General features: G+C 47.0%; 7 protein-coding genes across 16 annotated transcripts in view; 4 read left to right on the forward strand and 3 right to left on the reverse strand.

Annotated features, from left to right (window-relative positions):
- The window catches only part of LOC140266912 (kinesin-like protein KIF26A), a 51,439-nt gene extending 38,949 nt beyond the window's left edge, over positions 1-12,490 (forward strand). For 2 of the 4 annotated variants that reach the window (XM_072362047.1, XM_072362046.1), the window contains 5 exons: positions 1-2,514; positions 4,312-4,505; positions 6,164-6,187; positions 7,322-7,472; positions 11,809-12,489. The exon at positions 1-2,514 is cut by the window's left edge and continues 424 nt beyond it. In XM_072362047.1, the coding sequence (XP_072218148.1) occupies positions 1-2,514; positions 4,312-4,505; positions 6,164-6,187; positions 7,322-7,472; positions 11,809-11,984 (3,059 nt within the window). In that variant the 3' untranslated portion in view covers positions 11,985-12,489. Of the gene's footprint in view, positions 2,515-4,311; positions 4,506-6,163; positions 6,188-7,321; positions 7,473-11,808 lie in introns of all 4 variants that reach the window. The other 2 variants (XM_072362045.1, XM_072362044.1) reach the window with 2 other exon arrangements.
- An 8,213-nt stretch (positions 12,491-20,703) lies between these two features.
- On the forward strand, positions 20,704-23,177 carry LOC140266946 (kelch repeat and BTB domain-containing protein 11-like). Its single transcript, XM_072362095.1, has one exon. The coding sequence runs from the start codon at positions 21,236-21,238 to the stop codon at positions 22,382-22,384; it is 1,149 nt and encodes a 382-aa protein (XP_072218196.1). The 5' UTR covers positions 20,704-21,235; the 3' UTR covers positions 22,385-23,177.
- A 7,214-nt stretch (positions 23,178-30,391) lies between these two features.
- ccr6a (chemokine (C-C motif) receptor 6a) lies at positions 30,392-37,220 on the reverse strand. The gene is made up of 2 exons (XM_072362089.1): positions 37,169-37,220; positions 30,392-31,624 (listed from the first exon to the last, which is right to left on the reverse strand). The coding sequence occupies exon 2, from the start codon at positions 31,613-31,615 to the stop codon at positions 30,392-30,394; it is 1,224 nt and encodes a 407-aa protein (XP_072218190.1). The 5' UTR covers positions 31,616-31,624; positions 37,169-37,220.
- A 3,056-nt stretch (positions 37,221-40,276) lies between these two features.
- cep43 (centrosomal protein 43) lies at positions 40,277-58,872 on the reverse strand. 4 transcript variants are annotated; one of them, XM_072362078.1, is made up of 20 exons: positions 58,704-58,872; positions 56,732-56,785; positions 56,607-56,661; positions 56,367-56,455; positions 53,742-53,879; positions 49,616-49,672; positions 49,463-49,533; positions 49,282-49,343; positions 49,136-49,197; positions 48,943-49,020; positions 48,690-48,731; positions 46,562-46,728; positions 46,134-46,190; positions 45,912-45,986; positions 43,794-43,853; positions 43,023-43,123; positions 40,811-40,870; positions 40,660-40,693; positions 40,507-40,594; positions 40,277-40,432 (listed from the first exon to the last, which is right to left on the reverse strand). In XM_072362078.1, exons 1-20 carry the CDS (start codon positions 58,785-58,787, stop codon positions 40,352-40,354), a joined length of 1,515 nt encoding a protein of 504 aa, XP_072218179.1. In that variant the 5' UTR covers positions 58,788-58,872; the 3' UTR covers positions 40,277-40,351. The 4 variants fall into 4 exon arrangements, with proteins under 4 accessions (XP_072218179.1, XP_072218180.1, XP_072218181.1 ...); XM_072362079.1 differs by lacking the exon at positions 48,690-48,731; XM_072362080.1 differs by lacking the exons at positions 43,794-43,853; positions 45,912-45,986.
- A 1,565-nt stretch (positions 58,873-60,437) lies between these two features.
- Positions 60,438-75,352, forward strand: mboat2b (membrane bound O-acyltransferase domain containing 2b). Its single transcript, XM_072362693.1, has 13 exons — positions 60,438-60,632; positions 65,661-65,806; positions 66,416-66,493; positions 68,010-68,105; positions 68,190-68,245; positions 68,325-68,379; positions 68,452-68,635; positions 70,048-70,240; positions 70,330-70,433; positions 70,521-70,585; positions 70,667-70,799; positions 71,892-72,043; positions 73,425-75,352. Exons 1-13 carry the CDS (start codon positions 60,543-60,545, stop codon positions 73,594-73,596), a joined length of 1,524 nt encoding a protein of 507 aa, XP_072218794.1. The 5' UTR covers positions 60,438-60,542; the 3' UTR covers positions 73,597-75,352.
- Positions 75,353-76,608: 1,256 nt separating this feature from the next.
- Positions 76,609-102,803, forward strand: kidins220b (kinase D-interacting substrate 220b). 4 transcript variants are annotated; one of them, XM_072361671.1, is made up of 31 exons: positions 76,609-76,781; positions 82,515-82,673; positions 83,530-83,628; positions 83,720-83,818; positions 83,899-83,997; positions 84,123-84,224; positions 84,684-84,782; positions 84,854-85,051; positions 85,130-85,228; positions 85,996-86,094; positions 86,285-86,383; positions 87,076-87,253; positions 87,635-87,799; positions 89,169-89,348; positions 89,429-89,594; positions 90,063-90,214; positions 90,307-90,596; positions 90,674-90,814; positions 90,888-91,125; positions 92,544-92,632; positions 92,841-92,985; positions 93,073-93,235; positions 93,325-93,503; positions 95,615-95,850; positions 96,206-96,319; positions 97,368-97,397; positions 98,750-98,887; positions 98,960-99,058; positions 99,129-99,353; positions 99,447-101,784; positions 102,073-102,803. In XM_072361671.1, the coding sequence occupies exons 2-30, from the start codon at positions 82,542-82,544 to the stop codon at positions 100,605-100,607; spliced, it is 5,214 nt and encodes a 1,737-aa protein (XP_072217772.1). In that variant the 5' UTR covers positions 76,609-76,781; positions 82,515-82,541; the 3' UTR covers positions 100,608-101,784; positions 102,073-102,803. The 4 variants fall into 4 exon arrangements, with proteins under 4 accessions (XP_072217772.1, XP_072217769.1, XP_072217770.1 ...); XM_072361668.1 differs by lacking the exon at positions 97,368-97,397 and having other exon boundaries at positions 76,610-76,781; positions 92,541-92,632; XM_072361669.1 differs by lacking the exons at positions 96,206-96,319; positions 97,368-97,397 and having other exon boundaries at positions 76,610-76,781; positions 92,541-92,632.
- Positions 102,804-113,688: 10,885 nt separating this feature from the next.
- Positions 113,689-115,871, reverse strand: sox11b (SRY-box transcription factor 11b). The gene has a single exon (XM_072361962.1). The coding sequence runs from the start codon at positions 115,695-115,697 to the stop codon at positions 114,537-114,539; it is 1,161 nt and encodes a 386-aa protein (XP_072218063.1). The 5' UTR covers positions 115,698-115,871; the 3' UTR covers positions 113,689-114,536.
- Positions 115,872-121,896: the final 6,025 nt, after the last annotated feature.

Raw genomic sequence — 121,896 nt, forward strand, 5'->3', positions numbered from 1 at the left:
CTGACCACAAGTCCTCAGAAAGCACACCAACATGCACAAGTGGAGCTGGTCAGAGAGTGTCCCACCCCCCCCACAAAAGGACCAGTGCTGACGGGGAGAAGCTCTCAGCTGTTCCCATTCAGCCATGTTTGGTAGGACCTGCTTCATCCCGGGACTCAGAACCTGTAGTGCGAGAGAAGGTCTACCTCAGAGGAGGCATGCCCAAGCCATCTGCCTCGCCATCCTTACCCAGAACATCCAGGACAGAACCCCCAGAGGCTCTGAGCAGGACTCCTCCGGTGGGCATGAGCTATCAGGGGTCACCTGAAATGAGGAGGGCTCCTCTTGCCAGCAGATTCCCAGTGGAGGCCAACAACCTGCGGGCGGCGCTGTTAGGCAGCTGCCTGGACAGGGACTTCCTGAGGACCACGGTCACGCTGCAGCAGCCTGTGGAGCTGAATGGGGAGGATGAGCTCGTGTTCACGGTGGTGGAGGATCTCCCTCGCGGTCTGGTCCCAGACAACGGCCGTCCCTCCAGCTTCCTCAGCTTCAGCAGCGCCGGCTCCCTGCAGGCGTTGGCCTCCGGCTCCCTGCAGGCGTTGGCCTCCGGCTCACGTCCTGTCAGCATCATCAGCAGCATCAACGACGAGTTCGATGCTTACGCGTCTCAGCATGGAGCTGAGGGACGTGACCGGGGGCCATCCAGCAGCTCCTGGCCGGCTGAAAGGGAAGGCAGCCCATCACCAGACGGGCTGAGGGATCAGAGCGCCGCTGAGGGCGTGTCCATGATGACATCACCAGGTTTATTCCACAGACAGACTTTTCTGCAGCATGGCCTGAAGAGCTCATTGAATGACAGCGGCGTCTGTTTCTCAGAGCTGGAAAGTGACCCCGCCACCCCAAACAAGCTTCCTCTGCCCAAGCGCCCTCCTTCCCCGGACTCAACCAAAGGTTCCCCCAAAGCCAGCACCCTAACCCCTCCAGTGCCAGCCCAGACTTCCCACCACACCACCCACTCGAGTCTTCCCAGGAAAACCAAGCCTACCTCATCTGCCGCAGTAAGCAGCAGACAGGAAGACCGACACGAAGATCCTTTGCTTCAGGGAAGCAGATTTATTGATCCCAGAGAGTTCCTCTCTGCTGGTAAGCCTCCAAGAAGCGGCACAAGTTCCTCCAAGAAGTCTGGAGGAAACAGCAACAGCGTACCTCGGCCTCCAAAGGCACAAACATCTTCCTCAGCGCAGAGAGTTGTAGATGGATGTGAGAAATCAGGCAGCAGGAAAGGAGATACTCTCATCAAGCTGCCACGCCTCACTCGTGGTGCAACAACTCTGGGAACCGTTTCCACCCCACAGAGCTCTGAATCAAAGTGGGGTCAGGAGCCTGCATCGGTGGTTGGGAGGTTTTCATCGCTGGGAAAAAGGTCAAATGGACAAAAGAGTGGCCTGGTATCCAAGTCCGGACCGGGGAACATCTCTCCCTCATGTCCACCTGTCAGACAGTCCAGCCAAGAGCACAAGACAAGGTCTCCAAGTGCCTTAAAAACGATCAGCGACACTGGAAAGTTGATGTTCCCGAGCAGCTTGGCTTCAGAGGAGGAATTCACAGTCAGGGTCCGAGCGGATTCCTTCAGCCACAGGACATCTAGTTTAAAACCAGATCATGGTTCTGCCAGGACGTCCTCCAGCCTGAAGACCAGAGGGGCCAAAGCAGATTCCTCCAGATGCTATGGGAGTCTGGTGTCTCTGGAGAAATGTGGCAGTCCGACCTCAGCTGGCCCCAGATCTGAGGTGTTCAGGGAGAACTTTGGTGCTACTTCAGGGAGCAGCAGATCCAACAGGTCGGTACCGAGACTTGGGCTTCCAGCCTCCACCTCAGTCTCTCCCTCTGCCTTTGCGACAGCCAGCAAACCGGGTCAGGTCCGAGGCAGCGGCGGCTCCCGGACGGCTGCCCCAGGTGCACCGAAGGTCCGAACGCCGTCTGCCAGCAGCTCTAAGAGCCTGAGCTCCTCCCCAAAACCTCCTGAAACCTCTGCTGGACGCAACGCCAGCCTCCCCCCAACCGGGAAGTCCCCCGCTCGCCCTGCAGCCGGACCCAAGACGGGAAGAGGCACCATCATGGGTACGAAGCACGCCATCAGCCGGGCGGCGAACAGCCGGGTCAGTGAGCTGGCTGCTGGGAGCCAAAGGAAGCAGCTGAGCGGGGGCCCAGGAGCCACAGGAAGTCACAGTGCCGCCGGGGGGCCGCTCAGCACGCCGCTGCCCTCACCTTACAGCAAGATCACGGCGCCTCGGAGGCCTCAGCGCTACAGCAGCGGCCACGGCAGCGACAACAGCAGCATCCTCAGCGGGGAGCTGCCCCCCGCCATGGGCCGCACCGCCCTGTTCTACCACAGCGGGGGCAGCAGCGGCTACGAGAGCATGATCCGGGACAGCGAGACCACCGGCAGCGCCTCGTCAGCCCACGACTCCATGAGCGAGAGCGGGGCGTCCCACAGAGGCAGAGTCTCCAAGTCGCCCAAAAAGAGAGGAAACGGTGAGTCCCTGTTACAGGATCTGCTCCAGAGCAGAACAACGAGGCTGTTGGGTTTCACACTGCGCCCCCTGCAGGTGGAACCACTTATTACAACATCCCCCTTCAAATCCTTTTACTTCCAAACATCCATCTCCACCATCCTTACAGATTAATGCAGTCCAAGCTAAACCAATCCAGCTCAGCTCAGTCCCTGCTGAGGAAAGCTCCCGGGCCTGCAGGAAGTAACCCGAACCCAAGTTAATGAAGCCCCAGCAGTCTGGGCCTATAGCAGCTCAACTAGGGTTAACTAGCTTCCAGGGTTCACTTACTTTAAGCTGACCGTCTCTCTCATCCTCCCCCTCCAGGACTGGATAGTGTAGTGGTATGATTGCCACCTTCCATGTGGGAAACCAGAGTTCAAATCCCCTAACCCTAACCTCCAGTAGGGGTCCTTAGGCAAGACCCCCTTAACCCTACCTGCCTACCTGTAAGTCGCTTTGGGTAAAAGCTTGAGGGTTCACTTAGTTTGAGCTGACTGTCTCTCTCATCCTCCCCCTCCAGGGTTCACTTACTTTAAGCTGACCGTCTCTCTCATCCTCCCCCTCCAGGGTTCACTTACTTTAAGCTGACCGTCTCTCTCATCCTTCCCCCTCCAGGGTTCACTTACTTTAAGCTGACCGTCTCTCTCATCCTCCCCCTCCAGGGTTCACTTACTTTAAGCTGCCGTCTCTCTCATCCTTCCCCCTCCAGGGTTCACTTACTTTAAGCTGACCGTCTCTCTGATCCTCCCCCTCCAGGGTTCACTTACTTTAAGCTGACCGTCTCTCTCATCCTCCCCCTCCAGGGTTCACTTACTTTAAGCTGACCGTCTCTCTCATCCTCCCCCTCCAGGGTTCACTTACTTTAAGCTGACCGTCTCTCTCATCCTCCCCCTCCAGGGTTCACTTACTTTAAGCTGACCGTCTCTCTCCCCCTCCCCCTCCAGGGTTCACTTACTTTAAGCTGACCGTCTCTCTCGTCCTCCCCCTCCAGGGTTCACTTACTTTAAGCTGCCGTCTCTCTCATCCTCCCCCTCCAGGGTTCACTTACTTTGAGCTGACCGTCTCTCTCATCCTCCCCCTCCAGGGTTCACTTACTTTAAGCTGACCGTCTCTCTCATCCTCCCCCTCCAGGGTTCACTTACTTTAAGCTGACATCTCTCTGATCCTCCCCCTCCAGGGTTCACTTACTTTGAGCTGACCGTCTCTCTCATCCTCCCCCTCCAGGGTTCACTTACTTTAAGCTGCCGTCTCTCTCATCCTCCCCCTCCAGGGTTCACTTACTTTGAGCTGACCGTCTCTCTCATCCTCCCCCTCCAGGGTTCACTTACTTTGAGCTGACCGTCTCTCTCGTCCTCCCCCTCCAGGGTTCACTTACTTTAATCTGACCGTCTCTTCCCCCTCCCCCTCCAGGGTTCACTTACTTTAAGCTGACCGTCTCTCTCGTCCTCCCCCTCCAGGGTTCACTTACTTTAAGCTGCCGTCTCTCTCATCCTCCCCCTCCAGGGTTCACTTACTTTGAGCTGACCGTCTCTCTCATCCTCCCCCTCCAGGGTTCACTTACTTTAAGCTGCCGTCTCTCTCATCCTCCCCCTCCAGGGTTCACTTACTTTAAGCTGACCGTCTCTCTGATCCTCCCCCTCCAGGGTTCACTTACTTTAAGCTGACCGTCTCTCTGATCCTCCCCCTCCAGGGTTCACTTACTTTAAGCTGACCGTCTCTCTCGTCCTCCCCCTCCAGGGTTCACTTACTTTAAGCTGACCGTCTCTTCCCCCTCCAGGAGGCTTCCTGCGGCGCCGGCTGATCCCGGCTCCCCTGCCGGACGCCTCCTCTCTGGGCAGGAGGGCGGGGGGGCAGTGGGTGGACCTGCCCCCGCTGGGCGGCGCCCTGAAGGAGCCGTTTGAGATCAAAGTTTACGAAATCGACGACGTGGAGCGCCTGCAGAGGAGGAGGGAGGCGGTGACGGGGTCAGAGGTGAGGCTGGAGCTCAGATCTTTTGGATCTGGTTGGTTCAGACTGAGCTGGAGCTCAGATCTTCTGGGTCTGATTGGTTCAGACTGAGCTGGACCTCGGATCTTCTGGGTCTGGTTGGCTCAGACTGAGCTGGAGCTCAGATCTTCTGGATCTGATTGGTTCAGGCTGAGCTGGAGCTCAGACCTTCTGGGTCTGATTGGTTCAGACTGAGCTGGAACTCAGATCTTCTGGATCTGATTGGTTCAGGCTGAGCTGGAGCTCAGATCTTCTGGATCTGATTGGCTCAGACTGAGCTGGAGCTCAGATCTTCTGGATCTGATTGGTTCAGGCTGAGCTGGAGCTCAGACCTTCTGGGTCTGATTGGTTCAGACTGAGCTGGAACTCAGATCTTCTGGATCTGATTGGTTCAGGCTGAGCTGGAGCTCAGATCTTCTGGATCTGGTTGGCTCAGACTGAGCTGGAGCTCAGATCTTCTGGATCTGATTGGTTCAGGCTGAGCTGGAGCTCGGATCTTCTGGATCTGGTTGGTTCAGACTGAGCTGGAGCTCGGATCTTCTGGATCTGATTGGCTCAGACTGAGCTGGACCTCGGATCTTCTGGATCTGATTGGCTCAGACTGAGCTGGAGCTCAGATCTTCTGGATCTGATTGGCTCAGACTGAGCTGGAGCTCAGATCTTCTGGATCTGATTGGTTCAGGCTGAGCTGGAGCTCAGACCTTCTGGGTCTGATTGGTTCAGACTGAGCTGGAGCTCAGACCTTCTGGGTCTGATTGGTTCAGACTGAGCTGGAGCTCAGATCTTCTGGATCTGATTGGTTCAGGCTGAGCTGGAGCTCAGATCTTCTGGATCTGATTGGCTCAGACTGAGCTGGAGCTCAGATCTTCTGGATCTGATTGGCTCAGACTGAGCTGGAGCTCAGATCTTCTGGATCTGATTGGCTCAGACTGAGCTGGAGCTCAGATCTTCTGGATCTGGTTGGTTCAGACTGAGCTGGAGCTCAGATCTTCTGGGTCTGATTGGTTCAGACTGAGCTGGAGCTCGGATCTTCTGGATCTGATTGGCTCAGACTGAGCTGGAGCTCAGATCTTCTGGATCTGATTGGTTCAGGCTGAGCTGGAGCTCAGACCTTCTGGGTCTGATTGGTTCGGACTGAGCTGGAGCTCAGATCTTCTGGATCTGATTGGTTCAGGCTGAGCTGGAGCTCAGATCTTCTGGATCTGATTGGCTCAGACTGAGCTGGAGCTCAGATATTCTGGATCTGGTTGGTTCAGACTGAGCTGGACCTCGGATCTTCTGGATCTGATTGGCTCAGACTGAGCTGGAGCTCAGATCTTCTGGATCTGATTGGCTCAGACTGAGCTGGACCTCGGATCTTCTGGATCTGATTGGCTCAGACTGAGCTGGAGCTCAGATCTTCTGGATCTGGTTGGCTCAGACTGAGCTGGAGCTCAGATCTTCTGGATCTGGTTGGCTCAGGCTGAGCTGGAGCTCGGACCTTCTGGATCTGGTTGGCTCAGACTGAGCTGGAGCTCAGATCTTCTGGATCTGGTTGGCTCAGGCTGAGCTGGAGCTCGGATCTTCTGGATCTGGTTGGCTCAGACTGAGCTGGAGCAGGTCATGGTGATGAATTAAAGCTCTTCTTTCTCTTTCTCCCCCAGCAGCCGTTCCAGGATGTAGAAAAGGTGAGTTTGTCCTTCAGCTGAAGGCTTCAGGCAGCAGATGTTTGGTTTGACTGAAGCTCCATCAGACTTCTGTTAAACTGTCAGAAACACGGCGCTGTGAGGGTTCACTTAGTTCTTTACCTTTCAAATCAACCAAACATCTGATCTATATTTACATTTTTTACATTTTTAGGAACAATCTTTAACAGATGTGAGTTTTTGGGTTTCCTTTCCTCCAGTCTTTGTTTCTTCAGGCCTGAACAGACCTTCTGGGTTTGACTTTATTCATTCTGCCTCAAACTGAGAGCTGAAAGCTTCACAGTGATGTGGGTCAGAGGTTCTTCTGGGCCGATGGTGACAGAACCGGTCGTCTGACACTCAGAGAGGTCGCTTTTTATCGCTGTAACTTCTGTCCTGTTCTGACCGAGTTCAGGTCCAGAACAGGCTGAATGTTCTGACTGAGTTCAGGTCCAGAACAGGTCCAGAACAGCCTGAATGTTCTGACTGATTCAGGTCCAGAACAGGCTGAATATTCTGACCGAGTTCAGGTCCAGAACAGGCTGGATGTTCTGACCGAGTTCAGGTCCAGAACAGCCTGAATGTTCTGACTGATTCAGGTCCAGAACAGGTCCAGAACAGGCTGGATGTTCTGACTGATTCAGGTCCAGAACAGGTCCAGAACAGGTCCAGAACAGGCTGGATGTTCTGACTGATTCAGGTCCAGAACAGGTCCAGAACAGGTCCAGAACAGCCTGAATGTTCTGACCGAGTTCAGGTCCAGAACAGCCTGAATGTTCTGACTGATTCAGGTCCAGAACAGGTCCAGAACAGGTCCAGAACAGGCTGGATGTTCTGACTGATTCAGGTCCAGAACAGGTCCAGAACAGGCTGAATGTTCTGACTGATTCAGGTCCAGAACAGGTCCAGAACAGGCTGGATGTTCTGTCCTTAATCCTCCTCTCAGCCGCTGTCCTTCAGATTAAATCTGCAGATTAATGCTAATTTTATCTCTGACTCCTAATTAAATCCATCAGATTGGACTCTAATCCTGCCCCTCCTTCAGAAACCTCCCGGTGTTCTGCTGCCTCCAGTCAGTTGGTGCAGAGGCTCTGCAGGGTTCTGACCCGGTTCTGTTTGGTTCTGTTCGGTCCCCAGGGTCTGCTCTACTTCAACGCCCGGCTGAGGATGCTGGAGAGGCAGCAGCAGCAGATCAGGGAGCTGAGGAGCAAACATGAGCAGCTGAAGGTGGAGCTGGAGGAGACCAAGACCCGACTGATGCTGCAGCCCAGCAGGTGGAGCGGAGAGTGTGAGTCCCACCGTGCACACACCTGACCCACCGTGCACACACCTGACACACCGTGCACACACACACGTGCACACCGTGCACACACCCACCGTGCACACACCTGACACACCGTGCACACACCTGACCCACCGTGCACACACCCACCGTGCACACACCTGACACACCGTGCACACACCTGACACACCGTGCACACACCTGACACTGAAAAGCAGAAGAATAACCAGTTTCCTCTCTGATAGGACAGGAAGCCGTTCAGAGTAACTCGAGTGTGACTGTAAAGCCGAGTTTCAGACATTTAACCCGTTAACCCTTTCTGCTGGGATGGGTCAGGGTTAACCCTTTCTGCTGGGATGGGTCAGGGTTAACCCTTTCTGCTGGGATGGGTCAGGGTCAGGGTTAACCCTTTCTGCTGGGATGGGTCAGGGTTAACCCTTTCTGTTGGGATGGGTCAGGGTTATCCCTTTCTGCTGGGATGGGTCAGGGTTAACCCTTTCTGCTGGGATGGGTCAGGGTTATCCCTTTCTGCTGGGATGGGTCAGGGTTAACCCTTTCTGCTGGGATGGGTCAGGGTTAACCCTTTCTGCTGGGATGGGTCAGGGTCAGGGTTAACCCTTTCTGCTGGGATGGGTCAGGGTTAACCCTTTCTGCTGGGATGGGTCAGGGTTATCCCTTTCTGCTGGGATAGGACAGGGTTAACCCTTTCTGCTGGGATGGGTCAGGGTTATCCCTTTCTGCTGGGATGGGTCAGGGTTAACCCTTTCTGCTGGGATGGGTCAGGGTTATCCCTTTCTGCTGGGATGGGTCAGGGTTATCCCTTTCTGCTGGGATGGGTCAGGGTTAACCCTTTCTGCTGGGATGGGTCAGGGTCAGGGTTAACCCTTTCTGCTGGGATGGGTCAGGGTTAACCCTTTCTGCTGGGATGGGACAGGGTTATCCCTTTCTGCTGGGATGGGACAGGGTTATCCCTTTCTGCTGGGATGGGTCAGGGTTAACCCTTTCTGCTGGGATGGGTCAGGGTTATCCCTTTCTGTTGGGATGGGTCAGGGTTATCCCTTTCTGCTGGGATGGGTCAGGGTTAACCCTTTCTGCTGGGATGGGTCAGGGTTATCCCTTTCTGCTGGGATGGGTCAGGGTTATCCCTTTCTGCTGGGATGGGTCAGGGTTAACCCTTTCTGCTGGGATGGGTCAGGGTCAGGGTTAACCCTTTCTGCTGGGATGGGTCAGGGTTAACCCTTTCTGCTGGGATGGGTCAGGGTTAACCCTTTCTGTTGGGATGGGTCAGGGTTATCCCTTTCTGCTGGGATGGGTCAGGGTTAACCCTTTCTGCTGGGATGGGTCAGGGTTATCCCTTTCTGCTGGGATGGGTCAGGGTTAACCCTTTCTGCTGGGATGGGTCAGGGTTAACCCTTTCTGCTGGGATGGGTCAGGGTCAGGGTTAACCCTTTCTGCTGGGATGGGTCAGGGTTAACCCTTTCTGCTGGGATGGGTCAGGGTTATCCCTTTCTGCTGGGATAGGACAGGGTTAACCCTTTCTGCTGGGATGGGTCAGGGTTATCCCTTTCTGCTGGGATGGGTCAGGGTTAACCCTTTCTGCTGGGATGGGTCAGGGTTATCCCTTTCTGCTGGGATGGGTCAGGGTTATCCCTTTCTGCTGGGATGGGTCAGGGTTAACCCTTTCTGCTGGGATGGGTCAGGGTCAGGGTTAACCCTTTCTGCTGGGATGGGTCAGGGTTAACCCTTTCTGCTGGGATGGGACAGGGTTATCCCTTTCTGCTGGGATGGGACAGGGTTATCCCTTTCTGCTGGGATGGGTCAGGGTTATCCCTTTCTGCTGGGATGGGTCAGGGTCAGGGTTAACCCTTTCTGCTGGGATGGGTCAGGGTTAACCCTTTCTGCTGGGATGGGTCAGGGTTATCCCTTTCTGCTGGGATGGGTCAGGGTTATCCCTTTCTGCTGGGATGGGTCAGGGTCAGGGTTAACCCTTTCTGCTGGGATGGGTCAGGGTTAACCCTTTCTGCTGGGATGGGTCAGGGTTATCCCTTTCTGCTGGGATGGGTCAGGGTTAACCCTTTCTGCTGGGATGGGTCAGGGTTATCCCTTTCTGCTGGGATGGGTCAGGGTTATTCCTTTCTGCTGGGATGGGTCAGGGTTATCCCTTTCTGCTGGGATGGGTCAGGGTCAGGGTTAACCCTTTCTGCTGGGATGGGTCAGGGTTAACCCTTTCTGCTGGGATGGGTCAGGGTCAGGGTTAACCCTTTCTGCTGGGATGGGTCAGGGTTATCCCTTTCTGCTGGGATGGGTCAGGGTCAGGGTTAACCCTTTCTGCTGGGATGGGTCAGGGTTAACCCTTTCTGCTGGGATGGGTCAGGGTCAGGGTTAACCCTTTCTGCTGGGATGGGACAGGGTTATCCCTTTCTGCTGGGATGGGACAGGGTTATCCCTTTCTGCTGGGATGGGTCAGGGTTAACCCTTTCTGCTGGGATGGGTCAGGGTTATCCCTTTCTGTTGGGATGGGTCAGGGTTATCCCTTTCTGCTGGGATGGGTCAGGGTTATTCCTTTCTGCTGGGATGGGACAGGGTTATCCCTTTCTGCTGGGATGGGTCAGGGTTAACCCTTTCTGCTGGGATGGGACAGGGTTATCCCTTTCTGCTGGGATGGGTCAGGGTTAACCCTTTCTGCTGGGATGGGTCAGGGTTATCCCTTTCTGCTGGGATGGGTCAGGGTTATCCCTTTCTGCTGGGATGGGACAGGGTTATCCCTTTCTGCTGGGATGGGTCAGGGTTAACCCTTTCTGCTGGGATGGGTCAGGGTTATCCCTTTCTGCTGGGATGGGTCAGGGTTAACCCTTTCTGCTGGGATGGGTCAGGGTTATCCCTTTCTGCTGGGATGGGTCAGGGTTATCCCTTTCTGCTGGGATGGGTCAGGGTTATCCCTTTCTGCTGGGATGGGTCAGGGTTATCCCTTTCTGCTGGGATGGGACAGGGTTATCCCTTTCTGTTGGGATGGGTCAGGGTTATCCCTTTCTGCTGGGATGGGTCAGGGTTATCCCTTTCTGCTGGGATGGGACAGGGTTATCCCTTTCTGCTGGGATGGGTCAGGGTTATCCCTTTCTGCTGGGATGGGTCAGGGTTAACCCTTTCTGTTGGGATGGGTCAGGGTTATTCCTTTCTGCTGGGATGGGTCAGGGTTATCCCTTTCTGCTGGGATGGGTCAGGGTTAACCCTTTCTGCTGGGATGGGTCAGGGTTAACCCTTTCTGCTGGGATGGGTCAGGGTTATCCCTTTCTGCTGGGATGGGTCAGGGTTAACCCTTTCTGCTGGGATGGGTCAGGGTTATCCCTTTCTGCTGGGATGGGTCAGGGTTATCCCTTTCTGCTGGGATGGGTCAGGGTTAACCCTTTCTGCTGGGATGGGTCAGGGTTATCCCTTTCTGCTGGGATGGGTCAGGGTTATCCCTTTCTGCTGGGATGGGACAGGGTTAACCCTTTCTGCTGGGATGGGTCAGGGTTAACCCTTTCTGCTGGGATGGGTCAGGGTTATCCCTTTCTGCTGGGATGGGTCAGGGTTAACCCTTTCTGCTGGGATGGGTCAGGGTTAACCCTTTCTGCTGGGATGGGTCAGGGTTATCCCTTTCTGCTGGGATGGGTCAGGGTTAACCCTTTCTGCTGGGATGGGTCAGGGTTAACCCTTTCTGCTGGGATGGGTCAGGGTCAGGGTTAACCCTTTCTGCTGGGATGGGTCAGGGTTAACCCTTTCTGCTGGGATGGGTCAGGGTTAACCCTTTCTGCTGGGATGGGTCAGGGTTATCCCTTTCTGCTGGGATGGGTCAGGGTTAACCCTTTCTGCTGGGATGGGACAGGGTTAACCCTTTCTGCTGGGATGCAGAGCAGGAACAAAATGGAGGAAAAGGAGGAGGAAGTTTAAACCATTTCTTCCCTGATCATCAGGGGAAATGTGAGATCTCTGGTGGATAAAATGGTCGAGCTGCAGGGATATAATTTACCTTCAGGGATTAATAAAGTATTACTGAGCTGAGCTGAAACAGCACAGACTCAGGTGGAGCAGCAGTTCCTGATCTACAGATGGATGTTAAACCATCTGGAGCCGCTTTCTGCGTGGTCCTGAGAGTAAAACAGCAGCTGGGTTTAAAACATCTGCCTGGAAGCTGTTTCTGGAAACTGGAAACAAAGAGAATCTCCTTCAGATTTTATTCTAAATTCATGACCTCAAACGTTCTGCTCTGCTTCCAGTTCAGAGCCTGATCCGTTTGTGTTTAGACGAAGTTCTGCTCGGTTCCTTTGACATTAAATCCTCTCCCTGTGTCCCCCCCCCCCAGTTGATGTGAACCCGGACCTGGACCAGCAGTCCCAGGAGTACCTGGAGGCTCTGGTTCAGGTGACGGCAGAGCTGGAGTTCTGCGTTAACCTCTGCAAGTCCCGGGTCATGATGGAGACCTGCTTCGACATCACGGTGACCGCGGCGCCGGGGGGGCGGCAGAGGGTGGAGGTGTGACTCTGAAGAAGAAGGAGAGCTCTGATGGAGACGCAGCTGCTGGTTCTGGATCAGATCAGGGAAGATAAACGGGACAGAAGGAAGTGCCTTTCATCCTCTGAAACTCATTTATTTCAGTCTTCTTCTGCTCATTTATCGTCTTTTTGTATTTAAGGTGCTGATCTGAATATTTGTTATGCAAACAGACGTAAAAACAGGCGAACGACACCGACTCACAGTTTAAGCTCCTTTACATTCAGAACCGACCCGGTTACCTGCCTGAGTTTTACTTTTCTTCATCAATCGATGATCTGATCACCTTCAGCTGAATCCTGAGAATCAGGAGGCTTCCTTAAGGATCTCCTTTAGGAAACACCGGACCGTCCTTCATGAGAGAAAGGAGCTCCGACGCTTCCTTAAGGATCTCCTTTAGGAAACACCGGACCGTCCTTCCTGAGAGAAAGGAGCTCCGACGCTTCCTTAAGGATCTCCTTTAGGAAACACCGGACCGTCCTTCCTGAGAGAAAGGAGCTCCGACGCTTCCTTAAGGATCTCCTTTAGGAAACACCGGACCGTCCTTTAGGAGAGAAAGGAGCTCCGACGCTTCCTTAAGGATCTCCTTTAGGAAACACCGGACCGTCCTTCCTGAGAGAAAGGAGCTCCGACGCTTCCTTAAGGATCTCCTTTAGGAAACACCGGACCGTCCTTCATGAGAGAAAGGAGCTCCGACGCTTCCTTAAGGATCTCCTTTAGGAAACACCGGACAGTCCTTCCTGAGAGAAAGGAGCTCCGACGCTTCCTTAAGGATCTCCTTTAGGAAACACCGGACCGTCCTTCCTGAGAGAAAGGAGCTCCGACGCTTCCTTAAGGATCTCCTTTAGGAAACACCGGACCGTCCTTCAGGAGAGAAAGGAGCTCCGACGCTTCCTTAAGGATCTCCTTTAGGAAACACCGGACCGTCCTTCCTGAGAGAAAGGAGCTCCGACGCTTCCTTAAGGATCTCCTTTGGGAAACACCGGACCGTCCTTCAGGAGAGAAAGGAGCTCCGACGCTTCCTTAAGGATCTCCTTTAGGAAACACCGGACCGTCCTTTAGGAGAGAAAGGAGCTCCGACGCTTCCTTAAGGATCTCCTTTAGGAAACACCGGACCGTCCTTCCTGAGAGAAAGGAGCTCCGACGCTTCCTTAAGGATCTCCTTTAGGAAACACCGGACCGTCCTTCCTGAGAGAAAGGAGCTCCGACGCTTCCTTAAGGATCTCCTTTAGGAAACACCGGACCGTCCTTCCTGAGAGAAAGGAGCTCCGACGCTTCCTTAAGGATCTCCTTTAGGAAACACCGGACCGTCCTTCCTGAGAGAAAGGAGCTCCGACGCTTCCTTAAGGATCTCCTTTAGGAAACACCGGACCGTCCTTCATGAGAGAAAGGAGCTCCGACGCTTCCTTAAGGATCTCCTTTAGGAAACACCGGACCGTCCTTTAGGAGAGAAAGGAGCTCCGACGCTTCCTTAAGGATCTCCTTTAGGAAACACCGGACCGTCCTTCCTGAGAGAAAGGAGCTCCGACGCTTCCTTAAGGATCTCCTTTAGGAAACACCGGACCGTCCTTCCTGAGAGAAAGGAGCTCCGACGCTTCCTTAAGGATCTCCTTTAGGAAGCACCGGACCGTCCTTTAGGAGAGAAAGGAGCTCCGACGCTTCCTTAAGGATCTCCTTTAGGAAACACCGGACCGTCCTCCTGAGAGAAAGGAGCTCCGAAGCTTCCTTAAGGATCTCCTTTAGGAAACACCGGACCGTCCTTTAGGAGAGAAAGGAGCTCCGACGCTTCCTTAAGGATCTCCTTTGGGAAACACCGGACCGTCCTTCAGGAGAGAAAGGAGCTCCGACGCTTCCTTAAGGATCTCCTTTAGGAAACACCGGACCGTCCTTTAGGAGAGAAAGGAGCTCCGACGCTTCCTTAAGGATCTCCTTTAGGAAACACCGGACCGTCCTTCCTGAGAGAAAGGAGCTCCGACGCTTCCTTAAGGATCTCCTTTAGGAAACACCGGACCGTCCTTTAGGAGAGAAAGGAGCTCCGACGCTTCCTTAAGGATCTCCTTTAGGAAACACCGGACCGGCCTTCCTGAGAGAAAGGAGCTCCGACGCTTCCTTAAGGATCTCCTTTAGGAAACACCGGACCGTCCTTTAGGAGAGAAAGGAGCTCCGACGCTTCCTTAAGGATCTCCTTTAGGAAACACCGGACCGTCCTTCATGAGAGAAAGGAGCTCCGACGCTTCCTTAAGGATCTCCTTTAGGAAACACCGGACCGTCCTTCCTGAGAGAAAGGAGCTCCGACGCTTCCTTAAGGATCTCCTTTAGGAAACACCGGACCGTCCTCCTGAGAGAAAGGAGCTCCGAAGCTTCCTTAAGGATCTCCTTTAGGAAACACCGGACCGTCCTTCCTGAGAGAAAGGAGCTCCGACGCTTCCTTAAGGATCTCCTTTAGGAAACACCGGACCGTCCTTTAGGAGAGAAAGGAGCTCCGACGCTTCCTTAAGGATCTCCTTTAGGAAACACCGGACCGTCCTTCAGGAGAGAAAGGAGCTCAGACGCTTCCTTAAGGATCTCCTTTAGGAAACACCGGACCGTCCTTCAGGAGAGAAAGGAGCTCCGACGCTTCCTTAAGGATCTCCTTTAGGAAACACCGGACCGTCCTTCCTGAGAGAAAGGAGCTCCGACGCTTCCTTAAGGATCTCCTTTAGGAAACACCGGACCGTCCTTCCTGAGAGAAAGGAGCTCATTCTGTCCCAGAATGCCTTGCAGCTGCAGCTTTTATAGCGGCGCTCCATCGTTTTCCTCCAGTCGTTCTAACTGTGATTCATAAATATGAGGACAGGAGGATGAGCAGCCTGTGACAGAACTATATTTACCTTTTTATCTTAATTTTTCACTTCCAAACTCTGATAATAAAGTAATATTCTACATTATCTCTGATATATGAGAGAAGCTTCCTGTAACAACAGGATCAGATCCACCAGATGAAGCATCTGCAGCTGTTTCTGGAGAAGTTTTACTGAACATCTGGAGTTTCAGACCCACATCACATAATGTAGATGAAGGTTAAGAAAAGATGATCGAACGTCATCCTTTGACTATTTGACTGGTTCTTTTGGGTTAACAGGAGACGCCTTTGTTCTGGTCGGTGATCGGATCAACGAGCCGACCGGGTCACTTTTAGCTGAGCTGTAACTGCAGAGGGTTAGTGTGAGACCCTGGCTTCTTCAGAACATCTGCTGACGGATCCAGATGTGTTCAAACCTTCTCAGGCTCTTTTTAAAGTTGCAGCATGAAAAGTTTCCTCCTTTTTTATGTTGTTTGTTTATAAAGTGAAGATGTTCTGCTGATTAAGACCTTTAATAAAAGATCCAGATGTTTTTTATTTGCTTTTCTACTGTAAAGTTTTCTAATCATTTCTAAAAGAAGCTGTGGGAAGGGAAGGTGGGTCGCCTCGTCTCATGTCAATAAAGAGTCTGTTCAGATTCTCTTTTGTGTCAACGCTTTGAGTTTAAAGGAAGTTCTTTAAGTTGGAAAAGACTTAAAGGTTTGAAGATTTATTTCACAGAAAAGTCCAAAGAAGCGAGTCTTCACTGAGCCACGACCCGTCCTCTTTGGAGAGGCTGAACCTTTGGTGGAAGCTGCTTTTATACCCAATCCTGACACCCTCACCTGTCAGCAGGTAACCTGCTGCTTGGAGAAGCTCCAGAAGCTGTTGCTGTAGATTCTATAAACTTTCTGTCTTTATTTGGCTCCAGAAGCTGTAACATCCTCACTTATAAAGTAAAGACACCTCGATAATTTATAATGAACCTAAATCAGTCTCACATTAGTTCTCACTGAAACTGATCAAAGTTACAGAAAGACACGTTCAACTAGGACTTGTTAACCAGATATTAACTAGTTATTGAAAAACTTTAACCAACACCTGAACCTTAAACAGGAGAGGAGTGGGGGGGGGTAACCCGGTTCAGAGGTTCTGAAAACAGAATATGTGAGTTAGACGTAGAACCAGACGATGGTTTCAGAACAAACTGTAGACACAACAACTGATAAGATGGACGGTTATAAATCCTGATTCACTAACTGTGTCCTTCTATCCTGAGTTAACTCGCTTATTAACAACTCTGCTTCTAATCACTGGACAACAATGTGAGCTGCAGTGAGACGTTCAGGGGTCCGTCCGAGCTGCAGTGAGACGTTCAGGGGTCCGTCCCAGCTGCAGTGAGACGTTCAGGGGTCCATCCCAGCTGCAGTGAGACGTTCAGGGGTCCGTCTGAGCTGCAGTGAGACGTTCAGGGGTCCGTCCGAGCTGCAGTGAGACGTTCAGGGGTCCGTCAGAGCTGCAGTGAGACGTTCAGGGGTCCGTCCCAGCTGCAGTGAGACGTTCAGGGGTCCGTCTGAGCTGCAGTGAGACGTTCAGGGGTCCGTCCGAGCTGCAGTGAGACGTTCAGGGGTCCGTCAGAGCTGCAGTGAGACGTTCAGGGGTCCGTCCCAGCTGCAGTGAGACGTTCAGGGGTCCGTCCCAGCTGCAGTGAGACGTTCAGGGGTCCATCCCAGCTGCAGTGAGACGTTCAGGGGTCCGTCTGAGCTGCAGTGAGACGTTCAGGGGTCCGTCCGAGCTGCAGTGAGACGTTCAGGGGTCCGTCAGAGCTGCAGTGAGACGTTCAGGGGTCCGTCCCAGCTGCAGTGAGACGTTCAGGGGTCCGTCCCAGCTGCAGTGAGACGTTCAGGGGTCCGTCCCAGCTGCAGTGAGACGTTCGGGGGTCCGTCCCAGCTGCAGTGAGACGTTCAGGGGTCCGTCCCAGCTGCAGTGAGACGTTCAGGGGTCCGTCCCAGCTGCAGTGAGACGTTCAGGGGTCCGTCAGAGCTGCAGTGAGACGTTCAGGGGTCCGTCAGAGCTGCAGTGAGACGTTCAGGGGTCCGTCCCAGCTGCAGTGAGACGTTCAGGGGTCCGTCCCAGCTGCAGTGAGACGTTCAGGGGTCCGTCAGAGCTGCAGTGAGACGTTCAGGGGTCCGTCAGAGCTGCAGTGAGACGTTCAGGGGTCCGTCCCAGCTGCAGTGAGACGTTCAGGGGTCCGTCCCAGCTGCAGTGAGACGTTCAGGGGTCCGTCCCAGCTGCAGTGAGACGTTCGGGGGTCCGTCCCAGCTGCAGTGAGACGTTCGGGGGTCCGTCCCAGCTGCAGTGAGACGTTCGGGGGTCAGTCAGAGCTGCAGTGAGACGTTCAGGGGTCAGTCAGAGCTGCAGTGAGACGTTCAGGGGTCAGTCAGAGCTGCAGTGAGACGTTCAGGGGTCAGTCAGAGCTGCAGTGAGACGTTCAGGGGTCAGTCCCAGCTGCAGTGAGACGTTCAGGGGTCAGTCCCAGCTGCAGTGAGACGTTCAGGGGTCCGTCCCAGCTGCAGTGAGACGTTCAGGGGTCCGTCCCAGCTGCAGTGAGACGTTCAGGGGTCCATCCCAGCTGCAGTGAGACGTTCAGGGGTCCGTCCCAGCTGCAGTGAGACGTTCAGGGGTCCGTCCCAGCTGCAGTGAGACGTTCAGGGGTCCGTCCCAGCTGCAGTGAGACGTTCAGGGGTCCGTCAGAGCTGCAGTGAGACGTTCAGGGGTCCGTCCCAGCTGCAGTGAGACGTTCAGGGGTCCGTCCCAGCTGCAGTGAGACGTTCAGGGGTCCGTCCCAGCTGCAGTGAGACGTTCAGGGGTCCGTCAGAGCTGCAGTGAGACGTTCAGGGGTCCGTCCCAGCTGCAGTGAGACGTTCAGGGGTCCGTCCCAGCTGCAGTGAGACGTTCAGGGGTCCGTCCCAGCTGCAGTGAGACGTTCAGGGGTCCGTCAGAGCTGCAGTGAGACGTTCAGGGGTCCGTCCGAGCTGCAGTGAGACGTTCAGGGGTCCGTCCCAGCTGCAGTGAGACGTTCAGGGGTCCGTCCCAGCTGCAGTGAGACGTTCAGGGGTCCGTCCCAGCTGCAGTGAGACGTTCAGGGGTCCGTCAGAGCTGCAGTGAGACGTTCAGGGGTCCGTCAGAGCTGCAGTGAGACGTTCAGGGGTCCGTCCCAGCTGCAGTGAGACGTTCAGGGGTCCGTCCCAGCTGCAGTGAGACGTTCAGGGGTCCGTTCTCACTGCAGTGAGACGTTCAGGGGTCCGTCCCAGCTGCAGTGAGACGTTCAGGGGTCCGTTCTCACTGCAGTGAGACGTTCAGGGGTCCGTCCGAGCTGCAGTGAGACGTTCAGGGGTCCGTCCGAGCTGCAGTGAGACGTTCAGGGGTCCGTCCCAGGGAGACTCACAGTGCAGGGCTCCAGGGATGCAAAAGAGCCATAAAATGACTCAACAAAGAGCTCACTGTGATGATTAATCAGAAGGTCTGACTGTCCAGCTGTTATCTGGACATAAAGTCTGTCTGACTTTAGATAAATCAGAGAATAAAACATCTGTTTGCTCTTTAACAAAGTGAGTGGCGCTAACTGCTGATGCAGAGCGTTTCCATGGTGAGCAGGTCAGGTGACACACTAATTAGACTTCAGAGGGGGAAGCGTAGGATTGTTTCTACCTCCCCTTTCTGACTGATGGCTGATTTAATCACAGAGAAGGCAGCTGTTTCATCCGTGTTGCCATGGCGCCAGGAATGTGGTGAAAGAGGAGCGTTTCAGTTGGTTCTGGGATGAACTGTGAGAAGTGTTCAGACAAATGTTCCCCTACGGGACCAAACTGGAGGTATTTAAAGACATGCTATCCGTTCAGTTACAACAAATGTTACCTCAGGACACTTTAATAATCCAGTCCAACGCCAGCCAATGAGAGGCCACCTCATTTTACTCATAATCCAATCAAATCCAGTTAATCAGCTTCCAAATGAGTCTCATTCATGCAAACAAAACCAATTAAAAAATAATTTCCTAACAAAGGAAACCAAGAGAAACTGATCCAAGCCCCCGAAAAAACCTCCATCAGAACCTGGAAGGGCCGCACCTCCTTCTCCTTCTTCTTCTCCTCCACCTTCTTCTCCTCCACCTTCTTCTCCTCCACCTTCTTCTTCTCCTCCTCCTTCTTCTTCTCCTCCTCCTCCTCCTCCTCCACTTCCTCCTCCTCCTCCTTCTTCTTCTCCTCCTCCTCCTCCTCCTCCTCCACCTTCTTCTTCTCCTCCACCTTCTTCTTCTCCTCCACCTTCTTCTTCTCCTCCACCTTCTTCTTCTCCTCCTCCTCCTCCTCCTCCTCCACCTCCTCCTCCTCCTCCACCTTCTTCTTCTCCTCCACCTTCTTCTTCTCCTCCACCTTCTTCTCCTCCTCCTCCTCCTCCTCCTCCTCCACCTCCTCCACCTTCTTCTCCTCCACCTTCTCCTCCTCCTCCTCCTCCTCCTCCTCCTCCTCCTCCTCCTCCTCCACCTCCACCTTCTCCTCCTCCTCCTCCTCCTCCTCCTCCTCCACCTCCACCTTCTCCTCCTCCTCCACCTTCTTCTTCTCCTCCACCTTCTCCTCCTCCTCCACCTTCTTCTACTCCTCCTCCTTCTCTATCTTCTCCTCCTTCTCCACCTTCTTCTACTCCTCCTCCTTCTCTATCTTCTCCTCCTCCTCCTCCTCCTCCTCCTCCTCCTCCTCCTCCACCTTCTTCTACTCCTCCTCCTTCTCTATCTATCTCCAGCCTGAAGGACTCTTTCCACCGGGACAGTTCCTGAGTCAGCCGCTGCAGACGGAACAGAACCAGCAGAACCAGGACAAATACATTCAAAGAGTTTCTTTCCACCTGCTGTCAGAGCCATAAACGCCTCCTCACAGTGAAGTGCAACATGATAATAATACATACTCATACTGTCCTTTATAGTTACCGTGTTTAAGAACAGTTCCATGTCTGCCTGCACCTTGCTTTTGGTTTACTCTGAATGTTTATGCTATAGTTCCTGTGAATAATCCATCTGTAGAACGTGTTTTCAACACCTCAATCATTGTGTAAAACTGCTCAATCACCTGTACAGATTTGCATCTGTAAAAACAACCTATTTATCCCTTTATGATATTTTATTTGAAGGTTCTAACTACTTATTTCCCTAAACTCATTGATGCAGCTATTTTATTTCCATCTATTTTAAATAAATGTATAGATTTATCAGTCTAATCATGTAAAATCATCTGAATCTAATCATTATTAAGGCTCCTGCATTCAGCTTTGTCTCATAATTCAAATTATTATTAATGAACCTAAACTGTAAATTAAAGATGTATAAAATGTAGAAGGTGCACTTCCACCTGCTGACCACGGGGGGCGCTGTCATGAAACATGTCTTTAAACATGCAGATGGTGTTATTGTGAGCATTAGGACAGGTGAGTCTGTACAGAGGTGGGCGGAGTCTGACCTCCAGGTAAACATTGGTGAAGCAGCTGGGGTCAAAGGTCACCTCTGACCCTCTTCTTCTTCAGTGGTTTCATGTCATAACCACTGATCTTCAACATGAAGAAGAGCTCAGGGTCTATTGATTATGTTATTAGGTTATTATTATGTTATTACAAGTTATTTTCGAGCAGATTATTCATTTTATTTGTCAGGTTTCAGCTCCACCAGCAGAGTTTTGCTGCTGAAACATGAGCAGCTGTCTCAGTTTGAAGGTTCGGCTGCTGTCCAGCAGGTGGAGCCCAGCCTCCAGGTACCGGAGCCTCTCAGTTGGACCCCTCCGGTCCTCCTCTTTCTGACCCACTCATGAACAAAGCTGAAACCTGCGCAGTTTCTGGTTCTGGATCAACACCACGGACAGCTCAGATGACGTCAGACTTCCGGTTCGTGTTCACCTGATGCTGTCTCCTCTGTTTCAGAACATTTAGTCTAAATACCGAACTTTCTGCATCACGTGACCTCTGCTGCTAATTCAGGGAGAATCTTTGAACGCCCAGAACTCTTCCTCTGAGGTTCTGGGCGGGTCCATTGTTTCTCAGAGAGTTTCGCAGCCGGGTTCGTCTCCACCCGCCGAGTCACGGGGCGTGACAGAGTCCAGCCTGGAGCCGGACGGAGGAGGAAGAGGATGAGGAAGAGTGCAGCGGTCACTGAGCGTCTTTGTGTCCGAACCGAGCCGGAGGGCAGGAGCGGCGGGGGATGGCGGAGCGGATCAGGACCAGATGTGAAGAGGAGGAGGAAGAACTTGTAGCTGCAGAGTGAATAAAGGGCGGACGGAGAGCAGGGCGTCAACTGTGCCGAGAAAACGCAGAACGCAGAGGTTCCGACGTTCCCACCGGACCCGGATCGATCCGATCCAACACGAACCCTGAGCAGATGCAGGCCTGCGGGAGTCCGCAGGCAGACGCGTCCGGATCAGCCGCCGTGGACATGTCGCAGCTGATCAGCGCTGAAAACTGCTTCGATCTGCTGACAAAAGCGAAGCGTGAAGGCGCGGAGGCGCAGCAGCGGCGGCTCTACCGCTTCATGAGCGACCACTACCTGCAGGTGCTGCGCAGCCCCGCGGTCTACGGCCGGCTGAGCGCGGGCGAGCGCGAGCTCATCCTGGCCCAGAGGATGGAGGGGCGGAAGGTGCTGACGGTGGCCGAGACCTGCGAGGTGTACGACAGCCGGCCGCAGAGCCCGCAGCTGCCCGCCCCGGAGGACCCTGGTCCGCGGCGGGTGTTCTTCCTTCAGCCGCACGCGCAGCGGTGGGAGGAGCTGACCCGCCTGCCCGAGCAGGTCCCGGCCAGAGGCTCCGGGATGTGCACCATGTACAACTACCTGTTCGTGGCGGGGGGCATGAGCGCGCATGCGGACGGCCGCTCCAAGGCGTCGGACCGGGTGTTCTGCTACAACCCGCGGACCGGCCTGTGGACCCAGATCCGGCCGCTGACGCAGCCGCGATGCCAGCTGCGGCTGGTCTCCATGGACGGGTTCCTGTACGCCATCGGGGGGGAGTGTCTGTTCACGGTGGAGCGCTACGACCCGCGCGCGGACAGGTGGACTCAGGTGGCGCCGCTGCCCAAAGGCTCTTTCGCCGTCGCGCACGAAGCGACCGCGTGCGGCGGGGAGCTGTTCGTGTCCGGCGGCTCGCTCTTCTACCGCCTGCTGCGCTACGACTCCCGGCGGGACGAGTGGGAGGAGTGTCCGTTCAACGAGAGCCGGCGGCGCTCCACGGACATGGTCGCGCACCGCAGCCTCGTGTACCGCTTCGACGTGGACCGGGAGCGCGCGGGAGTGAGCGTGTACAGGTACAACACGGTGGTGAAGGTGTGGCTCGGCGGCGCGTCCTTCGCGCTGGAGAACCCGCTGCCGTTCCGCTGCGCGGTGCTGGAGGACCGCATCTACTGCGTGAACCGGAGCCACGTGCGCCAGTTCGAGGTGCGGGAGGAGCGCGAGGGCTTCCTGCCGGAGGTGCTGCCCTCCCCAGCGGAGGCCAGAGGAAGCCTGGTGCCTTTTGTTCTCACTCTGACCCGGGACTAATGACCCCACCCGGGACTAATGACCCCACCCGGGACTAATGACCCCACCTGGGACAAATGACCCCACCTGAGACTAATGACCCCACCCGGGACAAATGACCCCACCCAAGACCAACGACCCCACCCGGGTCATGACCCCACCCGGGACTAATGACCCCACCTGGGACTAATGACCCCACCCGGGACTAATGACCCCACCCGGGTCATGACCCCACCCGGGACTAATGACCCCACCTGGGACTAATGACCCCACCCGAGACTAATGACCCCACCCGAGACTAATGACCCCACCCAAGACCAACGACCCCACCCGGGTCATGACCCCACCCGGGACTAATGACCCCACCCGGGACTAATGACCCCACCCGGGACTAATGACCCCACCCGGGTCATGACCCCACCTGAGACTAATGACCCCACCCGGGACTAATGACCCCACCCGGGACTAATGACCCCACCCGGGTCATGACCCCACCCGGGACTAATGACCCCACCTGGGACTAATGACCCCACCCGAGACTAATGACCCCACCCGAGACTAATGACCCCACCCAAGACCAACGACCCCACCCGGGTCATGACCCCACCCGGGACTAATGACCCCACCCGGGACTAATGACCCCACCCGGGACTAATGACCCCACCTGAGACAAATGACCCCACCTGAGACTAATGACCCCACCTGGGACTAATGACCCCACCCGAGACTAACGACCCCACCCGGGACTAATGACCCCACCCGAGACAAATGACCCCACCCGGGACTAATGACCCCTACCGGGACAAAAGACCCCCCCGGGTCATGACCCCACCCGGGACTAATGACCCCACCCGGGTCATGACCCCACCCGTGACTAATGACCCCACCCGGGTCATGACCCCACCTGGGACAAATGACCCCCCCGGGTCATGACCCCACCCGGGACTAATGACCCCACCCGGGTCATGACCCCACCCGGGACTAATGACCCCACCCGAGACAAATGACCCCACCCGGGACTAATGACCCCTACCGGGACAAAAGACCCCCCCGGGTCATGACCCCACCTGAGACTAATGACCCCACCTGGGACAAATGACCCCACCTGGGACTAATGACCCCCCCGGGACGGAACCAGAAGTGGAACCTCGTGCCTTTCTGTTGCTGCATGCAGCTCGCTGTGCTTGTTTCTGTCAGAGGTTGCTGGTTTGAATCCCAGAGATGCGTTCACTGACTGTCAGACACAGGAGAACTTTTCTTAAACATAAACTCTGACTGAAGTTGTGTTTCAGATGAGAACATGTGGCTGTTTAACTGAATTAAACTCACTGGACCTTCAGAACATCAACAGTTTTATTACAGGATATCTGCAGCCTGAGCTCATCTGAAACTAGTTTTCATGAGCTTCAAAAAATATAGCAAAGAATGTATTAAAGAATAAAATCAATAAGAAACGAGGAAATGAATAAATGATCAAACATATAAGCAGAAATGTTCCTTCATGTCACATTATATTGGTCAGTTATTGGCCGGTTTGCAGCTTTTATTTGGATGATTACTGTTCTGCTTCCTGCACCTGCTCCTCCAACTCTGACGTCATCAGACAGGTGTCTGTGGCCCCGCCCCCATCAGCTGAGTCTTTCATTCATTTGATCCAGAGTTTGGAAATAATTCAGAATAAACCTGCTTATTGGGATATTACGTCCATGTATTTGTCTCTGCTTCTTTGTCCTCTGACAAAGTTCTGATCCTATTCACACGTGAGGGTTAATGGTTAATGGTTAACGGGTTAATGGTTTAGTGGGTTAATGATTTAGTGGGTTAATGGGTAATGGGTTAATGGTTTAGTGGGTTAATGGGTTATGGTTAGTGGGTTAATGGTTAATGGGTTATGGTTAGTGGGTTAATGGGTTATGGTTAATGGTTTAGTGGGTTAATGGGTAAATGGTTTAGTGGGTTAATGGTTTAGTGGGTTAATGGTTAATGGGTTATGGTTAATGGGTTAATGGGTTATGGTTAATGGGTTATGGTTAGTGGGTAAATGGTTTAGTGGGTTAATGGTTTAGTGGGTTAATGGTTAATGGGTTATGGTTAATGGGTTAATGGGTTAATGGGTTATGGTTAGTGGGTTATTGGTTTAGTGGGTTAATGGGTTAACGGGTTAATGGGTTAATGGGTTATGGTTAGTGGGTTATTGGTTTAGTGGGTTAATGGGTTAACGGGTTAATGGGTAATGGGTTAATGGTTTAGTGGGTTAATGGGTTAGTGGGTTAATGGGTAATGGGTTAATGGTTAATGGGTTAGTGGGTTAATGGTAAGTGGGTTAATGGTTTAGTGGGTTAATGGGTTAACGGGTTAATGGTTAATGGGTTAATGGTTAATGAGTTATGGTTAGTGGGTTAATGGTTTAGTGGGTTAATGGGTTAACGGTTAATGGGTTATGGTTAATGGGTTAATGGGTTAATGGTTTAGTGGGTTAATGGGTTAATGGGTTAACGGTTAATGGGTTAGTGGGTTAATGGGTAATGGGTTAATGGGTTATGGTTAGTGGGTTAATGGTTTAGTGGGTTAATGGGTTAACGGGTTAATGGGTAATGGGTTAATGGTTAATGGGTTATGGTTAATGGGTAAATGGTTTAGTGGGTTAATGGGTTATGGTTTAGTGGGTTAATGGGTTAACGGGTTAATGGGTAATGGGTTAATGGTTAATGGGTTAATGGTTAATGGGTTATGGTTAATGGGTAAATGGTTTAGTGGGTTAATGGGTTATGGTTTAGTGGGTTAATGGGTTAACGGGTTAATGGGTTAATGAGTTATGGTTAGTGGGTTAATGGGTTATGGTTAATGGATTAATGGGTAATGGGTTAACGGTTAATGGTTTAGTGGGTTAATGGGTAATGGGTTAATGGGTTAGTGGGTTATGGTTAATGGGTTAATGTGTAATGGTTAATGGGTTAATGGGTTATGGTTAATGGGTTATGGTTAATGGGTTAATGGTTTAGTGGGTTAATAGGTTAAAGGGTTAATGGTTAATGGATTAATGGGTAATGGGTTAACGGTTAATGGGTTAGTGGGTTAATGTGTAATGGTTAATGGGTTAATGGGTTATGGTTAATGGGTTAATGGTTTAGTGGGTTAATGGGTTAACGGGTTAACGAGTTAATGGTTAATGGGTTATGGTTAATGGGTTATGGTTAATGGGTTAATGGTTTAGTGGGTTAATGGGTTAACGAGTTAATGGTTAATGGGTTATGGTTAATGGGTTATGGTTAATGGGTTAATGGGTTAACGAGTTAATGGTTAATGAGTTATGGTTAATGGGTTAATGGGTTAACGGGTTATGGTTAATGGGTTAATGGTTTAGTGGGTTAATGGGTTAACGGGTTAATGGTTAATGGGTTATGGTTAATGGGTTATGGTTAATGGGTTAACGGGTTATGGTTAATGGGTTAATGGTTTAGTGGGTTAATGGGTTAACGGGTTAATGGTTAATGGGTTATGGTTAATGGGTTAACGGGTTATGGTTAATGGGTTATGGTTAATGGGTTAATGGTTTAGTGGGTTAACGGGTTAATGGTTAATGGGTTATGGTTAATGGGTTATGGTTAATGGGTTAATGGGTTAATGGGTTAACGAGTTAATGGTTAATGAGTTATGGTTAATGGGTTAACGGGTTATGGTTAATGGGTTAATGGTTTAGTGGGTTAATGGGTTAACGGGTTAATGGTTAATGGGTTATGGTTAATGGGTTAACGGGTTATGGTTAATGGGTTAATGGTTTAGTGGGTTAATGGGTTAACGGGTTAATGGTTAATGGGTTATGGTTAATGGGTTAACGGGTTATGGTTAATGGGTTATGGTTAATGGGTTAATGGTTTAGTGGGTTAATGGGTTAACGGGTTAATGGTTAATGGTTTAGTGGGTTAATGGTTAATGGGTAAATGGTTAATGGATAAATGGGTTATGGGTTAATGGGTTAACCCTAACCCAGGGATGCTGCAGGGCAGAAACAGGAACATGTTCGGGCCTATAGCAGCAGAACATGGAGGGAGGAGAGGTGCATCATGGGAGCTCCCCCAGCAGGCTGGGCCTATAGCAGCAGAACTATGGGATGTTTCAGGCCCACCTGAGCCATCCCTAACTATAAGCTTTATCAGAAAGGAAAGTTTCAGCCTGATCTTAAAGGTAGAGAGGGTGTCTGCTTCCTGAAGCCAAACTGGTTCCACAGGCCAGATAACTGAAGGCTCTGCCTCCTGTTCTACTTTTAGAAAGAATCTGTGGGAAAGCCCGATAAGAAACTATTACAGTAGTTCAGTCCTGAAGTAACAAATGCATGAACTAGTTTCTCTACATCACCCTGAGACAGGATGGTCCTGATTTTAATGATATTACGAAGGTGAAAGAAGGCACCCCCCCCCCCCCGCTGTAGGATAACACAGAGTGTTGGCTGCGCTCTGCAGGGGAAATATGAACGTGTCTCTGTGGACGGGTGGAAACAGAGCAGCTCTGTTCCACAGCAGCAACGTGACGATTCCAGCAGCAGGGGGGTGCAGCACGGCTGCAGGAAGCCTCTCGTTCCTCTGCTGCCTGACACATCCAGTACCCCCCCCCCCCCCGCTGCTTCTCTCATCACCAAACAGACGATGTGACGTGAAGAAGTGAACCTGACAGACGAGTCTGAGGAGGAAAAAGCCCTCTGTGTGCAGCCTGGAAACGTCAGTAACTCTCAGAGCGGCTGTTAGCAGCAAGTCTTTAAAAAGCTGAAATCTGTCAGCTGATTCCTGTTTTCTTTTGTTTTCTGTAACAACAGCTGATCTTTAACAATAATCACGCTGCAGGGATACATTCACCTTCAGTTTTACTGAGCTGGAGCCATCCAGCTGGAAGGAGTCGGACAGTTAATGGGTCCCAGAGGAGGATCCAGAGTTCAGAGAAACCCAGAAACCTGTGTGAAGCGTGTGGAAATGTTTCTGTTCTGCTGGGAAACGCCTTCCTTCCTCTGAGTTGCAGCAACAAACGGATGCTGTTGCTAAACAAGTCAAACCGCCTGAGTCTGGATGAACTGCTCCTGAACTTTGGTTTCAGCAGCTGAAAGGATCAGAAACATGTTCAGAAAGTTTCATCTGAACAGAACATTTAGCTGACAGTTTTAACGTCTCTGTGATGCAGATGTTCCAGTCTGACTCACATCTGTCCGGTTAACCACAGCTCTGATGCATGCACCATATGACCGAAGCCCCCCCCCCTCTGGGAGATGCTGAATCAGACATTCAGGGACGGCTGGTAGAAACAGGCTGATAGGGCTGAAGTCATGATTCAGAAACTCCAAATAGTTACAAGAAGAACTCAGAGTCCTTCTAAATGAGCTCATTTTTACACCAGATTACATCAGATTAGATCAGATTAGATTTCCTTTATTGTCCCATAATTAGAAAGTTACAGCAGCAGGAGACAAACAGAGACACAGCAGGTAAAACCACCAGATTATTATTATTATTATACACATTATATACAGTGGTGTACTGGGGGGGGGGGGGGGGGGGGGGGTCTGACAGCAGCAGGAAGGACCAGCGATGTCTCTCCTTCACACACTTGGGCTGAAGGAGTCTGTCTCTGAAGGAGCTGCTCAGTGCTGATGGTGGGAGGCAGTGTCCAATCACAGTTTGTGCTTAGCTCCATAGCTGCTGTGTTATCTGGGATCTTCCTCCAGCTGTGCCAGCTGTGCCAGCTGTGCCAGCTGTGCCAGCTGTGCCAGCTGTGCCAGCTGTGCCAGCTGTGCCAGGATTAAGCTGTTCACACCTGTCCTGCAGCTGCTGACTTTGTGTTATATTTAAAGTCAAATGCAATCACATCTTTAACTCAATAATCAGGTTTTTATTGATAAAAGTTCATCTTTAAACTCTTAATGTCATGAAGTTATGATCACAGAGGACAGTTTATATTATTATTATTGTACGGTTTAATAATGTTAGAAAGCAGCAAAATGTCGCTGCCACAGGAGGGAATAACATGGAAATAATAATTAATGATTAAAGTTATCATTTTGTGCCTTCTTACTGTCTCTTTCCTGTTGCTTTTGGAGGAGATTCCCCTGAAAACGTGCCCTGAGATGAACAGGATTTCCCGTTTGGATCCCTGCAGCTCAGACAGACTTTAAGCAGAAACGTCATTCAGAGGTGAAACAGGAAGTTTTGCATCTTTTATGGTTTCCACACAGTGAAATCTTTATGTTTTAATGCTCACATGTACACCTTCTACGTCAGAATGCAGGTGTTTTTTACACCTTTCCTCCAGTGTGACGCTCAGTTCTCCCTGAAATCCGCCCAGAACAGAACCCAAACTCACTCCCAGCTTATTGAAGTTTCTCTTCACATTTGGAGGTTAAATAACATAAAAGCAGAGGCTTGTGCAGTAAAGTTTATCCTCCTATCAGCTGACTTCTTGAACCTGTTTACAGGGAAGTTACTGAGCATTTTAATCAGCCGGATCAGACTTTAGGGAAGCAGAACAACGCAGGGCTGTTGCTGGTGTTTTACAGTGTTTCTCCACCTGTTTGACGTGCCTGAAACCCTCAGTGAAGACTGCGGTTTCACGATCTCACGCCTCTGTGGGTGACGGCATCCCAGCCACCGCAGCAGCTTAGATCAGTTAGATCAGCTCGCCTGAGCTCAGAGGGTTAAGCACAGTGTGGCCGGCTGGTGTCGGCATGGAGCTGGACTGAAACTACAGAAACTAGCCTCTGTGCAGAAGGTTGTGTTTCCTGACTGATGGGAACGACTCAGCCATGAGAAACTGAATAATTCCACTGAAAAGTGTTGCAGTCTTTGCTGGGGCTGCATTTCCTCTTATTTGAGGTACTTTTCTGATGAAATCAGTTTAACCTGCATAATGAGAGCCTTCCTGCTTTCACAGACAGATCTTAGGGAAGCATCTATGCTGCAGTGTTTGCTGTGGATTAACAGTTCTGTTCAGGTTCTGATCCGCTTCATTTCTTTACATGTTTCTATAAAAAAACAGGAAGCAGCTGCAGAGAATCACTGAAACATGATAAAACATGAACATAAACCCAGAATCTGAGGCAGAAACAGAGTTTTTATCAGTTCTCAGCAGCTTTAAAGTGAATCTCTGGTCTGAGCTCCTTTATTCTCCAACACAGCCTGAACCCTCTGAGACAAGCTTTCTGTCATTTCTTTAAGGAGTCTTCAGGAATAGTTCTGAGGGATTAAAGATGCTGTGCACGTCAGCTCAGATAAAACACAAAACCCGGCACACGGGACCTCAGGAACAGTTTCTGAAGGAGTGAGACCTCCCCAGTAAATCATGACTACAGTTACAGAAATGAGGAAAAACTAAAAACTCTTTGAAATGAAGACAAAAAACATTTGTTTCAGCATCTATTATGAATTTATCAGATTTAATCTGTAATAATACATTCAAAATCAATGTAAAATGATCTAAAAAAGGACAGAAACACGAGGAAATAAAGACAAAAGTAAAAACTTCTCAGCAGGAAAAAGTTCCAGGTTAATATCCTGAAAATCATGTGGAAAAGCTGGAGGAGGAGCCTTGAGTTCAAGGCTGCAGGCGGACAGGAAGCATCCTGAGGTCATGTGACCTTTCAGGACCTTTCAGGACCTTTCAGGACCTTTCTGGACCTTTCAGGACCTTTCAGGACCTTTCAGGACCTTTCTGGACCTTTCAGGACCTTTCAGGACCTTTCTGGACCTTTCAGGACCTTTCTGGACCTTTCAGGACCTTTCAGGACCTTTCAGGACCTTTCTGGACCTTTCAGGACCTTTCAGGACCTTTCTGGACCTTTCTGGACCTTTCTGGACCTTTCTACCTTTGGCAGGTAAGAGTTCACCGAGGTGCTTTCAGGAAATGTTCCTGCCTTTGGGGCCTGTGAAGCTCTCATTCAGCCTTTTTAAATGGGATGAAAACGCTGAGGTTCGTCCTGTGATTCACAGACACGAGTCGAGTCTGGACCTCAGAGACCGGGCTTCTAGCCGGGCTCCCCAGGTCGGAGCCTCACATGGTGAAGGACGAGCCGTCGCTGGATCCGTCCACCGAGCGGCGCACCGAGGTCACGTAGGTCTCGCTGGTGACCCTGGAGAAGCGGCGGGGGGTCATGTACTTCTTACCGACGCACCACAGGTCCCGGAAGATCCTCCTGAAGTGGTTCCTGAACTTCACCCCGATGAAGGCGTACAGCAGCGGGTTCAGGCAGCTGTGCAGGTAGGCGACGGACTGCAGCACGGTCAGGGAGGCGTGCCACAGGTCCAGCGACGCACACGACTGATGCTGGAACATGCTGACCGTGTCGCACAGCAGCGCCACGTTGTAGGGCAGGTGGCAGAGGACGAACACCGCCACCACCGCCAGCACCACCCGCACCGCTTTGTGGCGCTGGAAGTTCTTGGCTTTCAGCAGCGTGACGATGACGGCGGCGTAGCAGAAGATCATGATGAGCAGCGGCAGGAAGAAGCCAACAGCCAGCTGGATGCTGGGGATGGCCACCTTGGCCATGATGGCGGTCGTTCTGCTGTCGGCTCGGAACTCGCAGACAAACTGCTCGGACATCTGCTCCTCCTCGTAGTCCTCTAACATGGTTTCCTCTAACATGGTTTCCTCTAACATGGTTTCCTCTAACATGGTTTCCTCTAACATGGTGGCATTGCTGCTGTGCTGAAACATCACGGCATCGTTGGTGTGCGAGGGCTCGTACCAGTGGTAGAAGTAGAAGGTGGGAACGGACACCAGGATGGCGAAGAGCCAGACGATGACGCAGATGATGCGGCTGTAGGACAGCGAGCGCAGCCGGAAGCTGCGGCGAGCCTGAACGATGGCGATGTAGCGGTCGGTGCTGATGCAGGCGAGCAGCAGCATGCCGCTGTACAGGTTGATGCTGTAGGAGCCGCGCAGCAGCTTGCAGGCCACCGGCCCCATGGACCACGCCGTCTGCTCGTTGTAGACCAGCAGAGGCAGCGCCAGCACGAACAGCAGGTCGGCGATGGCCACGTTCAGCAGGTAAACGTCCGTCATGGACTTGGACTTCTTGTAGAGAGCGTAGGTGACGATCACCAGGCTGTTCCCCACGAAGCCCAGGATGCAGATGATGGTGTGAACGTAGAGGCCCAGGACTCTGCTCACGTTGATGGTGACGTCGAAAGAACACGGCGTTATTAGACCCTCAGGATAGTCCGAGTCATACAGCGAGTCATTCAACTCTGGCGCCTCTATGGAGAAATTCATCTTCTGTCACTGTATCAGAGAGAGATAATCACATGTTGGTAAGACTTTCTAAGACCTCTAAGACGTCCCATTATCCCTCTAAAGGGGTGCCCCAGGGCTCACTGCTGGGGCCCCTTCCCTTTTAAATACACCACATCTCTTTGGTTGTGTTCATTCATTCTCATGGCTTCCTGTAGCAGATGATACCCACCCGTACCCGTCAGTGAAGGAGCATCATTTCGAAGGGAAACATTGTCATTTTGCAGCTGTTTGTGACGGCTGGTGACACTACCTGAACTATCTCAGTATAACCTCCACAGGTTTCACTCATATCCCTTCAGACTGGTTTGAATCTCACCTCTCTGGCTACACTTTCACCCTCAGCCCTCCCCCATTACCACTGGTGTGCCCCAGGGATCTGTCCTGGGGCCCCTTCTTTTCATTGACCAGCTCTATCTCCCCAGTAAACCCACTTTCCTCCCCCAACCACCAATTTTATGAAACTAAGCAGCAATAAACTGAATTTCTTCCATCCAAAGCTGGCATCATAATTAACACGTTTTTAATTTATTGCACATTGATGTTTTTTTTATTTATTATCATTATAAAAGCTGATGTTTGATCCCTCTGTCTTCAGTCCCTCAGGTGCAGCAGAGTCATTTTAATCATTTTAGTCATTTTAGTCATTTTAAGGAAGCCAACAGTCATTAAGAGCACAGAGAGGCAGTAAAAACAGCTGCTGGTGTCACATGACCCACAGATAGTTAATTATTAACTATAAACTATATCATATCAATATTTATGTGTTTCAGAGGAGCTCATTTAGCCTCCTTTACTCTGATTTACGGTTAACTAAATAACTGAATCAACTGAACAATGTAGATAAACATTTTGTGATGAAACCGGTTTTTAAAACAGGAAAAAGAAGCTTTTCTGTCACTGAAAGAGAAAATGAAAGTTTTCACCACAACTCTTCAAATTAAAACTCTAATAATCAGTTTTATAAAGAGCACGCGCACCTTCTCCGGGTCACCTCAATGAGCAGAGGGCACGCGCACCTTAATTCCTGGACAGATGGTTATATCCCAGTTTCCTGTGGATCCGCAGTTAAACCTCAGGACGGTACGTGCACGCGCACCTTGCAGCCACGAGCCTCTAAAACCGCCGAACTTGGACCGGTTCAAGACGCCAGTTTTGTTTATCCGTGAAAAGTTCCGTGAGTCCGGCTCGATGAGGAGCAGAAAAGTGCGCGCGTGCGGCTGCTTATCAGCAGCAGACACAGCAGAGCACGTGACGTTATGAGGTGTGTTTTAGTGAATAATTTACTGAATATTTAAGCTTATATGATGATAAATTAAACAGAAATAACATAAAAGATGAAATTCTACAATAATAATCATACAGAAAGTGGAATAAACACATTTTTCTGCTTTAATTAAACTTTATTTACTCAGTTTTTCATTTAAAAACTTATTTTCCTTTAAATAATTTTTATCTATTTATTCCATCAAAACTATTTATTTCTTGATTTCGTTTTGATGTCAACAAACATTTAAAAAACTGATTTAATTCAGAGATTTATTTACTCTTCTTATTTCTATTTAAACAATTTAAACAAACCAGAAGCCCCGCCCCCTCATTTGCATAATAAAGCGGAAATTAATAAAAGAAGGAAATAAACGTGTTTCAGGAAGAAAACTCAAAGGAGGAAATAACAGAGAAGTAAATATATCTGTGAATTATAAAGACATTTAAAATCTTAATTAAATTAACGAATAAATAGATAAATATGAAGCAAAGGAAAATAATAAGTTTTTAAATGAAAATAAAAAACAAAAGAAAGTTTCATTAAAGCAGAAAAATTTGTTTATTCCACTTTCTGTAGGATTATGATTCTATAATTTAATCTTGTATGTGATTTCAGTTCCATTTATCATCATAAACTTATTAAGTTATTATTAATTATTATTTATTATGGAGGTTTCAGATAATAATAATAATTATTATTATAATTATTGTTATAATAATAATAATAATAATAATAACAATAATAATAATAATAATAATAATAATAATAATCACACTTTCAGGCTTCTGCGGACAGAACAGTTCAATGAAGGATGAACTGATTATTCATCAGATAAAGAGTCTTAATGTTTATAGATCCGTCTGATTCAAAGCATCTGAAGTTATGATGATTAAATGCTTTACTTTCATCGTTTATGTAAAAGATAACTCGTTATTTATACATCAGTGATTTATCCCGTCTACATTAGCCTACAGTAGCCTCAGTTACCTTTAAGCAGGCATTCAGGGTCCTGATATCAGTTTATCTCGTCTGCCAAAAAGATTTCTATCACATAAAGTCGCTGCAGCAGGTTAAAGGTCGCAGCAGCAGGTTAAAGGTCGCAGCAGCAGGTTAAAGGTCACAGCAGCAGGTTAAGGGTCGCAGCAGCAGGTTAAAGGTCACAGCAGCAGGTTAAAGGTCACAGCAGCAGGTTTAAGGTCACAGCAGCAGGTTAAGGGTCGCAGCAGCAGGTTAAAGGTCACAGCAGCAGGTTAAAGGTCACAGCAGCAGGTTTAAGGTCACAGCAGCAGGTTTAAGGTCACAGCAGCAGGTTAAAGGTCGCAGCAGCAGGTTAAGGGTCGCAGCAGCAGGTTAAAGGTCGCAGCAGCAGGTTAAAGGTCGCAGCAGCAGGTTAAAGGTCACAGCAGCAGGTTAAAGGTCGCAGCAGCAGGTTAAAGGTCACAGCAGCAGGTTAAAGGTCACAGCAGCAGGTTAAAGGTCGCAGCAGCAGGTTAAAGGTCACAGCAGCAGCAGCAGAAGAAACCAAACTGAGCCCCAGTGATGCTCCAACATCTGAAGGTGGCAGTGTGGAGCTGCTTCCTGGCACTGAACGAAAAACCCTGTTTGAAGATGTTCAGTTTGGGCCCTAAAACAGAGACTGTCAGCAGGTAGGATGCTCTGATAATGATTATTGATCAGGAGAAGTTCTGGATCTTTCTTTTTGTTTGAAAACAGCGGAACCTTTGTTTTGTCGGCACTAAGTAACAAATTAAGATGGACGAGTGGGACCGAATGGTGTCAGAACCACACGAAAACAAAGCATAAAGGTGTAGGGGGGGTCCTAAAACTGGACCCTGGGGCACACCTTTGGTGAGAAGGTTTGAAATCCAGCCTCCTGATTGGTCTGAGAGGCAAACGCACCGTAAAAAGCTTCCACAACAGCATTTCCAGCCATGGTTGGATCAGCACCTTCAGCGAGGGCAGAGCTTTTAGGGACTTTAAGACCATTTAAAGAGTCGGGAAACAGGAGCTACAAACATTTCTTTGTTCTGTCCTGATACATGAAAAAACTGACCGAGCGTCTTTGTCACACGACTTTACAGACTTTCTTTTCCGGGAATTTGGTTCTTGCTACAAGTTGCTGTAGAAAAGAAATAAAAACTAGGGGTTAAGAGCATAAACTGGATTTCTGCCCCCTGCTGGCTGTTAGGTGGAAGTCAGGTGTGGACACACCTGGATCTGGTTCTGTGGTCAGCCTGTAAAAGCTGATCTGACTTCAGTGCTGAAGCTTCTTCTTCTTCTTCAGAAACTTTCCAAACAGACTCTCGGTCTGACTTTACTCCAGTTTCATGGAAGAAGCGTCGAAGTCTGACATTAAACATGTAAATGATCCAAAAGCCCCGTCTGGTTCTGCTGCAGAGCAGCAGCTTTCACACCAACATGTCCTAGTTGCAGCTCGTCGAGGGGCTGAAGGTGCAACAGGTGTCTGGGAGGAAGTTTGCAGAAAAGAGGTCATCTGACTGCAGGTGGCCTAGATTAAGTGCGGTTTCTTCTTCTTCTCTTCGATCTGACGCACAGCGAAGCTTCATGATGATGTTTGTGGTTTCAAATCAAATCTAATCCTCCTCCTTCTTATTTCTTTATGACATAAATAATGTTTCACCTCCACAGTTTCACAGTTTCCCTGCATTAAGCTTCAGTTGGAGGTGTTGCGTAATGACCCTTGACCTGTCCCCTTTGATTAAACGCATCCTGTTTGCAGAACCCTTGAACTTACCCACTTCCTGTATTAAAATGTGTTCTACTTTTCTGTTTAAACTGTCACGCTTTCAGTTTTCATGACTCATCTTGTTTTATTTGAGCCTTTTTATCATTTTGAAACGTTTTAGCTGAATTTTCCTGTAAATGTTACTGATCTGACCTTAAAGGGTCGTTCCGCTTTATTTCACCTGAATAAAATCTGCTCCTTAAAGGGTCGTTCTGCGTTATTTCGCCTGAGCAGCTGAGTCCTGCTGAGGGCAGCTTCACCACCTTTAATCTTCTAAATTCTCCTGAAGGAAACGAGGAGCCGGCGGCGGCACCAGGTGTGCGTTTCACCTGCAGGTGACATTTAAAATACGGGAACAAACATGGCCTCCAGGAGGCAGAAGTTCAGAGGAGGAAATGAGGCGTTAGAGGAACTCTTCATTCTTCGCCATCTGAAAGTTTGACTTTTTACGCAGCTTTAAGAACGGTTTTAATGATGAGTTCTGGTTCTGAAGCTGAGCTTTCAGGCAACAGTTTGGACTTTAAATTCAGAGGTTAGTGCTGAAAGCTTGAGGCCATCAAAGGTTTCTTCTGAAGAGAAACTTAAAGTTTAAAGTTTTACATGAAGAAATCAGGATGAAAAGGACCTCAGAGTTTAGAATTTAACATATTTAACATTTAACATTTAAAACAATTAACATTTAAAACATTTAACATTTAACATATTTAACATTTAACATTTAAAACATTTAACATATTTAACATTTAAAACAATTAACATTTAAAACAATTAACATTTAAAACATTTAACATTTAACATATTTAACATTTGAAACATTTAACATTTAAAACAATTAACATTTAAAACACATTTAACATTTAAAACAGATTTAACATTTAAAACAGATTTAACATTTAAAACAGATTTAACATTTAAAACAATTAACATTTAAAACAATTAACATTTAAAACACAATTATCCAATTTTAACACATATTTGCCACATTTTAACATATTTAAACAGCAGCGTTTCCATTCAGTTCTTTAATTGATTAGATTTGAATTCAGAATTTAGAAATCAGGATAAAAAGTTCCAGTTTTCGAGGCTGATTTCAGGACTTTAGTTTCACGGTTTAGCTTTAAAGGATTTATTCACTCAGGGTTCAAAGAACAGTTTTAAAGGTCAAAGTTTGAAACCAGTTTCACTGCTTTTAAATCTTGTTCCCAGTCTGATCTTAAACTAAAGCTGCTGCCTGGAGTCGATGGTTTTTTATTTCTCTGGGCGTCAGAATGACTTCCTGGTGATAATCTGTGGTTTTATGATAAGCAGAAAACTTCTTCTTATAGATTTTCCAGATAAAAGTGAGTATCTGATGAACAGACTTTCTGTTTCCCACCATCAGGTGAACCAGATAAGCAGCAAAAACAGACATTTCTGAGAGTAAAGAAGCTTCTGCTGAACCGATCCGACTCCTCAGAACCAGGCAAAGAGGAAAGAATAAGAGCGCAGGTTTCTCTGAGGGAATAAGAGCAGAACTCACCGTTTTCTGGGTGGATGGAGCTGGATGTAGAGGTGCTGCTGCTCCACATCGATGTGATGCACTGATGCTAAAAGGGAAACGGGTGTGTGGTTCTGAAACTTCAAGTCTTCCTCTTTCACCTCCTCACTCTGTTCCAGCAGAAGTTATTCAGCTTCCTCTCAGCAGCTCCATGTTTGCTGTGTGTTCGGAGCAGCTGGACGGGTCAGAACGCCACCGGCACCAGAGCATCGGCAGAAGCAGCTCAGGGTGTTATATCTGCTCATATCCAGGTGACACAGAGGCCTTCACAGACCTTTATTACGATGAGTCACTCCTTTTATTGTGCTCTTGCCTGCAGGAAGTTTCTCATTATGACATTTAAACCAGAACAAGGTGGGTCCAAATGCTTTTACAGAGCAGGATGTGCTCCACATGGGGCTGTTCCTGGTGCTGTAGCAGAAATACTCTGAATCCTACCGGTGCTGGTGTTGTACGAGTCGTGTTGCTTTGTTCTGTTGGAGGAGCTCCAGCTGGAGCTCAGCCTGGAGCAGCAGCTGCAGCTCAGCCTGGAGCAGCAGCTGCAGCTGCAGCTCAGCCTGGAGAAGCAGCTGCAGCTCAGCCTGGAGCAGCAGCTGCAGCTCAGCCTGGAGCAGCAGCTGCAGCTCAGCCTGGAGCAGCAGCTGCAGCTCAGCCTGGAGCAGCAGCTGCAGCTCAGCCTGGAGCAGCAGCTGCAGCTCAGCCTGGAGCAGCTTCAGCTGCAGCTCAGCCTGGAGGAGCTTCAGCTGCAGCTCAGCCTGGAGCAGCTTCAGCTGCAGCTCAGCCTGGAGGAGCTTCAGCTGCAGCTCAGCCTGGAGGAGCTTCAGCTGCAGCTCAGCCTGGAGCAGCAGCAGCAGCTGCAGCTCAGCCTGGAGCAGCAGCTGCAGCTCAGCCTGGAGCTCAGCCTGGAGCAGCAGCTGGAGCTCAGCCTGGAGCAGCAGAGCTGGAGCTCAGCCTGGAGCAGCAGAGCTGGAGCTCAGCCTGGAGCTGCAGCTGGAGCTCAGCCTGGAGCAGCAGCTGGAGCTCAGCCTGGAGCAGCTTCAGCTGGAGCTCAGCCTGGAGCAGCAGCTGGAGCTCAGCCTGGAGGAGCTTCAGCTGCAGCTCAGCCTGGAGCAGCAGCTGGAGCTCAGCCTGGAGCTCAGCCTGGAGCAGCTTCAGCTGGAGCTCAGCCTGGAGGAGCAGCAGCTGCAGCTCAGCCTGGAGCAGCAGCTGGAGCTCAGCCTGGAGGAGCAGCTGGAGCTCAGCCTGGAGCAGCAGCTGGAGCTCAGCCTGGAGCAGCTTCAGCTGCAGCTCAGCCTGGAGCAGCAGCTGCAGCTCAGCCTGGAGCAGCAGCTGGAGCTCCATCCAAAGCAGGAGGTATATGGCAGCATCCTGCTGTGGAGGGACGACTGCGTCTCAGAGCTCCAAAGTCGGGTATCGGAGCACGAAAGGCCACCAAACCTGACCCAGTTCCACCGGTTCTGTCCAGGGAAACGGGCCAAAACTCCAGCAAACTACAGTTAGAAGGAAACCCAAAAACTGTCTGAAGGCAAAGCTGCAAAATACTGAGGAATGTTCGAGTGAAAAGACGGAATAAACCATGTGTCGTGAGATCTTTCCCCAGCCAGATGGAGGCGCTGACCCGGCTGCAGAGGGAGTAAAGGTCAGAAGGGGGGGTGGGGGGGGCACCCGGGACACATCAGGGTGCAGGAACAACTCTGCAGAGACGTGGAGCTGCTGGCCGTCAGCATGCAGCCACACTGCCTCCTGAGGGAGTTTTCACGTTACTGTGGTGACCGCCTCACCCCCCCCCCCCGGGTCGCTGCTGCTGCCACAGATCTGATCCACACCATCGTCTCTCAGCTTCAAACCAGCACCCGAATCCCTCCTCCTCCTCATCTCTGGAGACTCTGCCTCTCTGCCCTCCCCACCTTCACCCAGTGTGAAACAGAAAGCTTTGGACCTTCTGTGTGCAAACATCAAGGACGCCTCGCCTCAACCTCACCCCCCCGGGTCGCTGTGTTCACCCCGCCCCTCCAGGAGGGGAAGGACGGCTGCAGGAGGAAACTGGAGAAGCAGAACAACACCAGGGATGTCTGCAGGCCACAGAAAGAAGCCAGCAGGCAGATGAACTGAATCTGCTCCTCAATAGATTTGATTCTGGCTTTCCTCCCTCCCCCTGAGACTCCCACCCGACCCCCACCTCGACAGCAGATGATCAGGTGAGGAGTTGACTTAAAAAGATCAAGGCCAGGAAGGCCCGACCAGCTGTGGGGGGTCAGGCTGAGCCTGGAGAAAGTCTGTGGAAGACTTCCTGTGTGGTGCCGGTACCTGAGAGTCCCAAGGAGCCGCTTCAGGCCTGTTGCCTTAGAGTTAGGAAGCTCCTCCTCCTGCTCCTGCTGCTCACAGACCGACGTAACCCAACAAACCTGTTAACGTCTTCAGGAAACAGTCCTGGCGGTGCGTCTGGTCTTGGATCAGCCTAAAAGAACACGCCCCCCCTCTGTTCATTGAGCTCCTCTGGCTGCCCTTAGCATCAGATCCAAGTCCCTGATGTTAGCTACAAAGAGCTTAATGGAACGGCTCCATCTACTTGAATGCTCTTGCAAAGGCTTCTGTCCCAACTGGGTCCCTCCGTTGGTTCCAGGATTGTCGTCTAGCAGCTCCTACACCACGCCTAAGACAATCCAAACTCTGTTCATGTGTCGTCCCACGATGGTGGAATGACCTACCGAGCGCTACCAGAACAGGGGCGTCCCTGTCTATCTTCAAGAAGCTCCTGAAAACCCAGCTCTTCAGAGAGCATCTCCTATCCCAGCACTTACCTTGTACTTCCCTCCCCCCTCTATCTCTGCACTTTATCTTTCTGCTCTTCCTTCTATGCCTGCACCCTATCTCTGCTCTGTCCCCTCTGACAGAGTCCGACTCCTGGGTTCCTTCTATGGAGCTTATTGTTAGCTTATTGTTAGCTTATTGTTAGCTTATTGTTAGCTTTTTGTTAGCTTATTGTTAGCTTTTTATAAAGCTGTTATATCTTCATTTGTAAGTCTCTTTGGATAAAAGCGTCTGATAAATACAGAAACTGACAGCGAATAACAGCTCGTCTCCGTCAGCTCTGACAAACAAATGCTTTTATTGGTTCACTGAAACTGTACAGACTTAAATACGAAGAGGTGCATGATGGGAGATTCAGGCCACGTCCTCCATGTAGTCGGCAGCGTGACTCTGGCTGAGCTGAGAGACGCTCAGGTCCTGCGTGGTTTCATCAAACTGCAAAACAGCGGCAGCAGGTTGAATGTTTAAAGTGAACCGACAGCAGCCGGCGCTCAGAAACGTGACCTCACCTTATCGCTGTGGTCGGGACCCTCGATGGAAACCTCCTCGATCTCCTCGCCGATGCTCAGCTCGCTCTTGGAGAGGTCCGACCGATGGCTGAAACAAGCAGAGTCTGTTAGTCTGTGAACATCTGCTCACAGCTGGAAAACGCTGAGTCGTACCTGTTGAAGTCATCGTCGTATTCCACGTCATCGTCTGAGGAAACAGAAACACGTCCGTTAACAGCTTCACACAGTGAAGCGGGTTCCCTTAAATCAGGCTTTATGCAAACCGCTCCCGCTAACGGCAGCTGAACTGAAGGATGAATCCTACCGAGGTGCGGAGACGCTGATCTGTCGCTCTGAGCTCTGAAGCCTTTGTCTCTGGAAGCTCCTGCAGGACAGAAACGTTTGATTTGAACTGACGGATGGAGCAGCCGGGTTCTGGAGAACAGATGAGTCGGTTTGATTTGCTCCGATGTTTCTGAGCTCAGACTGTAGGTTTGAACCCGTTGGTTTAAACCCGTTGGTTTGAACCCGTTGGTTTGAACCCGTTGGTTTAAACCCGTTGGTTTGAACCCGTTGGTTTAAACCCGTTGGTTTGAACCCGTTGGTTTGAACCCGTTGGTTTGAACCCGTTGGTTTGAACCCGTTGGTTTGAACCCGTTGGTTTGAACCCGTTGGTTTGAACCCGTTGGTTTGAACCCGTTGGTTTAAACCCGTTGGTTTGAACCCGTTGGTTTGAACCCGTTGGTTTGAACCCGTTGGTTTAAACCCGTTGGTTTGAACCCGTTGGTTTGAACCCGTTGGTTTGAACCCGTTGGTTTGAACCCGTTGGTTTGAACCCGTTGGTTTAAACCCGTTGGTTTGAACCCGTTGGTTTGAACCCGTTGGTTTGAACCCGTTGGTTTGAACCCGTTGGTTTGAACCCGTTGGTTTGAACCCGTTGGTTTGAACCCGTTGGTTTGAACCCGTTGGTTTATACCCGTTGGTTTGAACCCGTTGGTTTGAACCCGTTGGTTTGAACCCGTTGGTTTAAACCCGTTGGTTTGAACCAGTTGGTTTGAACCCGTTGGTTTGAACCCGTTGGTTTGAACCAGTTGGTTTGAACCCGTTGGTTTAAACCCGTTGGTTTGAACCCGTTGGTTTGAACCCGTTGGTTTGAACCCGTTGGTTTGAACCAGTTGGTTTGAACCCGTTGGTTTGAACCCGTTGGTTTAAACCCGTTGGTTTGAACCCGTTGGTTTGAACCAGTTGGTTTGAACCCGTTGGTTTGAACCCGTTGGTTTGAACCCGTTGGTTTAAACCCGTTGGTTTGAACCAGTTGGTTTGAACCCGTTGGTTTGAACCCGTTGGTTTGAACCCGTTGGTTTGAACCCGTTGGTTTGAACCCGTTGGTTTATACCCGTTGGTTTGAACCCGTTGGTTTGAACCCGTTGGTTTGAACCCGTTGGTTTGAACCCGTTGGTTTGAACCCGTTGGTTTAAACCCGTTGGTTTGAACCCGTTGGTTTGAACCAGTTGGTTTAAACCCGTTGGTTTGAACCCGTTGGTTTGAACCCGTTGGTTTGAACCCGTTGGTTTGAACCCGTTGGTTTGAACCCGTTGGTTTAAACCCGTTGGTTTATACCCGTTGGTTTGAACCCGTTGGTTTGAACCCGTTGGTTTGAACCCGTTGGTTTAAACCCGTTGGTTTGAACCAGTTGGTTTGAACCCGTTGGTTTGAACCCGTTGGTTTGAACCAGTTGGTTTGAACCCGTTGGTTTGAACCCGTTGGTTTGAACCCGTTGGTTTGAACCCGTTGGTTTAAACCCGTTGGTTTGAACCCGTTGGTTTGAACCCGTTGGTTTGAACCAGTTGGTTTAAACCCGTTGGTTTGAACCAGTTGGTTTGAACCCGTTGGTTTGAACCCGTTGGTTTGAACCAGTTGGTTTAAACCCGTTGGTTTGAACCCGTTGGTTTGAACCCGTTGGTTTGAACCCGTTGGTTTGAACCCGTTGGTTTAAACCTGTTGGTTTGAACCCGTTGGTTTGAACCCGTTGGTTTGAACCAGTTGGTTTGAACCTGTTGGTTTGAACCAGTTGGTTTGAACCAGTTGGTTTAAACCCGTTGGTTTGAACCCGTTGGTTTAAACCCGTTGGTTTGAACCCGTTGGTTTGAACCCGTTGGTTCGAACCCGTTGGTTTGAACCAGTTGGTTCGAACCCGTTGGTTTGAACCCGTTGGTTTAAGCTCAGGTGTGTCGACCCGCTGTGGAAGAACCTTTCAGAACCGAACTGTGGAGTTCTGGTCCCAGAGAGGTTCAGCCAGCAGCAAGGCTTCTACAGGACGTTCGTTTCTGTCCGTTTGTCGTTGGCTGAGGAACAGAAGAAGGTGAGCCCTTCATCCGAGTTAGAAAATTAATCTTAAATTAAAGTATTCTTCAGAATCGGAGCATTAAAGGAGTTTTTAAATGACTCATCTGCTGTCAGGTGACCCGATTTAAAACAGGAACAGTTTCTGAGCTTTGTTACGTGAAGTTCGGTCCATGGTGAGGTCCGAAACTGACCGTTTCTGCTGTGGATCGGCTCCGACGAGCTGCTTCCTGGTCTCTGGGTGTCAGACTGGGACCCGACTGGACCCCCCCTGGTCCCCGGGGCCTCCACCTTCCTGTGGAGCAGAAAGGATTCTTAGACACCTTCGCAGGTTAAACTTCTCACACCTGATTCATGATGAACCCCAGAAAGTTCTGTAGCTGTTCTCAGTCGTGCTGTTCAGGGTCTTGGGTCCTATCTGAGGGCTCAACAGTTTCACCGTTAACCAGCAGAACATGACGTCCTCGAATGGGACCAAAACTAAAGAAAGAGACCCTCAGAACTTCTTCTGTGGTATTAAAGTTTTACTTTTAAACAGCGTTCTGAGAGTTTACTAAAATCTGTGGAACAGGACCAACCAGGACCAACCTGGGTTAACCGATGTGACCAAAGGTGTTCCCCATGGACCGGTCCTGGGCCCACTTTCATTTATTCTGACACAAACTGACTGACACTGAGCTGAAAGTCATTCAGTAAAGTTTGTGGTTTAAAACTTCATCTGAACGCCATCCCCACATTTCAGTGTTTCATTAGAAATATTTCATCTTTACATCTGACATCAGGTATTTATTTCAGAGGTGAGCAGAAACAGTTTCAGAGCTGTTCTAAACTGAGAAAGATCTGCTGAATTTAAAGAAACTGAAGCTGCAGCTCAGCTTTAAGGAGGTTAGAAGCAGATCTTAGCAGTCTGGTCTTTTATTCAGGCTAAATAAAGGCTGATTTGGTCCTGCACACCTGCAGCTCACCTGAGCTCAGAGCTGCAACCGTGATCAGAGGCGGGATCGCAGGCAGGCAGGACAGAGAGGCTGAGCCCAGAGGAAGGAGAAGAAGAAGAAGAAGAAGAGGACATAGAGACAGTGAGTGCATTCAGCCGCTCAGGAACACGTTCAGGAGTGTTTAATGTGATGAAAGTCAAACCCGGCGAAGCTCTGAGCTGCTCGGCTGGCTTCTCTCGCCTCAGCGAGCGGCGTTCTCCTCACTCATCATTAAAGTTTCATGGCGCCGGCGGCAAAGTGTAATCTGACCGTGTTACAGGCGTCCCTGAGGGCCGCCGCCTCAGCCGAGCAGCTCTGACACCACAGAGGGCCGCTGTTCATGCCCGCTGCATGCTGGGATATCCACAGCAATCAATCAGACGGCCGATCGATCAATCGTCCAGTCAGAGAGGATGATTGATCTGTGGACAGATAATAACGTTTCCTCCATCTGACAGAAGGTTCAGACGGTTATCGGCTGTTATTGATCGTTAGGTTAGGTAATCTAGTTTCCAATCGATCAATCGCATTGGAATATCTCCCATTTAAAAGAGGAACATTTACATTATCAATCAGCTTGTGGCCACAGTTACTGCTGATGATGATATTGATAACAGGACGATTGAACAGCAGGCATTAGCTCGTTTTTTATCAGCACCGATGCAGCATCGATGGAGCAAATGTTTATTTAGTTAATCAATTATTCCAATAAATCATTAATCTATAATCTATAAATAACTATCAAAAAATTTAAAAAGACAAATCAAGCTGCTACAAACGCAGCATGTGCGTGTGCACGTTGTGCGACAGTAATAATAAGTCCGTGTGAAACAGGGCGACCGCTGAGCAGAACGTGTTGGTGCGAGTTAATCAAAACAACAACGCATCGACGCATCGTAACATCGAAGCATCGTAACATCGTAACATCGAAACATCGTAACATCGTAGCATCGTAGCATCGACGCATCGTAACATCGGCGCATCGTAACATCGTAGCATAGTAACATCGTACCATAGTAACATCGAAGCATCGTAACATCGAAGCATCGTAACATCGAAGCATCGTAACATCGAAGCATCGTAACATCGAAGCATCGTAACATCGTAACCTCGAAGCATTGTAACATCGAAGCATCGTAACATCGTAGCATCGAAGCATCGTAACATCGACGCATCGTAACATCGACGCATCGTAACATCGAAGCATCGTAACATCGACGCATCGTAACATCGTAGCATCGACGCATCGTAACATCGGCGCATCGTAACATCGACGCATCGTAACATCGTAACCTCGAAGCATTGTAACATCGACGCATCGTAACATCGTAACATCGACGCATCGTAACATCGTAACACTGAAGCATCGTAACATCGACGCATCGTAACATCGAAGCATCGTAACATCGTAGCATCGAAGCATCGTAACATCGACGCATCGTAACATCGACGCATCGTAACATCGACGCATCGTAACATCGAAGCATCGTAACATCGTAACCTCGAAGCATTGTAACATCGACGCATCGTAACATCGGCGCATCGTAACATCATAGCATAGTAACATCGTACCATAGTAACATCGAAGCATCGTAACATCGTAACATCGAAGCATCGTAACATCGAAGCATCGTAACATCGAAGCATCGTAACATCGTAACATCGAAGCATTGTAACATCGACGCATCGTAACATCGTAGCATCGACGCATCGTAACATCGAAGCATCGTAACATCGTAGCATCGAAGCATCGTAACATCGACGCATCGTAACATCGAAGCATCGTAACATCGAAGCATCGTAACATCGACGCATCGAAGCATCGTAACATCGTAGCATAGTAACATCGAAGCATCGTAACATCGAAGCATCGTAACATCGAAGCATCGTAGCATAGTAACATCGAAGCATCGTAACATCGAAGCATCGTAGCATCGAATCGCTTCAGGCCAGGCGTTAATGACGCTCCGCCTCAGTCTGACATCATGCTGAGATCTGACCGTCTGATTGGACGTGCTGAGATCTGACCGTCTGATTGGACGTGCTGAGATCTGACCGTCTGATTGGACGTGCTGAGATCTGACCGTCTGATTGGACGTGCACACTCACTCGCTGAGGCTCTTGCCTCGTCTCATGGGGGAGACGGCGGGCGCAGAGAGACTCTCCTCCCTCAGAGGGGCCGCGCTACAGGGAGAACAGGTAAAGGACAGACAGGTGAGACGAGCTGCACAGACACAAAGACAAAGAAGAAGAAGAAGAAGAAGGAGGAGGAAACCTTCCTTTTAGGGGAACAAACATCTTTTCTTCTGCTGTCTCCGGTGTGATACTCACTCTTTGAGACTGCTGGTCCTCTGTGAAGAGTCCTGTTCTCCGATGGGAGAGCTTTGACTTCAGAGGCAGCAGAGAGACACAGAGGACAACATTCAGGACTGTTCTGCTCTTTATATTCTGGGTCTATGGATACTTTAAAGTTAAATCTCTGGGGGCTTTGGGAATTCTTTTTGGGTTAAGAAATATTTTCATTGTATTTAAGAGATTTTTTACTTATTTTCTGTAGAGTTTCTATCACATTTATTGAGTTTTTCTGGTATAGTTTGATGAATTCGGCCTCTAAACATGGCTGTAAATCTGCCCTCTGACAGCAGCTGAGACCATGAGGCTGAACTTTGGTGCAGAAACTTTCTGCTCAGAACTTTAAGAATAAAACAGTCTGTAAATACTTTGCTGGGACACGTGACGCAGGAACCAAACGTCCTCACCAGCCGTACGTCTTCTCTGGTTTAGGCAGCGGGTCGTCGAAGAACGAGTCTCCCTCGTCCGGGTCGCCCTCCAGGTCCAGTTGCTCCTTCCTCACAGCTGAGGAGGCGGTTCTGTTGTGGGACGCCTGCTGCTGGAGGTCTGCTTTACCCAGAGCGCGCTCCGAGTCCTGAGCAACACGACACAAGTTCAGGGGAAACGTTCACAGCGGCAGGAGGTGATGAAGAGCGAGGAGGCAGCGAATTCTCCACGAATTCTCAAATAAAACCTGCTGAACCGGACTTAAGGTGTCGGCTCGGTCTCACAGTAACCAAAGAACTGCGTTTTTATTCAAACCTGATTGAAAATAAATCATCATTTTACTCTTTGAGTCATTCCAGCAACCAGCAGAGGTTCATGTGGTCGCTCTGCCCCGGTAGAGCGCCTCGTCCCTCTCTGCTGTGCTGCCGGCCGGCTGCTCTCCCTTTGGGGGCTTCTTTAGTTCATGGCCGTCTCTCTGAGCTCTGTGGTGTATTTCAGCGGGTCGCTGGCACCCGGTCACACGTCTGAGCCGATGAAGGTCGGACAGTTTCACCACCTGAGGGGCTTTCCCTCTCTCTACTCATTCTGAGGTAACTCTGAACTCAGAGTGAGACTCAGAGTGAAAAACAGAGCTTCTAAAACTGCAGCTTTTATCTGAGAATTCACCGGAGATCAAACTGCCTTTAAAGCGACTTCAGCTGCATTCAGACGGGATTTATGTCACAGGGAGGCGGGGCTTAAACTGCTTCAGACGGGCTCAACCAAACAGGAAGTGGATAAACGTCTGGTACCTCCAGGACCTCCTGCTTTATGGAGGTGGAACAAACAGAAATAAATCCCCTCTGAGCTGAATCACCTGGATCAACAGGTGAGTTAGTTTGATTTTACTGAACCCAGCAGCTAAGTCGGAGGAAACTGAAGTGGGCGTGTCCAGTCAGAGCAGAGCTGACATCACTTCCTGTCAAAGTAACGGTCCTCTCCTCAGAGTCCACGACCTCCTTCTTTGGGTCAGAACCCAGATCTGTGAGCTCAGGTGAGGGTTGGAACAAAGATGGAGCAGGAACCTGAAAGCTTCTCCTTCCGGCTCAGCTTCACCAAACGGACCGGAGCAGCGCCCTCATTACTGCTGACGAAGCCCCGATCCGTCTGTCCATCTCTGATCCAACTCACCATCACTGAGAACCAGAACCAGAGATGCTGAAACTGCTCCAGCTGAGGCAGAGACTCATCCCGACCCAGAGGTTCAGAACCAGGTCCAGAGAAGCTGGAACTGCTCCAGCTGAGGCAGAGACTCAGCCCGACCCGGAGGATCAGAACCAGGTCCAGAGAAGCTGAAACTGCTCCAGCTGAGGCAGAGACTCAGCCCGACCCGGAGGTTCAGAACCAGGTCCAGAGATGCTGAAACTGCTCCAGCTGAGGCAGAGACTCAGCCCGACCCGGAGGATCAGAACCAGGTCCAGAGATGCTGAAACTGCTCCAGCTGAGGCAGGGACTCAGCCCGACCCGGAGGTTCAGAACCAGAACCAGAGAAGCTGAAACTGCTCCAGCTGAGGCAGAGACTCAGCCCGACCCAGAGGTTCAGAACCAGGTCCAGAGATGCTGAAACTGCTCCAGCTGAGGCAGAGACTCAGCCCGACCCGGAGGCAGCGCTGCAGCCCGACTGTTTCTGTCTCTCTGACCTCAGCCTCAGTTTCTCATCAGCTTTCAGCGCCTCCTCCAGAGTCTGAGTTCTGCTGACAGAACGCCGCAGAGAGGCTCGGATCTTTGAAAGAGACGCCGGCTGCAGCTCTGAGGGAGGAACCGTTACCTGGAAACAGCCTTCAGCGCTTTAAAGGAGTTCAGGGCCTGTTAGCAGGAAGGGACTCGAGTAAAGAATCGTCTGAGACTCATGAATGAGTTCAGGAAGGAAACGTAAAGCTCTGTGGGGACAGAAGGCTCAGAGGTCAGAGGTCACCACTTCAGTTTCACTCTTAACATCTAAAACCAGGAAGATGACGAAGGAACATACAGATGAAGCCAGTCTGGAGGTCAGAGTTAGTGAACTCAGGTGAGGTTTATTCAAAGTGAAAGTTAGCGTGAAGCTCCGCCCTCTGCTGCTCATCGAGTTACCTTGGCTGCAGTCTGACTCCTCTGGCCTCTATATCTGGGGATCTGTGCACAACAGGAACACCAACTGTCAGCGCCACACACCTGAAACTGAGCTGTCTTATTGGACCGGCTCTTTAGTGCAAACTACGCTCCATCTGAGCCTCCAGCTGCTCCAGATGCTGACACTTTTCTCATTGGTCTGGAAACGGAAGCTGATGAAGCTTAAAGAAACACAAACCCGATCTCCGCTCATACCCGAGTCACCCGAACGCACCTTACTGACAGCTGCAGGCCCGGCTTTGTCTTCGGGACCCTGCTCTGGGGCTCGCTGAAGGTCCGAGTCCTGGACGACCTGCAGACAGAGCAGCAGCAGAAGGATGTTTGGACTTATTCGGATCGGCTGGCAGCAGCTTTGGGTCAGAACAGGGTTCTGCTGACGGAGCAGATGCAGGTCAGCAGGCTCTCACCACACTTCTGCACTGACTGAAGAGACGCTCGTACATCTCCTGGAACAGCTGGAAGTCGACTGCTGCAACAAACAGAACAGAAAGCTGTCAGAACCTCTTGGTTCTGGTCCAGCAGATCCGATCGGAGCGTGTTGAGAGGCTCTTACTGCTGGAGAAGCTTCTGTCTGCAGCTCTGAGCTCATCGGAGATGAAGCGCTCCAACATGTTCCTGCAGACACACACATGAAGGTCTGGGTCCGGTTCTGGTACCGGTTCTGGTACCGGTCCACCCTAACCCTACAGACCTGCTCTCATTAAATGGCTTTAAACTCATTTAAATGCTCCTACCTGTTCAGAGACGGGAGTAAATCTGTGAAGACGCTCTGCAGATCTTCTCTTGCAACACAGCCGCTCTGATCCTGCAGGAGCAATGAAACGCGCTCTGTGATTGGCCGGAGCCGATCACCTGTGAGTATGATGTCATCAGAGCGTCACACTCACCTTGTCGTAAAAGTCAAACCTCTTCTGGGCGTATGCGATCTGGTTCTGAGAAGGTTCCTGCGATGGAAAGGACAGAAGAAGAGTTCAGGGGAAAATGAGTATCAGAGGAACTGCAGCGCCACCTGCTGGCCAAAGTGCACGAAAACACAAAAACGCACCGTTTATTCACGACAAACCAGCTGATGGCGACCGATGAGAAACGGATTCAAGCAGCCGGACTTTCTGAAACCTTTAAAGTGTCCTGATCAATAGTTCTGCAGCTTTCTGTAACCTTTAAAGTGTCCTGATCAACAGTTCTGCAGCTTTCTGAAACCTTTAAAGTGTCCTGATCAATAGTTCTGCAGCTTTCTGTAACCTTTAAAGTGTCCTGATCAATAGTTCTGCAGCTTTCTGAAACCTTTAAAGTGTCCTGATCAATAGTTCTGCAGCTTTCTGTAACCTTTAAAGTGTCCTGATCAACAGTTCTGCAGCTTTCTGAAACCTTTAAAGTGTCCTGATCAATAGTTCTGCAGCTTTCTGAAACCTTTAAAGTGTCCTGATCAACAGTTCTGCAGCTTTCTGTAACCTTTAAAGTGTCCTGATCAATAGTTCTGCAGCTTTCTGAAACCTTTAAAGTGTCCTGATCAACAGTTCTGCAGCTTTCTGAAGCCTTTAAAGTGTCCTGATCAACAGTTCTGCAGCTTTCTGAAACCTTTAAAGTGTCCTGATCAGCAGTTCTGCAGCTTTCTGAAACCTTTAAAGTGTCCTGATCAACACTTCTGCAGCTTTCTGAAACCTTTAAAGTGTCCTGATCAACAGTTCTGCAGCTTTCTGAAACCTTTAAAGTGTCCTGATCAACAGTTCTGCAGCTTTCTGAAACCTTTAAAGTGTCCTGATCAACAGTTCTACAGCTTTCTGTAACCTTTAAAGTGTCCTGATCAATAGTTCTGCAGCGTTCTGAAACCTTTAAAGTGTCCTGATCAACAGTTCTGCAGCGTTCTGAAACCTTTAAAGTGTCCTGATCAATAGTTCTGCAGCTTTCTGAAACCTTTAAAGTGTCCTGATCAATAGTTCTGCAGCGTTCTGAAACCTTTAAAGTGTCCTGATCAATAGTTCTGCAGCGTTCTGAAACCTTTAAAGTGTCCTGATCAATAGTTCTGCAGCGTTCTGAAACCTTTAAAGTGTCCTGATCAATAGTTCTGCAGCTTTCTGAAACCTTTAAAGTGTCCTGATCAACAGTTCTACAGCTTTCTGTAACCTTTAAAGTGTCCTGATCAATAGTTCTGCAGCTTTCTGAAACCTTTAAAGTGTCCTGATCAATAGTTCTGCAGCTTTCTGAAACCTTTAAAGTGTCCTGATCAACAGTTCTGCAGCTTTCTGTGACCTTTAAAGTGTCCTGATCAATAGTTCTGCAGCTTTCTGTAACCTTTAAAGTGTCCTGATCAATAGTTCTGCAGCTTTCTGAAACCTTTAAAGTATCCTGATCAACAGTTCTGCAGCTTTCTGTAACCTTTAAAGTGTCCTGATCAACAGTTCTGCAGCTTTCTGAAACCTTTAAAGTGTCCTGATCAATAGTTCTGCAGCTTTCTGAAACCTTTAAAGTGTCCTGATCAATAGTTCTGCAGCTTTCTGAAACCTTTAAAGTGTCCTGATCAATAGTTCTGCAGCTTTCTGTAACCTTTAAAGTGTCCTGATCAATAGTTCTGCAGCTTTCTGAAACCTTTAAAGTATCCTGATCAACAGTTCTGCAGCTTTCTGTAACCTTTAAAGTGTCCTGATCAATAGTTCTGCAGCTTTCTGAAACCTTTAAAGTGTCCTGATCAATAGTTCTGCAGCTTTCTGAAACCTTTAAAGTGTCCTGATCAATAGTTCTGCAGCTTTCTGAAACCTTTAAAGTGTCCTGATCAACAGTTCTGCAGCTTTCTGAAACCTTTAAAGTGTCCTGATCAATAGTTCTGCAGCTTTCTGAAACCTTTAAAGTGTCCTGATCAACAGTTCTGCAGCTTTCTGAAACCTTTAAAGTGTCCTGATCAATAGTTCTGCAGCTTTCTGAAACCTTTAAAGTGTCCTGATCAATAGTTCTGCAGCTTTCTGTAACCTTTAAAGTGTCCTGATCAATAGTTCTGCAGCTTTCTGTAACCTTTAAAGTGTCCTGATCAACAGTTCTGCAGCTTTCTGTAACCTTTAAAGTGTCCTGATCAATAGTTCTGCAGCTTTCTGAAACCTTTAAAGTGTCCTGATCAATAGTTCTGCAGCTTTCTGTAACCTTTAAAGTGTCCTGATCAATAGTTCTGCAGCTTTCTGAAACCTTTAAAGTGTCCTGATCAACAGTTCTGCAGCTTTCTGTAACCTTTAAAGTGTCCTGATCAACAGTTCTGCAGCTTTCTGTAACCTTTAAAGTGTCCTGATCAATAGTTCTGCAGCTTTCTGTAACCTTTAAAGTGTCCTGATCAACAGTTCTGCAGCTTTCTGTAACCTTTAAAGTGTCCTGATCAACAGTTCTGCAGCTTTCTGTAACCTTTAAAGTGTCCTGATCAATAGTTCTGCAGCTTTCTGAAACCTTTAAAGTGTCCTGATCAACAGTTCTGCAGCTTTCTGTAACCTTTAAAGTGTCCTGATCAATAGTTCTGCAGCTTTCTGTAACCTTTAAAGTGTCCTGATCAATAGTTCTGCAGCTTTCTGATACCTTTAAAGTGTCCTGATCAACAGTTCTGCAGCTTTCTGAAGCCTTTAAAGTGTCCTGATCAATAGTTCTGCAGCTTTCTGTAACCTTTAAAGTGTCCTGATCAATAGTTCTGCAGCTTTCTGAAACCTTTAAAGTGTCCTGATCAATAGTTCTGCAGCTTTCTGAAGCTCTTTCACAGTTTTTCTATGGACATTTTCTGCTTTTTCCCTCATCTTCAGTCCTTTTTCCTGAGCATTTTCAGTGTTTTTTCTTTGTTCAGACACTTAACTCTGACCTTTGAACCCTTCAGGCAGAAAAAAGGCTCCTAACTCAAGGGATGAACCAGTGTTGTGTCGACACAGAACAGACAACTTAGCAAAGAAGACGTTTTAAACTGGATCTTTAGGCACTTTGTCACAAAGACACATCATTTGTTCCCATTTCTTTAGCTGCATCTATGAAAAACAGCAAAGAAAACACAGTTTGACAGACAGAAAATAGGATTTCTGCAGCAACAAGGTGATTCCCAAAGAGCTATTAGCTGAAAACTTGGCATATCTCAGCCTGGTGTGCAGTGTGTCCTTAAAACATTTGAGGAAACTGGACAAGTGGAGGACAAAAGAAGAAGTGTCAGGCCTAAAAAACTATCTCCAGCAGATGAACAGGATCTGAAAGTGATGTCCTTAAGAAAGAGGAAAAAATCCAGCTGTGACCTGACAGGACCTGAGAGATGCATCTGGACCTTCAGCTGATCCATCTACTGTTGGCCCAAGCCTCATCAGAAATGGTCTCCATGGAAGGGTGGCTGTCAAGAAGCCGTTCTTAAGGAAGGGAAACAGGGAGAAAAGGCTGAGCTGTGCCAAATGACACAAGAAGTGGACTGAAAATCAGTGGCAACAGGTCTTATGGAGGGATGAATCCTCCCCAGAGCCCGGACCTCAACATTATTGAAGCAGTGTGGGATCATCTGACAGAGAACGGAACAAAAGGCAGCCCACATCCAAAGAAGAGCTTTGGGATGTCCTTCAAGAAGCCTGGAGAACTATTCCTGAAGACTGAATCTCTGCAGCTGCTTCCTGTTTTTATTTAAAACATGAAGAAATGAAGCTGATCAGGACTCTGAACAGTGTGAGAAGACTGAAAGTTACACTCCGGTCCAACCACAGCTGATCATTATGACAGCAGTGACCTCGGTGAAACCAGGACACGGTGAAATCAACAGGAAACCAGAGTTCTGCCTCCTCCTCCTCTGTGACCCAGATCACAGCTTCTCACAGTAACCACCTCCTGTCAGAGGAAATCAGCTTCACTATTTCACAGCTGAACCTGAAACCAAACCCAGGACCAATGATTGTAATTTTCCTTTTTAAAACCGACCCGCGGGCTCACCTTTGGGCCGGTTCCCTGTTCCTGTCGGCACAAACCATCACACCCATGAACCACGGCAGCCTCACACTGCTCACCTGAGCAGGCGTGTCTCACCTCAGCGGGGGAGGAGGGTTTCTCCCGGTGCCGCCCTCTCCTGACGAGCTCCAGCAGCAGCGGAGAGTTCTGGTTCAGGTCCGACTGGCTCAGACCCAGCTCCCTGCAGACCAGGTCCCGGCTGTCCATACCGTTCAGCTGCAGACACACAGGTCAGTTTCATTTATTATGTTCAAAAGAAATCTGGAGCGGTTTTCCCCTTTTTTGGGTCATTTGGTTCCTGCAGAAACAAAGTCAGAGCTGGGCCCTCATGATGGAGCTCCACCATCCGGGGGAGGAGCTCCACCATCCGGGGGGAGGAGCTCTAGCATCCGGGGGGAGGAGCTCCACCATCCGGGGGGAGGAGCTCCACCATCCGGGGGGAGGAGCTCCACCATCCAGGGGAGGAGCTCCACCATCCAGGGGGAGGAGCTCTACCATCCGGGAGGAGGAGCTCCACCATCTGGGGGGGAGGAGCTCCATCATCCGGGGGGAGGAGCTCCACCATCCGGGGGGAGGAGCTCCACCATCCAGGGGAGGAGCTCCACCATCCAGGGGGAGGAGCTCTACCATCCGGGAGGAGGAGCTCCACCATCTGGGGGGGAGGAGCTCCATCATCCGGGGGAGGAGCTCCACCATCCGAGGGGAGGAGCTCCACCATCCGAGGGGAGGAGCTCCACCATCCGGGAGGAGCTCCACCCTCCAGGGGAGGAGCTCCACCATCCAGGGGAGAAGCTCCACCATCCAGGGGAGGAGCTCCACCATCCGGGGGGAGGAGCTCTAGCATCCGGGGGGAGGAGCTCCATCATCCGGGGGGAGGAGCTCCACCATCCGGGGGGAGGAGCTCCACCATCCAGGGGGAGGAGCTCCACCATCCGGGGGGAGGAGCTCCACCCTCCAGGGGAGGAGCTCCACCATCCAGGGGAGGAGCTCCACCATCCGGGGGGAGGAGCTCTAGCATCCGGGGGGAGGAGCTCCATCATCCGGGGGGAGGAGCTCCACCATCCGGGGGGAGGAGCTCCACCATCCGGGGGGAGGAGCTCCACCATCCAGGGGGAGGAGCTCCACCATCCGGGGGGAGGAGCTCTAGCATCCAGGGGGAGGAGCTCCACCATCCGGGGGGAGGAGCTCTAGCATCCGGGGGGGAGCTCCATCATCCAGGGGAGGAGCTCCATCATCCAGGGGAGGAGCTCCACCATCCAGGGGAGGAGCTCTACCATCCAGGGGAGGAGCTCTACCATCCGGGGGGAGGAGCTCCATCATCCGGGGGGAGGAGCTCCACCATCCAGATGGAGCTCGGAGTAGAGGCCCCGGGGCAGCCTCCCGCTGATCTGAGAGCAGCTCAGACGTACGTCACTCCTCAGAGAACTGCTGGAGAAAACCAGCAGTCCTCAGAGTCCCTGAACGCACCGTGACAGCGGTCCAAACAGTCAGGATCCAGATGATGGAGAAAAATAAAACACCGGCTGGTGTTTCTGCAGCACACTGAACACCTTCGACTTTCACAGCCACAAACCACAGAGATGAAACATGAGTCAGTCTGTGGCCACATGCTGCTCAATAACTGACTCAGCGGCACCTGCTCTGTGCTGTTATTCAGCTTAGATTTACATCATTTTCATCATGTCCTAAACACACCAGAGTAAGTCATGGAGTTCCTCAGGGTTCTGTGCTTGGACCGATTCTTTTCCCTTTGTACATGCTTCCATTAGGTAACATTATCAGACAGCATGGCATAAATTTCCATTGTTATGCTGATGATACTCAGCTGTACTTATACATATATACATATATACATATATATATATATATACATATATATACATATATACATATATACACATATATACATATATATATATATATATATACATACATATATGATGGTTCTTCTTTGGCTCCTGGTCCCACAGCGAGGAACCTTTTCTGATCAGAATCTGTCCTCTGACTCACATATGAAACTTTCCTTTCTGATAAAGCTTATAGTTAGGGATGGCTCAGGTGAGCCTGAAACATCCCATAGTTCTGCTGCTATAGGCCCAGCCTGCTGGGGGAGCTCCCATGATGCACCTCTCCTCCCTCCATGTACAGATGACATCATTGCTGTCATTAACTTGTGTTTCTCTCTCTCAGCAGGTGTCTCTGGCCTGGTGTTACGCTGCTTGTTGTCCCCTCTTTCCTGTCCTCTCAGCCCCAGCTGGTCCAGGCAGATGGACCCTTCCTGGTTCTGGTTCTGATGGAGGTTTCTTCCTGGTTCTGGTTCTGATGGAGGTTTCTTCCTGTTAAAAGGAGTTTTTTCTCTCCACAGTCGCCTCGTGCAGCTCAGGATCAGAGAGAAGTTTCAGTTTCTGAAAGTTTCTGCTGGTTTTAAACTGGTTCTGTGAGAATTGGACTGAATCTCGATCAGAACCTGTCTGGATTTTATTTTAGATTTTAACTGGTTGACTTGATGATTATTTCTACTTTACTGTTGCAGTATAAATAAACATCATGTCATAGTTAATTCAGTTCAGTTTATGTTCACAGACTCGCCTCCAGAACCCGGCGCTGAGAGTTCTGATGACTCCTGTGTCCCACAGATGCTGTTAAACCTTTACAGGTGTGTTCCTGTGATGAAGGCGCTCTGTTCTGCTGCCAGAAACTCACCGAGTTGATCTCCGGCTGGAAAACGGCGAGGCTGAAGTCGAGGTTAAAGACCTGCAGGAAGTCCACAATCAGACTGGCCACCAGGCGACCTGCAGGAAGACAGAACCGGGTCAGGAAAACAATCAGTTTGGGACCAGCTGATGTTTGCATTATTTTAAGCCACAGAGGGCGCCCGGCAGCCACTGGCAGAGCAGCAGCGCCTCCCTGTGGCGACAAACAGAAACTACAGCAGCAGCTCACCGTCTTTGGAGTCCAGACATTTCCTCAGGTTCTCATTGACCAGCGGAGTTTTGTTCTGAGGACGACAGCCACCGTTAACACAGGCCTCAGAGAGAGAAAAGCACCTGACGGGGAATGAAACTCACCTCCAGTCTGTCCTGGTCCTCCATGGCCAGGAACACTGCTGCCCTCATCTCTGCCTGCAGGCGCCAACATGAGGGTGAACAACATCAGAGAAACAACATTAAGTCTGATTTAATCTCCACCCTGACAGACTCCTCCCAGGCAGGTGCTGCAGGTCAGTTCAGAGCTGCAGTTTCTTCCCCTGGACCCTGAGAACACCTGATAAACATGAACCTGCCATATAAATGCCATATAAATGCCATATAAATGCTATATAAATGCCATATAAATGCAATATAAATGCTATATAAATGCTATATAAATGCCATATAAATGCTATATAAATGCCATATAAATGCCATATAAATGCCATATAAATGCTATATAAATGCCATATAAATGCCATATAAATGCCATATAAATGCTATATAAATGCCATATAAATGCTATATAAATGCCGTATAAATGCTATATAAATGCTATATAAATGCTGTATAAATGCCATATAAATGCCGTATAAATGCCATATAAATGCTATATAAATGCCATATAAATGCTATATAAATGCTATATAAATGCCATATAAATGCCATATAAATGCTATATAAATGCTATATAAATGCTGTATAAATGCCGTATAAATGCCATATAAATGCCATATAAATGCTATATAAATGCCATATAAATGCCGTATAAATGCTATATAAATGCTATATAAATGCTATATAAATGCTATATAAATGCCATATAAATGCTATATAAATGCCATATAAATGCCATATAAATGCTATATAAATGCTATATAAATGCCATATAAATGCCATATAAATGCTATATAAATGCCATATAAATGCCATATAAATGCTATATAAATGCCATATAAATGCTATATAAATGCCATATAAATGCCATATAAATGCCATATAAATGCCATATAAATGCTATATAAATGCCATATAAATGCCATATAAATGCTATATAAATGCCATATAAATGCCGTATAAATGCCATATAAATGCTATATAAATGCTATATAAATGCTATATAAATGCTATATAAATGCCATATAAATGCCGTATAAATGCCATATAAATGCTATATAAATGCTATATAAATGCTATATAAATGCTATATAAATGCCATATAAATGCCGTATAAATGCTATATAAATGCTATATAAATGCTATATAAATGCTATATAAATGCCATATAAATGCCGTATAAATGCCATATAAATGCCATATAAATGCTATATAAATGCCATATAAATGCCGTATAAATGCCATATAAATGCTATATAAATGCTATATAAATGCTATATAAATGCTATATAAATGCCATATAAATGCCATATAAATGCCATATAAATGCTATATAAATGCTATATAAATGCTATATAAATGCTATATAAATGCACTCTCATTGTGTGGAACATAGGACAATAACAAAGCTTTCTAATTCACCTGGAGCCGCCTGCTCCAGCATGTTTTAGGTCATCATGTGACACGTTTTCTGACATTCCTGTTGAATTATTCTGCTCTAAAACCGGATGCAGCTTGTTTTATGGGATTAAAGTTATTTTACAGGAAAAATACATCAGGTTTAACATAGAAGACATAAAACTGCCTCTCCAGGAATAAAAACGGAAATAAATAACAGCTTTTTAAATGTAATTTTCCTCTCATAGATTGTGCCATAAGTCCATGATTTCCACGTAGTTTGACGTCACAGTCACTTCCTGTATCGTTTAACTCATTCCAACTAGTACCATTATTAACCCGCACGTTAACTAGTTGTTAACTAGTTAACAGTTAATGGGACCGAACCCCTCAAACATCCACAGACAGTAAAACGCGTCAGCAGGTCATAAAAAGTCTCTCTTCAGACAGTTAGATATGCTAAATGCTTTAAAATGCTAACAGAAGAAACTAGCATTAGCCTAGCACAGAGCTAACCGGCAGCCCCGCACAGCGGAACAAAGTTCTGTTCTCACACCTTCAGCTTATTGAGAACTCCGCTGTTCTCCAGGTTCTGGATCAGCAGGTCTCTCAGCTCCGTGTCGTCGTCCGCGGCCGACATGATTATCTGAAGCTTAGCTAATGTAGGCTAACTGCTGCTACCAGGACAACAGACCAAAACAAACAACCCGGAAATATCCATTCTTCTTCTGTTGTCTTTTATTGAGTTTGTGGGATAATGGCGCCATCTACAGGACTGAAGGTGGTACAGTAGCTAGCTGGGAAAATTAAAATAAATATGTTGTAAAGCAACATGAATCATCAATGACTCTGATTCTGAAACTCTCCGTTGTTTCTTCTTCTTCTTCTTCTTCTTCTGCTGTTCAGTTGCTTCTGTCTCTTATTTTCATGACCACCCTGTAAGGTTTGACTTTTATTTCCTGAACTCAACATGTTTCCTGTTCAGCTTCATTTAATCTGGTAACAAACATCATTTCTACACCTCAGACCTGCAGCATCCCATAAAGTCAGTGAACCTTTTCCCACTTTGTTTCCTTCTGCCAACACTTAAAGCCGTTCTGACTCTGAGGAAACCAGGTGATGCAGAGTTCCAGCTGTTATTTTGTCCCATTCCTCCTTAAACAGGTCTTAAGGTGTGCAGCAGTGCGGGGGGGTGGTTGTTTCTCTGCTGGGGACAGGTCAGGACTGCAGGCAGCCAGTCCAGCACCCGTACCTCTTCTTCCTCAGCCAGGCCTTTGGAAGGTGGCAGAATGTGGTTTTCCATGGTCTGCTTGAACAATGCTGGGACGTCCCAGGAAAAGATGTGGCCTTGAAGGCAGCATATGTTGCTGTAAAATCTCAGTGAGCTTTTCTGCATTAATGCTGCTGTCACAGAAGTGGAAATGAGCTTTGCCCCCTGATCCAACCCCATACCATCACAGAGCCTGGCTGCAGGGACTGGTTGCTGACAGCAGGCTTCAGTCCTTTACACTGAAACTCCTCCAGGTTCCCTGAATGCTTTAATGATATTCTGCTCTGTAGAGGCAGAAATATGCAGATCCCTTCCAGTCTTCCTCTGAGGAACTTTGTTTTAAACCGAACCGAATCATGGTTACAGTCAGCTGTGTTGAAATAATTCTTTCTGCCTCACATTCAGCCCTAAATTGACCCATCCGACTTTTTCTGGGATGTGTTGCAGGTCTGAATGTAAAACTGGATGTTTATAGACTGTCTGCAGTGAGATAAAAGTCAAAGTAAATGTAAGATTAACTCATTTCTTTTTTTTAATTCCTCAAACTGTCCCAACGTTTCCTGATTTCAGGTAAATTTGAATCCATCCAGGTGAACTGAGGATGATGAAAGTTCATATTTATGGACTCCAGATCATCAGGACTCAGGGTCAGGATGTAGCTGAGCTGCTGCTCCCTGAACCAACTGAACACCACCTTTAAATCACAGGTCCCTGTTGTCCCTGGACTGTTGTGATGATGATGATGATGATGATGATGATGATGATGATGATGATGATGATGATGATGATGATGATGATGATGATGATGATGCACCTGTAATCCCAGCTCAGAGCTGAAGATCAAAGTGTTGTTCATCCATTAAACCGATATTATGTCCAACATCCAACCGTCAGAAAACCAAAGGAGAGGGGGGGGGGGGGGGGGGGGGGGTTCAGGGGGAGAACAGAGAGAGTGAAAGAGGGAGGAGGGACCTAAAGATGGATGAGGGGGAGGAGAAAGAGGGGGAATCAGAGGGAGGAGGGGGAGACAGACAGACAGACTACCAGACTCCCGGCGGATCACGGAGCCTCCGCCGCCGCCTTTCAGCTGCTGCAGCCGGATACACGAGCGGCACAGCCGGAGCCATGGCCGACGAAAGCGCCCGATCCACGGCCTGCACCGGCTCCAGCCTCCTGCAGCCGGTCAGCGAGATCATCAACCTGCCGCTGGACCAGGTAAGAACTGCCGGGCATCTCCCCCTGCATCAAACCGGGGCCGAGCCTCGGAGCGCGGCAGCGGCCGCTCCGGAGTTCCGGGGCGGGGACACATAAACACGGCGGTCCGTCCGACATGGACGGAGGCCTGGTGTGGAGCCCAGCTCTGTGGTGAGAGGCTGCTTCTGTGTGTGTCTGCGCGTCTTTGTGCGGATTCAACCTCTGAGAGTATCTGCGGCAGGTTTACAGACATCTGCGGGCTGATGATGGTCTGCTTCATCATCAGGACCGAGGAGGAGGAGGAGGGAAGCTCATCCATCACCACAGCTTATCATGTTTTATCAGACAGCTCTGATCAAACCTCGGTTCGGTGGAATAATGAAACAGAAACACATCGAGGGGTTTATTTTATACTTTAAGTTTTTCTGCTGCACAGCTAAACCAAAGCAGTGAAACTGCCTCCTGTGATGATGTCATGACCTCCAGATCAGCAGCAGGGCCCTGGCCCCTGAGCCCGGTGGGGCCCACCGTCAGGCCCTGGCCCCTGAGCTGTTGGAGCCCACTGTGAGGCCCTGGCCCCTGAGCCCGGTGGGGCCCACCGTGAGGCCCTGGCCCCTGAGCCCGGTGGGGCCCACCGTGAGGCCCTGGCCCCTGAGCCCGGTGGGGCCCACCGTGAGGCCCTGGCCCCTGAGCCCGGTGGGGCCCACCGTGAGGCCCTGGCCCCTGAGCCCGGTGGGGCCCACCGTGAGGCCCTGGCCCCTGAGCCCGGTGGGGCCCACCGTGGGGCCCTGGCCCCTGAGCTGTTGGAGCTGCTGTCACATCATCTCTGAATCTGACGGGTTCAAACACAGCGTCAGGCTGCGATTATAACCTTAAAGAAACGATCAAAAAACGGTTATTTACCGTCTTCACTGAACCTTAAAACTGGGGTTCATGTCTCAGAGAACCGAGTGGATCAGGAAGTGTGTCCTGAATGGATAATTGTGTCGTTCAGGAGTATTTTCCTTTCTTTCAGCTCCTGGTCATAAAGCAACTTGTGAGTGAAGTCGAACCAACTGCTCATGTGTAAGAAACCCTGAACAGTATTTTATCTGTTCCTGGACACCAAAGTCTATCCTCTTACATTCATTTGCTGCCCTTTTAAGTAATAATCAGGAGTCTAAATGGTAAAAACTGAAGGCCTCACCGTGACTCTAACTGTGGTTACGCTCTGAAGTTCTTTCAAACTCCTCCTCACGGCTCATTTCTGTTCTCCACATAGAACGAAATCAGGCGAACAGTTCTTTGAACGTCTCTGTTCGCTATAAATAGTTCCTCTATTGATCCCAGAGGGAAACGGTTTAGAATGTAGCTGTAAGTTAGCAGCTAGCTGTAAGTTAGTAGTTAGCTGTGAGTTAGCAGTTAGCTGTAAGTTAGTAGTTAGCTGTGAGTTAGCAGTTAGCTGTAAGTTAGCAGCTAGCTGTAAGTTAGCAGCTAGCTGTAAATTAGCAGTTAGCTGTGAGTTAGCAGTTAGCTGTAAGTTAGTAGTTAGCTGTGAGTTAGCAGTTAGCTGTAAGTTAGCAGCTAGCTGTAAGTTAGCAGTTAGCCATAAGTTAGCAGTTAGCTGTAAGTTAGCAGTTAGCTGTAGGTTAGCAGCTAGCTGTAAGTTAGCAGCTAGCTGTAAGTTAGCAGTTAGCTGTAAGTTAGCAGTTAGCTGTAGGTTAGCAGCTAGCTGTAAGTTAGCAGCTAGCTGTAAGTTAGCAGTTAGCTGTAGGTTAGCAGTTAGCCATAAGTTAGCAGTTAGCTGTGAGTTAGCAGTTAGCTGTAGGTTAGCAGTTAGCTGTGAGTTAGCAGCAGATGGACCAAGCCGGAGATGTGCACAGCGTAACTCGTAGTAATGCATGTGAACCGTTAATTACTGCGTTTAAACATTTTGGATATATTAAACTTTCAAACAAAGGGAACTAAATCAATCCCAGGGTTGTGTTTTTGGGGAGTTTTACACTTCAGACGCCCTGATATTTGCTCCCAGGAGCAGGAAGAAGGAGTTTTTACATCATAAATCACTTCTAAAACAGATTTAAGGCAGATTTCCTTCATCAACTGTTCCACGAAGCTTTGAACTAAGTTAGCTTGAAATCTCAGTGTTTTCAGGACTTTGGTGGTTTGAGCCCAGCGTCAGAGTAAATTAGAATATTTTAATGAAAGTAAATCAGTCTGTAGTCTTTGTCTCTTCTTGTCTGTCACTGGAAGAAGCCTCGGTTTATATCAGTTAACTCAGCTTTTTACAGTTATATTTTTCCCTCAGATCATTGATGCACAGCGAAGGAAACTAATTGTGAGTCAGGAAGTGAGGAAGTGTTAAAAGGTGTTAGCATGATGTCACTGAGAGATTTATTCTCATTTCCTCTCATAGCAGCAGTTACAGCTTTACACAGTCTGGATCTGATTGGGTTCGGATGGGCAGAACCGTCACAGAACTTACAACAAGTCCCAGTTTTACCAGTTTACAGACAGACATGGAGGTTTCAGTTCACTGAGCAATCAATCAGCTAATTCATTGATCAGGTGGAGGTGTTATTCCCTGATATTTATGTGGCAGCTGAGCAGAAAAAGTTCTGGTTTGTTTAGTTAAAACAGATCAGCTGACTGCCATAAAACTGCAGAAGAAGAAGAAGAAGCCTTAAACGTTGTTGCAGGTCAGGTCTTTAGTTTAGTTTTAGTCTCAGTCTGGTTCTGCCTCGGTTCTGTTCCTGTGTTTGTCTTTCAGTCCTGATCTGAGTTCAGTTTCTACTTTATTCTGTCTCAGTTTGCCAGACTCAGCTGGTTTTATTTGGTTATTTCCTTCAAAGTGATGAAAGACCAGAAAGCAACAGAAGCTCAAACTGTCCATTAATGCAGAAACAAGTCAAATCGAGGCTGAGAAAGATCCTGGATCAGTTTCAGCAGGTACTCATCTCAGCTTCACTCGGGTGATACCACCTGCTGTGCCACAGGTCGACGCTGCTGCGCTCTGATTGGCTGACAGCCAGGCAGGATTCTGGTGGATCAGGTGGCCCATGAGGCTTGTCCCCAGGTGTTCTGCAGCAGAGACAGACGGCTCAGGTTTGAACCGTCTCGGTTCCACCTGCTGGTTCCTCTCGGGTTTGGACCTCTACCTCAGAGGACCCGGGCCGAGCGTCTGATGAGTAATCGCTCAGTTTACACAGCGTTTATTATTCATAACGCACACATCAGCGCCTCAGATTCTAGCCGGATCGGATGCTCCTGAACGCAGCGCTGCAGGGTGATGAAGAACCTCCTCATCCTCAGTGTTTTCTGTCTCTTTGAATCAGATGATGAGACCCAAGCTTCTGTTCTTTGGTTCTGAGCCATCAGTCTGAGCTGAAAACCACAAAATGTTGCATAATTTCAGTCTTTGTTGGACATTCAAGGACACAATCTTCTCTTTATTTGTGGTGATTCACCATCAGTTCAGTTTTAATCATTTTATTTTATTAATCCCTGAAGGTAAATTATATCCCTGCAGTATTAATTATTATTAAAGATCAGCTGCTGTTACAGAGAACAAAATAAAATATAAACCAGCTGAAGTGCAGCAGAGAGGAAGGTAGGAACCTTCAGAGGTCTCCATCAGTGGTTGGGCTGTTGTTTCTGTTGCTTAGCAACAACTCAGCTGATGATGTCACACACAGCGTCAGCAGGTAACTCAGGTGAACTCTCCCAGGATTCCACCATCTGTTGTTAACCAGCTCTGTGATCCTCCTCCTTTACTGTTAGCGCTCTGTCTGCAGTCTCTGTCTGCCCGGATAGTCTTAAAGCTGAGCAGAGAGCTGTTAGAGTTGTTCCTGCAGCCAGGATTCCACCATCTGTTGTTAACCAGCTCTGTGATCCTCCTCCTTTACTGTCAGCGCTCTGTCTGCAGTCTCTGTCTGCCCGGATAGTCTTAAAGCTGAGCAGAGAGCTGTTAGAGCTGTTCCTGCAGCCAGGTCCAGGATTCCACCATCTGTTGTTAACCAGCTCTGTGATCCTCCTCCTTTACTGTTAGCGCTCTGTCTGCAGTCTCTGTCTGCCCGGATAGTCTTAAAGCTGAACAGAGAGCTGTTAGAGTTGTTCCTGCAGCCAGGTCCAGGATTCCACCATCTGTTGTTAACCAGCTCTGTGATCCTCCTCCTTTCCTGTTAGCGCTCTGTCTGCAGTCTCTGTCTGCCCGGATAGTCTTAAAGCTGAGCAGAGAGCTGTTAGAGCTGTTCCTGCAGCCAGGTCCAGGATTCCACCATCTGTTGTTAACCAGCTCTGTGATCCTCCTCCTTTACTGTTAGCGCTCTGTCTGCAGTCTCTGTCTGCCCGGATAGTCTTAAAGCTGAGCAGAGAGCTGTTAGAGTTGTTCCTGCAGCCAGGTCCAGGATTCCACCATCTGTTGTTAACCAGCTCTGTGATCCTCCTCCTTTACTGTTAGCGCTCTGTCTGCAGTCTCTGTCTGCCCGGATAGTCTTAAAGCTGAGCAGAGAGCTGTTAGAGCTGTTCCTGCAGCCAGGTCCAGGATTCCACCATCTGTTGTTAACCAGCTCTGTGATCCTCCTCCTTTACTGTTAGCGCTCTGTCTGCAGTCTCTGTCTGCCCGGATAGTCTTAAAGCTGAACAGAGAGCTGTTAGAGCTGTTCCTGCAGCCAGGTCCAGGATTCCACCATCTGTTGTTAACCAGCTCTGTGATCCTCCTCCTTTACTGTTAGCGCTCTGTCTGCAGTCTCTGTCTGCAGTCTCTGTCTGCAGTCTCTGTCAGGAGCAGGAAGAAGGAGTTTTACAGAATATGGAGGCTTTGAATCTTTGTTAAATCTCCTCAAACTGACGGAGCTGAAGCATCCTGATGCTGTGACAGATTGTTGTGAAACAGTGATGGCATCAGTCACCCTTCTTCCTGAGTGATGGTGCTGAATTTGACTCTCAGAGGGTTTTAACGTCTTTAATGTGATAAATGTAACTGAGAGGGTCAGAGTGGATGAGAGCTGTGAGTAAAATGTGTTCAGATGAAGCATCAGGGTGCTCTAACTCCTCTTCCTCTGTCTGCAGGTGAACTTCGTGGTCTGTCAGCTCTGCGCGTTGATCTCAGCCTTCTGGTTTCGTCTCTTCCTCCATCCCAGTAAAACCAGTCCCTTCGTCAGACATGTGGTGGCGACTGTGCTGGGACTCTACTTCGCTCTGTTCTGCTTCGGCTGGTAAGACTGCTGAAGAGTCAGATCTGTTCCAGAGTTGTTCATCTCAAACACTTTCTGACCTGTTTCATCTTTACAGGATGTTTAAACACACCAACAGATTAAAGTCTTTTCTTCAGAGGTCGGCACAGTTTTCATGAAACTTCTGTGACTTGTTTAGGTCAAAATATCACAGAACAACAGCTGCTTTTCAGCCACATCTGTACAGCAGCTGGCTCTGATCCCTCTTTTAGGAGCCTTATGATGAAGGAACAGAGAGGAACTCCTGTCACTCTGGGCTTCTCTTCTACTCCTCTGGGTTTCAGTTTCAGTTGATTTTATGGACGATGTTTCATGGATTAGGGTTAGGGTCCGGCTGAGATCTGTAGACCTAAAACTGGGCTAAAAGTGCTTTAAAAGTTTAAATTAGACCCCTTTTGAAAATAATGACTAAACATTTGCTTTTAGCCCAGATTTCACCAGGAGTGGAACACAAATATAACTCTTCACCTGGTGCTCTCAGAAGTTCAGACTTCCAATAGAAATAAAAGTAAAACCTGAAGAAGAAGTCAGAGGTAATGATAACGAGTTCCGGCCTGTTGGTGTTTGACTCTCCTCTCCTTCCTTCTGCAGGTATGCGCTTCACTTCCTGGTTCAGAGTGGACTCACCTACGGCATCATGATCCTGACCGGAGTCGAGCACATGCACAAGTGAGCTCCATTCCCATTTCTACAGATCAGAGTTTGAAGGTTTGATGTCTGAAGGATCCATGAAATGATCTGGAGTCCATGAATATGAACTTTCATCATCCTCAGTTCAGCTGATGATTCAAATTTACCTGAAATCAGGAAACGTTGGGACAGTTTGAGGAATTAAAAAATGAGTTAATCTTACATTTACTTTGACTTTTATCTCACTGCAGACAGTCTATAAACATCCAGTTTTACATTCAGACCTGCAACACATCCCAGAAAAAGTCGGATGGGTCAATTTAGGGCTGAATGTGAGGCAGAAAGAATTATTTCAACACAGCTGACTGTAACCATGATTCGGTTCGGTTTAAAAACAAAGTTCCTCAGAGAAAGACTGGAAGGGATCTGCATATTTCTGCCTCTACAGAGCAGAATATCATTAAAGCATTCAGGGAACCTGGAGGAGTTTCAGTGTAAAGGACGAGGGAGCAAGCCTAAGCTGGACCCCGTGACCTCTGACCCCTCAGACGCTGCATCAAGAACCGTCCTTCATCAGCAGCTGATAGCAGCACATGGACAAGGGATTACTGTGGAAACCTTTGTCCAGCACCACAATACAGAGTTCCATTCACAAGCTTTACTGTGCAGGAAAGAAGCCTGATGTTAACCTCGTCCACTTCTCTGGGCTCGGAGGCGTCTGGGATGGACCGTCACACGGTGGAAACGTGTGCTGTGGTCAGACCCATCAGTATTCCACATCTTTGGTGGAAGAAATGGAGCAAAGAGCAAAAGCAGCATCCAGCCTGCTGTCAGCAGCCAGTCCCTGCAGCCAGGCTCTGTGATGGTATGGGGTTGGATCAGGGGGCAAAGCTCATTTCCACTTCTGTGACGGCAGCATTAATGCAGAAAAGCTCACTGAGATTTTACAGCAACATATGCTGCCTTCAGGGCCACATCTTTTCCTGGGACGTCCCAGCATTGTTCAAGCAGACCATGGAAAACCACATTCTGCCACAGTCCAAAGGCCTGGCTGAGGAAGAAGAGGTACGGGTGCTGGACTGGCTGCCTGCAGTCCTGACCTGTCCCCAGCAGAGAAACAACCACCCCCCCGCACTGCTGCACACCTTAAGACCTGTTTAAGGAGGAATGGGACAAAATAACAGCTGGAACTCTGCATCACCTGGTTTCCTCAGAGTCAGAACGGCTTTAAGTGTTGGCAGAAGGAAACAAAGTGGGAAAAGGTTCACTGACTTTATGGGATGCTGCAGGTCTGAGGTGTAGAAATGATGTTTGTTACCAGATTAAATGAAGCTGAACAGGAAATATGTTGAGTTCAGGAGAATCTAAACTGAAAATAATTCAGTTTTCTGAACTAAACATTTTAAAGTGAAACAAAATTCTTTAACAGCGTTTTATTATTGCTTAGTTTTGGAATAATTTGAAACTAATCTCCAAAGAAAGACCTGCTTTTTCCTTGATCTGAACATAGAGATGCGTCCTGTTGGCCTCAGCTTGGTTCTGTATGTCGCTGCAGGTACAGCCTCATGGTGGCGCTCAGCTATCTCAGTCTGTGTCAGATCACCCGAGTCTACGTCTTCGACTACGGCATGTACTCTGCTGACTTCACAGGGTAACACTGACCTGCACAGCCACGCCTCATTCATTTCCAATGTGTTCACACCTGCTTTACAGTGTGTCATTGTTCTCACTCCAGCCCCATGATGGTCATAACTCAGAAAATCACCAGCCTGGCGTTTGAAATCCACGACGGTAAGCTGAGACTGTGGAGTTTGGAGGTGGAGCTTTGATAGTGAGTCCTGTGGGTTACGATCAGTCTGTTTTCCGACAGGAATGGCTCGGAAAGAGGAGCATCTGACTGTAGGGCAGAAGATTCTGGCCATCAGGTTGGTTTAAAGTGATCTGATCACATCTGGAGGAACAGCAGCGGTACCACTGTCCAATCTGTGTTTGTTCAGGCGGATGCCCAGCCTGCTCGAGTACTTCAGCTATAACTGCAACTTCATGGGGATCCTGGCCGGACCCACCAGCTCTTTCAACGACTACATCGCCTTCATCGAGGGAGACCCGCGGCGCCACAGAGACCAGGAGGCAGACAGGAAGTCCAGCAGCAAGCTGAACCAGAGCGAGCCCTCGCCAAACGTAGGTCACATGACCGTGTCAGCGCCACAGGAAGGATTTAACTTATTATAAGGGTTACAGCACCTGCATTAGGCTGGTTTACGACATGTTTATCGGACAGAAATCAGTTGGATTGAGTAAAGATTGATTCATTTGCACTGAACTGATCACAAACACGACTGATAAAAAGAACTTAATTTCATAGGAACCCCATTTGAGAAAGAATGACTGAGTCCATGGATTTCCTCTGTTAATAGGAAAAAACATGGAGCTCATGAACTATAGCCACCGGGGGGGGGGGTCCAGATGTTTTGACTTATTTTCAGGGAGATGAAAAAGACAATAGTGGAACAATTCAAAGGTGCTGGAGTAACTGTCAGCAAAGAAAAGCTGAAGGGTTAAAAACAACAAAAGGATTTCAAGCAGATAATAAGTGAAAAGTCTTGACATTTCTAAAATGTGACATTTCTTAATCTAAAAGTAGTGAAAGTTTAACTGAAAGCAAGTTGCTGAAATCCTGGTTGAAGCAGTTTGAAGGTGAAAATAAAGAATAATTTAAACCTGTTGGCAAAAACTGCAGAAGTCTTAGTTGAAGAAGTTGAAAGGTTAAAAACAACAGAAAGATTTAAAATTTTTGTGGAAAAATGTGCGGTTAGTTATTTAAAATAATTTTAAAAGTATAACAGTTAGAACCACCAAAAGTCAAAACTAATTCCAATTTAATTTAATAAGATAATTCCAAGAGATATAACAGTAATCTCCTAAAATAGCTGAACATTTTGATGAAAATGAGATGTCGTCTTATTTACAAAAGTATCATCAAAATAAGAATTTATGATTTACCTTATTGAGATTTAACCATATGGGGGAACTCTGGAGGAAGTCCTCACAGTGTTAGTAAAACTAACAGCAGAATAGAATAGAAAAATACTTTATCGATTTAAGTAGCTCAAAAAAGTTAGATATTTACAATGATTGTATATTATATTAGATTTTAAACAACACTGCTCTTCCTTGGCTCTGTCCTTTATTTTATTTGCTTTTGTCCAATCTGTCACATTTGACAGATGAGCTATCCCACAACTGACCACTAGGGGGCAAAATAAACATTTAACCTCCTTCTGGTTCTGACTCAATAAATAACTTCAGACAAACACGAACAAACACTTGATAAAAAGAACTTAATTTCATAGGAAACTGATTTAAGAAAAATGTGTAGTTTGTGTGCCAGCATGGAGCAATTCCTCTTCTAGCCACCAGGGGCCAATCCAGATGTTCTGGCTTCTCTTGGACAGAAAACCAATATCTAAGCACATTTTCCCCATAAGATCAATCATCACGTTTAATTTTGAGGAGACTTATGTTGGGTTTGTAGTGAGCAAATTAAAGTATGAACTCAACAGCAGGAGAAACTAAACTAAATGTTTCCTCAGATGGAGGTTGTTCGGAAAGTGGCCACCTCCTTCTTCTGCCTCCTGGTCTTCCTGTCGGTGTGTAAGGTTTTTCCTGTGGAACGAAACATTGACGATGACTTCATCGCCAACACGCCATTCTATGCTCAGGTGGTCTACCTGTATCTGTCCATGCTGACCACCAGACCCAAGTACTACTTTGTGTGGACGCTCGGTGGGTGGATCTGCTCCGTCTTTTCTTCTGTCAGTAGTTTCTAAGCAGTTCCTTTAAAAGTCTGACCTAAGTCTGTCTCATTTGAACAGCTGATGCCATCAACAATGCCGCAGGCTTCGGTTTCAATGGCTACAACTGTGACGGCTCGCCTCGCTGGGACCTCATCTCTAACCTGAGGATCCTCAACATTGAGGTCAGTATCGTCAGGAAGTTAAATGCATTTATTTAATGTGGCAACATCTGATCTGCAGTCAGTCTGATCAGTCTCTGATCTTACCAGTTTGCCACCAGCTTCAAAGTTTTCCTGGACAACTGGAACATCCAGACGGCACACTGGCTCAAAAGGTCAGTCCAAAGATTTATGACCCTTTCCGTGAAGTGAGTGAGCATTTTTCCTGTAACCCGCTGTTTCCGTGTGATAAACAGGGTGTGTTATGAGCGATGTCCCTACCACCCAACAGCAGCCACCTTCATCCTGTCAGCCATGTGGCACGGAGCCTATCCAGGGTACTACCTCACCTTCCTCACCGGAATCGTCATCACGCTGGCTGCCAGAGCGGTGAGCTGCTCCACCAAACTGTTAGCTCAGTTTAGGAGGCTAGCTGGGGTATATTCATGCTAACGAGCACTGAGAATTGAAGTTTACATTGTTTACATTGTTCATGCATTTATCAGACGCTTTTATCCAAAGTGACTTACAAATGAAGATATAACAAGCTATATAAAAGCTAGCAATAAACTCCATAGAAGGAACCCACTAGTCCAACTCTGTCAGAGGTAGGAAGGTAGGGTAAGGGGGTCTTGCCTAAGGACCCCTACTGGAGGTAATACCTTTCATGCAGGGGATTTAAACCCAGGTCTCCCACATGGAAGGTGGCAATGATACACTATCCAGTGTGAACAGATCGATTGTCTTGAATGGGATGTGTAAGCAGCAAGCTGTTCTTGAAGTTGTATTGGAAGCAGAAAAACATGAGCTAGCTTAAGGATTTGAGAGACTGAGACAGGAACCAAACTGTGATGGTAAAAGCTTGGTTCAGCATCTCCATAACTGCAGCTCTAGTCAGATATTCATGGTCTGCAGTGGTTAGGATGTACCCAAAGTGTTTATGTTTATGCATTTAGCAGATGCTTTTATCCAATGCAACTTACAGATAGGCAGATAGGGTAAGGGGGCCTTGCCTAGGGACCCCCACTGGAGGTAATACCTTTCATGCAGGGGATTTGAACCCAAGTCACCCACATGAAAGGTGGCAATCAGCCACTACACTATCCAAAGTGGCCCAAGGAAGGAAACCTGGTGAACTGGCCATTGATGCCTGTGGGGAGCAAAGACTTTCCCATGTTATTCAATCCAAGACGATGTGTTTCAGGCGTTGATTTGTCCTGCAAAGTCTTCACCTCTCAATCACAATGAGTATCTGTGGGATGTGTTTCACAAACAAGTCAGAACCATAGACGCCCGACCTTGCAGCTTCCAGGAGTTGTAGTATCCACTACTGAAGGTTTGGTGCCAGATAAACCCACAGAGGTCCAGTGGTTGTGACTGATCAGTTAGATCAAAAAGGTCAATTACAGGCAGCATCATTCATTAGTGACTTTAAGAGTGTTGTAACTATAGAAAGTAATGATACATGCTTTGTTCGCATAGGTCAGACACAACGTTCGGCCATACTTCCTGCAATCTGCGACACACAAACTGGTCTATGATGTCATCACGTGGGCAGCCACTCAGATCGCCATCTGCTACACAGTGGTGCCTTTTGTCCTGCTGTCTGTAGGTCCATCATTAAAGTTTTACAGGTCAGTATATCAGTCAGGTTTATCTCTGGTAATTTGGTTCACTGCTGTGTCAGTAACATCCATTTGGGTTGCGTCCAGGTTCAGTCTTTAAAGGGGAACTCCGCTATTTTTAAACCTTATTTCTGGCATGAAATACGTTCATCTGCTCACTGAGAACAGTTTGGTGAAAGTCGGCGTCCTTCTGAAGATATTTAGATAACTGGAGATCCATATAACGGAGTGAACGGGGCTTAGAGGATGCAGCCTCTAAATAAGGCATTATCTGTCTTTATTTCACCAATACTTTAAGAAGAATGAATGAATGAACGTGTGCTATAGCTCTGTTAGCTCATAGCTCTGTTAGCTCATAGCTGCTGTTATGTGGCTACTTGCAGCTATAGGAGAGCTAACGGAGGGATTTCTACACAGGCACTCTACTGGGCCCACTTCATCCACACGCCCCCCTGCAGCACAGTTTATTCACTCCGTGCTCTGTGACAGTCGGCTAACTTCACACAGAGTTTGCTGCTGATAGTTTTGTGCAACATGGCAGGATATTTATCAGATTTTGACAACGTGAACGAAGACTTTGAGTAAGATGGACGTTCTTACCGGAGTGAATAAACTGTGCTGCAGGGGGGCGTGTGGATGAAGGGGTCCCAGTAGAGTGCCTGTGTAGAAATCCCTCCGTTAGCTCTCCTATAGCTGCAAGTAGCCACATAACAGCAGCTATGAGCTAACAGAGCTATGAGCTAACAGAGCTATGAGCTAACAGAGCTATGAGCTAACGCAGCTATGAGCTAACAGAGCTATGAGCTAACGCAGCTATGAGCTAACAGAGCTATGAGCTAACAGCAGCTATGAGCTAACAGAGCTATGAGCTAACAGAGCTATGAGCTAACAGAGCTATGAGCTAACAGCAGCTATGAGCTAACAGAGCTATAGCACACGTTCGTTCATTCATTCTTCTTAAAGTATTGGTGAAATAAAGACAGATAATGCCTTATTTAGAGGCTGCATCCTCTAAGCCCCGTTCACTCCGTTATATGGATCTCCAGTTATCTAAATATCTTCTGAAGGACGCCGACTTTCACCAAACTGTTCTCAGTGAGCAGATGAACGTATTTCATGCCAGAAATAAGGTTTAAAAATACCGGAGTTCCCCTTTATGCAGCTGAAAAAACATTTTTTGTTTGGTTTAAATCAAGTTAAATGTATTATTAGCCAGTCTTGGGTTTAACTTTGACTCATTTAGACTTTAGATTAGATACAGGTTCGATATATCTTTAGTGATTATTGTTTTAGTTGATAGCTAGCAGGGTACAGTTAGAGGTCACAGTTGATGTTTGTGAGGAACACTGATCGCTGACCCTGAACTCCGGTACTTTTCCACCCCCTGCAGGTCCTGGTGCTTCTGCCTCCACATCGGCTGTGTTCTTCTGGCTGTGGCGTTACCCGTCAAACCGAGACATCTACGCCTCAAAGACCAGCAGAAGAGCCGCCAGCCCCATCAACTTCAGACCCCCCTTGAGGCTGTGGAAAGCACGTACAACCAGAAGGAAAAAACTACATGAAACGCAGGACAGAGAGTATTCGTGCACAACATCATCCCATGGACTTGTGTAACAGGATGAGGAACCAAACAGGCCCAGGGACTTTGCTGCTGGGCTGGGTTCAGAAACAAAATGGCCAAAACTGTATTATTTGGATTGAGCAGGAGATCCCTGGGTTGTGTTGTCTTTATAAGGGAGCCCAACTGCCAGAACTGCCAGCTGGCAGATTCAGACGAACCTGCAGCGTTGGAGAATATAAATACATAATGTTAGTTTCTATGGAGCAGCTGTGTGCGATCAGTACAGACTGCCCAAACTGCCATGGTGTTAAACTACTGACTCCATACTCTTTCATGTCCTGCTGACTGTAAGAAAGAAGTATATGAATGAATGAAACACCACTTATCTGAAGGGATAGAAGGAAAAACTAAATAAATATAAAAGAGTTGTGTGAATAAAAGTCAGGCTGGTTAAAACACAGCGTCACAGTATTAAGAGATGAAGGTAGTTTTGGAGAAAGTGCCAATAGTCCTTTCACTCAGTCGCCTTAGTTGTTCTGGTTTGTACAAGAAAAAGAAAAATGCTGCTTTGCAGGAGAAGTGTTAAGTGTTTCTAGATGTGTTTACATTTGTAGATGTCGGTTTTGATTAAAGTTCATGTTGATGTCATTTCATTCCAAGAAGAAAACGCCATTTTTTTTTATTTTCAGTGAAATTTCCCCATGAAAAGTGAAATGTAGCTCAGATTACATTTCTCCTCCGTGAGCGGAAGTTTATGAAAGGGTTTAACGGTTAGGTTTAGGTTTTAAGTCTAATAATGAAGGCAGACAACATCATGGGTGTTTATCTAATCTAACTGTCAGTTTGAAGGTGAGACACTAATGAAATGACCCAAGATAGCATTCTGCATACTTACATCTGGACAAGTGCTCTTTGTATTTCAATTAGTTTATATCATTAAACATCATTTGCATACATCTACATTAGGAAAACAGCAGATGAAAAAGGACTGATTACCAGTTTAAAACAATGTCTGTGAAATTAGACATGGGCGTAAGCTAGGATAGAAGGTTGTTCAAGAGAAAAATGCAGAATTAACAGGAATACAGTGACTCAGCAGAAACTAATCACCCATGTGTGTAATTTTGACTTTTTTTTCTGAAATGTTGCAGAAGCAAAAGAAACCCTGAAATTTGAAAAATCACCAGTGAAAGAAAAACCTGCAAAAACCTTGCTGTGAACAGTTCACGTTAGCTAGCTCACGGTTAGGTTTAGCTAGCAGTTTGGTTTAGCTAAAAAGATTTGTTGTAGCTTTCACATGGAAACTTTAACTGAAGCTGTTTGGCCTAATCTAAAGTTTCTGTTTAGCTAACAGCTTGATGAAGCTTACAGATTTCAGTTGGCTAATGTTGTGGTTGACGCAGGTTAGCAAACAGAACAGCTGCTTTCTAGCAGCTCTAAATCTGATTTTCAGACAAGCCCCATGTTTCAGTTTCATTTACTCAATTTAAATCAGTTTCTGCTCTCAACAACTGTTCGTATTACATGACTCTGACCCTTTGCTGTTCTTCCCATCAGTGTTTGTGCCTCGTGTTTGTGGTGTTATTATTTTTTCTTTGATAAAGCTGTGTTTTACCACGTTTGTATGAGCAGTGTCGGGCTACTTTTGTGACACATGACTAAGAGGTGAGACTGCTAATTATACCATGAGCTGTCTGTAGGTTTGATATGTTTGGCTGGACTTCATGTCTTGTTTCTTTAAATGAAGTGAATAAACACTGGATTTTTTATATTTTGTGAAACTTTACTTAAATGTTTAATAGGTTTTACATAAATACACAAGATCATCATGTAATGAAAGCACAGATATAGTCCCTGAGGCTAATTTAACACTAACATGGGTATTTTTAAAAAGCCGTGTTGGTTTTTTCTTTCCCCGTTCCCAAAAGCAATCATATCAAAGATGCAAAGTAAAACCATGTTCACATAACTGACAGCCCGCTTCCTGCTTTTCACAGTGGACAAAGAAGCTTTATGTAGTATCGTAACCCATATATATTATGTATATATTTATATTATGTATCATAACCCATAACGCATTCTGATGCCTCCATTCCTCAGTACAGTTGCACAGAAGTTGTACAATTACGAGCAGACATGTAAAAAGCCCTGTTAGCAACATTAGCACCAGTACTATCATGGCTGCTACTAACATGTAAACTAAGGGTAAATTGGTGCATATTCTGACGTTGAACCTTGAACTTTAGTTTTTCTTTCCACACATGAACATTACAGTTGGAGTCAGTTAAAATGTTCAGTTTAGAAAAACAAAAGTGTTCGGTTTTAGCCCAAAATCTTGTTTACATTTGGACAGTAGGTGCAAAACCAGAAAAATCAGTAGGTTGATATCTTTAGAGTTTGTGGTTAAGGAATTTTGATGTAAAACTAACTATAGACCTGAACAAATATCCATCCATCCATCCATCCATCCATCCATCCTAACCCCTAACCCAACCCCAAGTCTTTATATCTAAAGCCATCCATCCATCAAACAAATATGTTAAAGACTAAACTTTTCAGACGAACAAGAACAAGAACCATGTTTGTACAAAAACAACATATTTGTGGCATTTTCTGGATCAGACACCATCACACCTTTAATTAGTGTTTAGATTTAGTGGACAGCATTACATCAGATTCATCCAACCCCTCAGAGTTCCATCCATCCATCCATCCATCATCCATCCATCCATCCATCTATTGATTCATTTTCATCTGTGCCATCCATCCATCCTGTCAAAAACCTTCAGAGTGATTAAACTGATTGGGAGGGTTTTATTAAACAACCTATAATCTGATCATGAATGGAGTTGGATGGATTCTTCCATCATGTCAGTGACATTTTTATGTTTTATTTATCCAAAAGGATGGTGACTTTATTTTGTTGACTACAGGAAACAGCTTTTATTTTGGCAGCCGTCAGGAAGTAACGGTCTCATTTTGGCGCGCTTGACGCTGGCTGTGCTGTGATTGGCTGCGCTGTTGTCTCGGCTGTTATTCTGACCAAGATGGCTGCTGTTGTCGGGGATGGACAATAACTGCGGGCAGTCATCGCAACACGGGCCGAGGACACGACGCTAAATCCGCCGACAGTCGATCTGAAGACCGAACCGGAACAGTTAAACCCAAACTAATTCTCACCTGAAGGTAAAAAAGAGCCTCTCTGGTTCGGTCTCACCGCCAGCATCCTTTCCTGCCATCGATTAATTATTGATTGGCACTTGTCAGGCGCAGAACCAGAGTGGATAAATCAGGGTCAAATGGGTTTGATTCCTGTGTTTTTATGGAGGAAAATGTGAATAATGCGGCAGAGCTTTAGCTTGTTGCTCGTCGTCAGTCGGAGTCTGAAGGTTATTCCGGTTACTGCCGTCATAACAGCGGCGGTATTATCTTTACGGAGCCGTAAAATAACGCGGCTGCTTTATTTCGTGTAATTAATGTGTTTATGACCCTGCAGCTCAACAAATGGAGATAAATTCATGCCTGATTTCTGTGCTGTGGCTTTATTAACCAGGACAGCGCATTTATATGATATTACACAAGATGATTGGGTCTAATTTATTATAATTCACCTGTTTACTGCAGTGGTTTCATTTGAGATGTATAGATAATAAATAATGTGTGCTGCACCCACCAGACAGCAGATATACAGTAAAACTGACAGTAATCCGGTTTATTTTACATATTTATAGGTGAGATAAAGCCCTAATTGGCTCATTTTCATAAACATAAAAAGGAGAATAATAATAATACAGAATAATAAGGTAATAAATGATTAATTTAATATATATTACATGTACAGCTCTTATTGAATGGATATTCTGTTTTTAATGGGTTCAGTCTGCAGAATAAAGATTTAGTTTGGTGGTAGAAGCATTAAAATGATCATTAAACAGAAATATGATGATAAATGTCATGATTTTATTATTCTACACAATCTTCCTCAGATATATTTTATCCCAGTTTTTGCTGTTGCATATGGAGGACTGAAGCTGCCACAAATATATAAACAGATAAATAAATAAGTTTATATGATGACAAATGCAACTAAAATTAAATGAAAAAATGATTTATGCCAAAATAATCATGAGATCTTTACTTTAAACGGCATTCGTTTAAGCTTGTGTTAATGTTAATATTTCTTGTTACTGTATTAATTTCCTTTTCAACGTATTGATGTATTATTTTCTCTAAATAATTTATCTCTTTATTTCATTTTAATTTTATCTTTTTAATTAATCGTATTCATACATTTATGTTATTCTCTTATTTCCCCTCTGAATTTTCTCTCCCTAATTAATTCTGTTTTATTTTTACATTTCTGCCTCATTATGCTAATTAGGGGGCGTTTCTTAAATATATTCCTATTTGAATAATAAATGAAAAACTAAATGTCAAAGTAAAGAAATAGCAACATTAACACAAGTTTAAATGAATGCAGTTTAAAACAAAGCAGAAAATTATATTTACTTCACATTCTGTACGATTATTTTAGTATAAATGATTTAATTTTCTATTTTATTTGTGTTTTCTTCAGTAAAACACAGTAATAAAGGGTTAAAGTTAACTGTGCAGCCCTGCTCACCACAGGAGGTCCAGAAGTGACTTTGTGGTGGAAACTCAAACCAGCTCTTCACAGAACCAACTTAAAACTGGGTCCAGCACCGGACCAGAACCAGAACTGGAACTAAAAGTTCCAGAAACATTTAGATGGTTTGACTGAAGTTTGTCTTCTTCAGAGATTAAGCCTGCAGATGATGTTGGCAACATTTAATAATCGAATAAAACAGAAGTTTATTGTCAGTGAAACTCATAGAAAGCAGAAGTAGAAAATAAAAACAGATATAAACAAACTATAAAATATCTTTAAAACATCAAAATAAAGAAAATAAAGAAGCTATAAAACATCTAAAAAAAGAAGCTATAAAACATCAAAATAAAGACGCTATAAAACATCTTCATAAAGAAGCTATAAAACATCTAAATAAAGAAGCTCTAAAACATCTAAATAAAGAAGCTATAAAACATCTAAATAAAGAAGCTAGAAAACATCTTCATAAAGTTATAAAACATCTAAATAAAGAAGCTATAAAACATCTAAATAAAGAAGCTCTAAAACATCGAAATAAAGAAGCTAGAAAACATCGAAATAAAGAAGCTAGAAAACATCGAAATAAAGAAGCTAGAAAACATCGAAATAAAGAAGCTAGAAAACATCGAAATAAAGAAGCTAGAAAACATCGAAATAAAGAAGCTATAAAACATCGAAATAAAGAAGCTAGAAAACATCGAAATAAAGAAGCTATAAAACATCTAAATAAAGAAGCTATAAAACATCTTCATAAAGAAGCTATAAAACATCTTCATAAAGAAGCTATAAAACATCTAAACAAAGAAGCTATAAAACATCTTCATAAAGAAGCTATAAAACATCATAAAGAAGCTATAAAACATCTAAATAAAGAAGCTATAAAACATCTTCATAAAGAAGCTATAAAACACCTAAACAAAGAAGCTATAAAACATCTTCATAAAGAAGCTATAAAACATCTAAATAAAGAAGCTATAAAACATCTTAATAAAGAAGCTATAAAACATCTAAACAAAGAAGCTATAAAACATCTTCATAAAGAAGCTATAAAACATCTTCATAAAGAAGCTATAAAACATCTTCATAAAGAAGCTATAAAACATTTAAATAAAGAAGCTATAAAACATCTTCATAAAGAAGCTATAAAACATTTAAATAAAGAAGCTATAAAACATCTTCATAAAGAAGCTATAAAACATCTAAATAAAGAAGCTATAAAACATCTTCATAAAGAAGCTATAAAACATCTAAACAAAGAAGCTATAAAACATCTTCATAAAGAAGCTCTAAAACATTCAAATAAAGAAGCTATAAAACATCTAAATAAAGAAGCTATAAAACATCTTCATAAAGAAGCTATAAAACATCTTCATAAAGAAGCTATAAAACATTTAAATAAAGAAGTTATAAAACATCTAAATAAAGAAGCTATAACACATCTAAATAAAGAAGCTATAAAACATCTTCATAAAGAAGCTATAAAACATCTAAACAAAGAAGCTATAAAACATCTTCATAAAGAAGCTATAAAACATCTTCATAAAGAAGCTATAAAACATTTAAATAAAGAAGCTATAAAACATCTTCATACAGAAGCTATAAAACATTTAAATAAAGAAGCTATAAAACATCTTCATAAAGAAGCTATAAAACATTTAAATAAAGAAGCTATAAAACATCTAAATAAAGAAGCTGTAAAACATCTAAATAAAGAAGCTATAAAACATCTTCATAAAGAAGCTATAAAACATCTTCATAAAGAAGCTATAAAACATCTAAATAAAGAAGCTATAAAACATCTTAATAAAGAAGCTATAAAACATCTTCATAAAGAAGCTATAAAACATCTAAATAAAGAAGCTATAAAACATCTTCATAAAGAAGCTATAAAACATCTAAACAAAGAAGCTCTAAAACATCTTCATAAAGAAGCTATAAAACATCATAAAGAAGCTATAAAACATCTTCATAAAGAAGCTATAAAACATCTTAATAAAGAAGCTATAAAACATCTAAATAAAGAAGGTATAAAACATCTTAATAAAGAAGCTATAAAACATTTAAATAAAGAAGCTATAAAACATCTAAACAAAGAAGCTATAAAACATCTAAACAAAGAAGCTATAAAACATCTTCATAAAGAAGTTATAAAACATCTTCATAAAGAAGCTATAAAACATCTAAATAAAGAAGCTTAAAACATCTTCATAAAGAAGCTCTAAAACATCTTCATAAAGAAGCTATAAAACATCTTCATAAAGAAGCTATAAAACATCTAAATAAAGAAGCTATAAAACATCTTCATAAAGAAGCTAGAAAACATCTAAATAAAGAAGCTAGAAAACATCTTCATAAAGAAGCTAGAAAACATCTAAATAAAGAAGCTATAAAACATCTTCATAAAGAAGCTATAAAACATCTTCATAAAGAAGCTATAAAACATCTTCATAAAGAAGCTATAAAACATCTTAATAAAGAAGCTATAAAACATCTTCATAAAGAAGCTATAAAACATTTAAATAAAGAAGCTATAAAACATCTAAATAAAGAAGCTATAAAACATCTTCATAAAGAAGCTATAAAACATCTAAATAAAGAAGCTCTAAAACATCAAAATAAAGAAGCTCTAAAACATCTTCATAAAGAAGCTATAAAACATCTTCATAAAGAAGCTATAAAACATTTAAATAAAGAAGCTATAAAACATTTAAATAAAGAAGCTATAAAACATTTAAATAAAGAAGCTATAAAACATCTAAATAAAGAAGCTATAAAACATTTAAATAAAGAAGCTATAAAACATCTAAATAAAGAAGCTATAAAACATCTTCATAAAGAAGCTATAAAACATCTTCATAAAGAAGCTATAAAACATCTTCATAAAGAAGCTATAAAACATTTAAATAAAGAAGCTCTAAAACATCAAAATAAAGAAGCTCTAAAACATCTTCATAAAGAAGCTATAAAACATCTTCATAAAGAAGCTATAAAACATTTAAATAAAGAAGCTATAAAACATTTAAATAAAGAAGCTATAAAACATTTAAATAAAGAAGCTATAAAACATCTAAATAAAGAAGCTATAAAACATTTAAATAAAGAAGCTATAAAACATCTAAATAAAGAAGCTATAAAACATCTTCATAAAGAAGCTATAAAACATCTTCATAAAGAAGCTATAAAACATCTTCATAAAGAAGCTATAAAACATTTAAATAAAGAAGCTATAAAACATCTTCATAAAGAAGCTATAAAACATCTAAATAAAGAAGCTCTAAAACATCTTCATAAAGAAGCTATAAAACATTTAAATAAAGAAGCTATAAAACATTTAAATAAAGAAGCTATAAAACATCTAAATAAAGAAGCTCTAAAACATCTTCATAAAGAAGCTATAAAACATCTTCATAAAGAAGCTATAAAACATCTTCATAAATCTTAATAAAATCAAAAACATTTTCACCTCTAAGGTCAAAATCATGTTAAAATAAAAAGATTTTAAGTAGGGATGCACCGAATATTTGGTAATCGAATATATTCAGCCGAATAGGATGATTCAATGGTAGCAATCATAATCAGACTCTAAAAGCTCCATCCTTCCATCATTTTCTGTACTCTTTGGGTCAGTTAACTGTGGGAGAACATGGAAACTACCCCGACCGTCATGCAGCCTGCTGCAGGTGTAATGAATGTCAGTTCCTGCCTGTAGACGTTCAGTAACAACATGTTTTTATTTAAAAAAGACAAAAACTCAGAATCTCAGCTTGTATTTTATTCTTATTATTTCTCAGTGTTCCAACAGGCTGCAGATTAAAACTGATCAGAGATAAAAGGAAACTGTGAGTAGGAGAAAATGCTAAAGTTACTTATTGTTATAGTTATATATAGTTATTGTTGCTCCGTCTCTGCTGAATAATGCAGCTCGGACGCACAGCACATCATATCGGCTGCATTTCATAAAGAATTTGCTCCTTTGTGACAGCGAAACGAGGCTCTTTCAGCTCTCAGTGGTGAGTCTTATCAGAGGCTGGCAGCTTGCTGATAGAACTTCAGTCAAACCTGTGAAGTTTGCAGCCGCAGGACGTAAATGTCAGGAAAAGGTGGAATAAATGTTTTATTTTGAAGCTGATAAAACGAGTTTGTTTAGTTCTATGAATATTTATTCAGGGTTAGAAATATATATGGAAATAAATCATTAATCAGTTCATTTATCTCTTTAACTTCTGTCCCATTAAGTCTTTCTTTTAGTTCATTCCGTGACCATCTGAAACGTTTCTGTCCTCCGCCAGCAGGGGGCGCAGTGACAGACCGCAGCCATGGACACGACCACGTCCATCAAGATGACCACGCTGGCCATCCAGAACCTGTTCAGCTACGTGGAGGAGGAGAACCTGGCTGCTCTGAAGGCTCACCTGGACCGCTTCAAGGAGGTGGACGGACGCAGCGACGTATGAATATTTAGCTTTTTACTTGTTTTTGTCCTGATGTGCTTCATTTCTCATGTAAACGATCTGACGCTTCGTTTAACTCCCTCCAACACGCTCTGCTCAGTGGTCGCCCCGTTTCACACGGACGGTTATTACTGTCGCACACGTGCACGTGCTGCGCTTTTAGCTTGAGTTACTGTTTATTTATTAATTTCCTTTCTTTAGTTAGAAAGGTCCCATAAAGATATAAGATCTCTTCCTCCAGGGAGAACCCCAGGGCTCCGTGTTGGGGCCCTTTATCCTTTCAGTTTTTCTTGTGTTGTTTCTCATGAGTTTAATTTGTGTGTTTGCTCATATTTTTAACTGTTGTGTTTGTTTACTGGTTGTGTTTGTTTACTGGTTGTGTTTGTTTACTCGTCGCGTTTGTTTACTCGTCGCGTTTGTTTACTCGTTGCGTTTGTTTACTGGTTGCGTTTGTTTACTCGTCGCGTTTGTTTACTCGTCGCGTTTGTTTACTCGTCGCGTTTGTTTACTCGTTGCGTTTGTTTACTCGTTGCGTTTGTTTACTGGTTGCGTTTGTTTACTGGTTGCGTTTGTTTACTCGTCGTGTTTGTTTACTCGTCGCGTTTGTTTACTCGTGTTTGTTTACTCGTGTTTGTTTACTCGTGTTTGTTTACTCGTTGTGTTTGTTTACTCGTTGTGTTTGTTTACTTGTGTTTGTTTACTCGTTGTGTTTGTTTACTCGTCGCGTTTGTTTACTTGTTGTGTTTGTTTACTCGTTGAGTTTGTTTACTCGTTGTGTTTGTTTACTTGTTGTGTTTGTTTACTCGTTGTGTTTGTTTACTCGTGTTTGTTTATTCGTTGTGTTTGTGTGCAGAATGGTCAGACGCCGCTCATGCTGGCGGCGGAGCAGGGCAGCCTGGAGATCATTCAGGAGCTCATCAGGAGGGGAGCCAACGTTAACCTGGACGACGTGGTGAGCAGAATGAGCGCTCCCCCTCGCCGTGACCTGTGGTTTTGTTTTGTTTGTGGATAAATAAACGCTCCCGTCTTCTCTTTGTCGTCAGGATTGCTGGTCGGCTCTGATCTGTGCCGCTAAGGAGGGTCACGTGGACGTGGTGAAGGAGCTGCTGGAGAGCAGCGCCTACATCGAGCACAGAGACATGGTGGGAGCAAAGCCTTATGGGAAATGTAGTAGTTCAGCAACAGTGACGTGTGGTAACTGACGCCGTGGGTGGTGTTTCAGGGCGGCTGGACGGCGCTGATGTGGGCGGCCTACAAAGGACGGCTGGAGGTGACGAAGCTGCTGCTGGAGGAGGGAGCCAATCCCAACACCACGGGACAGGTGACACGCCCACTGATGGACACGCCCACTGACACGCCCACTGATGGACACGCCCACTGACACGCCCACTGACGGGCGCACTGTCGTTCCACGCTGACCTCCTCTTTCCTCTTTCTCCATCACAGCAGTACAGCGTGTATCCCATCATCTGGGCCGCGGGGCGCGGACACGCCGACATCGTCAAGCTGCTGCTGGAAAACGGCGCCAAAGTCAACTGTTCTGATAAGGTGGTCCAAAAGATCCAATATAACATAAAATGACTCAGAACAGAAACAGAACCTGATGCAGAATAGAACCTGACACAGAACCTGACACAGAACAGAAACAGAACCTGACACAGAACAGAACCTGACACAGAACAGAAACAGAACCTGACACAGAACCTGACACAGAACCTGACACAGAACAGAAACAGAACCTGACACAGAACAGAAACAGAACCTGACACAGAACAGAACCTGACACAGAACCTGACACAGAAACAGAACCTGACACAGAAACAGAACCTGACACAGAACAGAAACAGAACCTGACACAGAACCTGACACAGAACAGAAACAGAACCTGAAACAGAACCTGACACAGAAACAGAACCTGATACAGCACATCATCAGAACTCAGAACAGACTGAATGAACTGAAGAATCCTCAGAGACGTGTTGTGAAAGTTGTCCGTGTGTCTGACAGTACGGTACCACGCCGCTGATCTGGGCCGCCAGGAAAGGACACTTTGACTGTGTGATGCACCTGCTGGAGAACGGCGCCGATGTCGACCAGGAGGGGGCGGTAAGTCATACGCAGGGTGTAGATCAGTGACAACAAACGGGTCCATCAACCTGCGTCTGCGGTCTCCTCAGAACTCCATGACGGCGCTGATCGTGGCGGTGAAGGGCGGCTACACCGAGGTGGTGAAGGAGCTGCTGAAGAGGAACCCCAACGTCAACATGACCGACAAAGACGGGAACACGGCGCTGATGATCGCCGCCAAGGAGGGCTACACCGAGATCGTTCAGGACCTGCTGGACGCCGGGACGTACGTCAACATCCCCGACCGGGTGAGACGGACTTTCTCCAGAAAGATGTGTCCACCAGGGGGCGCCATATGGGGGGCTGACCTCTGCTGTGTGTTACAGAGCGGCGATACGGTGCTGATCGGAGCGGTGAGGGGCGGCCACGTGGAGATCGTCAGAGCTCTGCTGCACAAATACGCCGACATCGACATCAGAGGACAGGTTAGCTCACGGGGGGAGGGGCAACCGGTTTGGGGTCCGGAGGGGTGGGTCGGGCGGTTGGGGGTGCCTGAGAAGAGCCGCTTCTTCATCCGGTCCTGACCCGGTTTTCTGCTCGGAAAAAACATCACTGAGCAAGCCTCGAGTTAACCTTCTGATTCAAATGTGGATTAATTTAAATGTGGATTCATTCGAATGTGGATTCATTCAAATGTGGATTCACTCAAATGTGGATTCATTTAAATGTGGATTCACTCAAATGTGGATTCATTTAAATGTGGATTCATTCAAATGTGGATTCATTCAAATGTGGATTCATTCGAATGTGGATTCATTCAAATGTGGATTCACTCAAATGTGGATTCACTCAAATGTGGATTCATTTAAATGTGGATTCATTTAAATGTGGATTCATTTAAATGTGGATTCATTCAAATGTGGATTCATTCGAATGTGGATTCATTCAAATGTGGATTCACTCAAATGTGGATTCACTCAAATGTGGATTCATTTAAATGTGGATTCATTTAAATGTGGATTCATTCAAATGTGGATTCATTCGAATGTGGATTAATTTAAATGTGGATTAATTTAAATGTGGATTCACTTAAATGTGGATTAATTTAAATGTGGATTCATTTAAATGTGGATTCATTGAAATCTGGATTAATTTAAATGTTTAAGTTAGCGGCAGCAGAATGTCGTCCTTTAACGCTCGACCAGCTGAGCACCTGCAGGGGAGCTGATCTCTGGCTCTGCTGTGGTTCCAGGAGAGTAAGACGGCTCTGTACTGGGCCGTGGAGAAAGGAAACGCCACCATGGTGAGAGACATCCTGCAGTGTAACCCCGACACCGAGACCTGCACCAAGGTGAGCGCTGAGCACACCTGCCGGGTGATTTCTGAGATTTAGTGACAGATTTTTATCATTCTGCTTGAAATGAGGCCGTTTTACAAGCTCCTGATGAACAGCTGTGAAGCTGTAAAGTCTGAACGTTTGGAAGCACAGAAGCAGCAGGAAGTGCAACAGACAGGTTAAAATCTGTGTTTTGTTGTGTCAGGATGCAGAGACGCCACTGATCAAAGCCACGAAGATGAGGAACATCGAGATCGTGGAGCTGCTGCTCGACAAAGGAGCCAAAGTGTCGGCTGTGGACAAGGTGAGACATTTACACCCTCAGCTGTTCACCTGGCCTTCAGGCAGGGTGCGCTGCTGCTGTTAAGTGCTTAATCTGGTGGTTAATGTCTATGATGTCATGATTATTCATCCATAAAGTTCCTTTGAAAGCAGAATAAAATAATAAATACCTGAAAGTGGACCACCAAACAGAGGCTTTGAACACTTTTTCCACTTTGCGAGCCTTAAAAGGCAAAAAATGTTCACTTATTTTTATATTTATTCACACTTTAGGGGCTGTAAAAGGCAAACAAAGAAATAAGCTAAGAAAACGTTTTTTTATAATCTATGAACAATGAGGAAAACTAATTAAACAACTGACTAATTAAGGGTAATTTCTTTGTAATATTCTTCTCTGCCACTAGAGGGCGACAGACCAAACTAGGAAACACTCATCATGGTTCATATCCAGTTAATCTGAAGCTACATCACACTGAACCAAACTTCCAGCCTTTTATCTTTGATTGAACAGTTCAGTCAGACTCCCTTCTTTCTTTTTTTTAATTTATTTATTTTATTTGCCTTTCATGGCTCCTAAAGAGAGGATAAAAAGCTTTGGCCAAACCCAGAATGAATGTTTTCTTTGCTTCTTAGAGTTTCCGTGACGCTGTGCTAAAGTAAAATCAGCTCTTTGTCTTTTATGTCCCACCTTAACCCGGTGCCGTTTCTCCCCAGAGAGGAGACACTCCCCTTCACATCGCCATTCGCGGCCGGAGTCGCCGCCTGGCGGAGCTCCTCCTCAGAAACCCCAAAGATGGCCGCCTGCTGTACCGACCCAACAAGGCCGGAGAAACGCCGTACAATGTCGACTGTAGCCATCAAAAGAGCATCCTAACACAGATCTTTGGAGCGCGTACGTTACTGTCTGCATCACCAAACATGATCTTATTTATTCTGTCCTGAGTTCAGGTTTATAAGGAGCTTTGAGTTTACAGTTTGGAGCCTTTCACAACTTCACTGGAGACAAACTATAAAAAATAAATCAATTCAGGTGAAAAAAACATTTAAAAAAAGAAAACAATTACAAACAATGTTGGGAAAGTAAATCTTTAAAATAAGGAAATTCTGACTGTTATTAGTTTTATAATTAAAGTTTATCTGAAAAACATCTTAAGAAGTTTCTGTTGACTGTTAACGAACCACGAATTAGAGGAGTTGAAGCTCTGAAGTTCTGGTTCTGGTTGATACTCGTCGTGAATGTTTCACATTAAACGGTGTCTCCGCCTCCCTGCAGGTCACCTGTCGCCCACGGAGACCGACGGCGACATGCTGGGCTATGACCTGTACAGCTCTGCTCTGGCTGACATCCTGAGTGAACCCACCATGCAGCCTCCAATCTGTGTGGGTCTGTACGCTCAGTGGGGCAGCGGGAAGTCCTTCCTGCTGAAGAAGCTGGAGGGTGAGTCCACACACATCGTCTGAATGCACACGCCTGTTTCACTCCAGTTACACGCTTATTACACGCCTGTTACACGCCTGTTACACGCCTGTTACACGCCTGTTACACGCCAGTTACATGCCAGTTACACGCTTATTACACACCTGTTACATGCCTGTTACACGCCTGTTTAATGCCTGTTTCACTCCAGTTACACGCTTATTACACGCCTGTTACACGCCAGTTACACGCCAGTTACACGCTTATTACACGCCTGTTACACGCCAGTTACACGCCAGTTACACGCCAGTTACATGCCAGTTACACACCAGTTACACACCAGTTACACGCCAGTTACACGCCAGTTACACGCCTGTTACACGCCAGTTACACGCCAGTTACACGCCAGTTACACGCCAGTTACACGCTTATTACACGCCTGTTACACGCCTGTTACACGCCAGTTACACGCCAGTTACACGCCTGTTACACGCCAGTTACACACCAGTTACACACCAGTTACACGCTTATTACACGCCTGTTACAAGCCTGTTACACGCCAGTTACACACCTGTTACACGCCAGTTACACACCAGTTACACGCCAGTTACACGCCTGTTACACGCCAGTTACACGCCAGTTACACGCCAGTTACACGCCAGTTACACGCCAGTTACACGCCTGTTACACGCCTGTTACACGCCAGTTACACGCCTGTTACACGCCTGTTACACGCCAGTTACACGCCAGTTACACGCCAGTTACACGCCAGTTACACGCCAGTTACACGCCTGTTACACGCCTGTTACACGCCAGTTACACGCCTGTTACACGCCTGTTACACGCCTGTTACACGCCAGTTACACGCCAGTTACACGCCAGTTACACGCCAGTTACACGCCAGTTACACGCCAGTTACACGCCTGTTACACGCCAGTTACACGCCAGTTACACGCCAGTTACACGCCAGTTACACGCCAGTTACACGCCTGTTACACGCCTGTTACACGCCTGTTACACGCCAGTTACACGCCAGTTACACGCCAGTTACACGCCAGTTACACGCCAGTTACACGCTTATTACACACCTGTTCCACACCTGTTACACGCTTATTACACGCCTGTTAAACATCTGTTACACGCCTGTTACACATCTGTTACACGCCTGTTACACGCTTATTACACGCCTGTTACACGCCTGTTACACGCTTATTACACGCCTGTTACACGCCTAGTACACGCTTATTACACACATGTTACACATCTGTTTCACACCTGTTACACACCTGTTGCACTCCTGTTACACGCTTATTACACGCCTGTTACACGCCTGTTACACGCCTGTTACATGCTTATTACACGCCTGTTAAACACCTGTTAACGTCCTCAGATGAGATGAAGACGTTCGCTGGGCAGCAGATCGAGCCGCTGTTTCAGTTCTCCTGGGTTGTCGTCCTCCTGTCTCTGCTCCTCTGCGGCTCCGTCGCCATCGTCCTCGGCTTCAGTGTTGACCCAAAACTCGCCATGGCGGTCTCCCTCAGCCTGCTGGCCCTCGTCTATCTTTTCTTTGGTGAGACATGACTTCCTGCCCTTGTTTCCTTCTTCTTCTTCTGCAGTTCCCGGTATAAACGGGCTTGTATTTCCCCGCAGTGGTCGTGTACTTCGGCGGGCGCAGGGAGGGCGAGAGCTGGACCTGGGCGTGGCTGCTCAGCACTCACCTGGCCCGTCACATCGGGTATCTGGAGCTGCTGCTGAAGCTGATGTTCGTCAACCCGCCAGAGCTGCCAGAGCAGAGCACCAGAGCGCTGCCTGTCAGGTAACGCGCTCCTGATTCACTCACACAGCGTGCTGCTTTCTGATTGGTTGTGGCATCAGCTGTATCGTGATCCCACTTTTGAATATTTAGCACTCAAGCAGAAGTAGACCAGGGTCATGACTCAGCCGAGGAAAGGTCCACGCAGGGTTTGTGTTGCTGCTGCTGGGACTGGATCCAGGATCCACTCGGGTCCAGGAGGGTGGCGGGCCTTTGTGGTCCCACCTCATGCAGAGCGAGGCCTGGAGGGGGGGCTGTCTGGGCTGGGCGTGGCCACCTGAAAAGGAAGCCATGGACTTTCCGAGTAGAGTTCAAACACCGGCATGCGCTGGTAAAAACGAGCATACGGCGAGCGTAGTGGCAGCTCCACTCCACATGCTGAGAAATGGTCAATGCAGAAACCAGTGTTCGATACCTGAGAAGACAACCCAGGTTTGATTCCCCCTAAACGTGGGCTGATGTCTCCCGCAGGTTCCTGTTCACAGACTACAACCGTCTGTCCAGCGTCGGAGGAGAGACGTCGATGGCCGAGATGATCGCCACGCTGTCGGACGCCTGCGAGAGAGAGTTCGGCTTCCTCGCCACGCGTCTGTTCAGAGTTTTTAAGACCGAGGAGACACAAGGTGCTTCAGTCAGCCACCAGGGGGCGACACGGATTCTGGGGAGCTGTGATGTCATTTATCATTCTCCTCTTCCTCTGCGTTGGTCCTCTCAGGTAAGAGGAAGTGGAAGAAGACGTGCTGCGTGCCGTCCGTCATCCTCTTCGCCTTCGTGCTGGTCTGCCTGGTCACCGGCATGGCGCTGCTGGCCCTCTTCAAGGTGGACAACGACAACAAAACGGTGAACGCCGTGCTGATCGGCATCGCCATCATCGTGGGTCTGGCCGTGCTGGTGAACTGCAGGACGTGGTGGCAGGTGACCGACTCCGTGCTGAACTCGCAGAGGAAGAGGCTGCACAGCGCCGCCAACAGGATGCACAAACTGAAGAGCGAGGGCTTCATGAAGGTAAGGGGCGCCTTAAGAGCAGGACGCCACACAGCGTTCCTTCCTCTGACAGTTCACCGCCCTGCTGCGTGCTCCAGGTTCTAAAGAACGAGGTGGAGCTGATGGCGAGGATGGCGAAGACCATCGACGGCTTCACGCAGCATCAGACCAGGTTGGTGGTCGTCATTGACGGTCTGGACTCCTGCGAACAGGACAAAGTCCTCCAGATGCTCGACACGGTGAGAGACAACCAAACAGCTGGTTTGTGACATCATCAGGTTTCAGGTGAACAGGGGTGCTTTTCTCCGGCAGGTGCGGGTTCTATTCTCCAAAGGTCCCTTCATCTCCATCTTCGCCAGCGACCCTCACATCATCATCAAGGCCATCAACCAGAACCTGAACAGCGTCCTCAGAGACTCCAACATCAACGGACACGACTACATGAGGAACATCGTCCACCTGCCCGTCTTCCTCAACAGCCGAGGACTCTCCAGCGCCAGGAAGATGTGCGCCGCGGCGCCCGCCAACGGAGACGCCGCCAACTCTGAAGGTAGCGATTACAGCACAAATCCCAATGCTGCAGTGAATTCTCCACGTGTGTAGAGACGCTAAACTAAGCTAAACAAATCTAAACAAAGCTAAACTAAGCTAAAATAAGCTGAACAAAGCTAAACTAAGCTAAACAAATCTAAACAAAGCTAAACTAATCTGAACAAAGCTAAACTAAGCTAAACAAATCTAAACAAAGCTAAAGCAAAGCTAAACAAAGCTAAACTAAGCTAAACAAAGCTAAACAAAGCTAAACTAAGCTAAACTAATCTGAACAAAGCTAAACTAAGCTAAACAAATCTAAACAAAGCTAAAGCAAAGCTAAACAAAGCTAAACTAAGCTAAACAAAGCTAAACTAAGCTAAACAAATCTAAACAAAGCTAAAGCAAAGCTAAACAAAGCTAAACTAATCTAAACAAAGCTAAACAAAGCTAAACTAATCTAAACAAAGCTAAACAAAGCTAAACTAATCTAAACAAAGCTAAACTAAGCTAAAGCAAAGCTGAACAAAGCTAAACTAAGCTAAACAAATCTAAACAAAGCTAAAGCAAAGCTAAACAAAGCTAAACTAAGCTGAACAAAGCTAAACTAAGCTGAACAAAGCTAAACTAAGCTAAACAAAGCTAAACTAAGCTAAACTAATCTAAACAAAGCTAAACAAAGCTAAACAAAGCTAAACTAAGCTGAACAAAGCTAAACAAAGCTAAACTAAGCTGAACAAAGCTGAACTAAGCTAAACTAAGCTAAACAAAGCTAAACAAAGCTAAACTAAGCTAAACAAAGCTAAACAAAGCTAAACTAAGCTAAACAAAGCTGAACAAAGCTAAACTAAGCTAAACAAAGCTAAACAAAGCTAAACTAAGCTAAACTAATCTAAACAAAGCTAAACAAAGCTAAACTAAGCTAAACTAAGCTAAACAAATCTAAACAAAGCTAAAGCAAAGCTAAACTAAGCTAAACTAAGCTAAAGCAAAGCTAAACTAAGCTAAACAAAGCTAAACTAAGCTAAACAAATCTAAACAAAGCTAAGCTAAATGAAACTAAACTAAGCTAAACTAATCTAAACAAAGCTAAACTAAGTTAAACAAAGCTAAACTAAGCTAAACAAATCTAAACAAAGCTAAAGCAAAGCTAAACTAATCTAAACAAAGCTAAACTAAGCTAAAGCAAAGCTGAACAAAGCTAAACTAAGCTAAAGAAATTTAAACAAAGCTAAGCTAAATGAAACCAAACTAAGCTAAACAGCTAAACAAATCTAAACAAAGCTAAGCTAAATGAAACTAAACTAAGCTAAACAGAGCTAAACTAAGCTAAATGAAACTAAACTAAGCTAAACAGAGCTAAACTAAGCTAAACAGAGCTAAACTAAGCTAAACAAAGCTAAACTAAGCTAACATCGTGTTTGTGTCTCTCAGCAGGTTGGCACGAGGAGTTGGACAGAAAACTGTCTCAACATAGTTTGGGAGAATTAACGAAGTTTGGCAGCAAAACGACGCTAAACCGCCGGGTGAGATCCTGCGTGTGTGTGTGCACGTGTGTGTGCTCGTGTGTGTGCACGTGTGTGTGCACGTGTGTGTGTGCACGTGTGTGTGTGTGTGTTCAGGTGCAGTTTTCTGTGTGGAGGCTTTTTTCTTTCACAGGCTCTTTTAGACCTTTTTGCGGTCCTCAGATCCTTACCTGCTTGTCGTGGTGTGAGCAGAGTTTTCTGTGTGCAGGACACATATCGGCGCCGCCAGGTGCAGCGCTCAGTGACCCGTCAGATGTCCTTCGACCTGACGAAGCTGATGGTGACGGAGGATTGGTTCAGCGACATCAGCCCGCAGACCATGAGGAGGCTGCTCAATATCGTCTCGGTCACAGGTAAAGGCTCCGTCCTCTTGCTCAGCACCTGGTCACACCTGGTCACATCTGGCACAGCTGGACCCGCCTCCTCCTCTCTGTGTTCAGGTCGACTTCTGCGAGCCAATCAGATCAGCTTCAACTGGGACCGGCTGGCGTCTTGGATCAACCTGACGGAGCAGTGGCCCTACAGGACGTCCTGGCTGATCCTGTACCTGGAGGAGACGGACGGCGTCCCCGACCAGGCCACGCTAAAGACCATCTATGAGAGGTTGGGGGTCACACTTACTTCTGTTGTTGTTGCCGTCGGTAACTGAGCCAGAACCGGTCCAACAGCAGCCGATCTGTTCTGTCTGTCAGAGTGTTGAAGAACATCCCGACCACCAAAGACGTGGAGCCGCTGCTGGAGATCGATGGAGACGTTCGCAGCTTCGAGGTCTTCCTGTCGTCACGTACGCCGGTCCTGACGGCCCGAGACATCCGGACCTTCCTGCCCTGCACCGTCAACCTGGACCCGAAGCTCCGGGAGATCATCGCAGGTGAGACAGAACAGCTGTGACCACAGGAGACCGACGCTGCCTCACACAGCCAAGCTTCGATCCAGATGTTCTCTGTCTCTGACCATTCGATCCAGATGTTCTCTGTCTCTGACCATTCGATCCAGATGTTTCTTTTCTCTTCTTTCTGATCCAGATGTTTCTCTTCTTTCTTATCCAGATGTTTCCTTTCTCTTCTTTCTGATCCAGATGTTTAATTTCTGATCCAATGCTGCCACACTGCAGCCGAAGCTGCTATTGATCCAGATGTTCTCTGTCTCTGACTATTCGATCCAGATGTTTCCTTTCTCTTCTTTTTGATCCAGATGTTTCTTTTCTCTTCTTTCTGATCCAGATGTTTCTCTTCTTTCTGATCCAGATGTTTCCTTTCTCTTCTTTCTGATCCAGATGTTTCCTTTCTCTTCTTTCTGATCCAGATGTTTCTCTTCTTTCTGATCCAGATGTTTCCTTTCTCTTCTTTCTGTTACAAATGTTTCATCTCTGATCCAGATGTTTAATTTCTGATCCAGATGTTTCTCTTCTTTCTGATCCAATGCTGCCACACTGCAGCCGAAGCTGCTATTGATCCAGATGTTTCTTTTCTCTTCTTTCTTATCCAGATGTTTCCTTTCTCTTCTTTCTGATCCAGATGTTTCATCTCTGATCCAGATGTTTAATTTCTGATCCAGATGTTTCTCTTCTTTCTGATCCAATGCTGCCACACTGCAGCCGAAGCTGCTATTGATCCAGATGTTCTCTGTCTCTGACTATTCGATCCAGATGTTTCCTCTTCTTTTTGATCCAGATGTTTCATCTCTGATCCAGATGTTCTCTGTCTCTGACCATTCGATCCATTCCCTTTCTGATCCAGATGTTTCGTTTCTCGTCTTTCTGTTACAGATGTTTCTTTTCTCTTCTTTCTGCTCCAGATGTTTCTTTTCTCTTCTTTCTGATCCAGATGTTTCCTTTCTCTTCTTTCTGATCCAGAGGTTTCCTTTCTCTTCTTTCTGATCCAGATGTTTCCTTTCTCTTCTTTCTGATCCAGATATTTTCTTTCTGATCCAGATGTTTCTTTTCTCTTCTTTCTGATCCAGATGTTTCTTTTCTCTTCTTTCTGATCCAGATGTTTCTTTTCTCTTCTTTCTGATCCAGATGTTTCCTTTCTCTTCTTTCTGATCCAGATGTTTCCTTTCTCTTCTTTCTGATCCAGATGTTTCTTTTCTCTTCTTTCTGATCCAGATACTTTCTTTCTGATCCAGATGTTTCCTTTCTGATCCAGATGTTTCCTTTCTGATCCAGATGTTTCCTTTCTCTTCTTTCTGATCCAGATGTTTTCTTTCTCTTCTTTCTGATCCAGATGTTTTCTTTCTGATCCAGATGTTTCCTTTCTGATCCAGATGTTTCCTTTCTCTTCTTTCTGATCCAGATGTTTCCTCTCTCTCTTCTTTCTTATCCAGATGTTTCTTTTCTCTTCTTTCTGATCCAGATGTTTCCTTTCTCTTCTTTCTGATCCAGATGTTTCCTTTCTCTTCTTTCTGATCCAGATGTTTCCTTTCTCTTCTTTCTGATCCAGATGTTTCCTTTCTCTTCTTTCTGATCCAGATGTTTCCTTTCTCTTCTTTCTGATCCAGATGTTTCTTTTCTCTTCTTTCTGATCCAGATGTTTCCCCTCTCTCTTCTTTCTGATCCAGATGTTTAATTTCTCTTCTTTCTGATCCAGATGTTTCCTTTCTCTTCTTTCTGATCCAGATGTTTCCGTTCTCTTCTTTCTGATCCAGATGTTTCTTTTCTCTTCTTTCTGATCCAGATGTTTCCTCTCTCTCTTCTTTCTTATCCAGATGTTTCCTTTCTCTTCTTTCTGATCCAGATGTTTCCTTTCTCTTCTTTCTGATCCAGATGTTTCCTTTCTCTTCTTTCTGATCCAGATGTTTCTTTTCTCTTCTTTCTGATCCAGATATTTTCTTTCTGATCCAGACGTTTCTCTTCTTTCTGATCCAGATGTTTCCTTTCTCTTCTTTCTGATCCAGATGTTTCCTTTCTCTTCTTTCTGATCCAGATGTTTCCTTTCTCTTCTTTCTGATCCAGATGTTTCCTTTCTCTTCTTTCTGATCCAGATGTCCGTGCTGCTCGGGAACAGATGAACATGGGCGGAGTCCCGTATCCCGCCATCCCGCTGCCAGAGGCTCAGCCCCGCCCCACTTCCGTCTACAGCCAGGTGTCGTCGGCGTGCTCGCCGTCCGCCTCCTTCAGCGGGCCCTTCAACCCGCCCCCGGGGGGCGTGGTCTCCCCGCAGCCTCACAGCAGCTACTACAGCGGCATGGCTGGCCCGCAGCACCCCTTCTACAACAGGGTATGTTCTGGCCCCGCCCACTGACCCTACCTGCTGCAGTGATGTCATCATGTCATGTGATCTCTTTGGTTCAGGTCCATTCATTTTCCGTTTTCCATTTTAATGAGTTTGAGTTCCATGTTTTGGGATGAATCTCTGCTGTCACACACGCCACCGGTCAGCTGATCGTCCAATCACAGGGCTCCTCTGAACCAATCAGCTCAGATGTGTTTATTTAAAGGGGCAGCGCACCTTTTTAGCTGCTGGACCCTGTGGCATGAACGCTGGCGTGTGGCGGCGGCGGCGATTCACTCCTTGATTTTTTTATGTTTAATCACCTCCATGAACATTATTTTGATTTTCTGCCCCCCCTCAGCCATATTTCCCCCACCATCTTTACCAGCTGCCACGCCCATTCGTGGCCTCCTTCCCACCACAGCTCCATCTGCGCCTGCCTCCTAAAAGCTTCAGCAGGGACGCCGCCGCACCTGTAAGTACGAGCAGCAGAAAGCTGAAGGACGCGACAGAGACTGAAGCTTTTTACACCCCGAGTAAAAAATGTTTTAATGAATTAAAACACGATTAAACATGCTGAATACTCTGAGTTTAGTCACGTGTTCTGGGTTAACTTATTAACCCTAAGCTAACCCTAACCTACTGTTCCCACATTACTTTGTTAGCTGAAGCTAATGCTAACAGCTTAGCTAATGAAGATGACGGACACCAACTTCTAAGGAGTTATTGCTGCTCCTTTCTGAAAGATGAACATTATTGTTCCCACATTACTGTGTTAGCTGAAGCTAACGCTAACAGCTTAGCTAATGAAGATGACGTACACCAACTTCTAAGGAGTTACTGCTGTTCCTTTCTGAAAGATGAACATTATTGTTCCCACATTACTTTGTTAGCTGAAGCTTTCTAGCTGAACGGTTCTGTTCTGTAACTCAGACAACCTGCAGCTGTGTTTAAGGTGTGTTTCCAACACAACACCGGTCCTCTCCTCACTCTCGCTGCTACACTGAACGCCGTGTACCGCTCGCTGTGCTAACGCTAACCTCTAAACGGGCCGTTAGCAAAGAGGCGTGATTGAGGATCTCGGTCCAGAGGATGTGGAAAACTGATGAAATTTGACTGAAGTTTGGTCTGAACGTGCCGGTGTGAATCTGTTTGATGACCCAACAGATTTAAGTTCTGATGGAGTTCGTCTTTAAGGGCGGCGAGCTGCTGAGGTTCCCGATGAAGAGCTCTTTGCTGCATCATCACCTGCTGGAACACACCTGATCACCACAATCATTTTCACTCGTACGTTTCAGTCGCGATGTTCACCCAAACTAACAGATGCTTTGTGGTCGTGCAGCTCTGCGCTCTGAGTCTCAGGTGCTGCTTTTCTTCTTCTGCTGTCCTCTACTTCCTGTGTTCTTCTTCTGTGGTTGTTGGAGAAAAAACAGTTGCTGATGTTTGTTGTCAACCAGCTTCATTTCCTGTTTGTGTCCCGTCGCTCATCTGTTCTGATGTTTTCATCCTTCGTCTGTCTGCAGTCTAAGAGTTCGTCTTTGAGAAGGAAGCAGGTACCGAACTCGCTCTGACATCACTTCCTCCTTCCCTTCAGTATCCACAGCAAACGGCGAGGTTCAGCTAAATGTAAACATTGCTCCAATTGTTGTTGAGTAATAATAAACTATTAGTTCATCTTCTGTCAGAAGAAACTTATTTGTTGTGATTTTACACTGATGCAGAGTCTCTGTATGGAGGACCGACGCTGCCAAAACAGATAAAACAGATAAATAAATGGCTAAATTAATTTATATGATGATAAATGCCACAAAAAGTTAATGAAGAATTAGTTTGTCAAAAAAATTAATTAAAAAAAGAGGTAACAGATAAACTAAAATATTTAAACAAACTAAATATATTTAAATGAACTCCGGCTTCCTCCCACCGGCTGTTAGGTTAATTGGTGACTCTTAGGAGTGAGTGTGTGTGGTTGTGTGTCTCTGTGATGGACTGGCGGCCCGTCCAGGTGACTCCGCCTCTCGCCCAGTGACAGCTGGGATAGGCTCCACCCCCCCGCAACCCGACCGATGGATTAGGCGGGTATAGAAGATGGATGGATATTTAAATTAGGATAAGTGGAATAAAATTGTAAAATTAAAGCAGAAGCAGAAGTTTTTTTCACATTTAATACAGTATTTAACTGTATATCTTAATTTATTATTAAATTATAGCAGCATTTATCATCATTTTAACCTATTTTTTGCCTTCTATATATTTTTATATTAGTCTTTGATTATGGCAGCTTTAGTCCTCCATATAGTTACGAACACACGGCTGGATGTTTAAACGAGTTTCTTCACCAGATGCTGTGGATACAAAGAGGGGTGTTCCCAACACTACATCTCCCAGCATGCATCTGAAGTAGCTGTTTGATCTGTTGACACCCTCCTGTTAGCACGGGGCAGCAAAGGGTCAAAATTCAGACTTCTGAGAAGCTGGTGGTTTGGAGAAGTCTGAATTTTGACCCCTTTGCTCTTCCATAGTCACCCCCTCCCCACCTCTGCACTGTGAAACTAGGAGCTGCTTTATTTTTAGGACTCTTAGAGCCAAACACACATCGTCACTCAGTGAAAACAAGATGGCGGTCACACTGAAGTTCAGAGGCCAACAGCATGAGATTTTAGTCAAACTGAAACAAACGGCTCTGTGTGAAGTAACAAATATTCCTGAAAGAGGATCGTCTCCCTCCATCAGTCTCAGGGAGCTGTAGACTTCAAACACCAAGAAATGACATCACTTCCTGCTCTAGTTGAGGTTGTGTTGTGTCAGCAGGAAGTGGTGAGTCATCACTAACATCTCAGGGACCCGTTCGGCGTCTCGGTCCGGTTCCCATGTGTCTAACGCATGTGTGTGTGTGTGTGTTCAGGGCTCCGCCTCCGTCGTGTCTGGTGCTCCGGCCATCCTCCTCAGCTCCATGACGACGGACGCCGTCTGCGAGCGCGTGCGGCACATCGAAGGCATCGACCAGAGCATGATGGTGCAGTACACCGCCACCATCAGGAAGGTCAGCGACACGATGGCACTGAATCTGCCACGGCGCCGTTTCCTGACGCTAACCGTGTTTTTCTGGTTTCAGGCGAACGTGAACGGACGCGTTTTGTCTCAGTGCAACATCGATGAGCTCAAGAAGGAGATGAACATGAACTTTGGCGACTGGCAGCTCTTCAGAGCCACAGTGAGTCCATTAAGCATGTTCAGAAACACTTTTACACCAGTTCCAGGTTTGACTTGCCTCCCCGCCGCAGGTTCTGGACATGCGTCACATAGAGAGTCAGGTGCTGCACGAGGAAGCTGCCAGTGAGCAAGGCAGCTTGGTGGGCGGGCATGTCGAGGCAGGAAGGCGAGCGCTAGCTCCGCCTCACGCTGGCGCCGCCAACCCAGACGGTATGTACAGCTTCAACCTGAGCTTTGAGGAGCTGAGTGGCGTGGGGCTGGACGAGCCGCCACGACACGGAAACATGCCGTGGATGGTAAGGAAACCTCTTAGCTCATAGACCTGCGATAGCGATGATCATGTGACCTACTTCCTGTCAGGTTAAGCTTCTTCTGCGGTATATCCTCAGGGCACCGCTCACCGGACCGCCAGCATGACCAGCCTGAACTCGCAGGACTCGTCCAACGACATCTCGAAGCTGACGGACAAGCAGCAGGCCGAGTACCGCAACGCCTACCAGGAGTACATCGCCCAGATGACCCAGCTGGAGATGGGCGGCGGCGTCGGGGAGAAGCCTGTTCAACCACAGCCTGAACAGTTCATGACATCATCATCAGAGGACAAGGGCAAGGACGGCGCCGAGCAGGACGGACGCAGATCCTTCAACAAGAGGAGCGCCGCCAAGCCGGCGGCAGACAGCACCGACTTCGCCTCCAACGGTGACGCGCTGGACCCCATCACAGAAGAGGATGAGAAGGGCGACCACGGATCCTCCAAGTCCCTACTGACCCGCAAGACCTCGGCCGAGAGAGGCGGGCTGTTCCAGGGCGCCGCCGACCTGAAGCTTAAGGCTGGCGGTGGGCTGCGCTATCAGAAGCTCACTAGCGACGACGAGGAGTCCGAGGAATCAGATAACGCCCCACTGCTGAAAGACGGCAAGAAGGCGGTCGATCCCAAGCTACCCTGCGGATCGCTGGCGTTGAAGGGGAAGGACTACCTGTCCGATGCCATGCTGGACAAGAAGGACTCATCCGACTCCGGCGTTCGGTCAAACGAAAGCTCGCCAAACCACTCGCTGCAGGACGAGGAGGCGGACCTGTCGCAGCTGGAGAGGGCCAACCTGATTGAGCTGGACGAGGAGAGCCTGGCCAGGAAGCGCGGCCTTCCCAGCAGCCTCAGCGGCCTGCAGGACCCGGCTGTGGTGCGCATGTCCATCTGCTCCGAGGACCAGTGCAGCCTGCTGACCAGCAGCCCAGAGGACAGCTGGCCATCCTCCAAGACCTACAACCTGAACCACACGCCCAGCAATGTCACCCTGAACAACAACACCAACGCTCAGAACCGGCCCCGCCCACCCGCTGAGAGCTCCACCTCCTCCAACCCCACCGCCGCCTCCACTGCTGACGTCATCATTCCCCCGAGCTCCACCGCTACCCGTCCCGGGCCCAATAACGAGAACGTCCGAGTGGTTCACCTGAAGCGGGGCCTGAAGCCCGGAGACCCGCCAGAGATTTGCACCGTGTCGTCCGACACCGTCACCTTCGGCGAGGAGCGAGAGAGCATCCTGTGACCTCGGGATTAAGACCACGAGAGCCGCCTCCCACGTCCTCAACCAATCAGAAGCTCCCAGAGATTGGCTCTAATCATCGACAGAATGTTTGAAGTAAAAATTAAAACCAGTTTAAAGTTGAAAGGAGGTAAACATCTGTGAATCATTTGTTCATTACAAAATAAAAACAAAATCAAAAATGTAAAATTCAGATAACGAGCGCTAGCTTGTTTTCTTCATCTGAGAACAGAACCGTGACCCAGAAGTTATCAGACACCTTAAAGACCCGTTCAGCCTGCTTTTCTGATTGAAATCCTTGAGCCGACCTGGAAGGTCCTGTGGGGGGTATCCTACGGTCCTGTTGGGGGTATCCTACGGTCCTCCTGGGGGTATCCCACGGTCCTGTTGGGGTATCCCACGGTCCTGTTGGGGTATCCTACGGGGGGTATCCTACGGTCATGCGGGGGGTATCCTAGGGTCCTCCTGGGGGTATCCCACGGTCCTGTTGGGGTATCCCACGGTCCTGTTGGGGTATCCTACGGGGGGTATCCTACGGTCATGCGGGGGGTATCCCACGGTCCTGCTGGGGGGTATCCTACGGTCCTGCTGGGGTATCCTACGGTCCTGCTGGGGGGTATCCCACGGTCCTGCTGGGGGGTATCCCACGGTCCTGCTGGGGGGTATCCTACGGTCCTGTTGGGGGGTATCCTACGGTCCTGCTGGGGGGTATCCCACGGTCATGCTGGGGGTATCCTAGGGTCCTGTTGGGGGTATCCTACGGTCCTGCTGGGCGTATCTTACGGTCCTGCTGGGGTATCCTACGGTCCTGCTGGGGGGTATCCCACGGTCCTGCTGGGGGGTATCCTACGGTCCTGTTGGGGGGTATCCCACGGTCCTGCTGGGGGGTATCCTACGGTCATGCTGGGGGTATCCTAGGGTCCTGTTGGGGGTATCCCACGGTCCTGCTGGGGGGTATCCTACGGTCATGCTGGGGGTATCCTACGGTCCTGTTGGGGGGTATCCTACGGTCCTGTTGGGGGGTATCCTAGGGTCCTGTTGGGGGTATCCCACGGTCCTGCTGGGGGGTATCCTACGGTCATGCTGGGGGTATCCTACGGTCCTGCTGGGGGGTATCCTACGGTCCTGTTGGGGGGTATCCCACGGTCCTGCTGGGGGGTATCCTACGGTCATGCTGGGGGTATCCTACGGTCCTGCTGGGGTATCCTAGGGTCCTGTTGGGGGTATCCTAGGGTCCTGTTGGGGGTATCCTACGGTCATGCTGGGGGGTATCCTAGGGTCCTGCTGGGGGTATCCTACGGTCCTGCTGGGGGTATCCCACGGTCCTGTTGGGGGTATCCTACGGTCCTGCTGGGCGTATCCTACGGTCCTGCTGGGGGTATCCTACGGTCCTGCGGGGGGGTATCCCATGGTTATGTTCGGGGTATCCTACGGTCCTGTTGGGGGGTATCCTACGGTCCTGTCTCAGATGAAGAAACTAACTAGAATCCGCTCGTTCTTCAGAGCGACTCACGGATCGGGGAGCGGCTGCTGGTGGACGGCGGTCCTGGCGCTGGGATGTACCTGCATGCTCTCACCTGTAGTCTGTAGAAGCTTCGCTGTGATGTAGATTCTGTTGTAACTCGCTGCATGTTGTCGGTGTGCCGTGGGCTCGAGGAACCGCCACCTTAACACCACCAATCACGGTTGGTTCTGGAGCTGAACGTCTTTCTGTGTTTAAGCTGCTTCGCTCTCAGTCATTTGATGTGGAAACCTGAGCCGATCAATGCTGCTCGATCAGGTTTTAGATGTTATTGATCAGTATTAACGAGTTGTGAAATGTTTTTATTCTGATGTCTGCAGCTGCTTTAACTCAGTAACTTAATAATCAGAAATGTCATTTTTCTGGATGTTTTTAACGAAACATTTACAGACTAAGATTAACGTTTGTTTTCCTCAGAAACTGACGTTTGTTGTGATTTTGGATCAAAGTCGATCATGAAAACTTCTAATTATTAACGCAGTTAGTTTGAAGCAGCTGGAGAAGTCCTTTGATGTTTGTTGTTAAAATAAAGCAGAAGAAGTTTGAATCAGTGTTTGGTTCAGAATAAAAACCCACAGAAGTTTACAGGCTGCTCGTTTATTTAAAGAACAGTGGATTTAACGTGATCATGTGACTGTTGTTGTGCTCTAAAGAACAAATAAAATCTGGATGTTGAAGCCGTTTCCTGTTTTTTTATCTGATATCAACCCAACAGCGACGGCGTTTTAATCTATTTCAGCTTTTAATGAAAAACAAAGACGGAAACTAGAAAAACAAAAATAATCAATAGTTAAAATATTAAATATTATAAAGTAAAATATTTTCAAATGTGGAGTTGAGAGGATTTCAAACCCAACATGGAAATCCCAGCAGAATGTTATTAACTTTCCATACATATTTTTTAAATGAGCTCATTTGGAGTTTGAATTACACAAAATGTTCATAAAGAAATGATTTTACTGTAACTGCTTCCTCTTCCTGTTCTGACTTCAGATTTATAAACACAAACATCCTGTCATCATATTTAAAGTCTAACAGGAAGTTTAAAGTTTATCTGATCCGTTTCCAAACCAGACTCCATGTTAAATACGTCAGATTTGAGCTTCTTTGGTTCTGAACAAACGCAGGCTTCACTCATTAAACTCAGAAATGATTCAAACTCGTGTCTCTGAGGTCGTTCCATCCACATGATGACAGGCTCCTAACTATATTTGATTCTTTTTATTATAATTCCTCATGAACACAGCAGTAAAGGCTTTTTATCTTCAGTTAACTGAGAAACAAAGTTGTTTCCTTAGAGACGAACAGGAGTCGCCCCCTGCTGGACAGCAGACAGACTGCAGCCTGAACCAGACTCCATTCAGAAAACTGCAGTTTTCTCTGAACACTTTTCTCTGGACTCTGGTGGATTTTCTACAGTTTCTTATAATGGCTGCTTTAGCGTTTAGTGATTAGTGTTGGATGGCTTCTTGGTGAGTAACTTTATTCCTGTAATTGTCCTGATATTATTCCCCATGAAGTGCATTGAGCATGTGCCCCCCCCCCCAGTAACTTACTGTTTTTTGCTGGTTAAACAGCAGCTTAAGATCTTTCTAACAAGCGTTTCAGTAAGAAATCCACACAGAGGATGATGGGGGCTGGTGTCCAGCAGGTGGCGCCAGAGACCAGCTGACAGCCGGGGAAGCTGTTGGAATAAATGATTTTTAAAGAAACTTATAACAGAATTAGAAAAAGTAAGAAACTCGATTCCTTTGTTTTCATAATACAAAATAAACTATTTTACATTGAAAGTGAAACTCAGTTGGAATATTGGAATATAATATAATAATAATATAAGTTAAATAATCCATAATGTGTGGGACAGAGTGATCTTTAACCTTTAAGTCTCTCCTTCAGCAGATAGAAGCTCAGCTGGATCAGAACCAGCTGGACCTGAACCAGCTGGATCAGAACCAGCTGGATCAGAACCAGCTGACGGCTCGGCCATGTTTCAGAGAAACTCTGCTGCTGCTCAGCAGGATGTTTGGATCATTATCTTGTTGCAGGATGAAGCTCTGTCCAATGAGTTTGGAGACATTTACCTTTTTCCAGAACTCTGATGCAGGTTCTTCTGGGTCCGGTCTGTCCAGAACACCTTTTTCCAGAACTCTGCAGCTCCTTTAAGGACTTTCTGGCAAACTGTGACGTGTCCTTCCTGTTTCTGTGGCTAACTAGCTGTTAGCATGTAGCAGTGTAGCCTCTGTGGACAGTCGTCTCTGACAGAGACTCACCTGCCTCCTGGAGATGGTTCTGATCCGTTGGTCGTCTCTGACAGAGACTCACCTGCCTCCTGGAGATGGTTCTGATCCGTTGGTCGTCTCTGACAGAGACACACCTGCCTCCTGGAGATGGTTCTGATCCGTTGGTCGTCTCTGACAGAGACACACCTGCCTCCTGGAGATGGTTCTGATCCGTTGGTCGTCTCTGACAGAGACACACCTGCCTCCTGGAGATGGTTCTGATCCGTTGGTCGTCTCTGACAGAGACTCACCTGCCTCCTGCAGGTGGTTCTGATCCGTTGGACGTCTCTGACAGAGACTCACCTGCCTCCTGGAGATGGTTCTGGTCCGTTGGACGTCTCTGACAGAGACTCACCTGCCTCCTGGAGATGGTTCTGATCCGTTGGACGTCTCTGACAGAGACTCACCTGCCTCCTGAAGGTGGTTCTGATCCGTTGGTCGTCTCTGACAGAGACTCACCTGCCTCCTGCAGGTGGTTCTGATCCGTTGGACGGGCCTTTGAGGCCCACAGTGAGGATTCTTCTGTCTTCCTTGGCCTTCTGGGTTTGCTTCAAAATGGAGAAATAAGAATCACAAACTAAACTTCTTCCACAGAACAGTCAAACTTACTTTTTATAGAATCAAAAACGACTCAAATCTGCCCAAATTATGTAGAGAAGAAGAAGAAAGCGATCAGTGTCCAACAATATTCAGAAGAAGTGAAACAAAAACTTTATTAGGAGGAAGCTGCCTGTTAATGTGTGAAATAATAACTTCTGATTTAGTTTCGTATTTCATTCTAAATTATTAGTTTATTATTAAAATGATTAAATGTTTATTTCTAGAGAAGAAACAAAGTGAAAAAACTGTTTGTTTTCCATCTTTGAACCTTTGAAGACAGACGATTAAACTTAATTAACTGATAAAATCCTTTGTTCAAAGCAGTCAGTTTATCATCCATCAGCCCCAGAGATGCACTGAGGCATGATGGGAAATGTAGTCAGGAGACTGGATGAATCAGCTGCCAAAACAAAACTTCCTCCTTTACAGCTCAGCATTCAGATGTCTAACAGATAAAGATAGCCAGTGAATGCATCACGTTGGCAGTGAGCTGGACTGCTGCGTTCAAGGCTTTCGGGTCTGAAAGGAAAATCCGGCTGTTCTGCTGTTCCAGATACCGGAGCCTGAGATAAGAGCCTTTAAGGTACACTGAAAATATGCAAACGGCAGCCAGAGGAAGCAGATAAGAGGCCGATTTAAATGCTGCACAGCTGTGGGACTCTGGGCTGAGTGTCAGAACCAGAACCAGAACCAGAACCAGCGACTGAGGATGGAGCAAAAAGATGCAAAGATAAGCATGTTCTGCAGCTTTAATTCAGTTTTATCTATAAAGAACCAAATCACAGCAAATGTCATCTCAGGCCAACTCAAGCCAATTAGACTCCAATTCATTATATTACAATCAGAATCTGATTGATTGATTGATTGATCAGATCCAAATGAGTCCAATTCATACAGAACCCATTAAAAAGCAGCCTAGCTCAGGAAACCAGCAGATTCCACTGAAACTTCCCTCTGATCCGATCCCCGTCCTGAGCTGCAGGAGGCGACTGTGGAGAGAAAAAACTCCCTTTAAACAGGAAGAAACCTCCATCAGAACCAGAACCAGGAAGAAACCTCCATCAGAACCAGAACCAGGAAGAAACCTCCATCAGAACCAGAACCAGGAGGAAACCTCCATCAGAACCTGAACCAGGAGGAAACCTCCATCAGAACCAGGAAGAAACCTCCATCAGAACCAGAACCAGGAAGAAACCTCCATCAGAACCAGAACCAGGAAGAAACCTCCATCAGAACCAGAACCAGGAGGAAACCTCCATCAGAACCAGGAAGAAACCTCCATCAGAACCAGAACCAGGAAGAAACCTCCATCAGAACCAGAACCAGGAAGGGCATCTGCTCATAAATCCTGATGTTCAAAAACATCTGGAAACCCAAAACAAACCTGATTCCGACACGTTTCCATCGATGGTTCGAAGTGAAGAAACTCAGCTGCAGAGTCACCAGAGGGGGCGCTATAAGCTGCTGTTAGTGGCTGTAATTCAGTAGAAGAAGAAGAAGTTGATCTAACAGGAAACAGGCCTGGAGGAGAAAACCAGAGACATTTATACAGCTTACAGTGTAAATATGATCACTTTCCTGTGTAGAAACACCATCCCTCCATAGATGGATAATAATATAATATATAATAATTATTATAATATAATAATAATAATGTAATGGCACTGTTCCAAGATGGCCGCCCTGTAGCCAGCAGTCAATGCGGCGTCCATGAATAACAGCAGCTGTGGTGGGAAATGGAGAGAGCTCTTCTTCTTTTTTCTGGGACATTAAATCACATCTGGGCAGATGCTGGTCAGTCAGCGAGTTTATCAACATCAAATCTTCTTTAAAAGAAGCTTTTGAACAGTTTCTGTTTACTCTTTCCGTTCACTTCTTCTTCTTTTTCTTCTCTGTGACGTTCCTCCATCATTTCTCACTCTCACACATCTCAGCATATCTGAAATATATATATATATATATAATATAATAAGTCTGAGGCTTTGAAATGATCCCAGATGTTTTATTTAATATAATTAGCAGCAATAATCCCTTCTGGATGACGTCAGTGAGCTGCTGATAACTTCTGCAACGCCTCATCTGCTCTGCTTCTTCTTCTCCTGCTGCTGAGACGCACGATACAAGCTCAAAGGTGACGTCCGGTTTTCCCGATGGTCAGTGAACGCAGCAGATGAAAGAAGTTGGAACCTTTGTGGTTCCGTCTGGACACGGTGACGGGAGCAGCGGCGCCGGGGTGAGCGGGGAGTCAGCTGCCCTCATATCAGAGGAAACACTGCAGCAATCAGCTCGGTTTTCCATCTCTGCTGCTCTCTGATCAGATGTTTGGCAGCAGATCAAAGGCAGCGGCGCCGCTCAGCTGGATCATCTCCAGCCTGATAAATCTGTGGATTCTGCTCCGGATAATTGAGACCGACTGCAGGGCATTCTGGGTAATGAGGAGATGAGTTCGTGCTGAGGTCAGGAGGTAAAAAAGTGCGCCTCTGCCTCTGCTGCCTAACATCACACACTCACATTCAGGGGATCTCTGCATGGTTCTGGTTCTGGTTCTGGTTCTGGTTCTGGTTCTGCTCCGTTCTGTTGCAGCTCATTCTTGAAACCAGGAAACGTTTCACAATATGAAAATGAAAGCTGCAGGGAGCAGAACCTCCTCCAGTCAGGTGATACCGATCACTGGACCCGTCCAGGTGCTGACCAGAACTCTTGAACCAGAACTTCTTGCCAAACAGGCATTTTCTGCTGCAGACAGACAGTAAATAAGCAGTGAAACACAGAACCACCACAGAGAAACCTTTAGATAAGAACCAGAACCACAGAACTCAGGTGCTCTGGTGTCGACCCGTATCAGGCCCGGGGGCCAAAGCCCGAACCAGGCTCCTCTGCCTGTGCTGTTATTCCTACTCTTGTGGTGAATTAAAGGTGAAAAGTTTGAGCTGTCAGTGGGCGGGGCCATGGTGGCCCTTTAAACTCATTTCACCGTGAAACAGGAAGTAGTTTATAGATCAGACACCTTGTTCAGGTCAGTGACAGAAGAAGAAGGAGAAGAAGAAGAAGAAGGATGGGAGTCATGATTTAAAATGGGAGAAGCTGTGGCTCAGCACCACCGACCCGCTAACATCCAGTTTAAGGAGTTCTTCTCTTTAAAGAAGTTTAAACCATGACACCACAGAAGAAGACAGGACACCACAGAAGAAGACAGGACACCACAGAAGAAGACAGGACACCACAGAAGAAGACAGGACACCACAGAAGAAGACAGGACACCGCAGAAGAAGACAGGACACCGCAGAAGAAGACAGGACACCGCAGAAGAAGACAGGACACCGCAGAAGAAGACAGGACACCGCAGAAGAAGACAGGACACCGCAGAAGAAGACAGGACACCGCAGAAGAAGACAGGACACCGCAGAAGAAGACAGGACACCGCAGAAGAAGACAGGACACCGCAGAAGAAGACAGGACACCACAGAAGAAGACAGGACACCACAGAAGAAGACAGGACACCGCAGAAGAAGACAGGACACCGCAGAAGAAGACAGGACACCGCAGAAGAAGACAGGACACCACAGAAGAAGACAGGACACCACAGAAGAAGACAGGACACCACAGAAGAAGACAGGACACCACAGAAGAAGACAGGACACCGCAGAAGGAGACAGGACTGATTCAGTGACAGTAGGTAAAACACGGTGTCAGAGGGAAAGTTTCCTGAAACACAGCGGAGCTGCTGAGCCTTTTTACAGTCTGAGGGTCAGAGTTGGTCCCCAACAGTGTGACCTTTGACCCCAGCTGCTTCACCTGTTTTCTCAAGTCTTTAAGGCGTTTACCTGGAGGTGAGACTCCGCCCCCTCTGTCCTGACTGGCCTGGTGTTTACCTGGAGGTGAGACTCCGCCCCCTCTGTCCTGACTGGCCTGGTGTTTACCTGGAGGTGAGACTCCGCCCCCCTCTGTCCTGACTGGCCTGGTGTTTACCTGGAGGTGAGACTCCGCCCCCCTCTGTCCTGACTGAGTCAGAAACAGACAGAAAGCAGCGGTTAAAGATGGAGGACAGCTGAGCTGTGAGCCGCTCACCTTCAGGTTTGGGTTTCAGTCTGAAGTTGCTGCAGCTGCAAACAGCTGTTAGTGTTTCCTGTCCTGATGAACCGGGTCAGACAGGGCCAAGCGCCGGCTTCCTGTCCCGCCCCTCCCCCACACCACCACCTCAGGCTGTGGGAGTGTGATGCAGGACCTCTGCCTCTGTGAGGACATTTCAGGCAGTAGGTTCGAGTTAGAGCCGGTTCTGGGTGACCCGGTTCAGGGTGACCCGGTTCAGGGTGACCCGGTTCTGGGTGACCCGGTTCTGGGTGACCCGGTTCAGGGTGACCCGGTTCAGGGTGACCAAATCAATCTGTAGGAGACGGATTCCCACCTGGACTCTGAACTTTTCTCTGAATCCTGCAGCTGTGAACGAAAATACCTCCGAAACAGATCAATAATCAGTAAAGCTTCGATCTGTTAATCAGTTAAAGATCATGGAAATGAATAAATAATCCCCACAAAACGTTTCCTTCAGAATCTGAACGAGCAGTTTGTTCTGGACTTTGTTACGACGCACCGGTTCTCTGAGGCTGGAAGTTCTGACAGACAGTGAACGTCTCCTGATACTAAACTACAACTTTGTTATTTTCTAAACTTTCTGAAGCACCTAAATTCCTTTAAACTGGTCTGATTCGTCCCTAACAGCTGATCGTGTTCCAGTGCTGATCAGAACCAGACGTCCGGGCTGAGGTGATACTCGATGATACCTGATATTTCTGTGACCTCACCGCAGTCCAACACTGAGTCTTTGTCTGCCGCTGCAGGTTAAATGAGCCCCTCTGTCAGCGAGGCCTTAAAGAGGCTTTTAGAGCCGGCTCATATCGACCCGTCCGTCACGGCGAGAGTTTCACTGCTGCTTCAACGTTTCTGTTTCTGAGAAACCTCGACTGAACTTTAGACTCATCCCAGCGAAACTGAGCAGCTCACGAAGGCTGTGAAAAGAAAAAAAACTGGGTTAAACGATCAGAAAATATTCAATGAAACCCGACAAGACAGCAGCAGGGAGTAAAACTAAGTGAACCCCTGATCCAGCAGCTTAGGACCAAACATCTCCACTTTGCTCTGGTCTGTCCAAAGGACATTGTTCCAGAAGTCTTGAGCTTTGTTCAGATGCAGCTTTGCAAACCTAAGCTGTGCTGCCATGTTCTTTTTAGAGAGAAGAGGCTTTCTCCTGCAGCCCTTCCAAACAAGCCATCCTTGTTCAGTCTTTTTCTAACTGTGCTGTCATGACCTTTAACCTTTAACATGCTAACTGAGGCCTGGAGAGTCTGAGATGTATGACCTTTGACCTTTAGCATGCTAACTGAGGCCTGTAGAGTCTGAGATGTAGCTCTGGGCTTCTTCACCTTGGGGTGACCTTTAACCTTTAGCATGCTAACTGAGGCCTGTAGAGTCTGAGATGTAGCTCTGGGCTTCTTCACCTTGGGGTGACCTTTAACCTTTAGCATGCTAACTGAGGCCTCTAGAGTCTGAGATGTAGCTCTGGGCTTTTTCACCTTGGGGTGACCTTTAACCTTTAACATGCTAACTGAGGCCTGTAGAGTCTGAGATGTAGCTCTGGGCTTTTTCACCTTGGGGTGACCTTTAACCTTTAACATGCTAACTGAGGCCCGTAGAGTCTGAGATGTAGCTCTGGGCTTTTTCACCTTGGGGTGACCTTTAACCTTTAACATGCTAACTGAGGCCCGTAGAGTCTGAGATGTAGCTCTGGGCTTTTTCACCTTGGGGTGACCTTTAACCTTTAACATGCTAACTGAGGCCCGTAGAGTCTGAGATGTAGCTCTGGGCTTTTTCACCTTGGGGTGACCTTTAACCTTTAGCATGCTAACTGAGGCCTGTAGAGTCTGAGATGTAGCTCTGGGCTTTTTCACCTTGGGGTGACCTTTAACCTTTAACATGCTAACTGAGGCCCGTAGAGTCTGAGATGTAGCTCTGGGCTTTTTCACCTTGGGGTGACCTTTAACCTTTAGCATGCTAACTGAGGCCCGTAGAGTCTGAGATATAGCTCTGGGCTTTTTCACCTTGGGGTGACCTTTAACCTTTAACATGCTAACTGAGGCCTGTAGAGTCTGAGATGTAGCTCTGGGCTTTTTCACCTTGGGGTGACCTTTAACCTTTAACATGCTAACTGAGGCCTGGAGAGTCTGAGATGTAGCTCTGGGCTTCTTCACCTTGGGGTGACCTTGCTGGGACGTCCACTCCTGGGAAGATTGACAGCTGTCCTGAATGTTTCCCACTTGTGAATAATCTTTCTCTCTGTAGAATGATGGACTCCAGATAGTTTCTGGTTTTTATTCTTCTTTTTCACACTTTATACGAGACATCTTTATGTTGTTAGGACAAACTCAGCTTAAGTTTCTCTCAGTCTTGAGTCTTCTGCTAAACTGGATTAAACACAACATGGCGTTCTGGAACAAACATTAAATGCAGAAACATCCAGTTTAACCAGCTGTGACAGAACCTCATAAACAGAACTCTACAGAGTTTACAGATTGAGAACTTGCTGATTACGGTTGTTTCCTCTGACTCAGTCTGATGCAGTCTCTGAATATTTAGGTCGAGTGTTTCCAAATGTGAGTTAATGTCTCAGCAGAGACCTGAAGGCAGAAATCTGCAGGACAAACATTTCAGCTTCATGCGGCTGGAGAATTTATTTTTATAAAGATAACAGAGAGAGTTAAGAGAGTTATCTGAGCTCATCGATTAACTGTCAGGCTACAACTTCACAAGGATGACCTAACAGGCTGCAAAGAGACAGAAAACAGCAGCGAGCTACAGAGAGACAACAGCGAGCTGCAGAGAGACGGCAGCGAGCTACAGAGAGACAACAGCGAGCTGCAGAGAGACAGCAGCGAGCCGCAGAGAGACGGCAGCGAGCCGCAGAGAGACAACAGCGAGCTACAGAGAGACAGCAGCGAGCTACAGAGAGCTAACAGCGAGCTACAGAGAGACAGCAGCGAGCTACAGAGAGCTAACAGCGAGCTACAGAGAGACAGCAGCGAGCTACAGAGAGCTAACAGCGAGCTACAGAGAGACAGCAGCGAGCTACAGAGAGACAACAGCGAGCTGCAGAGAGACGGCAGCGAGCCGCAGAGAGACGGCAGCGAGCCGCAGAGAGACAACAGCGAGCTACAGAGAGACAGCAGCGAGCTACAGAGAGCTAACAGCGAGCTACAGAGAGACAGCAGCGAGCTACAGAGAGCTAACAGCGAGCTACAGAGAGACAGCAGCGAGCTACAGAGAGACAACAGCGAGCCGCAGAGAGACGGCAGCGAGCTACAGAGAGCTAACAGCGAGCTACAGAGAGACGACAGCGAGCTACAGAGAGCTAACAGCGAGCTACAGAGAGACAGCAGCGAGCTGCAGAGAGCTAACAGCGAGCTACAGAGAGACAGCAGCGAGCTGCAGAGAGCTAACAGCGAGCCACAGAGAGACGGCAGCGAGCCACAGAGAGACGGCAGCGAGCCACAGAGAGACGGCAGCGAGCTACAGAGAGCTAACAGAGAGACAGCAGCGAGCTACAGAGAGACGGCAGCAGCGAGCTACAGAGAGACGGCAGCTAGCTACAGAGAGACGGCAGCGAGCTACAGAGAGACGCCAGCGAGCTACAGAGAGCTAACAGCGAGCTGCAGAGAGACGCCAGCGAGCTACAGAGAGCATTGCATTGTGGGTAAACTCTCAGACAGACTTACTCCTCATCTTTGTGGTCTTCAGTGGATTTTTCCGAGATGAAAGTTCAGTCTGAAGCTGAAAATTAAACTTTGTTCAATAAGTGTCAGAATCTGTATTTATTCATTTTAAAGTTTCTAACATCAACATTTAAATGTTAATTTAAGGTAAAAGACGTCAAAACAGTGAAAAGGATAAGAAATAAAAAAAGATTTGCTGACACCAAAAATAAGAACCTGAGACACAAAGAGCTAAAACCTGGAAAATAAAATGATGTAACAGGTCAGAGTTTGGTTCAGTTGTATTTATTCTTTTTTAAATGAGTTTAAATCAGCCTCCTGGTTCAGTTTTAAACTTTATTTATTAGCTTCTGTGACAGAAGTTAATGTTTTTTAGGCTGGAAACACCAACAAACACCTGATTTATCATCAGTGTCCAGCTCCTCTTCATCAGCTCAAATCCCTCAGCAGATTCCAGCTGTTTTCTTACCTCCAGTCGACAGGTTTTACCTCCTAATTACTTCATTTACTGTTAGGAATTAACTTATTTCAAACATTGGGGCTGAATGTGTTCAGGTCCTGAAGGTTAAAACGTCTCCAACAGCAGCGACGGCAACAAACGGGAGCTGAAAATCTCAGGTTTGATCCCTACAAAGTGGAAATATGAGCTTCATCAAGGTAAAAACAGGTTTTTAATGCGGCTTTAATTAATGTCGGGTTAAACCCAAATATTCTGTCGTACTTACTCGATTCTCCTGGAAATCTTTGGATCATCAAGGTTCTGAAGCTAAATGGACCTTTGAGCTGTTTGCTGTTAAAGAAACTTCACCTGAAACATGATAAAAGCTTTTAACCATAAAACATTTTAAAAGTCCCCAAACAGCCAATCAGAGGCCAGAACAGCTGTGGTGTGACAGAGGATCAATAATCAGAGTGATCAGTCAGTTCCAGCTGATTTATTCAGTTTCACATACAGACTTCATCATAAAGGACACGATCAGCTCCAAAACAACTCAGGACGGCCCTTTTTCCCTCTTTTCTTCTTTATATTGCACAGAAATACCAAAACAAACAGGAGCTGCTGATGAAGTGAAAGAAAAAGAAGAAGAAACAGAAAATCTCACTCACACCCACAAAGTCCTAAACATCAGCTACTTTACACAACCTGTACAGTCTGCCATCAACATCTGTCTGTGAAACGACTGCTGGGGGCCGGGCCCCGGGGCCCAGAACCAGGACCAGGCCCAGACCCGGGGCCCAGAACCAGAACCAGGCCCAGACCCGGGGCCCGGCCCCAGCGCTCTGTAACAAATCATATTCAGGGGAACAGTGGAAGAAGAAGAAGAAGTGCCTGACATTCCCTTTGACTGTACAAAAATAAGCCTGAAAATAGTTTTATTCTTGATATCTTTAAAAAGATGAGGTATGTTCGGTTCTGTAAATATCAAAAACGGTTCCTGCCGAACCTGGGCCCAGTTTGGGTTCGAAAGGAGCTGCAGAACCCAGAAACTAAGACACTTACAAAAGAAACTCCTGCTGTAGGGCTGTGTGGGGATGCATAGTCCGGTCCTGGTTCGGGAGGAACAGAAAACTAAACCCATAAAACCCTGTTTGTGTCATTTCATTTTCTCCATCTTTGCAGCAGTTCAGGCTGAAGCTGTCCGCCCCCCGCGCACTGAGCCCGGGCAGCGGAGGCCGCAGCCCCCCGGCGCTCCTGACCGGCTCTGGAGCCCCGTCACCTCCAGAACCGGCTCCGGGGCAGGCTGGTGGAAACAAGCCCCCGGGGGGCTCAGTAGGTGAACACCAGGTCCGAGAAGTTGGCCTCCAGCCAGTCCCCGGCGATCATCTCGCTGAGCTCCGGGGTGCAATAATCCGGGAAGTCGAAGTGGGAGCCGAGGCTGCCCTCGCTGCTGCACGAGTCCAAGTCTTTATCCACCAGGGACAGGCTCAGGTTCCCCGCGGCCGCGCTGGAGGAGCAGTTCCACGGGTCGGAGGAGGCGCTGAAGCCGCCCAGGAAGCTGAGGGCCAGGTCAGCGCCCTCAGCGGGGAGGTCGTCCAGGTCCTCCCCGCAGCAGGACGAGGTGGAGCCGGAGCGGGAGGAGGATGCTGGAGAGAGGGAGGCCGGGTAGGAGGAGGTGCTGGTGCCCTGCCGGGTGATGTTCTTGAAGCTGTAGAAGAGCCGGCCGGACATGCTGCTTCCCTCCGGCTCCACGGCGGCGGAGCTGCGGCCGGGCGGCACTTTGGCGAAGCTGTACCGGGACGGCTCGTCCTCCTCCTCCGCCTTGAACTCCTGCTCCTCCTCGGAGTCGTCTTCGTCGTCATCCTCCTCCTCCTCGTCATCGGTAAAGTCCCGTTTAACGCTCTTAAAGCTGGTGGTCAGCACGTACCGGTACCGGGGGTCCGGGTGCTGCGGGAGGTGGCCGCCTGCTCTGCCGGACCCCACCACCGCCTTGCTGGGCTTCAACTTGGAGAATTTCTTGGAGGCGGCGGGATTTTTACTTGCCGGTCTAACGCCGCTTTTCTCCGGGGAGTGAGACGCTGACTTCCCCGCAGCAAACGCACACCCGTCGGTTTTCGGCTTCTTCTTGGGACGGTACTTGTAGTCCGGGTAATCGGCCATGTGCTTGAGCCGGAGCCGCTCCGCCTCCCGGATAAACGGGATCTTCTCGGTGTCTTTTAACATTTTCCAGCGCTTCCCCAGCCGCTTGGAGATCTCCGCGTTGTGCATGTCCGGAGACTGCTCCATAATCTTCCTCCTCTCGATTTTGGACCACACCATGAAAGCGTTCATGGGTCGTTTTATGTGACCCGAAGCTGTTTTACACCAGTCTGGCTTCAGCGGCGCGGAGCTGCAAGCTGAAGCCGGCAGCAGCTCACCCTCCTCGGGATCGGTCGACTCTCGGGACCCGGAGTGAATCCCCGCCCCCGCTGGCACCGTGTGTTGAACCATGGCCCAAAACAATGTTTAAAACGAGCACGACAGACTGTGGTAACCCGCCGCCGACACGCTGGCTGCCGTACTTTACTGCTTTTTTACTTCCAGCCGGGCACTTCTGCTCAGACCGACCGCATCTCAGACTCTCTTTGAACCCTCAAACCGGCGTCTAATTAACCGGCTGATCATGCGCGCGACCCCTCCGCCGTCAACCAATCACAGCCCTCATTCTTAAAAAGTTTCCCGCCTCTATAGTGCTCACAGCCAATCAGAGAGCCAGACCCTCCCCTGTGAGCCCACCCACCGGAGTCTGGCCGTTACTGCAGCTTCGTTTCAATTGTAAAATTATTACAGTGAAACTGTCGATTTTTAAAGGCTTTTATCGTTGTCTAGTGGCTATAAATCAATGATCAATATCAATACAGCCCATGTATCAAAGCAGACACGTGTTATGAGGAGTTTTCTGTGATATATATATGTATATATGTGAAAATGGATCTCAGAACATCCCAGGTTCAGATTCCAGAAAGATTTCCACATCTGTGTGAATAAAGATCTGAGATAACTTCCAAGTTTTTTAAATGATTTAAATGCTGCTGAAACACAAATCCTTAAATGTCCTTTAAGGCATTCCAGGAGTCCTTGAATGCTTGGGGTGTTCCTGGAGGAGGGAAATTAGTCCTTGAAGAGGTTCCATGTGTCTAAAAAGGGATTCAAGGAGTTCACTGACGTCACATTATCAAAAAGTTTCAGTTTATAGTTTCTGAAATCTTTGTCATGTCTCACATCTGAGAATAAACCAGTTAAAACAGAACTTTACTGGTAACTGAGGAAGCCATGTTAGTTTTAAAGTGTAAATTACATCAGAAAAAGATCCTAAACAGAGGAAAAGAGAAAAAATAATGTCTGAAATATGTTTTCAGTTAAAGAAACAGGCAGTGAAACAGTAAATGTGTCCAGAAATCAGTGTAAAAGCAAAATAAATGTGACATCACCTGGTTCTGTGCTTCCTGAGCTGATAATCAGCTGATATGAAAGTGTGAAACACAAACAGCTGGACTGTGAGATGTTAGCATGCAGCAACTTATCTGAGTGTTTCACTGAGAGTTTGAAGCTCAGAAACACAGTTAAAGCAGCTGAGAGAAAGATCTGCTGATTAAATGTGGAAGAAAAGATTTCACAGGTTAGTTAGAGTGAATAAAAACCCTCCTCGGACCGAGGAAAGACGCACAGGAAGGTGAAACTGAGACAAACTAACAACAACTACCAGGAACACAAACATTAGGACCATAAAATGACCCATTCAGGCAGGAAAAAGGCTCCTAACTCAAGGGATGAACCAGTGTTGTGTCGACACAGAACAGACAACTTAGCAAAGAAGCCATTTTAAACTGGATCTTTAGGCTCTTTGTCACAAAGACACATCATTTGTTCCCATTTCTTTAGCTGCATCTATGAAAAACAGCAAAGAAAACACAGTTTGACAGACAGAAAATAGGATTTCTGCAGCAACAAGGTGATTCCCAAAGAGCTATTAGCTGAAAACTTGGCATATCTCAGCATGGTGTGCAGTGTGTCCTTAAAACATTTGAGGAAACTGGACAAGTGGAGGACAAAAGAAGAAGTGTCAGGCCTAAAAAACTATCTCCAGCAGATGAACAGGATCTGAAAGTGATGTCATTAAAACTCCTTTTATTAGATGGTGTTTTTTCCTCTAAACTTTAACTTTTCTTCTTACTTGTGTGATTTCACACAAACCTAATGAAGCTGTTCCTCCGGCTCTGTATACAGATGCAGATTCCAGCTGCTCAGCAGTCCCTGGTTGCTGTTGTCTGGTTCTGCTCTTCATGATGCTCCAACATCTGCAGCAGGAGACAGATGAAGCCCTCCATGCCCTGGACTCTGCTGCAGCCCCAGACCATCACAGACGCTGGCTTTAAACCTTCCTCTGAGAACAGCTGGATGCTCTTTCTCAGCAGTTTTTCCCAGAAGCAGCTGAAACGTGGACTCATCTGCCCACAGAACACGTGTCCACTGTCTTTCTGTCCCTCTGAGATGAGCTGGAGTCCAGAGAACTGGGCCGTGGTTCTGCTCAGAGCTGATATATGGCTTCCTCCTGGTGTGATGCAGCTTCAGCTCACATTTCTGGATGCAGCCGTGGACTGTGTTGAGTGGAAATGCTTTTCCCAGCTCCTCCTGAGCCCATGTGGCTGTATGGATCATGGTGGCCTGACGGTTTCTCCTGCAGTGCTGCCTGAGGGCTCCGAGCTCATCCAGCAGGGCTTTCTGTCCTTGGCCTTTCCACACTGAGACTTCCCCAGACTCCCTGAATCTGTTCCCAATATCCTGCTCTGTAGATGCTGAAAGACCAAAGTTCTTTACAGCCTGACTCTGAGGAATATTTCCTGAACTTATTGATGATTCTCTGATGGAGTTTGGCCCAAAGCGGTGAGCCACGACCCATCCTTGTTGGAGAGACTGAACCTTTGGTGGAAGCTGCTTTTATACCCAATCCTGACACCCTCACCTGGCAGCAGGTAACCTGCTGCTTGGAGAAGCTCCAGAAGCTGTTTCTGTAGATTCTATAAACTTTCTGTCTTTATCTGGCTCCAGAACAACTTTTACTCTCAAATTCATGTACCTCAGGTGGAGATGTTAATGTTACAGAGTTAATATTTAGTGGAAACACTGCGTCCTGAGGCTAAATGTCACGTCTCCTAATCAGTTGCTTGTTACTGTTTTCTGTTATTTGCTATTTGCACACATATTGTACTCAGTTACTTATGTTATTTTATGTTAGCTTTATTTGATCTTATTTGTCTTTTTATGTTATTTAGTACTTTCCCCCTTGTTCCATAACTGCTGCATCAGGTTCTACTTTTGGTTCTAAACACAAAGAAGTTGGTCAGAGAAGGAAAAAACATTCATATTTAACTGAGAAATAAATCTTTATCTAATTTCTTCAGAGCTTTCTGTTCTATAAAGGTTCAAACTAACATATATATATAAAACAAAAAGTTTTTGTTGCATTTAAAAACTTTTCCCACAGTTTTCATCCAACTTACAGCAGCCAATCAGCGCTCAGCTTTTTGTTGTCATGGTATCCGTATAATTGATTAGTGACAGCATTTTGCAGTTTCCTGTTTCCACCTGAAGAGTTCTCACCTCTGCAGCAGCTCGACCTCTGACCTCTGACGGCTCCTACAACAACAGCCACATTCCTGCAGAACGGCTGAGCTCATCTATGTGAATGGACACACTCACACACACACACACACACACACACACACACACACACACACACACACACACACACACACACACACACACACACACACACACACACACACTCACACACACACACACACACACACACTCACACACACACACACACACACACACACACACTCACGGCCTAATCAATGGCCTCGCTGACGGCAGTGATTGTCTCAGCAGCTGCACTTTGTTTCATATGTAAAAACCTGATTTTACTGCAGCTTCCAACCAAACTCAGTGCAAATTCTGACTGATTCTAGAGAAAAACTGCTTCAGAAACTGCTTCAGTCCAGAAAACGATCATTTAACTTCCTGCTCACATGCAAACATGACACAGCACGGTTAAAACTGATAACTCACTTTATGTATTTCTATAAAAACAGGAAAGGATTCACTGAAACATGAATATAAATACAGAACATGAGGCAGGAGTCAGAGTTAAAAAGCAGGTCCTGGTTTCCTCATAATGTCCTGAATCTCACGGCCTTTTATCTGAGGTCTTATAACTGGCTTCGTTCTTCCACATCATGCATTCATATTCTGCATTTTACTGAGTAAACTGTGTTCCCAGCTGGGACTTTTACTCCAAGACTTTAGGATGACAGACAAAACAACAGAAAAAGCACCTCTGTTGGCTCAGATAGAAACACAGTTTATCCGAGGACAGCGTTCAGGCCAGTAAAAACTGTCCGGTTATATATATATATATATATATATATCTCACAGAGGCTGCACCCACAGAGTATAACCGGCCAGTTTATATATATATATATATATATATATAAAGATGAAACGCTTCCAGACATCCAGGCTCGGCCTGAAACATGTGACCACGAATAAATACTTTGTTTAACTCAACGTTTCTCCAGCTTCCAGTGAAAGAATCGGGCTAACAGAGGTGAGAAGAAGTCAGAGACACGTATTCTGAGGCCACGGTGTGACATTATCACAGAAAGCATCTAAACCTGACGGGAAGTCTGGTGGCGACACCAGAAAAGGTCAAAATGTCGAACAAAGTTCATCTTTAGCAGCTTTGGAGGCTTCAGGAAGTGAAAATAAAACATTTTCAGAAGAAATTAAATGAGGATTACTGTAAAAAAATGACATGATTTTGAGTAAATAGCAAAAGTTAAATGAGATAAGAAGGAAACAGAGTTAATGGGGAATGTTTTTCAGAAATGAAACCTGCTTCAGCTCCTCCCAGCAGCGCACTGGGAGCACTGGGAGCACTGGGGGGCTGATGGATGCGTCCTCTCTCCGCGGAGAATCCAGAACAACCCGCTTTCCGTGAACACCAATTATGTCTCGGGATTGATTGGGGGGTTGGGCTGGGCTTGGTGTAACCTTGGATTTATGTTGCCACGGCAACGGGCCCCATCATGCATTATGGATGTTCATTGAAATTCAACACCGGCTACAAGATGACGGGGCGGGGGGTCCGTATGTGAGAGTAAATGTGTTTATGAACAGCACAGTTATATGAATTATATCATATTATGGGCTTTTGTTTGCTAGGACGTGTTTATTTATGCACTTTTTGTTTGTTAATGAATGTTCAGGCTGCTTTAGGCTCATAAACTCTCTTTATCATCGATAAATTGTAACAGTTTTACGGCTGGATGTGGCAGATATATCACTGCTGATGCTTTTATGTTGAGTCTGACAAACAGATTTGATCTTAAATTATTGATATGCGGATGGATTTCATGCTGATGGGGGGAAGGAGGCACCGTTTGGACAGGTTTCTGCAGGGAGGGGTCGCTGGGAAACAGTTTCAATTCAGTTTCATTCAGAAATCAGAACAACAGTCACCTGAAGGCACCTCAGAGACTCAGATTCAGTCCAATTCAAATTCAAAAACGAGTAGAATCCAGTTCGAGGCGGCGGGTTCGATCCCTGCAGTGTGAGCAGATGTGTCTCCTCACCTGAAACAGCGCTGATGGCCGTATAAACTCTACCTGTTGTTGGCTTTCTTTGAGCCTCGATGACACCTGGAGCCTCATCTTTGTCCCTGTTCCAGTTATGTTGTAAAACCCTAAATTCTCCTCAGATTATCAGCTTCTCATTAGCTGAGTTTCCTGAAAGGTCATCAGGGTTTCTGGAACCTTCTGGAACCTTTGACTTTGAACTTTTCCCATGTTTATATGCAAAGAACAGTGACAGCTTTGCTCCCTAAAACCTAAATGATGACATGTTTCATCCTGAAAGAACAGATTGAGAATAATTCTGGTGGAAAACAGGGAGTCAGACATTTTATGAACATATTTAATCTGAGTGAAAGCCACACATATAAACCTTAAACTGATTGATTTACTGCCGGGGTGCAGAGAAAGCTTCTTGATCTTGATGTTTCCGGACGCTGGGAGAGCTGCCATGTTGCCTCCTCCCCCTCCACAGAGGAGACTCCCTCAGCTCCCCCTTTCCCCCCATCATCAGTGACTCCCTGCTGAGCCTGGACCTTTACTCACAGCTTTGAAGCCTGTCTATTTGTGCCATGAAGCACATGAGGAAGTTCAGCTGATCAGCTGATCAATACACCCACCATCAGGTGGAAAACCTTCATTTCTAAGGTTTTATGAATCAGGTCGTTATAAAACTTTCCAGGTGTTAAACTCAACCAACCTCAGACGAACACATGTTACACTGTCTCATTATTTATGGAAGGAAAACATATAATATAATATAATATAATATAATATAATATAATATAATATAATATAATATAATATAATATAATATAATATAATATAATATAATATAATATAATATAATATAATATAATATAATATAATAAAGTAGGTGATTTTATATAATTTCTTTATACAGAAAACTGAAGTCTGGACTTTATTTTACATGTGACTGTTTATGAAATGACAAGAGATCCCATGATTGATCCCTGGATAGATCCCTGGATGGATCCCTGGACAGATCCCTGGAT

The sequence above is a fragment of the Leuresthes tenuis genome, unplaced genomic scaffold, assembly GCF_036924035.1.
Source record: "Leuresthes tenuis unplaced genomic scaffold, fLeuTen1.0.hap1 SCAF_13, whole genome shotgun sequence".
Classification (NCBI taxonomy): domain Eukaryota; kingdom Metazoa; phylum Chordata; class Actinopteri; order Atheriniformes; family Atherinopsidae; genus Leuresthes; species Leuresthes tenuis.

Excerpts from the sequence above, each read along its gene's own strand:
- mboat2b (XM_072362693.1), top strand. The coding sequence starts at position 60,543 with ATGGCCGACGAAAGCGCCCGATCCACGGCCTGCACCGGCTCCAGCCTC. Across the intron at positions 66,494-68,009 it reads GGAGTCGAGCACATGCACAA|GTACAGCCTCATGGTGGCGC; the intron begins GTGAGCTCCATT and ends ATGTCGCTGCAG. Across the intron at positions 68,636-70,047 it reads AGAGCGAGCCCTCGCCAAAC|ATGGAGGTTGTTCGGAAAGT; the intron begins GTAGGTCACATG and ends ATGTTTCCTCAG.
- cep43 (XM_072362078.1), bottom strand. The coding sequence starts at position 58,787 with ATGTCGGCCGCGGACGACGACACGGAGCTGAGAGACCTGCTGATCCAG. Across the intron at positions 56,786-58,703 it reads GAGTTCTCAATAAGCTGAAG|GCAGAGATGAGGGCAGCAGT; the intron begins GTGTGAGAACAG and ends TGGCGCCTGCAG. Across the intron at positions 43,124-43,793 it reads GGTTGCAGCTCTGAGCTCAG|GAAGGTGGAGGCCCCGGGGA; the intron begins GTGAGCTGCAGG and ends TCTGCTCCACAG.
- kidins220b (XM_072361671.1), top strand. The coding sequence starts at position 82,542 with ATGGACACGACCACGTCCATCAAGATGACCACGCTGGCCATCCAGAAC. Across the intron at positions 84,783-84,853 it reads ATGTCGACCAGGAGGGGGCG|AACTCCATGACGGCGCTGAT; the intron begins GTAAGTCATACG and ends CGGTCTCCTCAG. Across the intron at positions 89,595-90,062 it reads ACCAGAGCGCTGCCTGTCAG|GTTCCTGTTCACAGACTACA; the intron begins GTAACGCGCTCC and ends TGTCTCCCGCAG.
- sox11b (XM_072361962.1), bottom strand. The coding sequence starts at position 115,697 with ATGGTTCAACACACGGTGCCAGCGGGGGCGGGGATTCACTCCGGGTCC.
- LOC140266946 (XM_072362095.1), top strand. The coding sequence starts at position 21,236 with ATGCAGGCCTGCGGGAGTCCGCAGGCAGACGCGTCCGGATCAGCCGCC.
- ccr6a (XM_072362089.1), bottom strand. The coding sequence starts at position 31,615 with ATGAATTTCTCCATAGAGGCGCCAGAGTTGAATGACTCGCTGTATGAC.